Source organism: Ursus arctos, unplaced genomic scaffold, assembly GCF_023065955.2.
Source record: "Ursus arctos isolate Adak ecotype North America unplaced genomic scaffold, UrsArc2.0 scaffold_12, whole genome shotgun sequence".
Taxonomy (NCBI): Eukaryota; Metazoa; Chordata; class Mammalia; order Carnivora; family Ursidae; genus Ursus; species Ursus arctos.
Genome location: NW_026622786.1, coordinates 5,193,280 through 5,319,248, shown reverse-complemented (window position 1 = coordinate 5,319,248; position 125,969 = coordinate 5,193,280). Strand labels below are relative to the sequence as shown.

The window sequence follows — 125,969 nt, the reverse complement described above, 5'->3', positions numbered from 1 at the left end:
CGCATTCAGGCTCCTGAAAGACCCTCACTCTTGGTGGGCGGTAAGTCTGACACAATGTCAGTGCCTCTTCATGAACTGATCCTGAGCTTTCACTCAGGGGTCTGTGTATGCGTGCCAGGCAGTGGTGGTCATCAGACTGTAAACTTGGGAGAGTCAGGGTCACTTCTATGGAAGTCTCCCTTCAGCGGTTTGGCATTACATGCACTTAGTAGTTTCGCGATGACACCACTGCATTCTGGCCACTGCATTTGTTTGGTTTGCTCAGGAGACAGATACAAATGAATGTATTTATTTATTTATTACATGTGCACTTATTGAACACCGTGGTGATACTATTTCGTTTTTACATTAACCCTTAATGGTTACAGAGCACATTCATGATGGGAATCGCACTCAGACTTCCCAAGAATCCTTTGCAATAAAAATATTACCTACTTCATGGTGTTTGTGAGGATTAAATGCAACCGACTGCAAAAAGCACTTAGTACTGGGGGCTGGCACAGAGAAAACATTATTAAATGTTACGATTAGCATCACTACAGACATGATTAAGTATCACTGGCCCATATTACCAATGAGGAACCACAGCTCAGGGAAGCTAAGTCACTTGCTCAGGATAAGTAGGTAGAGTCAAGTGGTCAAATTCAGTTAAAAATCGAAATCTCCACACTCTAAGACCATTTTAGGAAATTATCAGTTGAGATTGCGATCATGGAAGGAAGCAAGCAGAGCCTCAAAGAGCTTACATGACAGGTTTTATGGTTGGTGAGTAGGCAGAAGTGTTTAGGGACAAAACACTGCATAAGGGGGAGGGGGAGGCCCAAGTCACAGACCACAAGCGGCTGTACGATTCATTTTTGCTTCCCCAGATGCTGTGTTCTCTCAGAGCCCTCACATATGCCGTTCTCCTTTCCGCTGTCTTTCCCCTCTTCTCGACCCTTCACCTGAACAATGCTCATGCGTCCATTCTATTGGCCAGTGCAAGTCAACTGCCAAGCCAGATTATCAAAGAGGCAGAAATGTATTTCCCTCCCATAGGCTCCATAGGCAGGGGCAGCAAATATTCTCAACAATTTTATTATTATGTTCCGTTAACCAATGTATGGTACGTCATTACTTTTTGTGTAGTGTTCAATGATTCATTAGTTGCGTACAACACCCAGTGCTCATCACAACACGTGCCCTCCTTAATACCAATCACCCAGTTTATTTTTTTTTAAAGATTTTATTTATTTGACAGAGAGAGAGCAAGAGAGCACAAGTAAGGGGAGCAGCAGAGTTAGAGGGAGAAGCAGGCTCCTTGCTGATCAGGGAGCCTGAAGCGGGGCTCGACCGCAGTATCCTGGGATCGTGACCTGAGCTGAAGGCAGATGCTTAGCTGACTGAGCCACCCAGGCACCCTGGAGAGAAGGTTTAGGAGAAAAGCCCAGTTTTTGTTTTGACCCAATGGACATGAGGTGTCGTTGGAACAACCATGTAGAAATCTATAGCAGACAAATGAATATATGGAAATGGCTCCTGAGAGAGTACTGAGCTACAAAGATCAAAGATTGAGCAGTATATAAGTATTACTAAATAATAGCTATTATGATTATGTTTATTGAGCACTTACTATGTCAGGCACTGTAGAAAGCAATTTACATAAATTTTCTTATTTAATTCTACAGTCCTACGAGCTACTTGGTGTTTTTTATCCTCTTTATGTAGGTAAGGATATTAAACCTAAAGAAGCTTAAAAAAAAACCCCACAAAACTTCACTCAAGTCTCACAGCTAGGAAAAAAGCACCCAGGTGCTTTGTCTTCACAACCAACGTTTCAACCAGTTATACTTAGCTGGAATAATGATGGCAAATGAGAGCATCCAGGCACTATGGAAAGAAAGGGAAGAGAAGGGCAGGGGGTCAAGGGCATGAGAAATATGAATATTTAAGGATCAGAAAGAAGAAGAGCCCTTGAAGAAGGCAGAGAAGGAGCAGGTAGGAGATCAGAAGATTACAAAGCCTCAGAAGCCAAATGTGTAGAGTGACACCAAACAGAGTTTCTAACAGTCAGGGACAGCTGAATACTTGAAGAGCTGGACTGAGAAAGGTCCACTGATGTTGACAGTTAGGCCTAGTCCCTGACAGTACATCTAACCTCATGGAAGTGTCTATTACCAGCTGTATTCCCCACTTGGAATGCCAGGAATGAAAAATGAACCACTGTTGGCTAGTCACAAGCTGACTTTGGAAACACCAACCTGTTGCTGGCTCACTCTTTTTGAACTCTGCTGCCAGAGACTGCCTTGACTTTTTGACCTGTTTGGGTAGTTCTTTGTTTCTGGGTCTCGGTGTCCTGAATTTTACACTCCATACCTGTGTGTACTTGTCTGAGGTTCTGGACTATTCTCTCAGCTTAGAAAACCCAACCTTACAACACATCCCTACTCTTGGTTACTATCTACTCCCATCTTGATGAAGTGGGGTTGAACACTGTCCCTCAATTCATAAGGCTGTGTCTCCTGTTAATTTTCTGTAATTCGGCTTCCAGAGAGGAAATGAGGATTTGTGGTCTCAGACGGTGGCCACTGTATCTGCTCTGCAGATGTGGCAAATTACTGACAATGGGGCTGCTGGTTTTGAGATCAAAGGTTGCTGGTCAGACCTTGCCAAACCTTGCAAACCTATTGTCAGAGCAGACTTATTATTCTTATTTTTTTCTGGTAGGCAGCAAAGCAAAGTTTATTGAGTAATAAGTTCAAAGCTCCTGAAGAGGGAGGGGACCTGACAGGGTTGCCTCCTAGAAGAGACTTTCTGTCTTCAGGTGAGCCTCCAAGTTGTCACACTTTTTAATCCAGCCCCAGCTGTTTATGAAGATATAAGATTTATTTGTGGTCACAAGAGGACACTTATGACATGAGATTTCTCCTTTCTGCTTGGAAAGCAGGATGCTGGACAACTGTCCAACTGTGGCTGTGAGAAAGTCCCAGTGGTGTCCATAGAGTGGCTCTTGCCCTTGATGTCCATGGAGTAAGCCAACTACAACATTTCAGTGGTTAAGTATCCAGACACTTGAACTGAATGAACTGCTCTGAGGTGAGGGCACCAGCTAGCATCTTGCTCTTTGTGGTCAGTTGGAGTTTGTGCATATCCATCACAACCCGCCCCCCCAGCAACGACCTCCTAAAGAAAGAGAAGGAAGTTGGCCTGATGTGCTGAGCTTGGCACTATTTTTTGGACATCCCAAGACTCCCTTCACCTCTGCTCCATTATAGCACCAGCAGGCACTTACTATGTGCCAGATATTTGTCTAAGTACTTTAATTATATTAACAAATTTAATGCTTATAATAACCCTACGAGGCATGTGCTGTTGTTTTTGCTGTTTTAGAGATGAGGAAACTGAGACAGAGGGATAGAGTAATTCCTCTAAGGTCACACAGGTAAAAAAGTGGCTCAGAAGTAGAAGCCGAGATTTGAATGTGGGCAATCCAGATCCAGAGTCTGTCCTCCTAACCCGTGTGGCAACTCTAGCCAGCTAACTCCAGTTCAACCTTACCCTGTTGGGACCAATGCTGCCAACATGATGGAGGGGGCCATCCTGCTGAGGAGGAGCCCTAGCCTGTCCTCTGTTATCCTCATTTGGGAAGGAGAATGGCTTGCTGTTACAACGTCTCCAAGGCCTAGAGGGCCTAAGGCATGATAGTCTGCATAGAACTCAGTCCACAGTATCCTGGAACAGCTAGTAGAAACCTAGAAGCTTAGCTCATGCTATGCAGGGTGGTCTGCCTTATCTTATGAGCCTTGGGTGCTCCATCAAGCAACACATACAGCAACAGAACCACAGAGCAGATGGTCTATGTTGTAAGCCTGGGTATAAGGGAGTAGCAGAGAGACTCAACCTTGGAAGATTCTAGCTTGAGTATTTCAGTCATTCAGTCCAAACTGTCTTTCAGACATCTACATATGGTCCTAATCCACATCTAGGGCCTCTTGGAAGCAACTTATAGAGGTGTAAGATACTAGTAAGGCCTCTATAAGAGTAGGGTGGTGCACATCCCACAGGAAAGCCTGATGCAGCATTAGCTTTGCCACCTACCTGTTATGCTACTAAAACACAACCTGTGGCCCTGTCCGGTGTGTGTTTTGGTACGCTACCATGATGACACCTGGACCTCAAGTGAAGAGAAGCTGCGCTTCCCAAAGAAAGCTGTTATTGTCATTGCTGCAGACTTTGCTTCCAGAATTTATTGTTTCCCTCCTTCCAGGACTGCGTTGCTGTGCAACAATAGTTTTCATCCTTATCATCTTCTTGTGCCCTTTTCCCTCACACTAGAGAGAACCCGGGAAGGGGTGAACCAACTCGAAGGAACCTCAATGAGCATACGAAGTTCTGGCTGACAGAGGACTTCAAGAGAAGGTTTGCCTGTAGGATGCCATCCAGCTTTCCCCTAGCATATTCATCCTATCTACTGAATGTGAAACCTGGAGGACTGCTAATAATAAGAATGCCAGCAACAACAGCTGTCACTTACTGAGCACTTACTCTGGGCCATGCACCGTGCTAAATGCTTTGCATATATTTTCTGACTTAATCCTCACAATAACGCAATAAGGAGGATAATGTTCTACCTCCAATCTACAGCTGAGAAAATTGGCCTTACCAAATGAGTAAGTGGTAGAGCCAAATTTCCAATCTCAGTTAACTGAAAGCCTGGGCATTCAGCCACTCTGCTGTCATTGTCATATGCCAGCATCAGCTGACTTCCCCCATGCCTAGTCTCCCAGCTTCTTCAATTCTTTTCTCTTCTCCTAATTCTCTAGCCACTACCCCAATGACAAGGGAGGATAAACATGAATTGAATTCCCAAGTGGGGGTAGACTCATTATGACACCATGACTGAGGTCACCAACTGACCATGGGAAGAAGTGAGGGCATGAGAAATTGTTTTGATGTGGTCCTTTGAAACAGAGACCCTACCTGAAGTAATAAGGTGTTTGTTGTAACTACTTTCCTGTTTTGTTCACTGTTGGATCCCAAATACCTCGAAACATGCCTAGCTAATAGTAGGTGCCCAACAAGCTTTAGCAAGGGAATCCGGGAAGTTGGGGTTGCCTGATGAAGAACGCAGGAGCATTAGTAAATCTAGGTGGCAGAAAAGTGGCTTTTAGTTGAGCCAGATGACAGGATCTTTGTAACACTGGTGCACCATTTCTGAGCTACTCCTTGCAGGTTTGCTTCCTTCTATCCTATTCCAACTAACAAATTCTGTTTACTATTCATGTATTTTTTCTACTGCATGATTGCTGCTTATTCATAAATTCTGCTTTCTTATCAGACTGTTCTGCCTCCTCATAGATTTGGTTTGTATGACCCTCCATTGCCCTTACTCCATTGTATGACATTCTTTCAACTTCAGAGTCCATGCTAACTGACCTTATTATTTCCATGTTTCCCAATTCAAATCCTAGAAGAAGAGAATCTGATACACCCAATTCATCTTTTCCATTTGAGCTCTGATTTTTGGAGGGCAGCCCTAATGTCAGGGGCCAATCCCTGGTCCACTCAGGAGCCATCCCTTGGTAAAGAACAACCTAGCTCTGCTTCTCAGAGCAGGGGGCTGTGGGTGGGGCAGTTTCATTTGAAGAGGAAGTTGGGTGTGGCAGGCACTTTGTTGACATATCCAGTATAGGAGTACTCCTGGGAGCCCATCTCTCATTTTTGAAAAGTGACTTGGTAAGTTAGGACTTTTCATCAGGCACTCCCAGGAAAGCCCAGCTAAATGCAGCTGGTGACTTGCTGAGTTTGGAGTTCTGGGCCTGCCATCTCCTTGCACTCTTCCTTCTGGAACTACCTTGGTTTGTCAGCTTATTACCTGTTTGGAGTTGGCTTGTTTCTGGACTCTTTCTTCTACTTAGGTGAGTTGGCTTCCAACTAGACTGCTTGACTCTTGGATATGGTGAGTGTTTGGATTCAACTTTGGTTCTGGATCATGCTTTTAGCTTGGATGTAAATTGCCTCACTTCTTGCTCCCTTGCCACTCCCCTCTTCTACCCAAATCCACTGTGCTCAAAGTTGTCATTTACCTGAGGGTGCCTTCCCTTCCCAGCCCACCCACACATTCCTGAGGGAATGACATTAAGGAATAGTTGGTGGCTTCAGTGAGAGCAATTTTAGAGGAATGGTTGGGGCAGAAACCAGACAGAAGCAATTTGAGGAAGTGGAAATAGTGAGTATACGACTATTTTTCTGAGAAGTTTAGATGAAAAGGAGGGGAAGAAAACAGATAGGTGTCAAGAGGGATTTTTTATTATTATTTTAAGAATTTGCTTCTGATTATATAATACATAATTTTGTAAAACATTTTGAAAAATTAAAATCATAAAGACTTAATTTATAATCCCCCATAATTTACCTACATAATTATGATAGTTATTAATTTTTGAGCACCTACTACATAGAGGAATTCTGCTAGTCACTTTATGAATAGTGTTTCTATTTACTATGTAATACAAAGTCCCAGCTGGGCCAGAATTAAGACAAATATGTCTGTGATACAGAGTAAGACAATATCCTTTCCCCTCAAGCAATGACTGGCATCCGTTGATTTACAAGAGGGTTGAGAAGTTTGCTGAGGGGAAAACTCAAAGCCTTGGTAGGGTTTTAGTCATGCATGGACATGTCCAGGGGGAGTTCCAGAGGTAAGCAGATTACTGGCAGGTATAGTGGGCCCCCCAGGGAGAGCACAGCCTGTTGAGTCAGGAGTCTGCAATGGTAAGTCTGGGCTTAGTCCTGGAAGGTCATGGCCAGTCCGGCTGTCATGGGGTAGGGCCTAATTCAGCTTCCCTGTATGTGTCTTCCCAGAAGAAAACAAAGAAGGGCCTCTGTGTAATAGAAAGAGTCATTTAGTGAAGCTCCGTAATGCCCTAGGGCCTATTACCCGGTGGGTAACTGAGTGTAGCATCTCCAGGAAGAGAGATTTTCCTTTTTCACTTGGAAAGAAGATGTTGACAGGCATCACAGGGCTTATCCAGCTCTAAATTTCCCACAAAACTAGCATCACAGGGCCAACCATGGTGGCAGAAAAGTCTTTGTTAGTAAGGTAACAGTACGTGACCTCCGTTAGCTCAGTAACACTTTACCTTGAACGTTAATTAGTCTGACAAAAATGGACTCTCTTACTTCCTGTTTTTCAAAGCATCATTGACTAGAGGAACAATGCAGGCTCGAATGAGGCACTGCTGTGGGCTTCTAGCTCACAGTGGTGCTGCCAGAGCCAGCATCATGGCGTCCGGCTAACTGTGACAATAAATGATTCAAGAACACAGGTAACATCTGTGCATTAATGACTCACTCGATGTCTTTGTACAAACAACACCTTCTCAATGAGACCACTCTGTATAAAACTGAACACCCCCTACTCCCGCTGTCCCACCCCAAGCTTCTCTGCACAGCACTCATCACCATTTCACATACGATAATTTTTCTTATTTCTCCTACTTCTTTTTTTTTTTTTAAAGAGAGAGAGTGAGCAGGGGGGAGGGGCAGAGGGAGAGAAAGAATCTCAAGCAGACTCTGCACTAAGCACAGAACCCTACAACAGCTTCAATCTCAGGACCCTGAAATCATGATCTGAGCTGAAATCAAGAATCGGTGCTTAACCATCTGAGCCACCCAGGTGCCCTTCCCTTTTCTTCTTTTAAAACAAATTGTCACCTTTCTTATCTAGGATATAAACTCCATGAAAGTAGTATCCATGTGTTCATTGCTGTGTCCCCCAGAGCCTAGATCAGTGATTGGCACTGAACATTTAATATCCATTAAGTTGGTCCATTATGTGGGTTTCCTGAAAATATTTGGGGAAGGATGAGAACCATTTTAAGATTTTTTTTAAAGATTTTATTTATTTATTTGACAGAGATAGAGAGAGCCAGCGAGAGAGGGTACACAAGCAGGGGGAGTGGGAGAGGAAGAAGCAGGCTCAAAGCGGAGAAGCCTGATGTGGGGCTCGATCCCATAGATCCCATAATGCCAGGATCACGCCCTGAGCTGAAGGCAGATGCTTAACGACTGCGCCACCCAGGCGCCCCATGATTTTTAATTAACATCTGGATTTACACCCTGAGAGAACTTGGGATATTTGCTTATATTTATAATAACCTTGTAATGCATATACTATAATAAGCCTATTTTACAGATGAAGAACAAATTAGAGCAAAAGGAACTTGCTCAGACCCCATAGATAGCAAGGTCAAGGGCCTTATTATAAACTGGGATAATAAGTAAGAAGACCATATAGGAGGTTCTCCTATACCTTAGTCAAGAGTTAACGAAAGCCTTAATCAATATGGTGAAAAGGGATCATAAAACAAAAGGTTGGAAAGGAAAGAAACTGTACAGATTGATAAGAAGCATGGGAGAGAGTGTTTAATACTGGAAGGAGCCCATAAAAATCAGATGAGGACAGGAAAGTTCTTCTAAGAGGGAATTAACTTCAATTTCCAGAAAGACAAGATTGGCTAGTTGAAAAACAAGAAAGAAACAGACCAGGTTAAGTCAAGTCCTTGCAACTTTGAGCAAATCCATGGCAAAATTATCTTAATGTGGATTTCATATTTGGATTTTAACGGCAAAACAGATGAGAGTAAGATGACTTATGGCAAAAAGAGTCAAAGTTGAGTCATGACATGGAGAAGACTGTGGCAATTGTGTCCAAGGAATGAGTCAGGAAGCAGTGCAAAGCCTTGGGGAGAGGGGATACTCAGTGTTACGACTCAGGGTTGTTAATCAGGAGGTTCCTGGGCAATATAGGAGACCCTTGAAACAGACCTTGGCTTAGGGAGAGGAAGCTGTAGGACAGGGGTAAAGAAGGTCTGGCCACCTCCACCACCCCCCTACCCCTGGCCCATCAGCTGGTGTTGCAGGCTATGCTGTGATCCACCCAGGGATTTTGGAAGGGGAATCAGGGTCAGAGGACTGGATCAGAAGGGCCAGCCAAGACGGTCAGCCATACATGGTGAGAGACAGGTAAGGAAACTGAAGATTAATGAATCCAAGAAGCCTCAGGAGGATAGGTCCATCCCAACTCACTGGATACTGTTTATGGGAGTGGCAGCCTATTTATTCATTCAAGCAGTATTTACTGAGTGTTTTTTATGTCCTGGGCACTGTGCCAGGCATTGGACTAGGTGCTGGGAATTGAGGTATGAATAAACTATTTCCTGATTTCTCCCCTCTCTTTTGGAGCAAGAACTGGAATAACATCTGGCTCTCATTGGCACAAGGATTGGGCAGGGCTGCATCTGCAGGAGGCAAACATCAGCTTGGGCAGAGGGGTCAGGTTGGGGACAGCATGACCTGGCTGATACAATACTTTTATTTGTGTTTATTTTCTATGCTTGCCTTGGCACTATTTACTTATATTTGATAAGCAAATTAACTACTTTATGTTTTCTTATAAATAATTTCTAGATACACAGTTATGGCATTGGTTGGGGGAGAGGGCTTTTGATTTCCAGTCCTAAAAGCAACAGTGTGCCTAAATTGCTGCCTTTGACAATCACCTAAAACAAGGGCATTTCAAATCATCAGTAGAAGCAGCAAAGAGGGGAGAGGGAATGATCCATCTCTCCTATAAGGCCAAACTATGAATCATAGTGGGGAAACCACAGTAGAATGTAAGGATTTTGAATCACTACAAGAGTAGAGGTCAGTGTGCAGCTGTCTGGAGAGATGATCCCACCCATAACCCTTTAAGACACAACACTTGCCCTTAACTCATAAGGGCAAGCTGGCGATAAACTTCCCAAGTTGGGGTGCGTACCCCATTTCACTCAGCCTGCAAGTAGGCTCACCAGATCAGCCCTGTTTTCCCAGGTAAGAGTATTCCTTTCAGTTACTGGAAGGAAACTGATGAAACAGAACTGGTGTCATCAACAATCCTAGGCCCTTTACTTATTTAATAGAATGGAGCTCAATACTCAATTTTTTGCCTTTAGTGGAATGTGTTTTCCCTAGCAACACTGTTGGGCACAATTAGAAGATTTCTGTTAATAGTCTCTCTAACTCTGAATACTGTATATGTGTATAGTTGATTTCTATATAGCACCTCACCCAGCATCTTTACTATAACTGGAACTCAAATTATATTAATCGAAGAAAATGTTACACCATAGAAAAAGGGGACAAGAGTAGAAGACTAAACAAGAGGAGGGGCCCAAATGAAAGTTCACTATTTAACTGGCTTTAATTTTGGCTATATGATTATAGGTACGGGTTCTAGCTGAAAAGATTTCAGTGTCTGCTTTGATGTCAACAATAAGAATTCCAGGAGACAGAAGATTTTAGGAGTCGCTTTTAAAAGTTTCTAGATCTGTGGTCTGTATTATTTCAGTCTCAATCCTATACCCCCTTCAAAATTTAGGCCATTCATTGCTACAAAGAATTTTAAAAGCCTGTGATGCCAGTAACCCCGTGGGCTTTGACTTAGCTAAGCGTGGACTCTGTGTTTAGTTCCTTGGTTTGTTCTTAAGAGAAGAAGCTAACAGCGTGGATTGCGGTCTCAGGATCTCCTCTAAACAAACAAGATGTGTAGTGTAGCAATTCCACCTCTAGGCTCAGCCTCCTGAAATGCTCCTTTCTCCACCCCTCAGGGTGCCCATCCCTGACTGGTCCATCTCTCTGAAGCTGTTATTTAAAACAGGGCTTGTTCTCATTGGCTCATTTACCCCCGAACCCATTAAGAGCATCTAATTTTCATTTGTTGAACTGCATATAAAATATATTTGGGGACATAAGATTAATAGTCTTTAGGAATCAAAAAGTCTTCTGGCTGGGTCACCATGACACAACAGAAAGTTCTCAAATTCATAGCACATTTCGAACCAAAATACACTATCTAAAATTTAAACAGAGTATAATTTATGTCATGAAGAAAGTCGAAATAACATTCTTTAGGAAAATTCCCAATATACAGGCTGAACTTGCTGTCCCTTTCCTTATCTCCAAAGTGAGATGATTACAAGAAAAAATTTTGGTACCTTGCACAAGAAATAATAATGGGAAGAAGAAGTGTTGTCACTGGAGATGAGTTTCTCCTCCCAATCACAGACCCAGAAGCTGAAGAAAAAGAGCATGATAAGCGTTACTGCAATGTTAAGATATCATATATTATTAAATAATCTGAATGCTTTCCCATCCACTTCTTTTTCCCAGTTTTTCCTAAGGGTATCAAGTGTGTAAAAGCTAGTGTTACATTAAACTTGGAAGAAATGAGAGGGAATTATGTACTGATGAGAAAAATGGCAGATGAGAAAAATGAAAGAGGGGCGCCTGCGTGGCTCAGTCGGTTAAGCATCTGCCTGTGGCTCAGGTCATAATTGTGGGATCCTGGGATCAAGCCCCGCATTGGGCTCCCTGCTCAGTGGAGAGCCTGCTTCTCCCTCTCCCTCCACCGCTCCCTCTGCTGCTGCCTCTGCTTGTGCTCTCTTCCTCTTTCTCTCTCTGTCTCCCAGATAAATACATAAAACCTTTTTAAAAAATCTTTTGAAAAAAGGAAGAAAAAGGAAAGATACCTTTTGTCATAGAAGAAGATTTTAGTGCACACAAATAAATTTTATCTTTTCTTCATTGGTGTATAGGTTGCCTTCTCATTACTGGCAACTGATACCTGTTAAGAACAAGGTAGGGCAATGCTGGCCCGGCTTATGTGAGAATGGTCCTCCACCATTTGTCTTCACAGAAGTAACTCTACACTTATTTCATTTCTCAAAAAGTTACTATCCAAACAACCATGTCTTGAGACATCAGCAAGTCACTCTGTGCTTCAATTTCCTCATCTATAAAATGGTGGCTTACTCAAGATCATCTTTCAGTTCTCTTTTGCTCTAATATTCTGTAATGCTATAAGGGGGGTTCCTTTTTTTAAAGTTTGCAGTCAATATTTGGCAATACAAATAACAAATCTGTCTCCAGTTTATAGAGGTGAGTGTCAAGAGCTTAGTGCACCATGAAGCACAAGTTGAACCAAAGGTTATATAAACCACTCTCTGAACAGTGGGCAATGATTCCGGTTGCTGATATCTCATTGAGCCTGACCCAGAGCTCAGTTCCCTTGACTCTCAGACCCACACTGCAGCACCAACACCATGTAGCCTCTCTCCCATTGTTTGTGTGCGTTTGGCACTGGGAAGATAAAAATGAAAGAGACATAATACTTGACATCAAGGAGCTCAAATCCAATAGAAAAAAACATTATATTGCACTCTTTAAATTGTTGGTAGAATGATCTTTCTAAAAATATGAATTGAAACATTTTGTCTGTGCCTGCAGTAGCTCCTCTTTGCCTATATGGAAAATCCTCCTACTTGTTCTCCAACCTCCTGTCTAACTGCATCTATGCTGATGCCCAAGATCACCCATAGAGGACCAATTGCTTTTCCCTAAACAGCACATGCTGTTTTGTCCTGCCAGGTCTTTGCTCATGCTGTCCTCTGCCTGCAAAGCCCTCCTCTCATCATCTTCCAGGAGGGTTGTCTCTTTTATGACGTATTTCCTTACATAACTCTCCTCCAATCTCCAATCTCACAATTAGAATCGGCTATTTCTGCCTTTGTTTATTGTCCACTGTGTGCTGTCTATACTTCTACAGCACCTGTACTATTTGTAACATTGACTTCTTAAAAATCAATAATGTATTTGCTATTTACACTTATGTCTTTCTCTACTAATTGACTCTCTTTGATAGTAGGACCATCTTCTTTGTACCTTTAGAACATAGTCCAGCATCTGGCTATAAAAACTCCTTTGAGGGAACTGCCTATAGAGGGCCTTGCAAAGTACTATGGCTATGTGATGGAAGGTGCAGCAGCCCATGCTTGGAGGAGAGAAAGCATAGGTGCCAAGTCATAGATGAGCAGTACCCCATCAAGGCAGAGGGCAGGGGTTGGTTCATACCTGCTGGCAAGAATAGAATGCACAAAGGCACAGAGGCCTGAGAAATGGTGGAAAAGGTGGCACATTTGATATGTGGTGATTTGTTCATTGTTAAACTAGAAGAGTCTACAAAAGTCAGTCAGGGCCCCTGTGTGAAAGTCCTGGTAATCCATTACAGAAAGAAATTTTTATTGGATTATAAGGAGCTAGAGAAGGAAGAGACATGAAAGTCAATATTCCAGAGTATGAATGACTGGATTTGCCTGTCAAGAGAAAGGGCAATGCAGCAACTGAGTAGAGGTTGCTCTAGAAAGGGTGGGCCTGACATCTCTGAGTCCAGGTATGACATTGTTGATATGGGGGTTTGGAGAACTGAGAATGGTCCTGGTGAGAAGTGAGAGAGCCTGAAACAAGGCAGTGAAGGTGGAGACAAAGAGAATGATTGGGCGAACAAACAGTGTTGAAACAGTGAGTGGTGACTTGTTGAAGATGAGGAATGAGGGAAAGGGGAGAGTCAGGGATGCTTTCAAGCACTTATCTTGAATGTTTAAATGGATGGCAGTGTCCTGATATGGAATGCAGGAAGAAGAGGTTTTTGGAAAATAACATTAAGTTGAGTTCATGACATTTGTGAGATACTTATATGAAGATGTTGAGAAAGCAGTTGGAATTATGAGTCTTATACTCAGGAAGTCATGAGTATATCTAGTTGATAACTGAGTCCACAGGAGAGGATGAGATCATCTGGAGATCATGAGAGTCAGTAAAAGAGGTCTAGGATGAGGCCCTTGGGAAAGGAGGAGAGGGAGAAGGAGATTTTAAGGACTAAACTGGAATAGACCAAGAAGTAGGAACAAATCCAATGTGGAGTCATGGAAGCCATAGGCAAAGAGACATTATTCACAGGGAAGAAAGAATTAATGGTGTCAACCACAGAAAGGATGAGGAGAATGAGGATTGAAAAAGAATCCTGGAAGAGCTGTAATATAAGGCTGTTAAATGTAGTTGGTGGTGGTTGGAGGAAGTCTAGCATAAGCCGCATCAGCATTGGGCCAGTGAATCAGAGACAAAAGTGTCCTTCTATTTCCTTGTCTCATCTAGTTCATAAGCCTGAAGTTGACTTAACACAGGATTTATGCTAAATAGCTCCACCTACTTAGGGCTAATGAAATTGAAGTGGTTGAGCCATCTCCACCAAGAACTTGATAAAGAATTGAAGAGCTTTCACATTTTCTTCTTCATATGTATGAGTTGGGGGTAGATTAAGGAGGTAGCTGATGAAAGAAGTAAAAGGAAAACATGAAAAAGAAGAGGAAATAAGTATGTGCTAAACAGCAGTGGAAGAGCTCTTCATTCACCTACCTCCACATACTCTAGGGTCTATTTCTAGGAAAACTGTAAGCTAGCAAGGCCAATATAGGTTTCAGTGGGCTAGTAAGTAATGCAATCACCATGTAATTTGTTCCAAATTCCTCAAAACTGTTTTACTAAGGGATTTAGTATATGTGGGGACTTGAAGGGTGGTCTGTGGGTAGTGTTGAAATTGAGAGTACAGAAATCGAAAAAGTGCTTAGATGTTTTCAGAAGAAATAAAGAATGCTGTGACATATAAGCACATCATCAGTGGACTCATGTCACCAAGTGGGTATAGAAGAGTTTGGGTGCTGTGAAATTCACACAGGGAGTCATATGGGGTGTGCATGACCTGTGCACTAGTCATGTGCAGGAAGACCAGGTATCAGACCACAATAGTTGGGAAATGTTTAAGAAACAACCCACACATAGTATGAGAAGCACTGCTTTAGATCACAACCTGCTTGTAAGACTTCTTAGCTTGGGACAAGCTAGTTGACAGCCTGAGCACACACCAAAAAATCTAGATATAAAGTCGGGAAATTAGCAGTCATTGTAGAAGATGTGAATTAGTGCTAGAAAACTCTGAAGTTACCTTCTAAAGACCTCCTAGATTGAATGTAGGCTAGTTTATTTTTTAAATTGCTTTGTTCATTATAATATCCTCAAGGTCTGTAATAGGCCCTGGCATTAAATAAATGTCTGTTGAATATCGAATAGTTGTTCTAACTATAACGTACAGAATGGATTAAGGAAGAGAAAGGTTAGCATTAGAAAATGTGGCTAGGAGAACTTAAAGACAGTCTAAATATAGGTTGATGGGGCTAATCAGCTTACTGGACACAGGAATAAAGAAAACATGAATCTAAGAAATATTGAGAGGATCCTCCAGTTTTTCCCATCTCAGTAGGCAGCCCAGCTATCCACTAAGATGCAACTCAAAAATCTAGGTTTATCCTTGACTCTTCCCTTTGTCTTTGTCACCAGTATTCTGTCACTCTCTGAGTCTTAAATATCTCTTTATTCTGACTTCTCCTATTCACACTGCTTTAGTCCAAGTTGGGGCACTTTCCCCAAGATGTTTGCAACAGCTTCCTAAATAGTCACCCTGTCCCAGGCTCTTCCCCATTCACCCTTTCTTCCAAAATTGAAAATCTGATGTTTTTATGTTTTTGTTTAATACACTGGAATGCCTCCTGAGTTATCTTCTAAGCATAAGCAGTACTTCAGCTCCACGGTAAGGTAGCACCTTACAAGGCCCTATATCATCCAGTACTTGCGTCACATTCCAGTCTTTTCTTCTGCTCCTTGAACCTAAGCAACACTAAACTACTTGCAACTCCTGCCCCAAGGGTGTGCCATGATAGTTTGTGCCTCTGTGCCTTTGCTTATGCCATTCCTTTTTTTTGGTATGTATGTATGTATGTATGTATTATTATTATTATTATTATTATTATTATTTTATGTTAGTCACCATACAGTACATCCTTAGTTTTTGATGTGTTCCATGATTCATTGATGCCATTCCTTTTGCCTGAAATGCTCTCCACCCCTGCACCCTGCCTGCTGCTCCATCTGTGGCAGTTTCCTTTTACTGTTGTAACAAATTATCACAAACTTAGTGGCTTAAAAATGACACAATTCTATTATCTTACTCTTTCGGAAATCAGAAGTCTGAAATGAGTCTTATGAGGCTAAAACCAAGGTGTTGGCAGAGCAGTACACCTTCTGGAGGTTCTAGGAAAGAATCTGTTCTTTGCTTTCTCTAGCTTCTTGAGGTTTCTCTTATTTTTAGCTGATGGCCGTGTCACTCCAACCCCTGCTCCTGTTGTCACATCTTCTCTGCCTCAGACACTGTTGTTTCCCTTTTATATAAAGATGCTTATAATTACTTCGAGTTCACCTGGATAATCTGTAATCTTTCCATCTTCCTTGAATTTTTTTTAAGATTGTATTTATTTGAGAGAGAGCATGAAAGAGAGAGTACGAGCGGGGAAGGGGCAGAGGGTGAGGGAGAAGCAAACTCCCCACTGAGCAGGGAGCCCAACACAGGGCTGGATCCAGGGACCCCAGGATCATGTGCTGAGCCAAAGGCAGATGCTTGACTGACTGAGCCACCCAGGTGCCCCTCATCTTCCCTGAATTTAATCACATCTGCAAAGTCCTTATCACTAAGTAAGGTAACATATTAATAGGTTTAGGATGTGGGCATCTTTGGGGGGCCCTTATTCTGCCTCCCAAACCACAAAGCTTTAGTTCATCTCTTAAGATTCAGCTCAGATAACACTTTTTTTTCTGAAGCATCCTCTGTTAATCCTTCCACTCAGAGCCAGTCACTGTTTATTTTGTGTCCTATACATGTTACCATCACTGCATGGATTAGCTTGTATTGCATATATTAATTTTTTGAACACGTCTGTCTCCCTACTATACTTTGAGCTCTTGAAGGAGAAGCTTATTTATCTTTGTATCGTTAGCTCCTAGCACAGTGCATGACATAAAGTAAATACGAGCTATGTTTATTTTTAAAAAGTGAATGTGCTAGGCATTGTGATGACGTGCTCCTACTTCCCTTCAAGTCACATGGACTTCCTAACCCCTCTTGATCATGCCATTCCTTTCCCATCCTCAACCATCTGTAATGCTCTTCTTTAAACTATTCTGTTTTATGAATCCTTATTCATTCTTCAAGGCACAAAGTAAAAAAAAAATCCTCTGTGATGTCTTTTGCGATCTCTTCAAGACAGAATTAATGACCTCCTCAATTGGGTTGCTTAAATATTTTGTAAATATCTCTATTTCATATCTCAAATTGTGTTTCACTTGGTTATATACATGTCTGTTCCTCCACAAGAGTATGCAAGGACCATATCCTGTTTATACCAGTATTAGACACATAACAAGGGCTCAAATGTTTATTAACTTAAATTGAAGCATGGAGGGGATGGGCATAGAAGGCAATAGAAAGGAACCAAAGATAATGGATGCTCTTGAGTAGAGGGAAGGAGGGAGGAGAAGACTGAGAAGACACTGGTAAAGCATGTTCAGAAGACTCAAGGAAGCAGAGTGTGATGAAGACCAGAGTCAGAATGACTGACCTCTAATTAAAGAAGAGAGTGTGAGCAACAGTACCAAATGCCACTGAGATGCTGACCTGGGAAATCAATGAGAAAGGTTATTGGACTTGACCTTTAAGAGATCCTAAGTGCTTTAGGAAGCACAGCTTCGAGAGTGCTTAGTCAGGGCCCTGGATCTGCTCCTGATTTTAGGTCAGGAGGGGAAGGATCTCCAGAAGATAAATGACTTGAGGAAAAGGAAAATCAGACTTATCCGATCACCCTGATGAATGCCTGAGGACATAAACCCCTTAGCACAGTTCCAGGTCAGGTTGAAAGGCTTGGCTCTTTCATCTGATACAGAGGGATCAAAGTACTGGGAGAAGTGGGTGGTTCTCAAGGAAGGCAGGGACCAACTTGACATGTTCCCCTATGATAATCAGAGATTTTCATCAATGGGACACATTCAACTTGGCAGTCTAAGGGCATTTTAGAATTAAAGGCAAATGTCTAGTCTGGCTACAGACCTGAGAGGAACTTCCCTTCCATGGAGCTTTTCTGGATATTGGGATTTCTCTGTATGAGGCATTCTCTGACCCAGTGGACCAATATTCTCCTGCCTCTGCCTGCCTTGAACCATGTTCTCCTGTTTTCCACCAAAACTGCCTTTTCCAACCTATGTCCTATTTGGCTAAACTTTATGGCCTGCTGTCTGTCCTGACCCATGCTAAGCTTAATCTAGACATACTCTTATGTCTGCCATCTTCCTGGATTTTCTTCCCAAATTGATTTCATCTAGCATTTAGTTCTGTGATCTGCTTCTGTTGTGTCCCAAATCAAACTACTCTGGTCTGACAGGTCATGCATTCTCAACAGGAGTAAGAATGGTTCTTAGGGGATGAAAAGCAACTTAATTTTTTAATGTGTAAAGTACAGATATGAACACAGAACATCAACTGATAAAACAATTTGTCTGTGGTATTAAAATGTCATGTGGGAGAGCGATTTAAAAATGTCTGAAAAGACTCTTTAGGAGGGCAATAATGGGAAAAAAGGTTCAGAAACACCATGTTAGGTAATGAAGCTGAAATTCAAGCTACAAGAGGAACATAAGAAGTGTGGATAGTGAGGAAACAGAGACAGTCAACGTTGGTTACTTGACTGAGTAGATCATGGAGAAGATTCCAACCTAGCAAACAAATTTTGAGCATTTAGTATGTGCCCTGAGCTATGTGAAACCCTTTCACATTCGTTAGCAGAAAGACTGATGATGGGTAGTAAGGAGGGCACGTATTGCATGGTGCACTGGGTGTTATACGCAACTAATGAATCATCGAACTTTATATCGGAAACCAGGGATGTACTGTATGGTGACTAACATAATATAATAAAAAAAATAAAAAAAAAGAAAGCTTCTCCTTATTTGAGTCTCAACGTACCTGTTTCCTGCAGGAACAATAGCAATATTTTCCATTGAGACAGTAGCCCACCTACCTCCTCTTTCCTTCAGCACCTTTTATGCTAATCACACACTTGGAGGTAACTCCTCATTCACATTTTGCAGCATAAGAAAATGAAAAACACAGTCCACTTGTGTTTGTAGAAGCTCCTTTCATGGCAGCCTTTCAATGGGTTGGGCAATTTAAAAGATGTAACTGTAATCGTGACTAACTCATTCAGATGCTTGAGGGAAATCTGAACATCCTTAACCTACTTTTGAAAAGAGAGGCAAGGAAAATACAGGATTGGGAAGAATCCGAGGAAAACAACTCCAAGTCTTTGAACAATAGACTCTAAAACCTCCTTAGCTGGGCTTGAGGTAGGCTAGGACACGAAACAAAATGTTGCTCAAAGGAAGCCCAGCAATCATTTGTGTCTACTTGCTCTCCTAGAGCATGACCTTTATTTGGTTGATTGTTTTGAGTTTTAAAATACTCTTCTTTGTTCTCTTATAGCATTCATTAAGAATTTATCACCAAGTCTTTGCATTTTATCTTAGTCAGATTGTCTATGCTATGTATGCATCCCCTGTGCTTGACTCCCTAAGCTCTCCTCTCCTGCTTTCCTTCTCTTGTCATGAGTGCTGAAGCAGAGATGACACTGTTGGGGTGGAAAGCTGACGGGGGAAGATGGATGAGCCAGTGTCCACTTAGAATCTAGCGCCAACTCTTGGCAGCTTATCCGTGGTAAATAGTGTTTTCGGCTTCTTCTTGACTTTATCACCCACTTTGTGTGCTTAGCTCTCTGATGGATGTTATCATCAGCTCTGTTTATTCACAATGCCAAGAGCACCAGTTGAATAGGAAAATATTCAGGAAAACCTACTCTTTAAGTGTCAAGTTGACCAGAAAAAAGAAACATCGTTGTTTTATTGAATTTGGCATTGTTTTATAAATAAACAATCATTTATATGTTGTCAAACTAGTTGTGCCTGTAGTCATGGTCTTATCCCTCCTTTTTGGTCATACTTTGTGCTCCAGAAGGAAAAGAAGAAGGGAAGATTTTTAAAACACTGCTCTGAGTGGGAGTCTGAACCACAGGTAAATGTTACTTTAGGGGATAGGGAAGCAGGTCTCCTTAGGTGCTTGCAACTGAAAGGGACGATTGACTACAAGGAGAATTGAGACAAGGGACACTGGTGGCTAATTAGACAGCTTTTCCAGATCTGGGTCATTTTCACATTATAGCCTCAATGTATTTTTTAAGTTTTGTAAATTCTTGGAACATCAAACATACGCATTTGAACAATTCCTTCAATATAGTAGATATTTGTAGGCTGTCTTGGAAATCAGGACACCCTGAACTTAATTCCTGCTGTGACATTGGCTGACTCTATAACTTATAGCCTTTTCATTTCTCCAAGATGACATAAATAATGGAAAACATAGAGACTTTGGAATTATTACAATATGGATTCATCTACTCCTACCACTTATTCATCCTACCCTTACCGCTTATTAGCTTGTTGACCTTAGATAATTTAACTTCTTTGGGTGGCTTAACTTATTTGCGTGGCTTAAAAGAAAAATTTTTTGAGTGTAGTTGGATACTTGATGTTACATCTTTATTTGTTAAATGGAGATAAAGACATCTACCTTGCAGGAATGTTGTGAGGATCTAATGGGATCATGTGGGCAAAACACCTAGCACATACAAATCACGGAAAAATGGCTACTCTCATAGGGGTATCTGCATCCAGAGATGGGAAAAGGCTAGGTGACAAAAGGCCTGGAGGTTCTGAGCTCATTAGCTGCTAGATGCTTCCTTAACATGATGGTATGAGGGAACGAGGAGAATGCAAGCTGGTCACATAGAAATCCAGGCCTGTTTTATTTCTGGTCACCACAGCAATCAGAATGTACAGGGGCAAAGCAGAAAGACAGGGAGAAAGAGAAAGAGAGAAGAAGGGAGGGAGGGAGAGAGAGAGCAAGAGCGAGAGAAGCATGGAAAGGATCTCTTCTTCCTAAAGGCAGAGAATCTCCAGCATTCCTTTAGCAGTAGGACAGGAATAAAAGGTAAATAGTTGCCTGCTGGTGGTATGCTCACCAAGCCAAGTAACCAAAGTGCTTCCTGCTCAGTCTCCACAGATGTTGATCCTTAGCTCTGGATAAGTCCCTTGGAGAGTATTTTGCCAAAAGCAAGAAAGGCAGCTGCATAACTGCCCAGTCCATGGAACTGACAAACTGGCGTGTCATCAAAGAAAGAGAGAGTCATGCGAAGTAAAAGCCTGTGGTTCAACCTCTCAGTCAGAGAGTCAGGTGGTTGTGAGGTAGCACATTTGACTCTTGCTCATTAACAAAGTGTGTCTTTATGTCCTCTTCCTCTTTGCCTGCCTACCCACTGCTAGGTTCCACTGGGTAGGCAGTGGGTGCCTACCTAAATCACTACTTATTTATTGAGTGTGTCCTATGTACCCAACATTCATTCAACACATCTATATTGAATGTCTTGTATGAAAATAACAAAAATAATAAATAGACTATGCACTCAACAAAGTCCCAATATCACAGTCATATGTTCAACTAATTGTTAAATGGTGTGTATAATACACAGAAACCAATGGTAGAGGGACTCAGGGAAAGGCACAACAAATCTGAAAAAGGCTTCACAGAGGAGATGACATTTGAGCTAGGCCTAGAGCTAGGATTTCACAGATCAAGGGGAGAGTGGGGTGGAGGAAAGAAGGGAGTAAGGGCATGCCCTGCAAAGGAAAGTGCGTATATAGTGCTGAAGAGCACATGAGCCCACAGTGTGTCCGGGGATTGGCCTATAGTCTGACGTTCTTGGAACATAGGCTGTGCAACACTGGGGCAGGGAGAAGAGGTAAATGTGGCCAGAATGCCAGTTTTCTGTGTCAGCCTATGGAGACTGGGTGCCAATTACAGGGAATGGGAGCCACTGGTGGGTTTTAAGTACAGAGTTATAGGATTATACTTATATTTTGGATCGTCCTGTGGGCTGCAGTATAGTGAATGTACAAAGGAAGGTGAGACTGACAGCTGGAAGACCAGTTGAGAAAATTATCAATTGCGTCAAATGCTGAAAATGGTCAAGGAGGATGAGGACTGAGAAGGAGTTCATTGCATTTGACAGTTGAAGGTCTTTGGTGACACCTAAAAGTAATTTCACTAGAATAATTTAAGCAGAAGCCAAGTTGCTAAGCCAGTGGTTCTCAAATTGTTGTCTTCAGACCAAAGGCAACCACATCACTTGGGAACTCGCTAGGAATGCAAACTACCCAGTCTCATCCTATACCTCACCACAAAACTCTGGGAGAGGAGTACCCCCTGGGTGATTCTGATGCATGCCAAAGTTTGAGAACTACTGGCCTGAAGAAGTCTTTCTCCATCTCTTCTCTAAGCAGTCTTATCAGGAACCAGCTCTTCCAAAATTGAGCTGATGCCCTAAATACTCATCAATATCATGGTTTCTCAGCATTGAGTAAGTTATTCTCTCTGTCAATTGTATGCTCTTACATCTTTATCTCTGTATAGATACATGTATAGTCTCTACCTGGAAAATCTGAACTCATTGTTCAAGGCCTAACTCAAATGCCACCTCCCTAGGAAGTCTTTCTAATTTCCTCCAGGCAGGCCTTCTATGGCTCCTTTTGCACATATCCCTATTATGGCATTTATTTTATTGTGTTCTTTGATTTACTGTCTTCCTCACTAGCTAGAAGCTCCTCAGGAGCAGGGACTGCCTTGTTCATCTATTTCCCCATTGTTTTCACATAGTAGATGCTCAATAAATGTAGAAAAAGAAAGCTGTAATGGGTTGAGGAAGTAAGAGCAGCAAGGGAGAAACTACTCTTTTAAGAGGTTTATGAGTGAAAGAAAGAGAAATTTGTTTGAGCCTACAATAGAAAGTAATTGTGTGTGTGCACACATGTGTGCATTAAGGCTGGATGAAAATTGCTGGCTGAGAGGATTAAGCCTATAGAGGGGAAGAAATAAATGACAGTGAGAGTGGGGGCAGATGGATAATGAATGGCAAGATGGCCTTGGAAAGTCAGAAGGGGATGAAATCAATGGCCAATGCAGAAGGATTAGCATTGGAATAAAGGAAAGACTTTTCTCTGAGATATAATAAGGGCAGGAAGGAAAGGTGGGAGCATAGAGCTAAGTTGTGAGGTTAAAGGAGAGAGGTTGGGGAGCTCTTTGTTGGTCTGCCAGTATAGAAACAGGGAGGGCTAGGGACAGTTTTACAGGGGAGGGGATATTTGAGCTAGGAGGTGTATTTATTGAAGTGGGAAGTGAGGCCTTTTGCTGGGGAGGAAACAGGGAACAGATAGAGGGAAAGAGGCCCAAGGAGAGTGGTAAAGGCCTGCACATGCCTTAGAGGTAGGAGGTGGGGTAGTGAGGTTAGAGAGCAGCAGTGTGGGTGGGGGGTATTCTTTGGTGCTGATCCATTATAGGTGCTGCAGGGCCCACCCATTCACTCCACTGTCTTTGGCAAGGGAAGCAGTATGAATGGACTGTCTTCGGGCACTGCCTCTGCAATACAATGGAAGACTGGATACAGATCCCAATACCAACACAGAAAGCATTCTAGTTCTACCTATCATCAATGCTGGAATATAATGCAGACAATAACAATATTACATAGGACAACCATGTAGCAACACAGGAAAAGATTTATGATATATGAATTAGCTGAGAGAGCAGGATACAAACTGTATGTATATCATGATTACGACTCTAAAAGATGCCTATGAAGGAACACCTGAATAAAATATATCAAGATGTTATTAGCAATGGTATTATAGGGGATTTTCCTTTAATTTAAAAAACATATATATTAATAATATATATTTATATTTATATATTATATATATTACATATAATATATAATATATATTATATTTATATTTATATAAAAATATAAATATAAATATATATGTATTTTAAAAATATGGAAATAAATGGAATTGGTTCTTTCCCTACTGCCTTTGTCTTTTATTAGGTATGTTTAGAAGACAGTATTTCAAAATAAAAAGTTGTAGTGTGGAACCAACATATAGAATTGTTTGAGCTTCTCTCATCCGAGTGGTAGAGGCAAAGACCTGAAATCCTTGAGTTGTTCCAGGGCCGGAGGCTGGCAAGCAAGAGATTGGGCATCACGCTGTAGGGGAGCACAAAGGAGGTATGAGATGAAGCCCTTGTTTCAATAAACTTGGGAAACCAGGCTTACAATAAATGATTAGTGGACAACTTATTCCGTGCTCAGGCGAGTAGTCCAAATGATGGATGGGACTGAATCTCTGAGGCAGAGACCTGTGGGCAGGCATACACACTTTGCAGAAGTCACTTGTGTGCCACTGGAGGTGGCCAGATGGACCTGGGCTGTGCCTCTGTTTAGCAGCTGTGTGCTCTTGCGCAACTTCTCAGGCTTCACTTTCTGCCTGTGACGTGGGAATCATCATACCTACTGATAAGCTGGTTGAAGCATTACAAACAATAAAGCAGGTGAAGTGCTTAATACAGTGCCCAACAGACAGCGTTCCATTAATGTTTCCTGCCATTATCATTATTAATGTGATAAATGTTATTATTATCCATAAATATTTATGATAGAGGGAACTGATTTGCACTGGGGCACTTTTAATTCTTTGGAGGGAATTCAGGGAGGTGTCCTCAGTGTGCTTCTCTCTCACCTCTAGAGCAATGCTATGGGTTCACTCCAGGCCTTCAGGAGAAGAGGGAAATATGCAAGGAGGAACTCCATGTTGGTTCTTCTTTTGCTAGTATTTGTGCTACTTCCCCCCTTCTAAACAGGTGCGTATTACTCCAGAGCATGCTTTTCACCTTCCTCTCCCACTCTTCTGTTCTGTTTTTCTTCTTTTCAACTCTTCTTACTTCCCTTTTCCCCTCAAAACCCCAAGTAGTGGATGAGTAAGGAACTACACTACCTTTTGCATGTTCATAGTTTGCTTTTTGAAACTTGAAGGCTGTCTCCTAGTTGCAGCACTTGGAGTTTACATAAGTCAGTCTGTGTTCCCGCTATTCGTTCCTCTCCTTAGAAAGGATCTATGCCCCCAACTGCAGTCTTTAGTAAATACTTTTAAAATGATAGTCATCTGTAGACAGGCAAGTATTCCAGACCATAAAAGTTCAGTTAAGGAAGGCTCTTTTGAGGTAACTATCTCTTGCAAAAGAAACCAACAGAGGTGTGAACTGTCCACAGGGCCCTTTTAGGCAATGAGGTGTATTTTCCTGGACTCAGATGTAGATCTTAATGTGGGAACCATTCTCTGTCTTGCTAGCATCTGTTCTTCTTTTCTTGCTTAGACATTTAATAAGTGGATAAAAGGGAAAAAGTCAAAGTTTTGAAAGAAAAATGCTTAGACCAGTTGTCTAGGCAAGAGAGCAGAGTAGTCATACTACATTCTTCTTAACAAAAATCAGAATGATTAAAAACAAAAACAAGTTAGTATCCAGATCAGGTACAACCACCACTCACCTTCTGAATTCCAATTTTACATTCCTTCCCACATTCATGAGTAATAATGATGTACCTTCAGCTTTGTTGGAAACCCTATTTGTATATTTTACAAGGTCATTACCTTCAGTAACAGATACCTGCTCTGAGCCCAGCAATTACCACCTCTGTCTCTGCACACATTAACACACATACACACCACTGATTTGTACTTTCCTATAAAATTACTCTTTCCCTTTTTAATTAGAATGTTTTCAGAAGCAAACCCTATTGTTAAGGCCATGTACGCTTCTATTATAAATACCTGTTGCCAGCCATTAATTATCTCCTGATGAATTACTTTAGAAGATTTTTTAATGCTTACTTTTAGAAGCGGGATTTCTTTTCCTTACTTGTGATGCCCCCATCTTCACACTTACTTAGCCCACTTCGAATTCCACATAAGAAAATGTTCCCTTTTCTTCTGCTTCAGGGGACTTAGATGTGATCTGTCCTCATTTAGTACGAAGATTTTTCTCATACTTTAAGGTGGAAACTTTCTGTATGCCTGGACCTCACTGTTCAAGAATTTCTTGGCTAATTGTGAGGGAAGAATATAAGAATGTTGGGTAGAAACACCTGAATAGTCTCTGAGAACAAAACACCTTAACATTGCATAAATATCTACAGTTGCATAACCATTTTAGTGACTGAAGTGCTGCGAGTCATCCAATAATATTGTGGTTTAGTAATTACACAGTTGTGGATTTATGCTGCGTTTGAATTGGGGAGATGTCCTGGTTCATACAGGCCAATCCTTTTTTGTGTCATTATATATAAATGTATACATCCACTTAGCAATTGAACTGTAATACCTCCCAGCATAAAATACTTAGAAAATTTTAAGTTAGCTAGTGCTAAAGTGAGTGTTCCTGTACTAGGTTTCCTGCTTATCTCATGGATGGCAGAGAATTTTGGATTCCTAGTTAAGATACCATTCATCATGTAGTACATGCACATGAGGAACAGCTCATTATACAAGGACAATCTCAAATTTTCCTCTTCTTGACATCAATTAAATTGAAATAGTCACATTCCTACAAGGGCAACAATATGTCAAGAAGCCCAAATTATAATTTCTTATATTATTTATACCCTTAATCAGAGCAGAGACAATTAGTTGAAGAGTCTGGCTCCTAATTCTCAGAACTAGTTTGAATCTTAAGATTAGCTCCTGCCTTCTGGAACTTGTCCTCTGTTTGACTGAACCTGGTGGACCTCTCAGAATGTGGGTCTTCATTGTGCACTTACTCCATGCTATGCAAGATAAACAACCAGCTACTGTGGGGTTTACAAACATGAGTGAGAGATGGTTCCTGTGTTCATACTGTTTACAGTCCAGTTTGTATAGGCCACCTCAGTTCATTCCTATCTTGTAGGCTGGGGACAGGACGAAATGAAGTAGCCTTAGAATCAATCACAATGCTCTCTACTTTCCTACAGCCCCATGCTTTATCTCTGTCATAGCTATGTTATTCGTATGTTGGCTTTCCTGAATGCACTGTGATCTCCAGAGAACAAGGGCTGGGTCTGATACATGTCTGTAGGGCCACAGAGTCAAGGATGTGCTTTGCAGAGGGTAGGCTCTCAAAAAAATGTGTTTAAATCAAAGAATGTATTTGCTTGCTTGGCCTTCCTGATTACAGTGAGTCAGCTTGTGTTGTACCAATATGGTGGACTTCACCAATATGGTGAAGCTGGTGGACCTTTGCCCAGAGGTGTCCACACTTAAGATTGTCTTGGATGTTCTTCATTACTGTTGCAGCAAGAGAAAGTAGAATGAGACTAAATAAGAAGTCAGAAACAGCAAGAGTTTTGTCTCAGCTGTCATTAATTACTTACTTGACCTTGGGCAAGGCACTTAAACTCTATCTCAGTTTCTTCATCTGTGAAATGGGGGTTAATAATGACTGGCTTGGCTGTTTCCCATGACTGCTTTGTGAATCAAATGAGATAATATACTTCAAAGTGTTCTGAAAAGCCTAAAGCACTGCACAAGTGCAAGGTATTATTTTGCGAAGAAATCTTCCTTTTAATTCTTGCTTCCACAAACACTTATCACACACCTCCAGGTTCCTGGCTTATGTGGTGAGATGTGTGGAGTAGCTCAACCTAAGCTTGATATGTACACCAGAATCTCTTCTTCAACATCTATAGCATTGAACTGATTCAGCCTAGGATTCTCCAAAAGACCTAGACAATTATGCACATCTCTCCAATTCATATAGATATATATGCCCCTCATTCAGCATTTATTCAAAACATATACCATGAGCACTTACATGTGTTATTGTGTGAGGAACTGGGGCAAAATGGACAACATAGGCTCTCTGTCTTTGAGGGGTTTGGTAGCCTACAGGATCTGAGAGAATAGACTTGAGAACAAATAAGTGCCTAATTCTACATTTGTTTTGGGAGGGAATTTTACCTGAGTTTTAATTAGTAAAGACATCTATGTATATTTTTAGTTTTGACTAAAATGAAAGCTAGTGGTGCCCCTTATTCATGTTTTTCTACTGCTAACGGTCTGTTGATTTTAATGGGGCCACAGAGACTGAGGTTCTTTTGTTTATTTATTCAGATGAAAGTTTGCGGGATCCCATTTTTCTTTGGTTTGGTGAAATTATGAAACTTCAAGAAATAGCAATAGCTAAATAGTTATGGGATCACCTGGATATTTTCCTGCCAATTTTTCCTATAAAGTAGGATTTGATTTGATTAGAGGTACTGTCCTGGGGAAGACCACTCCCAAGTCCAGTTGAGTAATTAAACTGCAGAGTACATTTGGGGCTGACATCTCCAGGCAGATTCTGGCATTTCAAGTCTTTGGCTGCTACTCAAGTTTTGAGACACTACCACATGACCCCCTGGCTCCTGACAGGGATTAGGGAACTAGTCACCTAACTGCACACAGTAGAATTTCGGCTTAGCTTTGGGGAGAGCTGAACAGGAGAAAATATATTTCAGTGCAATTCCATCCTGCTAATCAGTCAGGGTCGTAAAGTAATGAACAGCTGTGGGGCTGCTCTATGCAAACATAACTCTCCCCCTTTCAGCTACATTGATCTCTTGCCAGTTTTATCTACTCTACCAAACCTCCTTTTCCTTCTCTTATATTTTCTGTATCTGAGAATAGCCCATGATGCTCCAAGATACTGAGGTCATTGCTGATTCTTTGACCCATATTTCCTCTCTCATCTAAGCAATTACAAGGCTTAGGAGCCAATGCCCATCTTTTCTGCATCCCCACAGCTCCTGCTGTTCCTATCTTGCCACATTAGGGGGTAGGCTCAAGTCTTTATTGTTTGCCTGTGTCTCTACTTGTTCCCTACGTCTGAAAAAGCCTTAGACCTCTAAACATGAGAAAGCTCTTCTTTACCTGATTAATCTTTTGGTTCTTCAATTCTTAGTCCAGGTGTCGAGGTCTTCTCAGAAGCCTTCCCTGCCCATTCCTAGGCTGGGACAGGACTCATAGTCCATCAACTGTGAACCCACAACATTCTACTTGTCATACCGGGTTTTCATTGCTGGCGACCGGTCTGTCTTTATTCCTCAGCTACTCACACAGGATTTGGCCCATGGTAATATTCACCAAAATGCTATAGGATGGGTCAGACTGACTTGTTCTCCACTCTCAGTGTTTGCCAACTCCAGTTTTTCCCTTGATTTTCAGCTCCCATTTTGTTTTGTTTTGACTACTTTATATCCATAGCTTCCTTCAAGACATGTGTTTTAAAACACCTCTTTGGTCATAAACTTCTCCTACTTTCATTCATAACATCTAATCTTTATTCCTCTTGTTGTTGTGGGAATGTATGCGCTAAGTTTAAAATGATAACAAATCCAACAAAAGTTATATGCGAACATAATAATTGTTTTTCTTAAAACAGTCACCTTGGGAAACTGCACACCTATTTTAATTAGTCATAGCCACAGTCATTTCTGGAGACACTCTTTGGGGATGAGTACCTTCACATTTTTCTGAATATATTTTAATAGTGACAAATCTAGTCTTTGCAGGTGATGTTTAAAATTTGTATAGAGCCAAGTCACCATGAACTATATTTAGTGAGTAAAGAGAATGCTCTAACTGGTAACTCTATGGGTCACAACTAAAAACTAATGTTATTATCTTTCTCTGAACATAATTGCGCAAGGGAAATTCCAAAGCTATTTTGACTAATTATGTTATTTTTGAAGAGTTTCTAGCATCCCAAGGTGACTACTTTCAATAATAGTACTTGCTTATTTATTGTAAAGTGCTTATTCAAATCCAGTTTGGAACTTTTTTTTTTAATTTTATTTATTTATTCGACAGGACAGAGACAGCCAGCGAGAGAGGGAACACAAGCAGGGGGAGTGGGAGAGGAAGAAGCAGGCTCCTAGCAGAGGAGCCCGATGTGGGGCTCGATCCCACAACGCTGGGATCACGCCCTGAGCCGAAGGCAGACGCTTAACCGCTGTGCCACCCAGGCACCCCCAGTTTGGAACTTTATAAGCCTATACTCATACCGACTTGTACTTGTGTAGTGTTGTTTTACATTCTAGTTCAACATCTATTATGTGATAGACACTGGGAATCAAGAAGGCCACGATTTTTGCCCATAAGGACCTCCTAATTAGTTGAGAAGACAGAAATACCAACAGTCCTGTGTAAAAAAGAGATATTTTAATAAGATAAGGAAGCAGTCCAATGGAGAGACTATTTGTGAGAGGGAGGAATTTGTTACAGTGTCAGCAAAACCTTCTCAGGACTGAAGGATTAATGATGATTAGAAATTCACTAAGAGAAGGAGGGAAAGGAAGGAAGGACAAGAGTCCTTCCAAACCGAGGGAACAGAAGGTACAGAGACTGAAACAAGAAGATGTATTTGGGGGAATCTCAAGTTGTTCAATACTGTTATTGTGTAAAGTTCACAATGGGGGCAGAGAGGATGAGATGGGGCCCAATGAAGTAAAGACCTTGTATCTACCGCTTTTAAAAGTTTGGACTTTATCCTGTAAAAGGCAGGGAGATGTTCTGTGGGTAGAATTTTCCTTTCCAGTAGGATTGTAAACTCTCACATCCAATTAGTCACATAGGTTTGCACACCCCCCCAAGATTGTCTCAGATCCCTCTCTTCCTTTCCATTCTGACATTTACGTCATTAGTTCAGGCCTTCATCTCCCCATGCCTGGAGTGTTTCACAAACTCCTGACTGGTCCTTGGGCTCCAGTTCACCTTTTGCTCCTGACAATCAATTTTACACATGATTATCAGAGCAATTTTTGTTTCCATCAAGTCTCACTCCTGTTCAAAAGCCTTCAGTGGTTTTCTATGATCTGAGAGATAACTACTCCTCCCCCTTCTCGGCTTGGCCTTCAAGATCTCACCAATCTGGTGCCAAGCCCCCTTCCCTCCTTGACTCCTGTCACTGCAAATAGTGCCAGAACTCATCTACTTATTCCCTTATCTGTACCTTTGCTTTTATGGTGGCTGGGCCCTGGAATGTTACAACCACACAAAACTTTTTGCTTGTTCTGTTTTCAGCTGTTTTCTTTTACAGATAGTAAGCCCACGTGTACCCATGCTTGATTATATGTCCCATTCTCTTGCCTGGAAGTAACCACTATTCTGGTTATATTCTATTACTATATATTGTATGGTATGCATCCATAAATAATATATAGTATTGTTTTGAAAAAATTTAAACATACATGGATGATACACTTTATATCTCCTTTTGCACTGAGCTTTTCAGTGTCATTTTATTCTTGAGTTATCCCTATTGAATATATGCATGTAGTCTCTTCAATTGCTGTATTTCATTTCATTTTATAAATATACCATACATTATTCATAGGTGGGATTAAGGCTGTTTCCAATTGTTGGCTTTTACAGGGATTCGGGGTGTCATATATGTCCATTGTTGGGTTTTACAAACAATGTTACAATGAATATCTTTAGCAAAACCTTCCTTGAATCCTGCAGGATTCTCCTCAAAAGGGCATCCTGAGTCTTTAGTATCATTCCATTGTGCTGAGCACACTGATACACAAAGTAAGGGAGTTAAAGAAATATTTGCTGAATGAATGAATGAATGAATGAATGAATGAATGGTGTAGCACAACCTAGTTGACAGCCATGTTCCTTTTCAATGGGCTTTGGCGCCTGAGCCCCCATTTCCTTCTTTGACAGCGCTGGACCTTCCCCACCGCATTCCTCCAGCTGGCCCCAGACTGAGTGTAAGTGTGGGTGTGTGGGGGCGATACCTATCTCACTGGAAGAGGTCTGTCTTTCCGGCAAGTTCAGGATCTTGGCAACCCTAGCGTCTGAAGTTCAGGGTCCTATCACCCACCTGCTTCAGCAGAGGCCCGGCCCAGAGGGGCAGTCCAGCCTTGACGGAGTTAAGGCGCGACAAGTACCGACGACGGTTGGAAAAAGCTGGGGGCAGTCGAGGACTCGTAGTAGATCCCTCCGCGCAGCCCCGGCCGGCGCTTCTTCCTGCGGGGAACCCCTGGGTGCTGAAGGCAGCGAGGCCCGGCCGCGGCGACAGGGGCGCGGGGTTTGAGGTGGGAGGAGGCGGCCGAGGCGGGAGGAACACGAGACTGCTTGGCTGCACAGTCGAGAAAGTTTCAGCCGAACTTCGGGCTGCGGCTGAAGCGGCCGCCGAGAAGCGGCAGGCTTGGGGTGCGGGGAGTGGGGGCATTTACTCCTGAGCTTCGGGGCACCGCGCGAGGCCGTGAGCTGCAGAAGCAGAAGGAGGAGAGGAGCGAGTGGGGGACCCTCTGTGGGGACCCCCCCTCATGTGGATCTGCGCAGGCGGCGGCGGAGGCGGCGACCGAGAAGATGCCCGCCCTGCGCCCCGCTGCGCTGTGGGCGCTTCTGGCGCTCTGGCTGTGCCGCGGCCCCCGCGCGTGGTGAGTATCGGGCCGAGGGGTGCTGTCCCCTGCGCCGGGGCCCGCGCACCGCCTCCCTGGCCCGACCGGCCACCTGGGGCGATCAGTGCCCACCCCCCCTTCCGTCCTCCTCTCTGCGAGAAGGCCGGGCTCCGAGCGAGGCCACTCGGTTCCCCAAAGTTTGGACACCGTCAGGGCCTCCTACCCCGCACTCCCCGCCGCCTCCTACGCCCCTCGGCGGGTGGCCCCACACAGGCCTCCTCCGCAGAAGGGGGGGCCGGGCCGCGAGCCTCAGAAACTCGCTTTCCCAGGCACTTAAGTTCGGGGAGTTGGGGTGTTTTGCCCTTTCGTTCTGCGTTTCCTGGGGTCGAGGGAGAGCCGAGTGCCGGCTGTCCGGGACGAACCCTCGCTGGCCGGGGACCGCAGATGGGCTGAGCAAAGGAATGCCAGATTCTGGCGTGGAGGGAGCGGGGGCAGGGCCTCCGAGCAGCTCAACGGCTTATACCTCCACTACCAGACTTAGCTTTACCAAAGGGAGGCACACAGTCCGGGTTGGGTGGGTTTGGTTTGGATGGGGACAGGGTTTCGTGGTGCGCCTGAGTCCTGACACTCCGAATCCCTGATCCCCATGAATCCAGTGTGTTTTGCTCGAGTCTTTGAAAGGTGGAGGCAGGAGCAGTAGGGAAGCTGGTGTGGCTGCAATGCTGAGCTACATGATTTAAAAATCTCAACTGCTGTTATTTTTTCTGAGGCGCTGAGCTCGGGCGCTGTTTCAGAGTCTGTGTCCAGCCCCAGGAATGTGGTGTGAGGATCACCAACTGCTCCAACCTGGCAGCAGCATTTGCTGTGCTTTTGGCATGGTTGGGGGTGGGGCAGGGGCGGGTGAGGAAAAGTGGATACGTCAATTCAAAGTGCTTCCTTGGAAAGCCTCTTTATGGTTGGATATTAGCAACAGTCTTTCTGAACACGGTTGGACCAAGGAAGGGGAAATCGAATCACGTCTTATCCATCCCCCCCCACAGCCTTAGATTCCGAATTTCTTCAGACTGTTTAGTAGAAAGAGCTTGGGTTTTGGAGCCCTCTGTAATCCTGGGTTCAAATCCAGCTCTGCTGTGTGAACTCACCAATCAAATGGCAATGAAATTACCCAGCTAATAGGATTAATTAAGAGGATGTATATTAAACCCATGGCAGTCAAAAGGTATTCAGAAAGTCCTTTCAGGGCAGGGCTGTGTTTTGTTTTTTATGAACTCTGCTTCCAGAGGGTTGGTAGCTTTTGCATGTTTGTTAAACTGATTGGGACTTCTTTTCCTGGTCTAATCCAAGGGAAGATTTTACCTTTACCAAAAAACTAGTACATGAACTATGTCTTTTTGCAAAGAAAAGGTTAAGAAGATGATGAGCTTCAGAAAAATTTGCTCTTTGTTCATTGTTAACAGAGAGTTGGCATGCCAATCACAGATGTTTAAAAGAGAACAAGGTTTTTTGTTGCTGTTGTTTTGTTTTTTTAAATCTTTTTATCACAGTACAGAGTTGTTCAGCACCAACCAGATCCTTCTTGGACAGCTCAAATTCCATGCACCTCTATGTCCCTACGAATTTCAGAAGTGGACCAGGAGGGTGTGTGATGATGAACCAAAAATATTGTTTCAGAAGCATTTAATGAAACAGGATGGCATTTTTTGCCTTTTCTTTTTCTTTTGAGTGAAAGCTTGACTGTAAGTGTAGATTTATGATAAAAAGGACTATAAACAGTGGGCTAGTCTGACAATTACAGTCCTCGGTTTCTACCATTAACTTGCTTTAGTAAATAACTTAATCTTCATGATAGGTACTCTCCCCACCTATGAAAAGAACTAAAGAAATAATCTCCTTTAGAGAGTTGGAGGGAATAATAAATAGGATTGCAAAGTGATTTGCAAAATTAAGTGTTAAATGGTAAGATCAATGTCAGAAATTGGATTACTTTGACACACAGGGCTTCTCTCATTCTAGGACCTCAGTACATAGAATGATAGCCTCTTTCATACTTCTGTACTGATGAGGTATTGCTATTACCAGCTAGCTGTTAGGTGGGCAAGTTGAGTGTTAGTCCATTACTTCAAAGGACTAGATATGGATATTTTTGATTTTTAGACTGGTGTTCTTCAGAGGCTAAACTACTGCAATAAAAGAGATTAAAGAACATGTTTTTTGGTATAAATCTTAAATCTTTTCAGAGCCTAGCAGAGAAGTCTTCTTGAATCTTCTTAATCTGTTACTGTGTTTTTGTCAAGGTACCAATTATAACACACTCTTCCAAATTTTTGAGTGTTCCTGTATTTGGGATTGGGGCCAGTTGTTAATTTAAGTGTCACTGAGTTCCTAAGTCAAGCAGTCAACCCATCTGTCTAATTGTCTAAACAGCTATCCAAGACCACCTCTTGCTCCTTGTTTTCTTTTGCTTTGTAATGGGAAGTGATTCCCTGGTTTTGAAGCCTGCTAGATAATTTCTCAGCTGAATTCTTCTGTTGCTTAAAAAAAAAAAAAAAATCACAAAGAGCATTTTTTTTTTTCTTTTGGACGACAATGAAGTTTATCCTAAAACTATTTTCCTTTTTCTTTCTTCTTGTTCTTTCTATATTATTATTCTTTTGCAGGGGTGGAGGGCGGAGGAAGGAGAGTGATTATCTCTTGTCTCTCTTTTCTTTTTCCTGATGTTTTGATTTTTGAAAATATTTACCCACATCTCCTTGGCATTCCTCTGCGCTATTCCCACCCCACTGTCTATTTCCATAGGCTTCCTGTGGTATAGAGGAATAACTTTTGGTTTACCTGAATTGTATGTGCTGAATTTGTATTTGCTGACTTCAGGACCTTTAGAAAATGTTTAAATTGAGTGGGATATGCTTGGATGCTTCAGAGCAGCCTTACAATACATTTTAAAAATATCACACCCGCAGAAATTCTATTTTGCCCACAAAATTTGCATTGATCTAGTTCCCACTCTGATGCCATTCCTAGTGGTTCTTCTCCTTACCCTGTCTGCTGTGGTAGAACAAATCTCCATGTCCTCGCTGCATCAAAAACAGCTGAGGTGACTTGGACTCAACACCCAGGGATTCTGATACAGTAGGTCCGAGAATCTGTATTTTTCAAGGTTTACAGTAACTTGTTGGAACCCACTGATAGTTCATTATTCTGCCTTGAAGTGTATATAGTGTATGGGGGTCTTTCCTTCTTAATTTTAATAATTTCAAGAATTAATCTAACCTTAGTCAGCTATTCCAGTGTTTAACCCTCTGACTATCAAAGATTTTTAAAATTGCTAACATAAAAGCTGTTGAGTATAATGCCATTTCTTCTTGTTCCCTGGACACAATGGGTCCCCATTGTCTCTTTATAGGGCTTCATATATTTGAATGATACAATATAAATCCTCTCCCTGATCCTTTTCTTCTCTGTTGTCTTTTTTCCCTCAAGCTTCATTCATATATATAGTTTTTGGCTCTCTTTATTTGTCCTTAGTGGTTTTAGAGTAAAAAATCCTAAGCCATTATTTGAATGAAAATATAATAAGAGATTTTACATTATCCTTATATTGTGTTTCCACTCGTTATTTAAGTGCTTTCTTTCTTGACATCTTTATCTGGATTTCACAACTTGAACCTTTCATTTTCCTCCTACTTTTTCCTGATTCTCCTTCTCCTGTCTTCTTCCCCTTCTTTGCAAGTGACTTGAAACTTGAAGGTTTTATTTTCTTCTACTCTGCTCTTTTTATTGGTCTACCATATGTATAATATTTTGGAAAGATCACTGGACTGGGAGCCAGAAGACCAGCATTCTCTTCCAGGCCTGTATTTAATTAGTGTTGTAATCTTGTGGGAGGGATTTTGGTCCTCCATTTGCTCAGGTATGTTGTCCATAGTCACTGAGCCAATTAGAGTCGAGACTAGAATTTCTCTCGTTTGGTCCTCAGTCCAGTGCCTCCTCCATTCTCTACACCACTTCTGTCTTTTGTACAAATGAGCTCATGTACATGAAAACACTTAGAACATTCTCAAGAGCTTATTGTTAATGTGTACTTCTTGAGGAAGAGAATTGTGTTTTTTCATTTATGTGTTTTTTTCTAATACCTTTACCCTGTAGCTGGCACAGTGCCTTAGCATCTAATAGACACTCAATAAATATTTGTTCCATTGAACAATTACTTTTAGTCATTTTCTTATTCTAGACTACTATGGTAATCCAAGACCATTATTATTATTTTTTTGGTAGTATCTGCAAGAGTCATTGCTTACCTTACATTTGGGGAAAAACCAAATGTTTCCCTTCCCCAGATGTTTTATTTAAACTTGCCATTTTGAATTTCAGTGTGTGTGTGTGGTTTCTTCTCTCTTTCTTTTTTTTCTGATCACTTCTGCAAATCATAAAGATCACTGTGACTTTGGAATTTAATCCCAAAGTGCTGGCATCCACCCCCTGCCTCTCACTTGAGCTGTTTCTACTGTTTCCTTTATTACCTAGACCAGCAATTTCTGTTATTTTGTTCAGAGTTGCCACACTTTATTGTAATTTGGTCATCTGGGGAATTATCAGGATGGTATTTTTAAAATTAGAGTTAACTAAGTTTGTGTTTGTTTTGATGGTTTTTTTTGAGATTTTTTTTTCATTATGAGCTGGATATCGCTAACTAGTATTAGACTAAAAAGATATATACATTTAGTAAAGGCTTTTTCCTACCAAGAGAGGTCCCTAAAAACCACTACCACAAACAAAACTCTAAAGATGAGAGGTGATAAATAAAACTCTGGCAGAACCATATAGTGCCTGAGCTATCTCTGCAACAAGATTTGCTCCTTGAGGGTAGGCACTGTGTCACACACGTCCCTTCTCTGGTCCATAAAACTTGTTTGGCATATGCCCAACATGTAGAGTCATCCAAGCAGCAGGTCGGCTTTGTCACAGCACCTGGGACTCCTGCTCTGCCCTCCCCACCTTTGGGACATTCTGGAGGACAGGCTGATGGTGAATCAGGGGTGTGTCTTTATGCTCCTTTCTTCTTTGAAGAGAGAAGATCAGTTGAAAGCTGACCCCACCTACAGACTTTATACTATCTCTTTTTATAAGTTAATGGGTAGCTGAAATTTTCCTCTTTGTTGACTTATGTGTTGGCAGAAACTTTAAACTTCATCTAGTCCTTCTATCCTTTCCATGCTGTATCTGCTCCTCTTACAACATCCTGGTCAAGAGGTAGTCTGCGTTTGTGCTTGAACAACTCTTGTGGTAGCTTCCTGCTTTTGGAAGCAGCTTAGTTCATCTCTGGACAACTCTGATTTTTAGAAAGATTTTCTTATATTCAGTTGTAACCTGTCTCCATATGGCTTGTGCCCCTTGGCATCTTCTCAAGAATTTGCCTTATAGAGTCCTGAGCCGTGCATGAGTAACAAGGATCCAAAGGGGTACTCTTTACTGAAGTGATACCTCTCCCTCCATAAAAGGAGTTAGACCTAGTGAGGGGCGTGAAGATGATTCCATCTGGGTTGTTTTCCTGGAGATTCTGATTCAGTGGGTCTGAAATAGTATCTGGGAATTTGTAGATTTAAGAAATAGCCAGTTAATTTATATATTAGGGAAATTTGGAATCACTGCAGAATGAATCTGGGGAAACCAAGGATTTTTTGGTTTAGTTTTTGTTTGTTTGTTTGTTTGTTTGTTCTTTGATAGTACTAGCGATAGGTTGCTCTGTTTGGGTGTTGTGGTCATTTTTTTATCCTTGAAAGTGCTTGCTTCTTGCTACATGCCTAGCTTGCTGGTGAGGTTGCTCTGGTATCCCTATAAGGCTAGTAAAGTTGTTCGTTTTGTCTTAAAAAAGTAATCTACAAACTATTCAGAATCTTAGGGCTGCTGTGGATGTGTTGTATATGACTTTGGTGGAAGCTTCCTTATCCACTTCATCAGAATGTTAGCAGAGATGCCAGAATACATAGGTGTTCCATGATTTTTTGGTGTCCACTAAGAAATTCTGTCCTAGTCCTTGTGCCGACACTGCCTTTGAGGATGTCTGCTGTGTTCACCCGTGAACACGTATCTGGTGTCAGGAATTTCCCTCAGATGTGTTAGTGCAAAAAGATATAAAGATCACTCATTTCCTGCAGTCTTGCCTTTGGGCTGTCTGGGCTGTTGCAGCAAATGGAATAAGGAAGGGAGAATAAAGAAGGAATCAAGGGTCTCTTGAGTAGAACGGAGCATTCATCAAGAAGGGGCCCGGGAGTGCTCCTCTGACAAAGACACTTAATGTTGCTGTCCTTTACAGGAAGTAGAGAGTGGCTTCAGATATGAAAGGTTAGGCTCATGGCCTCTGGATGGGACAAACTGCAGTGTTCATTTGTAGTGGTAGGTTTGCTGCAGATCCGTGCTTCCTGTCTTCTCCTTTTTGAGGCAAATACCAGTTGTGTGGCAGAAAATACATTGTGACCTTAAAAAGAAGAGTAAAGCCAAGAAGGGGGGGGGCATGATAAAAGCCAGAGCTTGGAGTGAGAAAAGTGAGGTGATTATTGTATTAATTTATTTGTATGTGTAAATATGTAAGCTTCTATATAAAACTCTGGTAGGAGCCCTAGCTGTTCGCTCAGAGATTTATTATCTTCGTAGCTCTGCTGTCCCAGTGGTGTGTTAGGGAGGATTGTGGTGTGTTGTTATCCTTAATTTGTGTGTTTCATCATGTGGTAGGGAGTACAGGGTATTCTGCTTTTGTAGATGTGTGGGAATCATTGACCAAGCCGAAGATAGGGCTCTGCCCCCAGGGAGCTGACATCATCGGGGAGATAAGGCAGATGAGCACACAATTAGGAATATGAAATACAAGTCATTTAAGTCACTTATCTACAGTCTCAGAAAGCAGTTTCCTGCAGTCAGGGTGACTAAGAGCTGTAGGGTCTAGGGGAGTAAGCTGCAGGTCTACTAAGGAATAGTGACTCCCATTGCATTCCAGCTAGGCTTGTCTGCTATTCTCCCCTTTCTCTTTTGTAATTTGGAAGTATCAAAACTTAACTTGGGGAAAAGATAAAGACCCCTTTGTCTGGTGGGGGTCTAAAGGTAAATTTGGCATATGTTGTGGTATCTATTCTATCTATCAGTGGGTTTGTGGCAAGAGAGAGGGCTGTGTTCTTAGTCCTGGATGCCAGGCCTGATGTAGGACAAGTTAAGGTGGAGATATCTTCTTTGGAAGATCTAGTTCTCAGTGGCAGTAGCTGAAGGAACTTCTTGTCATGGCCAGGCAATGACTGAGGTACAGTATGGACACCCCCAGAGCTGCTGCCTCAGGTGGCATTGATTAATCATACTAACATCTCCCTCACCCACTGTGCTTGTCTTGGCAAAACCCTGTTCCACCAGCTCCTCAAAGTTTGTGTTTTACTAGATATGATTGAGCAAGTCTTGGGGGTCATTTTACTGTCCTTTGCCACTCTTGAGCTGTGGGCCAGTTACTTTGGTCCAGCTCTGGTGCCCTTGGACTTTGGCCATTCAGTGAGTGGCCTTGGACTTTCTTCTCATTGGACTGAAGCACCTTCCCCAGAGGCCTGCCTGAGGCAGTTTCTAGTCTTCAAGTCAGTTGCTTTCAGAATGTTGGCACCTGGGCAGTGACTCTGGGTCTTTGAATACATCAGTCAAACATCATGCCAAGATGGACTCATCGCTTCACAAAGACAGGTTGGATCTATGGGTGTTGCAGAACCTGTTTCTGGGTTAAGAGTAGCTCTCCCTCCCTTGTATGTATTTAATCATATGAAGAAAGCATGTGTATATTTTATGAAGTAAGGAAAACATGACGATAATATTTTGATTGGAGTCAGATATCGTCTCCTTAATAATATATTGTCTTTTAACAAATAGCATCACTTTAAAATACAATTTTGCTTGCTGAATAAAGTGTTGTACAAGACGCTGTGGTTACGTTCTAAAGTATACCACCTTGTTCAGAGGCAGGTGCATTTTACAATTGTTGCTGTTTGCTTCTTTTTCGTCTCATTTTACTCTCATCTGTCTTTTTTTAAATGATTTTTATTATCTTATGTTAGTCACCATACAGTACATCCCTGGTTTCCGATATAAAGTTCGATGATTCATTAGTTGCATATAACACCCAGTGCACCATGCAATACGTGCCCTCCTTACTACCCATCACCAGTCTATCCCATTCCCCCACCCCCCTCCCCTCTGAGGCCCTCAGTTTGTTTCTCATAGTCCGTAGTCTCTCATGTTTGATTCCCCCTTCTGATTACCCCCCCTTTCTTTATCCCTTTCTTCCCCTACTGATCATCCTAGTTCATATGTTCCATAGATGAGAGAAATCATATGATATTTGTCTTTCTGTGCTTGACTTATTTCACTTAGCATTATCTCCTCCAGTGCCGTCCATGTTACAGCAAATGTTGAGAATTCGTTCATTCTGATAGCTGAGTAATATTCCCTTGTATATATGGACCACAATTTCTTAATCCAGTCATCTGTTGAAGGGCATCTTGGCTCCTTCCACGATGTAGCTATTGTGGACAATGCCGCTATGAACATTGGGGTGCATATGGCCCTTCTCTTCACTACTGTCTGTATCTTTGGGGTAAACACCCAGTAGTGCAATGGCTGGGTCATAGGGTAGCTCAATTTTTAACTTTTTAAGGGACCTCCACACTGTTTTCCAGAGTGGCAGTACCAACTTGCATTCCCACCAACAATGTAGGAGGGATCCCCTTTCTCCCCATCCTCTCCAACAATTGTTGTTTCTTGCCTTGTCTATTTTTGCCATTCTAACTGGCGTAAGGTGGTATCTTAGTGTGGTTTTGATTTGAATTTCCCTGATGGCTAATGATTTTGAACATTTTTTCATGTGTCTGTTAGCCATTTATATGTCTTCATTGGAAAAGTGTCTGTTTATATCTTTTGCCCATTTTATGATTTGTTTATTTGTTTCTCGTGTATTGAGTTTGAGAAGTTCTTTATAGATCTTGGATACCAGTCTTTTATCTGTAGTGTCATTTGCAAATATATTCTCCCATTCCGTGGGCTGCCTCTTAGTTTTTTTGACTGTTTCCTTGGCTGTGCAGAAGCTTTTTATCTTGATGAAGTCCCATAAGTTTACTCTCATCTGTCTTGTGAGGAGATTCTGGAAAGTTTTTAAGCCTTGAGGGTTAAAGAGTGTATTTTCCCTAGACCCTAAGAGGGGCAGGTTGCTATGCTGGCGTAATTATCCAACATTCAAGTAAGAATAATTGGATAGTGTTTACTCACTAATATCTTCTGTTGAGTTTCTGAATATGAATAGTCAGAAAACTAGACAGTGCTAATGTGTTAACTTCTCTAAATGGTAATTGTAGTAAGCTGCAAAGAAACTGTTGTTTAATTCTCTGCTTTCACATGCTTTTGTCTGTCCAGAAAGTGTTGAGACTCGTTGAAGTTTGAGGATGTGTATATTTTGATTATGATGTTTATTATGTTTTTCTTTGCTGTGAACATGCCTTTATTTATTTGCTAGATCTTCTTTAATTGGAAATGTTGAGGACATTTACTTTATTACAACATTTAAAGCACTTTCTAAGCTTTATGAGGATTAGTAGAGAAAAGCCATATCGTGTGAATCATTCAAGTCCTTGGTCCTGTGTTACTATTTAAAGTAAGTGAGAATATTTCATGACTCCTGTGACATATGCTTCCTAAGAGATTTAAGGAAAATGGTTGTAACTAAAAACAAACATTGTAGTATTTTAAGGTAGGTTTAAGTAGTAATAATTATTCCTCGTGCTTATACATAATTAACTTATACTTTGTTGATTTTCTCTGGCACCTTTACAAGATTATTTTGGAGAGGGAGTTTACTTAAAAAGTAATTACATTTAAAAGTAGTTAAGGACATTGAAAAATCTAAGAAAGTGTGAGAAAAATAGTCACAATCATACCACTCTTAATATTTTCGTGTACATCTTTTGGTCTTTTTTTTTCTACCTTTAGTTTTAAAGTGTTGTTGATTCATAATATATACAAAATTTTCTGTACTGCCTTTCTTTGATGGTTATAAATATTTCTTATATTTTTAAACATTTTTCATAAATTGAATTTTATTGTTTAAATAATATTCTTTTTTTAATATTCTTATTTTCTAAAAGACTTTTGTTAAGATTTATTTTAGAGAGGCATGGAGGGGCAGAGGGAGAGGGAGAGAGAGAGTCTTTTTTTTTTATAATTTTTCTTTTGTTATATTAGTCACCATACAGTACATCCCCAGTTTTTGATGCAATGTTCCATGTTTCATTATTTGCGTGTAACACCCAGTGCACTAAAAAAGACAATTATCATATGGTTTCACTCATTTATGGAATATAAGAAATAGGAAGATCTGGTAGGAGAAGGAAGGGAAGAATGAAGGGGGGGTAAACAGAAGGGGGAATGAACCATGAGAGACTGTGGACCCTGGGAAACAAACTGAGGGCCGGTGATGAGAGAGTCTTAAGCAGACTTTGTGCTGAGTGTGGAGCCTGATGCAGAGCTTGATCACATGACCCTGAGCTGAAACCAAGAGTTGGGTTATTAACCGACTGTGCCACCCAGGTGCCCAATAATATTCTTATTAGTAGGGTTACTATGTTTTGACCATTCTTTGGTTTGATTGCGTATTTAGTTGGTTCCATTTTTTCCCTATATAAATGATACTCATCTTCATAGAGAAAAAAAATTCCTCATTAGGATTTTTCCTCATTAAGCTAGATTTGCAGAAGAAAAATTGCTATGTCAGAGTGATTTTAAAAAATTGGGAAACAGAATTTAAAAACAGGAAAATAAAATTAAAATCTCCAATAATTCCATCACCTCCAACCAAAACCCACTAATATTTTGATACATTGTAGACAGTTTTTTTTCTGTGTCTATTATTGCAGTTGGGATTTTAGCATATGTATAGTTTTATCATCTGCTTCTGCACTACTTAAATACTGTGAATGTTTTCCTATATATATAAGTGTTCTTTAACAATATTAAAGGCTGCATACTGTTCTGTCTTAAGGATCAGTTATATATATAATTTAAACTGAAATCAGTTCTTAGTTTGTAATTTTTCATAATTATAAATAATGCTATAATGAAATTCTTATATATAAATCTTGGTAGGGATATTTATTTTGTTAACACTAAGCTCTCAGAAGTCAAGTTATTGCATCAAAGAGTATGGATCTTTTTGTGACTTTGATACACACTGCCAAATTCCCTTCCATATAGTTTGACCAAGCTATAGTTCCATCAGCAGAATATGAAACTGTCAGTGTTGCCAACTGTGTTCAACACTGGTTTTTGTTTTTAAAACTTAACCAATTCGGTAGGTGGTAAACGCTACCTCACCTTAATTTGCCTCCCTGATTACACAGTGATATTGAATGGTTTCGCATATGGTCAGTGGCCACTTCTGATTTACTTATTTTGGTAAACTGTGTCTTTTACCCCTCATGTATTCATTTTTTGGTTACTGATTTGAAAAAGCTATTTCTATACATTAAGGATATTAGTCCTTTGTCTTGAATGTGTTGCAACATTTCAAATTGCTACCAGTATATGTATTTTTTTCTTCCAAATATTTATTTAAATTCTAGTTAGCATAGAGTGTAATATTGGTTTCAGGAGTAGAATTTAGTGATTCATCGCTTACATATAACACCCAGTGCTCATCTTAACAAGTGCCCTCCTTAATACCCATTGCTACCAATATTGATATCAAAAACGGTTTATTCATAGGTTAATTTTTTAATCCTTTACTTGAAATGAGCTTGTTCAGTTTTCCTTGTATTTGGTAACTGGTATTTTCTTTAGCCAACTTAAAATTCTAATATGTATCATCAAACAACAAGCTGTCAGTTGTATGTGCTCAGGAATTGCACATTTAACATTTTATAAAAAGATCCTGGAGGAAAACAGTATATTCTGGAGCTAAATATGTGGGTTTTTGTGGGTTGAGGGTAATCTGCTTATGTCCTGTCTTCCTCGATAGCCAAGGTTTTTCAAGTATGTAACATCCGTAAAAGGCAGGGCTTGTGCACTGCTAAATCTGACATTTTGACCTAATTGATAATTGTACCGTGGTCTAGCCAGTCAGTTTGGTCAGACAACAGGATGACTAAGATTCCCTCCCCTCTCTCCTCACCAAATGGATTAGTTGTGGGACAGAACTGACTGAATCAACCTGTTGTTTTGGCACCCCATGGACACCACCGGTTTCTTCCATTTCTCCCTCCAGCTTCCCACTGCCTTAGTGCAGTGCTGTGTGTGCAGTGGGTAGGAGATCCATGTTGTTGCTGAAGAATGTTGCAATAAAGAAGAGTAGACTGCTTGTTTTTCAAGCTTGTATGTTCTTAAGGTATCCTGCTGCTTTTGACATTAAGAGCTCCAGCTGAACTGTTGTATGTGGAAGTCCTGCCCGTCTTAAGTGTTAGATTCAGAGTAATTTCAGGCAATATGAATGCTTTCTTAAGTATCATTGGAATTTACTAGGTTGGTTGTTTGCCAGCTTTTGCCATATTTAGCATGAAGAGACCTGGGGAACAAGGACACTTCTGACCAACCAAAGAAGGAAACCTTTCTGAAGAGGATTGTGACTCTTTTTGTTTTGTTTTGTTTTGTTTTGTTTTGTTTCTTAGGTGTGGTTTAGAGAATGCCAGTTAAGAGATTTGGTTTGTGTCCACTGGTCTTTGTTTCTGTGCCCCATCCACAAAATTAATTTATGTGTGGGAAGAGAGATTTGATAGTGAAGCTCTTTCTTACCCTGAAGTCTAATATTATTTCTGGGAGGTAATTAGAGAATTCTTACGCCTAGACTGTGCATTGAGAGGCTTAATCAGCAGGTGAAGCTGTTGATTAAAAACAGGTTGATGGGTGCTTATTCTCATCTTTCTTCTTGAAGGCTTATTCGTTTTCTGCTCTGTCCCGGTCTGAATTTATTTTGGCCCAGTCGTTTTCTCCATCCTTCTTTTGGAATGATCAGCCTTCCCTCTATGGCTTAAAAGTTCTCTGCCTGTTTTTCCATTTTAAAGATGAAGATAGTATTTGGAAGGGCATCAGTCAATATAACTAACATACAACTTATTTTCATAAAGTAAAACAACCCCAGCATTTACATAGCAATGTAGAGTTTACAGAACCCTCTTACATAATTACCTCCTTTATTCTTCACAAAACCTTGGTGGAAACTGAGCCTCAGAGGAGTTACTGGCTTGTGTACCATTGTTTAGCTCTAGATAATAAGTGACAGAGCTGGGACTAAAACTTGTGGTTTGACTTTTTAAACCTCAGCTTTTTTTCTTTTAAACATTTTATTGAATTCTTACTATGTGTCTGTCATTTTGCTGGGGCTTTACATGTATTTCCTCATTTAATTCACATGGCTGTCCTTTGGGGTAGACAGTATATAACTGTTTTACAGATAAGGAATTTGGAACTTGGATTCATAGCTTTGGGTGTGGAGGTGAATAATGTTCTTAATGAAGAATGGAGCCAGGATTCAGACCTCTGGCTCCAGGGCCTCTACAGTCAACCTTGGCGCTTTACGTGCATTCATTAGTTCTACCGCACAACACCTCTACGAGATGGGGAGTAGATTAAGTGGGGAAACTGAGGCTTATAAAATGCCCAGGATAATGCAGTTAAGTGGCAGAGTTGGGATTTAAAGCTATGTCTGTCTGGCTCAGCAGTCCTTACTCATTCCAGTATACTAAAGATGCATGTTTTTGTGATATGAATTAGTTCATTAGACTGGCAGTTCTTTGAATGTAGAGGTCAGCTATTAGTACTCCTTTGTATCTTCTGAATAAAAAAGAAATGGATGCACGTTAGTTGACTGATGGCCCTTGACTTCCTTCAGTTGATTTCTATCACTAGGACAAGCAAATTGAATTTGGGTTGAGAGGAGGGGAGTTCTCATTAAGGATGAGTCTTTAAGCCAAAATGGGCCAGAGCTATGAGATCTTCAGAGGACTGTTCTCAGGAGCCATGGTCTGACTCCTGAGGGTGCTGCCTGGGGACATTCCTGGCTGTGTTTCTGGAGACTTCCTTAAGAGGGAATTGTCACTATGGGGAGAGAAGGTGGGGATATATTTAAGTCTGGCTCTGAACATACTGGCCCCATGTCCTTGGGCAAGTTTCTTAAGCACTCTGTGCCTCAAATTCATTATTAATAAAATGAAGATTGTAGGAGCATGTAATTATTAGGGTTGTTATGAGGGTTAAATAAATTAATAAAAGTGTATAATGTAATAATAATTCATATTACAATGCCTGGCACAGAGTAAGAGTGCAGTAAATAGTAGTTGTTGTTGGTGGTATTATTTTATGTTGCAATATGGACTTTTTGTTGCTTTCACTTTATTCAAAAGTGTTTGGGTGATTTGGACCCTTGGTGAGAAATAGGAGCCTCACCTTTGCAGCATGTAGATTGTTCACTGGTTTTCAGTGACCCTATAAATATTTAGGGGTATCGTATTTGAGTCTGTTCCCTTAATGGTGTGTACTTGCAACTTGGAGAAATTTTGTCTGTTACACAAATTTCACTGATAGGTGTTAATTCATTTCCCCATTATTTACTAATCAGACATTTGTGGTTGGATGTTATGCTTACTACAGAAATGGCGATTTTTCTGAGGTGTATCTTTCAGGATAATATCAGTTGTTCCCCAGTTTCATATGATGTGGCAAACATCATCACATGCCATTCTGTTTCCCCATGTGCAATACTAGTCTAAACCCCAAATATTTAATGTTTTGATTAGCCTTATAGCCCTTAATGGGCTATCTCTGTTAGCTATTTTGAAATAATGAAAATATCCTATAGTCTGTTATTACACCTTTGGGGGCTCCTGGAAATTTGGGGAATCTCAGGGGATTACCCATCTAGTCCATCCTTGTTTTATAGATGTGGAAACCAAAGCCCAAAGAAGTGATTGGCCAAAGGACCCAGAGCTAGGTCAAGGTTGGGGCCTGAATCCAAGCTCTTATTTTCTAGTGATCTTTCCTCTGCATTCATTATTCAAATGGTCTGTCAGTATAGCGACCATCTTTTTTTTTTTACATTTGTTTCCCATGACAGTTTGCTTATTCTCAAGTTTTGGCAGCCTTGACCAAATGGTTGTCAGGTTTTTGTTTTGTTTTGTTTTAAGACAAAACTCCACATTTTATATTGCTGATTTAGTAAACTGTCTTCTACGTACCACTCCCTTCTGCTCCCTCTATAATTATTTCTAAGACTTTGTTTTTCAGTTGTGGGAATACTATGAAAGGTTTTCTTTTATAGTCTGAGATATTTATAATGATGTGTAAGCACACTGTTTACAGAAAATGTAAGTGGTGCATATGGTAACTCAAATACTCTTAAAACACTTAAAATATTTTCCAATAATTTAAATCTTTCCAAAGAAACAGCTGAAAGCACTTATGGTAGAAGAGAGGAGGTGTACACTAAGGATAGCAGCATTTGAACGTAATTAATGTAGATAAAAGTGAATGTCACTTTGGAGGAACGGGGAGTATATGCCTGAAAGTGGACCGAGGCGTGCCTCCTTCTTAATAAAGTGAACAAAACAGACAAAAATCTCTGTCCTTATGGAGCTTATATGCAGTAACAATAGCTTTCCTATACTGAGGATTTATTGTGTGACAGATGCATGACAGTACTTGGTCAAAGTACTTCACCTGTTTCCTTTGGTCCTTATAGTAGGTATTTGATTCCTATTTACTGAGAGGTTAAGGGATGGTCATCTAGGCCACTCAGCTGATCATTGGTATAGGCCAGCAATTGGAACCCCTCTTGTACAACTCCAGAGTTCACACACTTAACCACTATAAATAATGCCATCGTTGGATTTGGTGGAATCCTGTAGTCACAGATAATGTAACTTTGGATGTAATAATATTTTGTGTACCAAACTGCCTTAAGTTGTACCCTTCTTAACATGTTACCGCTGAATGAACATTTGTATTATATAGGAATTATTTAAACTTCAAAATTCCATTTTGAGGATTTGCAGTCCTTTCTACATCTTTTTGAAAGTGGGAAGAATGGCTTTATGTTTGTCATAATCCAAGGAAAGTTGTTTAGCATTTCTTTCCCTTTGATTTCTTGATCCTAAAAGAAATTCTTTAGTAGATTAAGATCAGGAATGAATGGGTAGCTTCTTTTTTTTCCTTAATAAAAAACATTTTGAAAGATTGAAAATGGCCATCCAGAGTCATATTTGTGCCAGCCTTTTTAGTTACGGATAGCTTTTTTTTTTTTTTTCTTCAGATAGCTCTTTCTTGACTGTGCACATGCACGTGTATTCTTATTTAATTTTGAAAGGGATGTAAGAAACCACATAAAACAATTGGAATTCCTCAGCATATGAACAATGGACGTAGCCAATTACTGAAACTACCCAGTACTAACTTATTTTGACCTGGGAAGTGCAGCATTTCTACATATATCATTATAGAAAAAGCACACTCTTTTCTGCGATCTTTTTCCATATTATTATCTCCTTTGTTACTCATAGTCAATAGTCGTCTGTACTAATAGATGAGAGAATGTGTCGGACACCAACAGATAATTCCAGATAATCCTGTCTGTTTTAAAATAGAGCCCTACACATGCATCCTCACACATGTGGGTCCTTTCAAACATACTGGACTCTGCTCAAGGTTTAGTTGTGTTAGCTGCCCTTTGAATGGTGAAGGGGAGAATGCTCAGAGATATTACGGAAATGAAAGAGATAAATGACAGTGTAGGTTGATTGTTTGTTTTTAATTCTCTCTTGGATTGATTTTAGGTACCCTTTCCTACTACTTTTTGATTTTTGCTTTAGCATGGCTGGTGAGTTTGGGAACCACCTAGACGTGGCTCTGATTCTTAGTTAAGAATATTGTGCAAGCCACTTAACTTCTCTAAGTCTCGGTTCCCTTATTTATGTAGCAGGGATAATAGTAATACCTAATTTGCAGGATTATTTGCAGAGATATTAGAAACAACATGTTTAATTGCATGGTTCTAGGCACAAAACAGACACTCAAGTTTAAAACTTCATTAGCCTCGTGGTAATTCCCCTCTTTGGAAGATATGGTCTGGAAGTACTTGTCTCTGACCCTTCTTGTTTCAGTTTCTTCCAAGGATTCCCTTTAGACTCTGCTTCATTGCCAAGACAAAATTATGGATCACCTGAAGAGCAGACTAAAGCTCTATTGTCTAGTAATTTCAAATTTGTAAATTAACTTCATGTGAATTAAAAGCCTTTCTGTTTCTAACATTTTGTCAACTCAAGTTTGCAGCATCTTGCACCTGTCCCTTCAGAAACAGTTGATTCATAGAAAAAATTATTTAGTATTTCAAGTTAAAGCCAGAGAACTTTTTTAATAAGGAAGATCTAGTTGGTTGGCTTTTTTGTTTCCATCTTTCTACTCTGAGTCTTAATGGAAATCAGGTTTGAAATGTTAGAAGCAGTTGGTTTTCAGCATTGGGAAAGCTTATCTAATCAGGCATGTGAAGTGGCCTGTGTTGGATTTCTGTGCCAGAGAAGGCTAGGGGAGGTTGAGGAGATTATCACTCTTGCTTATAATTCCTGAGCATTGTCGAGACACTGGGTGAGCAGTAGGGATATTTAAAAAAAAATGTTGAACTTAGACCAGTCCAACACACATCCCACTCCCATTTGTGCTGGTCTCATAACACAGGTGTAGGTGAGCAAATTTGAATCATGTAAAAGTTTGTCATTTCTGGGCTTGATGGTGAGGATTTCCTGTTTCACAGAATTTCGGATTGGAAGTTTTACATTAAATAGTGCTTTCTGGTGTATAGTCACTTTTGTAAACATGATCCCATTTGAGCCACAAATAAAGTCTTCTAAGGAGGGAGGGCTGGTGACATTACTTTAGTTTTACACGTGAGAATAGTTAAGTCTCAAATAGCTCAAAGGAATTCCTCTAGATCACATGGTGAGTATAGAGCAAAGCTGGGGTTCGAACTCAGGTCCTGATTTCTAGGGCAGTTCTTGCTTCATTATACCACACTGCTTCCTGCATAATGTACCTAAATCTGAATTCTGTGCCCCAAGATAGGAAAGGATTCTCTTCCTTTCTGTTTGATTAGCCGTGGCAGAGCATGACTGCAGTAAAGCAGAAGTTGAGGATTCTTTCCCCAGATGATCGGTTAGCTTTTCCTAAAGCTATTCTGTGTCCCCAGTTGTTACTCTTACCACTGTTACCTGGACAGGATGTTGATCCAAAGTGAAATAGGCAGGAGAGTGTGGCTGACTCAGCTTAGTCCATCACAGCTTTCCATGTGTTCTGCCAGTGGGTCTGTAATGTCATGTTCGTTTACACGCATTTTATGTGCTCTGGGGTCTATTTCTTAGTATTTTTCTCAGCTGTTTTTAATGTCTCAAGCCTTAGTTCTTCCTGAGTGGCCTGAAGTGACTTTCCTGTTCCTTACAGTTTCTCTAAAATCTCTCAAGAGCGTGCAGCATGGGCTTCTCCTCGATGTAATTTTATTTCATAGCCCCTGGCAGTTCTCTGCTTAACTTAAGCAGAATATAAATTGTGAATGCAGATAGGCATGTCAGTATTGCACTGTCACTTATGTAAGTGCACTTTAGCTTTTCTTCTTTCCTTTTAACCAAAATGAGGAAATAGAGAATGTTTTGTTATGGTAGTTTTACACACACACCCGCGAGGAAATGCGGAGTTAGCTTCTGTGGGAAATGTAACTGATACATTTCAGGGAACAAAGTGCCTGGTGGCTAAAATTTTAAGTCTGCCAAATGTTCATAGGGAAGGAAAGAAAAATGATCAAGCTCTCATATTGTACTTCAGTTTAGCTTATTAATTCCAAGGTTAATGATTTATAGGCGTCTCTGCCTTGTTTACACCTGTCAGTATATGAAAGTATGCTTGTCTTTCCACAGAATCCATTTCACAAGTTGTGCTTTTCATTCGAGGGAGCTATCTCAACAAGTGTTCTTTCAAGGGGAACAGCGTAGGAAAGCTTTCCACCCAGTGGCCAACTGGTTGAAGGTTTGATACCTCAATATCAGCAAAATGTCAAGTGGACCATTGTGACCCCTCCAGCAATCCAGCTGGACATTTGGCTGTGCCCTGTGGTCAGCTGATAGCTTCCTTGCTGAAGGCAACTGTCATCCAGCCACACCAGGGCCATGCACCCTTCCTCACTAGGAAGTCTTTGAGACCTGGGATTCCCCAGTCTCTATCACCCTGAGGAGAGCTTTACTAGCACAGGGATAGCAGTGTTGCTCCTGAGGTACATAGCTTATTCAAAATAAATATAATTTGTTCTTAGAAAGTTGGGAATTGATTACAGTTTTTCTTCATGACGGGTTGAAATGAACAGACTTATAACATTCACTCAAGTAAAAGAATATTCATGGTTTTGGTAAAGTGTTAAATTTCGAATTTGATAACTTGGAATTTGAATTAAACAAACGTCCCTAATTTGTGTGTGTGTGTGTGTGTGTGTGTGTGTGTGTGTGTGTGTGTGTCTTTCGGGAGGAGGAATAGACCTTGGAACTGTTAAAAGAATGTTTTTTAGGGGCGCCTGGGTGGCGCAGTCGTTAAGCGTCTGCCTTTGGCTCAGGGCGTGATCCCGACGTTATGGGATCAAGCTCCACATCAGGCTCCTCAGCTATGAGCCTGCTTCTTCCTCTTCCACTCCCCTTGCTTGTGTTCCCTCTCTCGCTGGCTGTCTCTATCTAAAAAAAAAAAAAAAGAATTTTTTTATAATAGTGCCCATTCTCAGTTGGCGGAGAATAGCTATCCAAATGTTGCTCAGGTCTAGCAAAAAGATTTAGGGAAGTTGTAATGAGTTTAATAACCATTGTGGAGTGACATAGATCGACACACCCAATTACACAAGACCTGAGTCTGAGAACTGTTGATGTGCAATCGTCCCATCAGCATCTGCTCATTATTATCAACAATAATAATGGCTCGACTATTTCTTTGGGGCCACATGAAAAGACAGTGTACCCATAGTAAAGGGTAAGTCAGACCTGACAAAAACATAGCTCTCCCTAAGCCTTTGTTCCCAAACTTCTCTTTATACATTTCGTTTTGTTTGGTTTTGAAATATCTCACGTTATTTCTTGCTTGCCATTCATTTTCCTACTTAAATATCATGTCTTTCTAGCTCAAATTTTTGCCAAAACCATGAAGGGCCAATGTGTCTGGGTTATTTTTCTAATCCATTTCTTTGTCATTTGAAAGCCTTCATGTCTCTGGTTTCATGCTGCTTTATGTGTCCAAAGGTATTCAGTATCTTTTCTAGTTTACATTTTTGTTAGAACTGCTGTCAAACCACTTCTGAGCTCTTTCTAATATAAGTCATTTTGGTCACTGTGAGTGGGAGGGGAGGAATCGGTTCACAGGAATAAATTTGCATGTTGAGAAGATAATATGTAATAGTTTTCAAAGCACTTTCAAGTGCACTGTATCTTTTATAAGACTATGTGTTCATTTCTGGAGACTGCAAGAGAGACCCTCTGAGACCTATTCAAAAGTCACGCTGTCAAGTCCCAGGACTGGCTGGAGAATCAAAGCCAGGTCTTTATTCTCTTCCTTGGCGTATAACTGGATCATTATTTTATTGGCAGAAATATGGAATCTTTCAGTTTTTAAAAGGTATTTGCTTGCCTTTTGGAAGGTATGTTAGCAGCCCTTTCCAGAGTGGAGAGAAGATAGTTATATTTTCCAGCCTTTTGATAAAATATCATTGTGTTATCTCCAGATCTTATTATTTCTAACTAGAGTCTGATGGCACTGCACGGCTTCTGACTAAGTTACCTTTTGGAAAATTAAGGTTTTATAGAAATTAATGTGCTTTTCCATGACTTTCTGAAGGAACAGACTCAATCTAGTGATACAAATGTGTTCTTTGATTTCTTAACACATTATAAACTTTAATTTTGGGGTTCTAGTATTTGATTAACTTCTTTCTGAAGCATGTGTTTGTACACAAAATGGATGCTTAACTAGTGCTCATTGATTTCGGCAATTGGCCAAATGCAAGATGAGTATTGGTACAACAGTATCGTACAACTTCAGTGCCAGAGTTGCTGTGTGCAGACTGGCTGTGAGACCTACTTTTACCTTTTGAGAACGAATGTAGATTTTTCAGAAATCACCCCAAGCCTGTGGTCCAGAAGTCTCGGAATGGGGCACAGTAAGCCCAGGGAATGTACTTAGGTAAGAGAACATTTAGGGAGTAGGTTTTGTATTCCTTCTAAGAGTTAGGCCTTGTGCTGAATGTTAAAGTAATCGTTTCAGAGGTTTTCGTTTTGTTTTGTTTTGGTTGTCTAGTTTAGGCTCCTAGTGGTGAGCTGAGGAGAAGCAAAAGAGAAGAAGCCATTCTAGGGGATTTCCTTGGAGATTGTAGCTGGCTCTAAAGAGTCCTGGTTGAACTAGATGAGTAACTAGTTCCTATGACTAATGAACTTTGCAGGAGTCCTTTTGGTTGCACATGTAGCTCTCTGGGATTGCTATAAGGTTCCAAGTCATCACAGTTTGGAGTAATGGTTTTCAAACTTGAGTGGGCATTTGGAAGGTTTATGAGAACACAGATTCCTGGGCCCAGGGCCCACCCCTCGAGTTTCTGATTCTGTAGGCCTTCAGTGGGACCTGATAATTTGCATTTCTGACAAGTTCCCAGATGCTGCTGCTGCTGTTTTGGAAATTATACTTTGAGAACCATTGGCTTAGAGCAACATCAGGTGTTTGAGTTTTGGGGCAAAGAGAGCTATGCAAGCTTGGCTGGGATCTTTTCACAGCTCTTCCAGTGCACAGAGGTGAGCTTCCAGATGTATTAATTAATTCATCCAACAAGTACGTGAGTGTCCGCCATGTGTCAGCCACTGTTATAGTTGTTGGGGGATACTGTGAAGAAAGCACACAAAAATCCCTTTGTTTGTGGAACTTCCATGAGCATAGGTTGGAATTAACTTGATATCAGTCCTGCTGCTCATTGATGCTTGCAGGTGAGCCTGTTCCTTTTCTTAGCTCCCTTCTACTTATTTTACTTTCTTTTGGAATCTTTGAATTTAGTAATAATGACATTGATATTACTAATCATCACCACCACTTTTTATTGAGTGCTTGTTCTGTGTTAGAAACATTGTAGTTATAGGTGGAGCTAGGTCTGTCTAATTGCAAGGCCATACTCTTTACTACCATGCTGTAGTCCAGGGTTTTTAAACTGCAGATTGTGACCGCTAGTGGGTCATGAAACCGATTTGGTGTAGGTCTCAGGCAGCACCGGGGCGGGGGTGGGGGTTGGAACTGAATAGAAAATACCACATAGGTTAAGCATTGCTTTTTGAAATTTTTTCTGAGTATGTATATGTGTGAATATTGAGTTCTGACTTAAAATACATTTCTTACTGTAGATCACAGTAAAAAATGTTTGCAAACTACTGCTGTGGGACCATAGGTCATCATTTAAAAAAAAAGATTAGAAAATTTAAGCCTTAGAAAAATAAGTAATTTTTCAAGGGCACAGAGTAGTCAGTGGCAGTACCAAGACAAGGTATTTGAGTTTTAGCCCCTGATTCACTGCTTCCTTTCTCACATGATGCCGCTTCCTTAAAAGGGCACTATATTGCCTGGGAATTGAGTCTTATCTTTTCACATGATGGAAATATGCCACGGAAACTTTAGAGATGCTGACAAAACTTGAAAAGGGAAGTTGAATGTCCATCTGTTCTGAATAGGTGAAAATTCTGCCATGAAACCCCCAAAGCGTGCAGATGAAGATGTAACATTTCTCCTGTTAGTTGTATACTTGGTAGAATGAGGATGATGATATTAACTAACAGTACCAGGCTCTAAGCGTGTTTCATATGTTAACTCATGTAATTACTAATAATTTTGGCATGGCCGTGGCTGGGACATGAATTCGGCGGTTTGGAGTGAGAGGGGGCGTCCTACCAGCATGAGTTAACACTTCTCTATGCTGTCCCCAGTTCTTCATTTTGTTCTTGTCGAATTCAGGGCTATTTTTCTCATAGCCTGGCTTACCTAGGCATGGTTTCAGCTTCGCTTTGTTTCTTTTCTTTTCTCTTTTCTTTTCTTTTCTTTTCTTTTCTTTTCTTTTCTTTTCTCTCTTCTCTTTCTTTTCTTTTCTTTTCTTTTTTCTTTTCTTTTCTTTTCTTTTCTTTCTTTTTTTTCTAGAATATATACCTTCATTATGTGGCAATTTAGGTACCTAATACTTTAACCCTTTAATCAGTGCATTGCTGGTTTGTATCAGGGGCAGGGCTGTGGATTGTCAGCATGATCAGGTGGTGATATATGTCGGTCGTTCTAGAGAATGCTGCCCCAACACTTTATATCAAGGGGCTTAACGGTCTGTCCAAGAGTAATGGGAGACACTTGGAAATAACTTGAGAATGCTTACAGACCCTTCCAGCAAGTGCCCTTTGTGTATCATAGCAATGGTCCATGGAAGCTGAGGATGTGCAAAGTCAAGGCCTCATCAGGAGGGCGGCAGGGATGGAGATTGGTGGGGAGGAGAGGCTAATACATTCTTCTTAAAAAAAATGACAGGTAGAAGTAGGTAGGGATGAGATGAAAATCTTAACTGTGTATCATAAAATTCAAGAGAGAAGGAGCCTAAAAGGCCTGGAGGAGTGAGGTGCTTGGCCTTCAGTCAGATGGCTAGATGATAGGGAGCGGGCAGGGTTCCTAGGTTATCATTCTGTGGCCCCTTTCATTCTAAGACATGTTCACCAGTGTTGTCTTCCAAAGCACCTGGTCACAGGAAGGAGTGACTGTCACTTACCCTACAGGGAATGAAATAGAGGCACCAGGAACATGTACCAGGTTTATCTTTGCATTTTCTCCAGTTTGTTTGCTTTTTCCCTCAAATGCTGTGTACCCGCAGGGCTATGTGTGTCCTATTTCATGAAATGTAGGGGTAAAGTAAGAACCTCCAAACTTTTAATAAAATGTATGCCCCAAGAGAAAGAGTTTTTTTGAGCATGGACCCCCTCCTCCAACTAGGTAAATAAATATTTTCGAATTATATACATGTACAACTATTAAACCATACATGCGTATGTTAACTCTTAGTAAAGCTTAGTTATGTGTTTTTTAGACTGTAAATATTTAGACAGTCTTAAAGTGCTTCTTGTGCCCCATGGGATCGTCGTGCACCCCTCTACTTCTGGGATATACACATCTCATTTTGCAGACCACTGGTCCAGAATGAAAATTGAAGAGTTTAATGTCAAAGCTGTTGGTACTTTCATTAAATAGATTTTTTACTCTCAATATTTCTAATGTCCCTCTACAAAATAGTTTTTGAATGTAAGTTTTGAATTAAAATGCTATCTTTGGGTGATGGACATTAAGGAGGGCATGTGACGTGATGAGCACTGGGTGTCCTATGCAACTGATAAATTATTGAACACTGCATCTGAAACTAATGATGTATTATAAGTTGGCTAATTGAATTAAAAAAAAAAAAAGGCTTTCTTTCCAGGGTGGATTATGTGAGAATGGAGGATGTACATGAATTAAGTTGAATCCTTGAGAAAGAATGCTGGTTTTGATCTAAGGAAAATGAACAACCCCCCTTTTCTTCCAGTTAAAATTTTTTTGTTTTTGTTTTTTAAAGTAAACTCTTATTCCCAGCGTGGGCCTTGAACTCACGACTTGGAGATGAAGAATCTCATATTCCATGGATGGAGCCAGCTAGGTACCCTACAACTTTCCCTTTCTTGGTCTGTGTTGGTACAAAACCCTTGTTTGATGTCATTAAGACTTCCCTCCCACCATTATACTGATTAACCTCATACTCCGTATTAGGGCTTGGCAAATGTTTGCTGATTTTTAAAAAAATTCCTTCAGTCTTAACTGGAGAGCAAACTAGAAATGACAGCGGTACAATGGACAGTATACCACACTTTGCTGTGGAGCTGCTGGTAAATGTATTGGTAACACACAATGGTTGTTGAATTGTTGTAGGCCTTCTACAGTATCACCCAAAGTTGAGCAGGACTTGTAATCAGAAGTAAAGAAAATAAATTCGTTCATTTCATTTCAGACTTTGGAAGCCCAGGACTGTGGGGATTAGTTAAGACAAAGATATACTGAGTAAATGCACTGAAAGATTATTTTGGTAATTAGAAGAAATTTCATTTTCGTAATGAAGTAAAAAGGAATAACACTGGTCATCATTTGTGGAGAGAGTGCAGAGCAAATTAGAGAGGAATAAAACTCATTTTGGCTACACAGCAGAGCCAGACAAACTCAGGGACATGTATTCTATATATATAGATATTTCCAAATATTTTTTCAGTTGTGAGGATGCAAATCATTAGAATATTAGAGCAGCTTGCTTAGTTACTGTTACTGGAAAAACGAGTTAAACCAAGCACATGTCCTACTGAGGGTGAGTCAACAGTGTCATTTTCACATAAGGAGGGACAGTACATTAAGTGAGTTATTCCAAGTCCTGTGGTTTTCCTCCAGCTGAGCAAAGACAGCTCTTGTTTCATAAATGGGGCTTATGTGCAAAAAAAGAAGTTGCCCATTTCCTTTCTTTCTCAATTATAGCTGGTTTTCTTTTTGCCCGACACTTTTCAAAACTCCATTTTCTCCTTAGATTTATATCATTTGATTTTCTGAATTTTGATGGAATATTTATTTGTGGAAAGTATATTATTTATTATAGACCAATTGTATTTTAAAGTTTTATTTCAAATTAATCTACCAATTCATAGACCAGGGTTCGTATATGGTGTCAGATGTCCTTTAAAAAAATGTTGTGAGAGATACAGAAAAGTAATCTATTTTAACATGTCATTATTTTTCTAAGTTTTTTAGTGGTATGGACATAAAATAGGGTGGTATTTTCTGGAACATTATACCAAACTGTAATGATGAAATTTATCCTTTTGACTTTGGAAGACAAGAGTGTGGTGTTCTGAGACTTGTCGAAAAATAGTGCTGTGAGATGTTTGAGGTTTCCTGAAACGGGATCCAAAATGATTAAGGGTATGTGTCTGGATACTGTATTCCTTGGTTTGGGAAGGTGAGTTTTTGTCTTTTTTTCCGTCTCAGTTGATTTCCTTTAATTAGGAGAGAAGCAGACCAGATGAAGACAATATTCTGTGTCTTATGGCATTCTTGGTTTACCACATTAGTTATTACATGCCTTCTCTGACTAGCAGGCCGCACTTTTTCTGTTTAGAGGTTCAGTTTTCACTAAGTTAACTGCAGATGTGTTCTTTGGAGGAATTTATTTCCGATCAGTTGAATGATGGGTAGCTTGATCAAATTATGATGGGTTGCCTACTTTTAATAGGGTCACTTTCTTAAGAGTAAAATCTTGTCAACATAAGATGTGATCATTCTTATGATCTGATTCGGAATTTCCTTTTGCTTCTTGATGCTACACTGAATTGAGAAGAAATGGTATCTAATTATAATTTTGCAAAGGAAGAACTCTGTACAATTCCACCCATTCTTTTACCTCATAGGGTAGTTTGTTTTTGTGTTTTTCCTGAGAAATAATACATAGCAGTATATTGAATCCTAGAGTTGGCAAGTTTTCAAAAGTGGGGTTCTTTTGTTGTGGAGGTAGGAGTGATACTAATGAATGTCCTTGTTAGGGCATGTGCATGAAGAGTGGTTCTGAAATACAGCGTTGGTGGCCCCTCTTATCCTAGGAACTCTGTCTTGTTTTGGTTTTTGACAAGCATGTGGCCATTAGCTGGTCTTTGGCATAAATGTGTTTTATGTACATAGCTGGTATGTGGGTGCTTATCTGCATGAGAATATTCTGTTAATGAGGTTCGCAGGTTTGGGTGGACATCAGGTTTTTTGACTGCATTTCAACAGATGTAGTGAGTGGAAGGATGCTGGACTGGTAGATAAAAGCTTGTGTTCTGGTACAGGTTTGGCCATCTTGAATGACTTTGGGCAAGTTCCTTATTTCTTTGAGTTGCAGTTTCCTCTTCTGTAAATGGTGCTAATAGCAATTTGCATGCCTTAAAGGGTTGTTGTGGGGATCAAATGAAATCATTTGTATGAAAATGTTTTGTAAACTATGAGGGTATTTTTATTGTAGCATTGCCTTTGGTCAGACTTCTCAGGGGTGAGAAAGCAAGAGTTTTGGGAGCTAAGGTTCTGATTTGTTTGGCCAGTGTTCACATTGGTCTTAGAATACTTGTAGGTTTGGGTGGGGGAACATAGCTGGAAATCAGCTAGAAATCCCTGCCCACTAGATGCTGAGATGTTAATCCTAAGCATGTGTTGCCAAGTCAATACCAACTCCATCTTTAGGTACAGCAGGTGTTTGTTACTCTCATTTTACTGGAAGGACACCGACCAGCCAACTAACCTCGGATGTGACCGGCTACTTTCTGAATCCACATCATTAGAATTACTCCTTAAGGTTAAGGTATTGTATTGTAGGAAGGTTGCTGATTTGGGGGTATTTTCAGTGGAGTTGGAAGAGCACATACAGAAGCCCACTGTGTGCAAATTTATAAACTTGTTCTATTTAACTCAAAAATCCAGATCACATGAGGAGGAGGATACTTGATTCACTTGACATTTTTAATATAAAACTTAAAGTATTTGAGACTTTCCATGGTAACTTCTATTTAGGCTTATAGCCAAAGTGATTACAATGCCTTGGTTTTCGTATTTTCGATGAGGTAATGTGTGCTTTGGTGGGGAAGAGGAGAAATGTTATTTAATCACCAGCACTACGCTAATAACCGCATTAGCTAAATCCTTTGTCCCTTTGCTTGAACTCAGGGTTACTTGCTTTAATACTGGTTTTCCAAAGGACTTAATCCTGTTAATGTGAAGAGGTGATGGTGGGAAGGACATTCGCACTGGGCCTGGAGTGGTGTAACTGGTAAAACTCCCTTTCTAAATCCCTCTTGTTCTATATGAATATCACTCCCATGTCCCTAAAGTGGAATGAATTTTTACTGAGGAGAGTATTTTAAGAGTGATAAACAAAAGAGATGAAAATATCTCCTCTGCCAGGTCTTTGTGACCTTAGAAAGCTAGAGTAAACTATCATTTTGCAGATTTTATTTTTGTCTTCTTTTGTGGGAAATTAGGGACTTGTTTAGGGAGATAGAAAACTGGCCAGATCTTTCAACAGTTTGGCTTTAAAAACATTTTCCAAACATTTACCATATGCCTAGCATTACATAGCTGGGTTGAACTTAGGTAGGACAGACGTGGTTATAGGTATTGCTGAGTCCCAAATCTGTCTTTTGCTGGACCCCCTTGGGCTGCCAGGCAGGAGGAGTGGCAGCAAGGGAGATGAAAGGGGTGGTAGGTTAGGGCATCTGCTTTTTTTCTTTCTTTTTTTTTTAATTCCTCTAGGAATTTATGACTCATTTATGGTAGTTGGGGAAGACCAGGCTCCAGAAAGCCAATACCCCTTATAGGATTTACCCCCCCCCATTTTAATTTAATATATTGAGGTTTAGATTATTTTTGTAGCTCTTTCTGAGAACTCTGGACTGAAGCTGAAACAAGAGAAGTCTCTTGGCCTCTCTAGAATGAAGAAAACTTTCGTTGAAGGCAACATAAATCTTGGGTTTGCCAAATCAGGTGCTGCTGCAAATGGAGAAACGTAGATTTCCTTCCCGTTTTAAAAAACACAAACATGGAATGCTCAAGTTCTGATATGGTCCTGTATTAAAGGAAGCAAAATTTTCTGTCTTTGCTGCCTTTCTTTGCTCATCCAGCAAGAACTGGATGAGCAAGAAAGGCTGTGCCCATTTGCAAATCAGGTTGTGGCTGTCAGTGTGTGGGGCTGTTTTTGTTAAAATGACTGTTACAATTCCATAGAAATCTAGGTAGGCTTAGAGATAAATTCTTACCTACATTCACAGTAAAGAAAGAATATGAGTAGTCGAAAGGTTTGTGAGTCAGGAGAGGAATTTTAAAGAGGCTTGATTAAACATTGAAATTATCAGCTCTTCATCAAATATCTTTAAGTGTATGTTATTACTACCTTTTTCTGTTGACCCTGGGACCCAAGTTCTGTTGGTGTGAATTGGCATTGATGTGTGTTTGAAGAGATAATTGAGAAGAAGGGAGCAATTGAAAACAAAACTAAATAAAAATTAAAGTTTGGAGCTATAGTACGTGTTTTCTTCCCTCAGTAGTTAATAAAAATTTGATATTTTCCTAGTGTTTACCTTCTTCTATTCCAGGGTTGTTGTCCCAGACATGTTCTCTGGAAATGGAAACAATATGCATTTACCATCTCCAGATTGAGACATTTTACTCACAATACTTGTTTCTGTGCTTATCTGGAATATTCTGGGTACGAGCCCAGGGTTTAGGGCCTTTTGAGCGCTTGAGTTGAAACAATTGTCAGTGGAACACAATAAAAACTAAATAAATTAATTAAAAAAAGCCAAACAGTTCTCAGTGATGTGAGTTTTGTATTGAATATTGCCCACAGGTGAATAGGGTTTGGTTTTGGCTGAAGGTGTAGAACCTCTGTCACCCACATAATACAGAAATAACCCAAGTGTTAGGACCTTAGTTTTTGCAAGCCCTGGCTTCAGAACAGTTAGCTAGAATGGAATGGTGCTTTATGCTGGACTCAGATTTTTTGTCATACAATGACACTTTATGGTTTTCTGGTGACCTCATTCTTGGGATTAGCCTTAATTGCTACAATGAAAGTTTTTAAAAAAGGCCGTGGGGAAGGATACTCATGAGGAAATCTGGGGCTGTTCTCTGGATTTTTCCCCATTTGGTTTTGGGAAGTCTCCTTGATTTTATTTTTTTATTTATGATTTTTTTAAAATTTGATTTTATTTAAATTCAAGTAATTAACATATATTGTTAATTTCAGAGGTGGAGTTCAGTGATTCATCAGTTGCGCATAACACCCAGGGCGCATTACATTATGTGCCCTCCTTAATTCCTTGATTTTATATAATGTAACAATCTTAGGTTTTTCCATTTTTATTTTTAACATAATTTTGTCCCTTATTCTTTCTTTTTGGAGTCTACCTCTAGATAAATAATAGAAATTGTCTACTCCATTTTAAAAGTTTCCTGAACAATTTAAGCTAAAAGAACACTTTGTTTATTTTGGGTGGGTAGCAAGAAGATTATATATATTTATAAAATTCTTTTCCAGCAAGGGTACTTAAAAGCATGTATTTAAAATCAAGAGCTTTTAAAAAAAATGAAGCTGTACTTAACAAAATTGTCTTTAAAAAGCTTTAAAAAGGGAGCGTTTACTAAAAGCACAGGAAATTGGGGACAGGCTGAATTTGTTTCTGATAACAGAACAGATAGATCATAGAGGAGATGATAGAAGGTAGAGGACAATAGGATATCACCTCAGATTGGCCTTTTTTGACCACTATATAGAGAGAAATGAACTTCTTCATAGAGAATAATTTAACTTCTAGATTCGGTATAGCTTCTTCCCTTTTCATAGAGGATAATTTAACTTCTAAATCCAATATAGCTTCTTCCGTCTTGGGTTTTATTACACCGAGATCTTGAACCTTTTGGATATAAAAATCCTGTAATTGTTTTGGTCAGTGTCATTTTACAAAGTGTTAGATACTTAATAGAAAAGAAATACATCGGGGCTACTTTGGATCAGATCGGTGCTTAGCTTTCTATGGATGTGTATCAGTGCATCTACTCATGGGGAAAATGGTACTATATAATGAAAACATGATTTTAGCTTACCATTCACTTGAAATTTTTCTTACTGTGTTTTCTGCATTTGCCGTTTAGATGTAAATTATTTTGGTTTCTGTTCATCCCATTTAAATCAATTCTTAACTACAATAGACATGGCTTAAGATTCATGGGGAAGAGTAGGGGAGTATGTATTATCTTTATGCAAATTTTAAGGCAGGAATTTCCAAATATGTTTCAGTTTTATGAAGATTAGAAAAGTATAGTTCCACTTTCTCAACTTCTCATCCTTGTTAAAGGCCAGGAAATTTGCACCATTTTTTCCTTCTTATTTTACTTTTCTCCTGCTTATACAAAATGAAATCAGAATTATTAGACACAGTCACATTTGGGTATCACTATGCTTATTAAAATTGAAGCCTTAGAAAATTCTGAACACATAAAGTGGTTGTTGACTTTGTCAAAAGGTTTTGTGTTAAAGATAGTTCAGTGAATATCTTATGAGTATTGACTATACCTGCTATGGTCCAGGCACTGTGCTAGGTCCTGGGTATACAAAGATGAGCCAATTATGATCACGGTCTTTAGAGAATTTACACAGAGGTAGGGGAGAGAGACAGGTGAGCCAGCACTTTATTAAATCTGCCTAGGAAGTAATGGGAGTACAGAGGAGGAACATCTAAATCAGATTGGAGGGTGTCTGAGGGCTTCTTAAGGAAGGTAATGTTTTTTTCTATGATTTGCAATGTAGGTGGGAGTAAGCGAGATGGATAAGAAAGGGAGGGGAAGTATTTTCCAAATGAAAGAATGTATGTATGTGTAGAGGTGATTATTAACAAATTTACCACATCTGATTTATAAATATGTTTTTATATTTTTCCATTTTATTTAACTCAAATTAAAAATTTTCTGCAGTCTTTAAGAAGACAGAAAAATGAAGGAAATAACACAGTGTATAGTATATGTCAGTAGAGCACAGCAAATATTGATGAATTTTGCTCTTTGCAATAAATAAATCCAGTAGTATAAAATAGGACAAAATCGTAACTTTTTAAATCAAAGATTATTCTAGACTCATCAACTCAGTAGGACAAATATCTTTATAAAACAAAAATTCTAATAATGTCGAAAACACCCTTATGTTATTTATAACTTCAGTTTTTGTTGGTTATATTTTCTTTAGTCAAGATATACCTGTTGTTGAAAAGTAGTAATATTTTGCTATGAACTCTGTAGCCTATGCCTTAATCTCTATGGGTCTGATATCAGCATCTCTTAAGTGGGAAATACATTTTCTATTAGATGATATCTGTAAAGGACAGAGAAATCCTTGTAACACTGTCAGGAAAATAAAATTGGCATCTCCCTTGTTGCATTCATTTGCCTTTTAATCAAGAGGAATTTCAAGGAGGAAGGCAGATGTTTCTCTACTTTGTTTTTATTTAAATATACCACTTGGGATTTGAAGCTTCTGCACTTGTTTATTAGTTTTCATGGCTTGATCCCAAAAAATGGAGTAAAAAAATTAGTGGAAGTTTGTTGTTTGAAATCACAGGGTGCTGTGAGAATTATTGCAAATCCCTGATGTCTTTCTGCCTGCCCTCAATTCTCTTACTTTTGGTAATAATGCAAGCAGTCATTTTAGAAAACCTTGCTTTGTTGTTTTTACTGAGCCCCTTCCAAACACCATGTGCCTGAAGCAACAGCAGCCAGCTGTAGCCAAGGTCCTAGGGCATAAACTCAGATTTCTTCTCTCTCAAATGCTGCTGCTCGAGATTTGCATAAACGTTGAAGAGAAAATTAAAAGGGCCCTGTATGCCCTCTCTTCACATATTTTAGGAACCCAACCCATTTAAGGTATTAAAACGTCTTTTGAGTGAGCAGTGGATATGAACACAGATATCACACTGCAGACTGACAGAGCAGGATATGGAAAAAAAATCATGTGAGATAGACAACAGACAGAGGCTTATTTGAAGAGGCTACAAAGCAACAAGTAATGCCAATTTACACCGATTACATGTTAATGTAACAAGTGAAACACATTGAAGGCTGCTCAGATTACAGCTGGCTGGGGTGCAGACTTAATTACTCATGTTAGAGATTCCTAAAAGAAAGGCAGGCTTTTAAACCAGTGGTATATAGCTGGCATGATACTGAAAAGCCCTAGAAAACCTAGGCAAATGCCTGGATGAAATTTTAAGGATGATTCCAATCTATCAGGATACCTTGGGCCAGTCCCTAAATGGGCTTATTCCTGAGGTGCTAGAACTGGTTAAAATCAATGACAGCTTATTCTGTTGTTTGCAGTATTTATAGACAAATGAGGCCAATAAACTTGAGTAAATACCAGGACCTTGTCTGTACTGAGTTACACAGTGCTAAGCACAAGGGTTTGGGTTGTATTTCTTTTTTCCTTTTTCTTTTTTTTTTTTTTTACAGATTTTATTTATTTATTTGACAGACAGCGCGAGAGGGAACACAAGCAGGGGGCATGGGAGAAGAAAAAGCAGGCTCCCAGCAGAGGAGCCCGATGCGGGGCTCGATCCCAGGACCTTGGGATCACGCCCTGAACCGAAGTCAGACGCTTAACGATTGAGTCACCCAGGCGCCCCTGGGTTGTCTTTCTTAGAGGTTCTTTCTGGGGTGGTCCTGAAATTGACATTTAGAGGGTCTGCTAAAGTTATTTAATAAAAGCAATTTTTATTTTGTTTATATTTATCTTAGAGTCATTTGGGTAAATCATATTCTCTTTGCCCCTGTCCCTAACTTCCCTCCATTATGCTGTATGGACTGTAAGGATAGGAATTGTTTTACTTCTGTTTGATTTCCATTCTATGCCTAGTAGAGGGCCATGCTCACAATAAGTTCTTCAACAAATATAGAACTGTATTAAAATTGAAAGGCATTTTTGCTCATATATAGTGTTTATTTTACCTTTACTGTGTCACTTCTTATTCCTACAGTGCTACACCTTTTTTTTAAAAAGCGGTGACCTCTGATTTTTTTTTTTTTTTTGTAGTTGTAGTAGTTCAGTATTTCTTTCATTAGACTGTTAGTGATGGCAGCTGGGAAGAATTTATTCCACTTATTGATATTACATCTTAAATTGCCTAGGGCTCTTCCATTTTTCCAGATTTCTCAGTTTGTTTAAACTGGGGTGTGATTGATTTAACAAGTTTATCATGCATTCATTTAACAAGTTTATCATGATAGCATTTATCATGCATTCATTCAACTTACCAAGAATTTAAGTACCTACTATGTGAGCTAGGCTTTTTTGAGCTCTTACTGTGTATCAGGCATTCGAGGTTGTTTAAGTGTATTAATTCAGTTAGTTCTTACAGGGCTCTGAGAGATGATTTTACAGGTGAAGAAACTAAAAGAGAAAGAGATACAGATATAGATAGTAAATGGAGGAGCTAGAATCCAAACTCAGATCCTGATTTTAGCATCTGTGCATGAAATTATATTGCCTCAAATATACAGAAAAGAAGAAATGTTTTCTATCCTCTAGGAACTTAAACATGGAAAAATAGAGAAGACAGCATAGAATTAAGTGCTAAACTGTGAGTGAGTTATGAATGTCTTAAGAGTCAGGGGCTCTGAGGGTGAGGCGGGAGGTGGGCTGGGCCTCAGTCGAATGAATAGAGTGTCCATAGTGGAGGGAAAGTGGCAGCCAAGGAAGCTGAGATGTGGGTAGACATGGAGCTAAGTGCAGTGGTGATCCATGCCAGCAAGAGACTGCATTTTATTATGGTGGGAGGATCCCGGGAGTGTAAGGTGGGCTGTAATCTTGAAGGTGAGCCTGAGGGTTTAGACTGGAAAAAGAAATGGCTTGTCCCTGGAAAAAGTGCCGTCTGTGCCATTATGTGAAGGTACTGTATAGACCTCTCAGCTGGTTCTTCTGAAGCCGAGCTGAGAGTAAGTTCTGAGAATTAAGAACTGAAAGCCAATGCAGATTAGAGAGTGCTGTACCAACACTTTGCAAGTGGGGCTTCTGGGAGGTTGGATGAGATTAGAATAAAATCCTTACCACTTTGGGGGAGCTGAGAAAATAGATGTCTTCAACTTAGTTTAAAAAGGGCTGACTTGAATAAGCTTATATAAAAAAGAAAAAAAGCCCCTTTACTCACTGGAACATTTTACAAATGTGACCATTTTCCTTCCTTCCTTCCTTCTTCTTTCTTTCTTTTCTTTTCTTTTCTTTTCTTTTTTCTTTTCTTTTCTTTCTTTTCTTTTCTTTCTTTCCCAAAGATTTATTTATTTCAGTGAGAGAGAGAGAGAGCGAGCACAGTGGGGAGGAGCAGAGGTAGAGGGAGAGAGAATCTCAAGCCGACTGCATGCTGAGTTTGGAGGCTGATGTGGGGCTTGATCCCAAGACCCTGAGATCAGACCTGAGCTGAAACCAAGAGTCAGATGCTGAACTGACTGCACCACCCAGGCGCCCCTACAATTGTGACTGTTTTCAAACACAAATCTGATTGTGTCATTTTCCTTGCTTAAAGCTGAGCAGTACTTACCCTTGCACTTAGACCAGAAGCCGGGGTCCAACCCCTGCCTTCCTCCTATTACTTTCCCTCCTTGCTTAATAGTCTCCAAGCATGTGAACTTGGAATACCAGTCTCATTCCCATCTTAAGGCCTCTGCACTTGCTCTTTCTTCAGTTTGGGATTGCTCTTTCCCGCATCTTCATGATTCTTCTTCATTTAAATCTTAGCTCAAAGGTACCTTCTGAGAGAGGCCTTTCCTACTCATCCTATCTAAAGGAGGTCTCTATATGTCCAGCCGTTGTGATCACTCTGTCTCCCATATCTGGGTTCTGTTTCCAACAGAATCTATCACTTAGCACTGTCTAAAATGACATTATTTATTTATTCATGTATTATCTATCTTTCCCTAATAAAAGGTTCATGGGGACAGGAACTTTATTCTGTTAAGTATGGAATCCCTGACATTAGGGTCTGCACCTCATGGAGTAGATGCTTTGTAAATATGTTCTTTTTTTTTTTTTTAATTATATGTTAGTCACCATACAGTACATCCCTGGTTTTTGATGTAAGGTTCGATGATTCATTAGTTGCGTATAACACCCAGTGCACCATGCAATACGTGCCCTCCTTACTACCCATCACCAGCCTATCCCATTCCCCCACCCCCCTCCCCTCTGAAGCCCTCAGTTTGTTTCTCAGAGTCCATAGTCTCTCATGCTTCATTCCCCCTTCTGTATGTTCTGAATATTAGAAGCCCATTCCCTAAAATGTTGCACAGAAAATGTGTGAAAATTAAAATTGGTCTCTAAATTTTGTGTCACATTGCCAAGTTGATGGAGTGATGAAACTGGAATCTCCTGCTTCTCTTGACTTTTGCCCTTTTTTGGGGGGAGGGAGGCATGCACACGGAGACACACACACACAGTATATGAGATTGATTCCAGTCAACAGTGTTTATTGAGTGATCACTGTGGCTTAAGATGAAAACTCCTTTTGTGAGTGACTCATTTCTCTGAGTCTACTAAAACATCAGTTAAGCATCTGTTCTCTAAATGGGATATGATTGAGCATTTCGTTTTTTACTCTACATATAGAAAGGTGCTTTCAATTTCACTGTTAAATTTAAATGTTTTACATTGGAAAAAGAGCACATTGAATTTTAAAATGAGATCTTTTCTGGTTTCACTGTAATTTTTTGAGTTATCAAAGTTTTAATTTCTCTTTGAATGGCAAAGAATTACAGTATTCCTTTAGAAATACCCCTGAGCAAAGTCACAAGTCTCAAATTTTACTTTATTTTTCTTTTGTCTATTCAGGCAGTATATTGCTGTCTAGATTACACAAGACCTCTAGTGGATTCTGTAGTCCTAGGGGATTCCTTAACATGGGCACTCATGCTTTAGTTGTTCTCAAAGTATGGTTTCTCAGACTTGTAGCATCAGCATCACCTGGGAACATGTTAGGAATGCAAGTGCCCAGGCCCCCTCTAGACCTCCTCAATCAGAAACTCTGGCGGTGGTGTCTGGGAAGCCCTCCAGTTGATTCTGATGCACACTTTGAGCACCATGGCTTAGTAAATGTTAAAGGGTCAAGGTAGCATGATCCTACAGATTAGCCAAATGGCATTAATTATTAGCTCTGTAAGCCCACCTCCTTTTTGGTCACTGAATTTGATTGGTTCACTGAGGCTAGGCTGTAAAGTTATTTGCTTGATGGGTTGCCACATATTGACTTTGGGTTGTTTGTATTTCTCTGAACCTGTCACTGTAATGATTTGCCAGGACACTTAATAGGAACAGACTGTAATTTTTTTGCACCCATGGCTTTCTGAGTCATGGGTGGCTAGGCTCTTCATGTCTTTCTGCGTAGATTTCTCCAGGTACCAGGCATGCCTTTCACATGCTTTTAATGAGGGAGGTGTCACTGTTGGATCATAGGAGACCTTCAAGAGCATTTAGTTCTCCCCAGTTTAGTTTACTGGTAGGGAAATTGAGCCCCCATGAGGTTGTGCTTTACTTACAGTAGTACAGCTAGTTAGTGGTAGAGGTAAGATTTCAGGTTTCTGGACTCCACTGAGCCAGGATTCCTGCAGGGGGAGGACAGAGCTGCAGCTTAACTTGCTCTGTGCCTGCAGGACATTCCTTTCCTACTGACAGGTTTTCTTTTTTATTTAGAGGAAAAGAAAGCAAGTAGAAAAAAGTCAGGAAGTTCTCATTGAAACTAATAAAAGTGTCTAAAGAGAATGAAAAAAGCAGTTTGAGAACTTTGGTATGGAGGAAATAACCTGACATTAACTGTTTTAATTATAGTTGTTGCATTGGCCTTATCATAAGGTGTGGGAAGAGGGAGCATTTGAGCCCTACAGGGAAGTGGGATATGGACAACAAGATGACCCTCTTCCTGAATCTGCCTGTTCGGGCTGCAACTTAGTGACTGTGTGATCCCAGCAGCTGTCAGAGATGGGGCTGGACTCAGCAAGAGACCTGGGTCTCAGGCCTAACGCTGCCACAGCTAGTGGTGTGGTGTTCCATGAGGAGGTCACCTAACCTCCTTGGCCTGCACTTTCTAGTAAATGGGTATAACAATGCCTATCCTGCCCATCTGAGAAGAAAAATGTCAGATGGTGGGAAACAGTGTATCACTGTAGTTAGGAGCACAGACTCTCTTGCAGGTTCCAGACTCCCTAAGGTTCAAATTCTGGCTCTTTAACCCACTGGTGTGGTAGTAGCAGGTCACTTAGCCTTTTTTGTGGAACACAGATAATGAAATTAACTGCTTCACAGCATTGTAGGGAACATTGTATTAGTTAGTCTGTGTAAAATGCATAAAATAGTATCTGGGATTTAGTAAGCGCAATGTGTTAGCTGCAGTGGTTATTACTATTTTAAAAATCTTATTTTAAGAGATGAGATTTCTGTAAACATGTTCTCAAATGATTCCATCGCTTGGTAATGGGTACTGGGCAAATAGCGGGTTCTTATGCAGTACTTTTATTTTTTAAGGAAAGCACTTCATTTTTTTTTAAGATTTTATTTATTTGAGAGAGAGAGAGAGAGAGCATGCACACACACACACACACACACACACACACGCACAAGAGAGACACAAGCAGGGGGAGGAGCAGTAGGAGAGGGAGAAGCAGGCTTTCCACTGAGCAGGGAGCCCGATGCGGGACTCGATCCCAGGACTCTGGGATCATGACCTGAGCCGAAGACAGAGGCTTAACCAACTGAGCCACCCAGGTGCCCATCTTATGCAGTAATTGTTAATGGAGGAATTGTTCTAGCGACCAGCTTGTGCCTGGGCTCCCCTGTGAAGCAGCTGATTTTGATGCCCTAGAATGTCAGGCCTAGAGCCTGTGATATTGAGCAGTTTATTCATAGAATGGTATGGCTAGAGAAAAGTCACAGGTGGAGACTTCTCAATTTTGCTTTCAGGTATTTGTATATAAACCGTCCTAGCAGATGGACATCTTAATAATCTTATAGAAAAAGTTCATTAACTTCATTTTTAGCTTTTGTTGTTTGACTAGGTTTCTTTCTGGCTTGCCTTTCCAGTTGTTGTAAGGATTCTTGGTAAGGATTTTGGTAATGAAAATTCTAATTCTAAAAGCTAAATAATCAAGTTATCCAGCAAGTGAGTGGTAGACTTTAGGAGTCTTTCTCCTCTTGTGGCTGAAATCCATGAAAATTTCTACTATTGCTGTTTATCTCTGAGTAGTCTGTTTTTGGAAGGGATTATGGTGTGAGGTGCCTTTTCACTGCCTTGTAAAAGGACTGGAGTTTCAGAATTTGAGAATTGTTGTTCTATCTGCATATATAAAATTAGCTTTTTAGGGGCGCCTGGGTAGCGCAGTCGTTAAAGCGTCTGCCTTCGGCTCAGGGCGTGATCCCGGCGTACTGGGATCGAGTCCCACATCGGGCTCCTCCGCTGTGAGCCTGCTTCTTCCTCTCCCACTCCCCTGCTGTGTTCCCTCTCTCGCTGGCTGTCTCTGTCAAATAAATAAATAAAATCTTTAAAAAAAAAATTAGCTTTTTATTTTCTTTACTTTCACCCTCCCCCCCTACAATAATCTGTATTCATGGTCTACTCCCCCATCTTTGTGTGAATCCCTGAAGGCTAGAGGTTATGCTGTATTGATTTCTTATGTATTCCATTTCTCCTTTTCCTCCGGATCCTAATATTGTGCCAGGCATATACTAGGCTCTCAATTACAGTTTGTTCAATGAATATCGTTGATGTTTCTGATTAGTTATTAAAGTGGCCTGTTCTGAAACCTCACTTGAAGGCTTAAGTAATTCATTTGTATCATGGTCACCTCGTATTTACCCAGGTCTTCCTAAATATTCACTGAGGAATCCTTATATTATTTATCTGAAGTATTCAAATTTCAAGATGCTTATGGCATGTCATGTTTGTTAAGAGCTTTAGTTTTCTTGTTGCAGCAAATGTTGAGAAATCGTACTTTTTGATGGCTGAGTAATATGCAACATGGACAGGACTGGAGGAGATAATGCTAAGTGAAATAAGTAAAGCAGAGAAAGACAATTATCATATGGTTTCACTCATCTATGGAACATAAGAAGTAGGAAGATCGGTAGGAGAAGAAAGGGAAGAAGAAAGGGGGGGTAGGCAGAAGGGGGAATGAACCATGAGAGACTATGGACTCTGGGAAACAAACTGAGGGCTTCAGGGTGGTGGGGGAATGGGATAGGCTGGTGATGGGTAGTAAGGAGGGCACGTATTGCATGGTGCACTGGGTGTTACACGCAAGTAATGAATCATGGAACTTTACACCAAAAACTATGGATGTACTGTATGGTGACTAACATAATAACAAAATATTATTTTTAAAAAAAGAGCTTTAGTTTTCTTGAGTATCGTTAGAAGATAGGGATGCAATTGCTGGGAAGCTAGAGGCACAGAGAATTAAGAGCATCATTCAAGATTGTAAAGTAGTTATTGAAGGAAGAGACTCCTAGGATGAGCTTCCATGCTTCTATGACCCCAGAAGCCAAAGGACAAATACAAAACAAAACAAACAAACCAAAAAACCTGATGAAAGCTCTAAAGGGAAACCCAGATCAGGTTGGATATGGGAACGGATGTTGACCTGAATTGGGTAACATTTCTTTGCTGTCTGATTAGTGACTTATTTCTAATGTGCATTTGTTTTTATTTTTAGCATTGCAGTGTCGGGATGGCTATGAGCCCTGTGTAAATGAAGGAGTGTGTGTTACCTACCACAATGGCACAGGATTCTGCAAGTAAGCTTTTCTCTGTTTCTTTGTTTTTTTCCTTTTTATACATTTTATTTTTCCTCAGTGGAACCCTGGACAAGATTTGGTTCTACTAATTCTATTTTCAGTACTTCTGTGAAATGTTACTGGATCTTTAACTTTTCTGCTGTAGTCTTTGTGGGGGATAAGGATGGAAGGATGTAGATGTCAGATAAATGGTTAACAAGAACTTCTTATTATCTTATCACTATCTTTTTCATTATGAAAAAGACTTTTCAGTGAGTGGCTAGTTAATGTATATTGAGTACATTCTTAGAATCACCCCTCAACATGTTAGTTACGATCTTGTTTTTAAGTCACACCACAATAGATACTAACTTTAGTTCTGCCTAGCATAAGTGAATATTACAACATGAAACTATGTTTCTAGTTTAAAAAAGTCTAGTTCCTAAAAGAGACCGTGAGAAAGATGCAGATGCACCTGTAGGGATGGGATGGGGAGCAGGCACTGTGGAAAATATCATTATATGGGTTTACAAGACAAAGGGTATGGACAGGATTAGGGAGTATAGGCTGGTTCTTAAGAGCATTTTTTTCTTTTTCTCCAACACCTAGTTTAGCTATACTTTTTGTTTCTTTGAGGAGGCCTGTGAGATTATCTCATAAATAGCTCCTCTTTGTGTCCTGTGGACCACATTTTTTTCCTTCTGGCTCTAGCTCAATGGAAAAAAAATTTTTTTAAAGATTTTATTTATTTGTCAGAGTACACGTGCACAAGCAGAGGGAGAGGCAGGCAGAGGGAGAAGCTCAGAAGGGAGTCCCAAGTGGTAGTCTGTCCCAAGGATGCTAGAAGCATGACCTGAGCCAAAGGCAGACACTTAACTGACAGAGCCACCCAGGTGTCCCTCAATTGAAAATTTTTGACAGAAACGTGTATCCTTTGTACTTATATCATGGAAAATAAGATTGATCATATAACTTTTCTTTAACACTTGCATAGGGTATACTTGTTCTCTGCTTTGGTAGCAGTACTTGCTTAATAAGCATTTTAAATGAGTTTATGCAACATGCTTTTCTTTCTTTTCTGGATATTTAATTGAATAACATAAATATAATAATGATATTGGTTCCAGTCAAGTCCATTCTGACACCAGGATCTAAGTGCTTTTTTTTTTTTTAAAGATTTATTTATTTACTTATCGGAGAGAGAGAGCGTGCAAGCCTGCACGCACAAGGAGGGAGAGCAGCAGGCAGAGGGAGAAGCAAGCTCCCCGCTGAGCAGGACCCTGAAATCATGACCTGAGCTGAAGGCAGACACTTAACCTACTGAGCCACCCTGGCGTCCCAGGATCTAAGTTCTTTAATGTCATAAGTGAGGATTCTTGCAAGTCAGGGAAGATGCTCTTGAGCAAAGTGACAATATTTTAGGCTATGATGACAGTAGAGTTGTTTTTTAGTTAAAGATTTTTATTTATCTGAGAGAGAGAATGAGAGAGAAAGCACAAACTGGGGAAGAGGGGCAGAGGGAAAGGGAGAGGCAGGCTCAGCAGGGAGCCCGAGGTGGGGTCTTGGGGACTCAGGGGATGCAGTGGACCCGGGGGACACAACCTGGGGCTCGATTCCAGGACCCTGGGCTCATGACCTGAGCTGAAAGCAGCCGCTTAACCAGCTGAGCCACCCAGGCGCCCCAGATGACAGTAAAGTTTCACCGTAGGTTGTTTGGATTGGAATAAAGATAATACTGGAAATGAAATGTTTTTTGTGACTGATAATGAGCCGCTCATGTAGTTTTTCTAACTGGAAAATAAAAAACAAAAACATGTGATGTAGTCTTCTCTCCGAATGGTAACACAGCTGGAGATAATAAAGGGGAGGAACTATTGAGTTAGAACTGGCTACCAAAATCTTCAGTCTCTTTTTGGCACCTGCTGTCATAGATCCTTGCTTTATTCTATCATTCAGCTCTCTGTGGTAGTTAACCCATTAAATTATGATCATTTGTGGATGTGTTTGTTTCTCCTACTGGATTTTGAGGTCCTTGTCTTATGTGTTTTTGTATAGTTAGTGCTTAATATAGTGCCTGGTATGTAGCTAGAGCTTAACAATGCGTTTCTTGAACCAAAAGGTGCTCGACAGATTTCCTCATTCACATGTTTTTTTTTAATCTATGTCTTAAATAAGAAGGTACTGTCCTCTCCTCTGAGAATTTTATTTGCTTCACACAGCATCTAGGATGGTAGTACTATACCGAGAAGCACTTTAGTTCTATTTGGACATAATTCAACGTGGTGACTTACGTAGAGGGAATTTCAAGTAGGTTCTAATTGTTGGCCTACATATTTGTGGTCTGCTGTGGGAAGAGAGACTAGTCTCTGAGCACTTCCCAGGAGAGGACACCAAGGGTCACTTTTGGGAGAAAAGGGATTTGTGGGCCGTTAGTCTCAAACTCTCCAACCAAGGTGAGAGAGACAAAGTTGCCCCTGATTTCTAGAAGAAGCACTGCTAGGGAAGAGGGAATTCACTTTGTGGTTAACAAAAACGGAGCTGCCCCAAATCTCTCCATGGATGCTTATTAATTGTTGATGGGATAGGTTGCTTATGGATATAGTTCTGGGCAAGCCCCTCAGATGTCTTCCAACCCTTTGTGAGGGAAACAAGCCCTCTGAGAAAGGAAAGTAAGGAAAAAAGTGGGCAAGACTGTCCTTTTGGGAGACCCATATGAACAACAAAACTTGTAAAAAGAGAGTATTTCTCTGTGTCGGTAAAAGCAATATTAGCATCTTTAGGAGTGGCAGTGTCAACATAAGTGGACACAGGAAAAGCAAGAAAAATATCAGGGAGGCCAACTCAGTCATCCCTACAATGCCACAGGATGTAAAGCAAAATGTTAAGCAAAAATAACACCTACTTAGCAGATCTTTAAGTATATCTTCACGAACTTTGCTTTTTTCCTTGGAGAGAAAAGGTAATTCAGCTTGTTCAGTAAATATTATTTTCCCAAAATGGTAAATGGATATTAGAACACTTAGAAGGTCTATAAAAATTACATCAGACATGCAGGGCATATGATTATCTTTTTGTTCATGAGATTGCTTAGTAGATTAGGAAAAGAAAGTTGAAGCCAAATTCTTTTTACAGGGGGTTGGGGGTGGGTATTAGTGGAAAATGTTTTAAAGTAGAAGGTATCTGACTATCTGCTTAAGGAGCATAATGCTACTGATTCAGCTAAAATATAATGGTTGTTTATAGAAATTATAGAAATCCTTGATAAGATCACATTGACAGATGAGGATAAGTACTTTTAAAGGTTAGTTTTGTACCCAGCTCAACTGTTTTTTTTTTATTTTTAGGAGCCTAAGTATTCTATCAGTCTATGATTAGACTGGGATGCCAGACAAGGAAAACCTGTGTAATCTTGCATAAAACTCAATTATTGTTCCTAAATAGTTGTTGTCAGATCTTAATAAAGCCCTCTCGCTACAGAGAGATAAGACATTTTATTCTCTCCCTTGGGAGAGAGGGAGGTGTAAATATATAATTAAGTTTGGCTGTCATTAATCACTTTCAAGTTGTTTGTCTCAGGCTTTCAAAAATAAAACATTCCAAATCCCAATGGGATTGAAAATCATGGGTAACTCAAGTTCACTAGAATGTTGGGGGAGGGTAAGGTTTTGATTTGTAAAATTCACAAGATGTGCGTTTTTTTAAAAAAAAGATTTTTATTTATTTATTTATTTGACAGAGAGAGAGAGAGAGAGAGCTAGAGAGCGAGAGAGGGAACACAAGCAGGGGCAGTGGGAGAGGGAGAAGAAGGCTTCCTGCTGAGTAAGGAGCCCAATGTGGGCTCGATCCCAGGATCATGACCTGAGCCGAAGGCAGACACTTAATGACTGAGCCACCCAGGCGCCCCAAAGTGTACATTTTTAAGGATATATTTATCGTAGTTATTTAAAGTTCTTATCTGTCAGTTCTTAACATCTGGGCTGTCTTTGGGTATGTCTGTATCAACGGCTCTTTCTGTTGACTCTGGGTACAATTTCCCTTTACTTCTCATTTATGGTAGTTTTGTTATTTGCTGGACATTGTGAGTGATGCATTTTAGTGTTTACCTTCCACTCAAGAATGGTGAGTTTTGTTCTTACAGGCAGTTACATCACTGGAAGATCACCTTGATCCTATGAAGGCTTGGTTTTACGCTTTGCTCTGGCGGGTCTGTTTTGCCTTGAGTCTGACAGTATTGTGTCTTAGTCCTGGGATGTGGTCCTTACTCCCAAGTATGACCCCTCAAGGGGATCAATGGGAAGTGTGAGGTGCTTGTCAAGCCTGGTGTTTCCCAAACCCCTCTAATTTAGTAGGACCCGAATTCAAGCTTCTGACTTCCTAGAACCATGCTCAGCCTTTCAGCCAGCCTTCCAGCTCTTGCTTTCCTTTGGGTTCCTAAATACTTTGTTCATGCACAGCCAGGAATCATTTAAGGATTTGTGTGGAGTCATATACATATTTTAGGGCTACCCGCTCTGTGGTTCTGTCTTTTCCAGGATTTCTCCTCCTCCAGATTCTAGCTGCTTTGACAGTTCCAGATACCTTTGACTCTTCAGCCCAGTAAGACTTCCATTTTCTGCTTGCATTCTGTTCCTCATGTGCTGTATGGACTGAGGAATACCTTCAGGGAAAGAGCTATAGAAATGTAGGTTTCATATAGTTTGGTTTTCTGTTTTTGAGGCTCATATCCCAGTTTCTGCCTGCTTTGGTTACTCTTTGGTACCTTTAATATATTGTCTACAGTGTCTAATTATTGTCAGCAAGAGAGTTGATCTGATATAATTACTCTGCCATTATTTTTAATGATAAAAATTATCATTATAAAGGACTCTTTCAAAAAATTCTACATGCCACTTAGGAGGTAACTATAGCACAGTGTTTATTAAACACTGGAAAGTCACCAGGAGTTACTTAGGTACCTGTGGATGGGTGATTGCATTTGAGAGTCTCTGCTTTTTGCCAAAGTACCTAAGTAGGAACTACATTTTGAAGTAATCATTATCAAAGTAATTTATTTTTACTTTATATTATCAAAGTAAACAAAGTAAACCATTATAAATATAAAATGTTATAAAGTATAACTTTGTTTCACAATTTACCAAAAATTGGTCTACTAACTGTAAGAAACATTAAACATTAACAACCAACAACTTTCCTGGCCAGGATTAGGAGTAATGTTGGTGGTCCAGGCCTCCTAAAGCCGTTCAAGAAAACTGTAGCCATTGCCTTCTTTGTCCTCTTGATATGTTTCTATATAATCGGAAGAGAACAGAGACACCTGGAATCTTCCAGAGCCTGGCTTAGAGTAGAGGATGCACTATCAATATTTGTGTTGTAGTGGTGCTCTCCTAGAAAGGCATTTTTAAAAGTTAAGGCTGACTCAGTGTTTTCCCCTTTCACCTACCTTGTTAGTGCGTTCAGTGCTGTTCAGGGCACTATCAGATCAAAGAGATCCACTGGGAAAAATATCAGCTGTTAAATCACTTTCTCTTTCTTTGCTGAAACTGGCTGTGCCAAGAAGATTCCTTCAAGTAGAGTGTCCTATTTCGCAGAAAGCATCATATATACAGTTCTTCTGGCAGATGCTAGCAGAAGCCTGGCCACTTTTCCGTAGTTCTTTTATCTTTACCGTAAAATGAAGAATATTGTCTTTTGCTCACTAAATACCTTTCACAGAGTAATGTTTCTTTTTTTTTAAATAATGTGGTACTTAAGAAGCTGTTAATTCAGGAATTAACTTATTGTATGCTCTTTATGTATACCACATATAACAGACAACTGAAGTCTGTGGTAGGAGTTGCAAGTAATTGATAGTGTTACCCCATTATTTCACATTCTTTGGGAAGTCATAAAATAATTATCAAATCATTAACCTGGGCTTTTTAAAGAGGTTCACAGTAAGTCTTACTAGACTAATGCAAAGTGAATTGTGAAATGACTGTAATGTCAGTGCAGAAACTGTTAGTGACTGGTAGGGCTGGGACCAGGGTGAGGTGAGTGAAGCTTTCAGCTCAGGTGTAAAATTTTAGAGGGTGTCAGAAAACCCAGTTAGCAAGATAAATAATATTTTAAGAGTCTCATGCTCTGCTGCCTGAGCTAGCCAGGCAGTTATATTTTAATACAGTAGTTCAGAATGTCAGAATTAATGCAAAAAAACTGTGATAAAAATACCCAAATTTTAAATAAAGAGATCAGTATTACTGACTTTTCCTTTTGCCTCAGGCTTTGGTATGGTTCATTGTGGTACTGGTGTGTGAATTAAGGTATCTGAAAGAGCCCTGTCTGGTGACATGGAGAGGGCATAGGTTTTTATGCCAGATAGACTGCAGTTTGAATCCTAATTCTTGTTAGCAATCAGACCTTTGGCAAGTTAAAGAATATTATGCTAGCCAGTGTTTACTGAGCACTTATTATATGCCAGGCTCTGTGCTTAATTAACCTTTTTATGTGTGTCATTGTAGTCCTCATGTAAGTTACATGTCTTAATATCCCTGTTTTACTGATGAGTATATGTGGAAACTCAAGGAAGTTAAATAATTTTCTGAAGATCACATAACTTTTATTTTTTTAATTTTTAAAAGTTTTCTTAAAAGTTGACATATAATGTTATATTAGCTTCGGGTGTACAATATAGCGATTCAACACTTCCATATGTTACCCTGTACTCATCATGACAAGTACACGTCTTAATCCCCATCATCTATTGAACCAATCTCCTCCTCCCCTCTGGTAACCATCAATTTGTTCTCTATAATTAAGAGTCTGTTTCTTTAGGGGGCGCCTGGGTGGCGCAGTCCTTAAGCATCTGCCTTTGGCTCAGGGCGTGATCCCAGTGTTCTGGGATGGAGCCCCACATCAGGCTCCTCCCCTAGGAGCCTGCTTCTTCCTCTCCCACTCCCCCTGCCCGTGTTCCCTCTCTCGCTGGCTGTCTCTGTCAAATAAATAAATAAATAAAATCTTTAAAAAAAAAAAGAGTCTGTTTCTTTTAAAAAAAAGTTTATTTCTTGATTTCTCTCTCTCTCTCTTTTCCTATGCTCATTTGTTGTTCCTTAAATTCCACATATGGGTGAAATCATATGGTATTTGTCTTTCTCTGACTGACTTATTTCACTTAGCATTGTCCTCTCTCTAGCTTCATCCAAGTCATTGCAAGTGGTAAAATTTCCTTCTTTCTGATGACTGAATAATATTCCATTGTATATAATACCCCATCTTCTTTATGCATTTATCAGTTGATGGGACACTTGGGCTGCTTCCATTTCTTGGCTATTGTAATTAATGCTGTTTTAAACATAGAGGTGCATGTATCCCTTTGAATTGGTGTTTTGTATTCGTTGGGTAAATACCCAGGAGTGCGATTGCTGGATCATAAAGTAGTTCTATTTTTAACCTTTTGAGAAATCTTCATATTGTTTTCCATAGTGGCTGCACCAGTTTGCATTCCCACCAGTAGTGCAGGAGGATTCCCTTGTCTCCACATTCTTGCCAACAGTTGTTATTTCTCGTGTTTTTGGTTTTGGTTTTTTTTTTTTAGCCATTCTGACAGGTGTAAGGTGATATTTCCTTGTAGTTTTGATTTGTATTTTCCTGATGGTGAGTGTCGATGAGCATCTTTTCATGTGTCTTTTGGCCATCTGTATGTCTTCTTTGGAGAAATGTCTGTTCATGTCTTCTGCCCATTTTTTAATGGATTATTTGTTTTTTGGGTGTTGAGTTTTGTAAGTTCTTTATGTATTTTGGATATTAAGCCTTTTTGAATATGTCATTTGCAAACATCTCCCATTTGGTAGGTCGCCTTTAGCTTTTTTGATTTTTTCCTTACCTGTGCAGAAGCTTTTTATTTTGATATAGTCCCAATAGTTTATTTTTGCTTTTGTTTGCCTTGTCCCGGGAGACTATCTAGAAAAAAGTTGCATTTGTGTGATGTCCAATGTCAAAGAGTTTACTACCTGTATTCTCTTCTAGGATTTTTATGGTTTCAGGTCTCACATTTAAGTTTTTAGTCCATTTTAAATTTACTTTTGTGTATGGTATAAGAAAGTGGTCCAGTTTCTTTCTTTTGCATGTTGCTGTCCAGTTTTCCCATCACCATTTGTTGAAGAGACTGTCTTTATCCCATTGGGTATTCTTTCCTGCTTTGTCAAAGATTAAATGACCATATAATTATGGGTTCATTTCTGGTCTTTCTGTTCTGTTCCATTGATCTATGTGTCTATTTTTGTGCCAGTACCATACTGTTTTGATTACTACAGCTTTGTAATATAACTTGAAGTCGGAAATTGTGATGCCTCCAGTTTTGCTTTTCGTATTTTATTTTATTTTATTTTATTTTATTTTATTTTATTTTAGAGAGATAGCAAGAGCAGGGGAGGGGCAAAGGGAGAGGGAGAAGCAGACTCCCTGCTGAGCAGGGAACCCAATGTGAGCTGGATCCCAGGACCCTGAGATCATGACCTGAGCCAAACACAGATGCTTAACCCACTGAGCCACCTAGGCACTCCTTTGCTTTTCTTTTTCAAGATTGCTTTGGCTATACAGGGTCTTCTGTCGTTTTATAAAAATTTTAGAATTGTTTGTTCTAGTTCTGTAAAAAACGCTGTTGGTATTTTGATAGGGATCACATTAAATGTATAGCTTGCTTTGGGTAGTATAGACATTTTAACAATATTTGTTTTTCCAATCCATGAGCATGGAATGGCTTTCCATTTCTTTGTGTCGGTCTTCAATTTCTTTCATCAGTGTTTTATAGTTTTTAGAGTATAGATCTTTTAACTCTTTGGTAAGATTTATTCATAAGTATTTTATTATTTTTGGTGCAACTGTAAATGGGATTGTTTTCTTAATTTCTCTTTCTGCTCATTATTGGTGTTTGAAATGCAACAGATGTCTATACATTGATTTAATATCCTGTGACTTTACTGAATTTATCAGTTCTGGCAGTTTTTTGGTGGAGTCTTTTGGGTTTTCTATATATACCCGAAAACTAGTATCATGTCATCTGCAAATAGTGAAAGTTGTACTTCTTCCTTACCGATTTGGATGCCTTTTCTTTCCTTTTGTTTTCTGATTGCTGTGGCTAGGACTTCCAGTACTATGTTGAATAAAAATGGTGAGAGTGGACACCCTTGTCTTGTTCCCGACCTTAAGGGAAAGAAAGTTTCTTAGTTTGTCCCCTTTAAGGATGATGTCAGCTGTGGGTTTTTCATAAATGGCCTTTATTATATTGAGGTATGTTCCCTCTAAACCTACTTTGTTGAGGGTTTTTATCATGAATGGATGTTGTATTTTGTCAAATGCTTTTCCTGCATCTATTGAAGTGATCATATGGTTCTTATCCTTTCTCTTATTGATATGATGCATCACGTTGGTTGATTCGCAGATATCGAACCACCCTTGCAACCCAGCAATAAATCCCAGTTGATTGTGGTGAATGATTTTATTAATGTATTGTTGGATTCTGCTTACTAGTATTTTGTTGAGAATTTTTACATCTGTGTTCATCAGGGATATTGGCCCATATGATCACATACCTTTTGAGTAGCTGACCTGATACATGCTCTTGGAAAATGTGCCGTCACTCTAAGTCTCAGTTTGCCTTCAGTAAAATGGGACAAAATTACTTATTTTATTTTAATTTTTAAAAAATTTTATTTGTTTATTTGTCAGAGAGAGTGAGAGAGTGAATGCAAGGAGGGGGAGTGGAGGCGAGGGAGAAGCAGGCTCCTCATCATGCAAGGAGCCCAATGTGGGACTTGATCCCAGGATCCTGGGATCATGACTTGAGCTGAAGACAGATGCTTAACTGACTGAGCCACCCAGGCATCCCCAAAATTACCTATTTTAAAGTGGGTAGTTCAAACAGGACTTTCTGAAAAGGAAATATGGGACATTGAAAGACTGAAAGTGACTCTTTAGATCAGGAATGTGATTATAACTCTACATAGTTTCTGATTTTAAACAGAGACAGTATCGTTAAGTAGACCTGGGCAGCTGACATATCTGAGTATTGAACCTGCTTGTAGCTCTGTGAGTGGACATGGGCCACGCTGGGCTAATGCTGCATTTCTGAGAAGTGGCCTTTGACTTGAAAGCTCAGTGCAGTTACTGCAGATGAAATATAAGAAGGCAGTGAAGGTGGGGATGGAGACTGCTATCTATTAAAATGCTCTTTGGTCGAGAAAACTAAATTGAAAAACTTGAAACTTCTCTCTTCTTTTTCCTAATGGAAAATGAACAAGTCCAGACAGGTTTTATGCAGCTGTGAAATTGAGACAGGTCAAATTCTACAACTTCTGATAAATTTTGCTGCCAGCCCAAAAGTCACACGTTGTTAAACATAGTGCCTTACATTTGCATAGTGAGTTACAGATGTACAGATGTATGTCCCGTGAGGCTTTCCTTATTTAGGACATGAGATCTGGACACTTCAACAGTACCATTCCTAAGTGATTCTTCTTATTAACACTATGTGTTTGAAAAATACTTTAACAAATATATTAGGTGTCCCTGAGGAATTTTTTATTAAGTAAGTCTTGATTATCAGCTTCTTATAGAACAATGGGATTCCCATACTCTTTTCAACTAATCTTTATTCTTCAGGTTGGAACCTTTATAAACTTCAGTGTTCGGTAAAGAAGTAGGAGAAGGTGATTCTTAAACTCTGCCTGTATCCTTTTTGCCTGTCTTGGGTCATTGCCAATAAGTTAAATCAACTAATTTTGTCCTGCAAACCTGGCATGAATAGATGTGGGTTTAGCTAGGCTTCTTTCAACACAGTCCCCAAGTTAACCGTAATCCTCTATAAAGTTTCTTTCTTATTGTTCCATTGTGGCATGTCAGCACCATCAATTTCACGTAGGAATTCTTTTCTCCCCTTTTTTCTTGTGACTAAGCAGGATGAGAAATATTTTTCTTCCAGGATCTGGAGTAGCTTAATTAAGTACTTCACTCTAAATTTTGGCAGTCTATCTTTCATCAAGGCCAGCAAGATTGAATACAGAGGGGTGGGGATATCAGAATGTGATAAAAATGTAATTATCTAAAAATTTCCGAATACTTTTTTTTTCATTAAGCTACCATAAATATGTGGGCACGAAGGAGGTTTTCTTTAAGTGCTCTTCTAAATGTCCCATAACTAGGAATTTTGTAGCTAGGAATAAAGTTTCGTGTCTCCTCCATCCCTACAGTCTCGTGTGTGTGTGTGTGTGTGTGTGTGTGTGTGTGTGTGTGCGTGTGTGTGTGAGATGTGAGTTTTTTTGTTTTTGTGTTTGTCTTAGTTGTGTTTTACTTTACATTTCGATGTAAGGTAAATTACAATTTCTCTGGGGTTCCCCAAAGTTTTTTATATTCTATTTACCTGTTATCAGTAATTTTTGCTAGCACTTCATACTGTATGTCCAAAAATGTCTTACTGACTTTTATACTGATGCTTTCAGGCTTCCCTTATTAATGCAATTACCTTCTGTTTAAAATGGTCCTCTCCTAAGCAAACTATTACTTCAATCTTTATCAAAAGGCTTTTATGAAAGAAAAGTGAAAGCAAAGACTAATAAAGGCATTATTTCAGTGACGGGTGCTATTACTCAGTGAACCCATCCAACTGGAACATCATATCCAGTTTTTTTCTTCGCGTAAGTATGAGGAGAAGGTAGGTGGTAATGAGAAAATAACCTGATTAGGACTTGTGTAGGATAGTGGCATTTAGGGTACTGAAGCTCTACAGATTCAGGCCACTTTCCTATACTTGCTCTGTCTATAATCCTGTATCCTGAGCACTGAACGTCAGGTGGACTGAAGCACTGAGTGATTCTTCCTCTTGGTCTTAGTCAGCTCAGGCTGCTATAACAAACTACCACAGACTGGGTGGCTTAAACGGGAGACATTTATTTCTCATAGTTCTGGAGGCTGAGAAGTCTAAGATCAAGGTCCTGGCAGATTCAGTTCCCTGTGAGATGGCCACCTTCTCACTGTATATATTTTCACATGGTAGGGAGAGAAAGCTCTAATCCGATCACGAGGACCCTACCCTCATGATTTTATCTACCTAATTACCTCCCAAAGGCCCCACCTCCAGATATCATCATATTGGGGATTAGAATTTCACTGTATGAATTTGGGGGGGATGCAAACCTTCAGTCCATAGCACTCTTCAAACAAAAGTTTAATTTTCATCAAACTAGTATTTATTGAGGTGGCTACACTGACTGAGCACTGTGCTAGGTATTGTGAATAGACATAAAGGACCAAGAGGCCTGTGCTCTCTGACTTACTTATTTATGAGTATAAAATACCTTGGGAGTGTCTGCTAATGAATGTCATGTTTCTCTCACATAAAACACGGTGGCAGTCCTCTGACATCTTGCCATCTTGTTAGGGAGATGAAGCATACATATATGTATAAAATATAGTAGTCTGTAACTACCCGATGTGTCAGCACAGATGATAAGAACTATGGTGATTCAGACAAGGGAACAACTACTGCAGGACAGAAGACTAAAATCAGGATTTTTAGTGGCTCACTTAGATTATAAATCTGAGAATATTGACGGAGATGGGTAGTAGAAGGATGGAAGTAGAGAGACTGAGGGGACCAGAAGGGCTGTTGTTTCCTGGAATAATCATTACCAGTATCTTCATCACTTTGTTTTTAATGACATAGTTTTAAAACTTTTCTACATCTTGGTTGCTCTCGTCTGTCTATAGTTTAATATGTGTGAGGTTTTACTAAACTAGTATGTGGAGTCATCTGGTTTCATGGTGATAGATAACTGATTTTAAAAATATCATTCCTTTAACACATGTTGGCTTGAATGCTTGAAGATAGAATGTCTAGAATGAGGAGTAGAGGGGAAGACTAGGGGACAGGAAAGGAGGGCAGCTGGAAGCAATCACCTCTCCTACTCCTAGAACTTTTTGGTTTTGACTTGATTTTTATGCTGCTTTCAGAAGCAGCCAGGTAAGCTCGTCGACACCATTTACAAGGGAATTCAGAATCCAAGAATCTCTGAGGCAAGGAAAAGAATGGGTTAAGATAGCAGAATGATTGAAAAACAGACACTGAAAATAGGATCAGTTGTCATCTATGGCATAGTTCATTCTCCTTGCTGAGAATTTAGGTATCCCGTCCTCTGACCTCTTCTGTCCAGCATATCATTGGCCTGATCTAGTTTGTTGCAGGGATCCAGAGTAAGCAAGTATCTGTTAGCCAAATCTTTGGTTAGTCCAGATTACCTCATGTCCTTTACTGCTTGTTTCCTTTGATTATATAGTACATATCCAAACCCTCACTTATCCAGAATAAAGCAGGGCTGCCTATTCTGTGTGGAAAACGTTTGGCAATGGTTATGATTCTCTTGGCTAGACCGTGGTAGGGCCTTAGCCATTTAACTGCCTGTCCCTTTAAGATTTTGAAATGCCTGTTCTTGTGTAAGCCAGGCACATCTCCTTGATGAATTATTTTACTGGGCCCCTTCTGAAACTTCAGTCATCCTGAAAAATACCTCAGGAAGCTCTTTGACTTTAATTCTCTGTCTTAGTCCTATTTGTATATAATATTTGTGGTATCTGATTCTCTGCCTCATATCGCTAAAACTCATGGCCTTGCATTTCTGGGTCACTCTTAAAAAAATGGAGGCAACTTGATTACTAATGAAAAGTTGACTCATTTCCTTCCAGGCAAAGGCTGACACTGAGTATCAAGAGTTCATAATTAGTCTCCACAGAAGCAATCTCTTTAATTGTAGGGCATCACTTATTCTTTCTTAAATTTTATAAGAATTAATGAGAGCATCAAGAGTGGAAAAAATGATTAAGATAGGCATTTATGCTGTGTTGAGGGGATATATAAAAATGGTATCTGGAAAAAGGTCCCACATGAATTTAAGTGGTTTATTCCCTGCAAGTTTGAATTTGGAGCAGATCTTCCCAGACCATTGTTTTATACGCGCATCATTTTTAGCCTTGTGAAATTTATCAGCAGGTCAGATTCCATAAAGAGATTTGCGGTGTCTACCACCGTTCTGGTCTGAAGAAAATAGGCTGTCATGGTTTGGCCAGTTTGTTTTGGAGAAGATGGTAAGACCTTTCTTTCCCTTTTAGGTTCAGGATTCTTATTTATTCTCCATATCTTGTTTAAATGTATTGTTCTTTGCCTCTCTGTACTTCCTGTGAGGGGTTAGCTGAAGTGTGAGTTGTGCAGCAGTTCATTTACACCAGTGAGCACCAAACTGTCTGTGCATTTAGAACAGTGATTGGTAGGCAGTGTGGAGGACATAAGAGACACAAGGCACAAATTTTGTGCCAGGAGCCTGTCTCGGAGTGGGTCAATGGTCAAGACACACACACAAGCGCTGACTCCAGGCGTTAACATTAGCAAGTATAGTTATCCTTGGGCAGTATTGCTGAGGGAGTTCAAAGCCAAAATTGTAGAGTTATCATACTTAGGAGGTTAAAAGGGCTTCGACAAGCACTTTGCCTACTCACTTGGTTTATATGTGAGGAGCCCAGGGCTTACTCTGGCCAAGTGACCTCCCCTGGATTACATAACTGATTAGAATGTAGACTGGGACTAAAAATTGTTCCTGAGACCCCTCTAGGCAATCTAAAGATTCAGCACTATTTCCTCGCATTCTTGGTACCAACCCTCAAGGAACTAATGTGGGTGAACACGTATATGTGTATGTGTGTATAGATGCATCCGTATCTCTAAATAGAGCTATGTATGTATCTATCTAACGATATATAAAGAGACAAAAATGGAATAAAAAAAACCTTAGTGCTTTGTGAGGCAATTTTAAAGTCCAAGAATTTGAACTCTAGCTATACATTTTATTTTTTAACATTCCATGAAATGAAACAGTGTGCAAATTCTTTTCGGTGCCTCATAAGGGAGGTCTATCCTATATTAGTATCCCAGGGGCCATGGAACATACAAAATGGAATCATACAATTTTAGCGCTAAAGGGAATATTAGAGTTTTTTGGCCTAGGATGTTTTAATGCATGAGGAGGCTGAAGCTCAGAGAATTAAAGTGGGCTGGTACAAGGTTAATTTCTAGTGGCTATCAAAAAGATCTGGGGACATGCTCAAGTCTTCGGTAAGAGATTTGTAAAACAATATACTAGTTACATTTTCATTCTTATTCAGATAAAAAATAAACTCATGACTTTATATGTATATATGTAATACCTATATTTTAGAAAATATATTTGTTCAAGTATGCCCTAAATACATCTCACCTGCCACTAGGCAAGGGTTTTTTAAGCAGAATGATACAGGAGAATGTAGCCACGTCAGGTATGGCTTTACCTTGACTCAGTTTAGTAGGTAAAGTGCCTCCTCAGAGTTAGTGTGAAAACATGGGTTGGGCCGTGATTTATATTATGGTATCTACCATAGTGCTGTTTTTTATTTAGATTTGGGAGATTTTATTTAGAACTTCAACTTGGTTGCTAAGTACAGGTCCAGCCTGGGCCATTTCAGGGTTCATAGTGTCTGTTTTACTTACTGCTCCATCTTTTTGGGGTAATGCATTTGTCTTCACTTTGAGTAAACTTGAGTGTACACTTTCAGGATGCTTGTTTGAGACCCAGTTTCTCTGGTTTGGAGGGCTATACTCACTGTAATATCTAAGTTTTTTTTTTTTTTTTTTGATCCCTTGAGCCATGGTCCTCTTAAGGTAAGTAGTGGTTTTTGTCATAAGTCACCATATGAGGGTTATACACCATAATTTTTTCCCATGATGTCCATTATTTTTATTATCTTTGGTTCTAATTATGCAGAGATGCGGCCGTTGACAGTGATGATTTTTTGACCATTCGATTGCCTCTCTGAAATTAAACATACTTCATTACAAGTGCTACTAAAGTTGCCTGACTTCTAGTAAACAAAAAGTTACCTAAATTTCAAGCATATGTTTTGAAAGTGCTTTCGCCTACGTATACTTTAATGCTGCCATGGGCTTAGAGCAGGGATCAGTAAACTAGTAAATGTTTTAGGCTTTGCTGGCCAAGAGGCACATTGAGGATATTATACAGGTACTAGTATACCCCTTTAAAATGTAACCATTACAAAAATGTCAAAGCCAGCTCCTGGGGTGGAGATCCAAAAACAACTGGTCTTCACCCAGGGCAATATTTGCGGACCTTTGCCTTAGAGTCTAATAGCCACTGGAAACATCTTTCAAGTGCATATGGTATAAACTGGAAGAACCATTCTTTGTGGTAGGTTTTTGTTTTTGTTTTTGTTTTTAGCATACAAAAGAAGTTCTTGAAGCAGAAGTTGCTGAAGTTAGAACAAAGAATTATGTCTGAGTCCTCCTGTGTTAGTTTTTGGTTGATGCTGCTTTTCTAGTTGAGATGATCTATACTGGAGGTCTACACAAAAGTAAGATTCTGTTAATGAGTGGTATTAATAAAATAAATGAAAACATTACATTTTTTTGACAATAACTTTTCTGTTACTGCCATAAAAGTAATAAATGCTGATGTCATTAACTTTGTGAAAGTTATCCTTTGTGTGGAAAGATTTTGGGTGATTATTGTGATGGTGATGGTTTTAATAAATGTTCTCCAAAGCTTATAATCTAGAAGAAAGCATAAATAAAGCAAATCTAATCCCAGCAGTATAGTTAGTGTAGAGTATGCTTCCAAGGATAGGCACCAGTAGGCTAAGACGCACATGCGCTGCTAGTATCTTCCATATGAGGAGGGTTTTTGGGCTTTGCTGTTGTTTTTGTTGTTACAAGACTGCAAGAATATGTAAAATAATGATAGTGTTGTATTTTTACAAGAAATAATCTGTATGGTATCTAGATGTGTGTCAAGTAAACTTTCTCATTAGACCACTATTTAGTTTTGCAGGATTTTCACTTTGTTCCTGTGGAGGCATAGACTTGGATTTTATACAGCAGATCAGATACAGAGGAAGGAATTTCCAAAGCTGAGGAACACTTTATTTTCAAGACACTTGAATTTGAATATGTAGTTGACCCTTGAACAACACAGGGCTTTGGGGCGGTGACGCCTGCACAGTTGAAAATCCCCATAACTTTTGACTCCCCAACAAACTATGATTGCCTACTATTAACCAGAAGCCTTAGTGATAACGTAAACAGTCAATTAACACATATTTTGTATATGTATTATATGCTGTATTCTTAAAGTAAGTTGGAGAAGAGATTATGTTATTAAGAAAATCATAAGAGAAAATACATTTATGGTACTGTACTGTATCGAAAGAAATCTGCTTGTATGTAAATGGACCTGCCAAGTTCAAACTCCTGTTGTTCAAGGATCAACTGTGTACTAATACAGGCATCATTTGTGGGAAACTTTTCTATTCTGTTAACATTTATGAGCATTGTGAAGTGCCAGATCATAGGCTAAGAATTACTTTATTTGTATATGCTTTCTCAGTGTTTTTCAGTCTTTTTATCATTATCACTTTTGCCCCAAAGAAGTCTTTTAGACGTTTTTCCCTAATTCCCCCATACTCCCAAAGCAGTTTTAATATCACAGATATACCGCACTTTTTTTTAATCTACTCTGGCTCTTTGGAAGGCCATAAACCATGGTAATATCTAAGAATGACCCCCAAGAACCATATTTTTACCCCTTGGGCCATGATCTTATCTTAAGGGAAGTTTTTTTCTTGAAGTAGGGTTAGTCACTGTTAATTTCTTTCCCCGTGATGTCCACTATTTTTTATTATCTGTGGTTCTAATTAAGGAAATTTAAGTTGGGTTTTGTAGTGTTTCAGGGCATTCTGAAATTATATTTAATTTCCAATTATCCATGGGAGAATTTTTGCATACCTGCATGTGTGAGTCTCCCCCTCCCCCCTTTTTTGGGGAGAATGATTTATTTAGAACCTATAAAGGAGTATTTTTTATCCTCCTCAAGTTTAAAGAAATGCAGATTTTTCTCCAGCCTTCTCTTACATTCAGGTTTGGTTTGATAGGATTTGGGTGCAATTATCATCATTTATTTTTTGGGGGGAAGGGGAAAGGAGAGAGAGAATCTCAAGTGGACTTCACGCCCAACGTGGAGCCCAATGCGGGGCCCAAACCGACAACCCTGAGATCATGACCTGAGATGAAATCAAGAGTTGGATGCTCACCCAACTGAGCCACCCTGGTGCCCCTGGGTACAATTATTTTTGAACTAGGAATCTTTTCAGACCAAACCATAAGCTTTTGGAGCTGTTTCACTTTCAGACATTTTTTTGGACTTTAGAACTTTGAAGGCAGTCATCCACTCGTGCTGGGGAACAGAAAGCAGGCACCCATACTCATTTTTCTTCTCTGAAATTTTGTTTAATTTTTACTGTTCAGTCTTTTAAGAATCTAGCAGTTCATGCTACTGAGGCTACTTCGTAGGATGTTCTATTCCTCAGGATTCCAGGCTTCTGGTGGTTCATATAACCAATGTTTTATCAAAGATTAATAAAAGATTAATAGAAGTACAAGAGAAAAAAAGGTGCTGTGTGTGTGTGTGTGTATGTGCTTGCACACACATGCGTGTACACACACATGCATGTTTTAGGTAACTTCATATTTGGGGGGAAAATGTGATTTAAAAAATCTCCATGTGGGGTTGACTAGTCCATTTTGAATGATTTAGGGGTGAGTGAGGGTTAAGAAGTCCTCTCTGTATTAGGAATCTTAATTAGGTTTGATAATTCTTTGGATAAATAGTTCAACCTGATGGTTCCCAAACTTTGAGCCTTTTTAGGATTCCATGGACCCTTGCATTTTCCTTTGTACTTCCATTAAGAATGTGAGCACCGCATAATTGAAAGCTTTCTATGTGCTAATTACTGTGTTCGTGTGGTGATGAACAGTTCTTAGTCTGTTGGGAAGACAAATAATCAAAATAAAGGATAATGAGTGCCAAACACCACTAAAAAAATCAATAGCCACTATATAATACCTTTATATGTTAATAATCCTAATAATATCTGCAGTCCATTTAAATAAGGATACAGAACATTCTTTAGTAGTCTAGAGAATGCTCTGTAAGTGTTTGCAGACTCCTTGCAGTGCTAGTACAGTGAAAAGCTTGGGAAAAACTGGCTTCAGTCTTTCATTTTTGCCTATTATTGTGGAGGGTGCTTTTTGTAAACTCAGATGTTTAGAGTATGTTTGCCATGTTGTAATCAGAAGTAGACATTTTCTCAGGGTCTAGTGCAGTAGAATATGGCAAGGCACTGAATAAGTGCTGGAAGACAGAGGGAAGACCACCTTCTATTATAGCAGCAATGCAAGTCTTTCAGCACTGTTTGTGTGCCCTTGCCCAGTCTTTCAAGTGATGATTGAAGAGCCTGGGTGCTTGGTTCAGCTTTTGAGTTCTGATAAATGAGCCCCGACTGTAAACTGGAAGATAAGGGTGTTTGCAAATTCTTGTGTAAATAAAGCATGGTTTCCCATTGCAGTGGTTACTGATTTCATAGTCTCTGATGAAGATGAATGATGCCCTGAATTAACAGCTTTAAAACTAGTACCACTGCAGCTTCCTTTTTTTTGGTTTGGATTCATTAAAATACATGTCTGTTTATTGCTTTATTTGAATGGAGAAGGGGGTGAAAAACCTGCACACATAGAAACCAAGTGAGGTGGAGTTTCAGAAGATAATTCCCAGCCTCACAATTGCCCGTAAAATTCTTTTCCTGTGGGAAACTTTTAATTTGGAAGCTTTCAGCCTAATGTGGGAACCAAGATTAACATTTTCTGAAATACTTCTACAAGAAAAGCAGAAATGTACTGTTCAGGAAGCTGAATTTACATAGTAGAAAAATGGGCTGTCCTGCAGTATTTGGTAGTCTTTGTTTATTAGTTGTGGTAAAAACTTGTGTGTGCGTGTGAATGAGTGTGTGTGTGTGTGTGTGTAGAGAGAGAGAGAGAGAGAGATTGATTGTATATTTGTCTTTATTTCCTTTACATCAAACCAGCAAAGCCCTAGAAAGTGTGTTTTACCACAAACCAGCCCAGTACTGGGCCCTAACCATACACAAATACTTTTTTTTTTTTTTTTTAGCTCTTTTTGTTTTCTCTTCTTGCTGAGTAAGCTGTAGTATTTCCTTTTCTTTCTTTCTTTCTTTCTTTCTTTCTTTCTTTCTTTCTTTCTTTCTTTCTTTCTTCTTTCTTTCTTTCTTTCTTTCTTTCTTTCTTTCTTTCTTTTTGGGGGAAGGGAGTGATTGTGGGAGTAGGAATGGCAAGAAGTCAACATGACGGAGCTTCTTCCCTTTTCTTCCCCACTTTACCAGGAAGTTAACTAGGAGTCTTCCTGTGTTGTTTTTTAATACCAAGTCAGTAATTAGCATAACCCAGTTAGTTATCTTTACACAGAGTTATAGAATGAAAAAGTTGACAGTCTGATGAGATATCAAACTGGAGGCATGGAGTAGGGGGACAATGAGGTTAGACTAGTGGGATGGTCCTCTTGAATGCCACCCTCGGTGTATGTAGGCTTGATTCCGTAGGCTCTGGGGCATCTAGAAGTATGTAGCTGGAGCCTTGGCAATTAAATGCTATAGAGGAACTTTCACTGGTTACAGTTAGCCTTGGCTGTTAGCAATTATTTTTATCTACTTAACATGGGGAGCAGGGGAGGGGGCAGGAAACTGAACTGGCATTATGGTCACAGGAAAGAACAGACTGATTTGGGGACTTTTCAAACTGCAGACCTTTGTTACTGACCAATGCTTTATTTGGTTTCTGGGTTTTGTTATTTTTTTCCTCCTGCCTTTACCTCATTTACCTTAAGGACAGCTTCCCCCCTCTAGAGCTCAGCTAGGGCAGGCTGCCACTGTGGATTGGGGGGCTGAGAGGTCCAGAGCAAGAAGAAAGTGGGTTGAAAGCAGAGTTCTGTTTAAAGAATTTTCTGCTGGAAACTAGCCCAGAGGGAGTAAAGAGGCGCTTTAATTGTGGGGCCGACGCAACCCACATGACACATTTTTTCCCCCTCCGTTCCACATTCTGTATAGTTTTTTAAAAAATCATGATTTTGAAATAGCTGTTTTGTGAAGCACGCATCTCTTTTTCTTCTTCTTATGTGTGGTGGGGTTTTGCTTTGTTGTTTTATTTTCTTAATGACCAAATCCTCACTAAAAAAAGCTAAAGGCAGAGCTGCAGCAAAGCCCTGGGTGCAATTTGGGCTCACCCTGCTGATACAGAACATTCGGTGGAGAAAACAAGGAGAGAGAACACTGGCTTTTATTTGGAAAAGGGTGCTTATTTCCTGCTCAGGCTTCAGTCATCTTGGAGCTGACACAAGCTGCTACAGTGTTTTAAGCTTTTCTCTAGACGAGTGGCTATTCACTTAGGAAACTCGAAAGAACAACATTTTCTTTCTTTTTTTTTTTTTAAAGATTTTATTTATTTGACAGAGATAGAGACAGCCAGCGAGAGAGGGAACACAGCAGGGGGAGTGGGAGAGGAAGAAGCAGGCTCATAGCAGAGGAGCCTGATGTGGGGCTTGATCCCATAACGCCAGGATCACGCCCTGAGCCGAAGGTAGACGCTTAACTGCTGTGCCACCCAGGGGCCCCAGAACAACATTTTCTGTCCTGTATTACTAGGGAGATTGGTGCTGAGCTGCAGCCATTGTCAGATAGGTTGGAATTGCTATTCAAATCCCAGCTTCCTTGAAATCTGTAAAGTGGCTACATGTAAATGTATCCAGGCTGCTGGTGACATGTGAGAGTTGGGGTCTGTTTCTCATCTGTTTTACTGGGGGGGGGGGGCAGTATGGGCATCCTTCCAGTTGGAATACTTTCTAGTTCCAGGAGGAGGAATCCCTTGTTTTTCTCTTCCTTCCTTCTCTCCCCCCTGCCCCAGTCCCCTTGTGTGTTTGAACAGTAACAATGAAAGAGTGGACTTCTTCATGTCAGAAATGGCAGACTTTTTTAGAAGAAAGGCAAGTATGTATCTGTGTATGGGCCTGCTAAATATTCAGATTAGTTTATGGAATTATTTTACGGGAAAAAGCCCCCCAAAACTTTTCCTGTATTCACAGCCTCCTCTGTTAACTGTATTCTTTCAGAGTTCCAAAACTAGAGAAGGGGGACAGAACAGAAGGAAGTCACTGAGAGAACTACTAAAATAAGTGAAAAATTCCCTTCAGAAGGGAGGCATTCAGACAGTTTTGGGAACAAAAGGCAGCTGTTAGATTTATTTGTTTATTTTTTTTTTTAAGAAATTTTTTAACACATACCTCTAGTTCAAGATACAGGCTATTTTCCAAAAATTATACTTGAGGTAATAACTTACTAGAACTGATTTCTGAGAGAATTTGGATGATTAGCCCATGTTTCCAGCCTCTGACCAAACTCAACTTGAGCCATCTCAAGAAGGGAGCTATGGAAGTTCTTCTTTTCAGGCAGAGAGTCTTAATTTCCACTCAGACTAACATGGTATATGGTATACTTGTATTACATTTGAACAGGGATTTGCAAATTTGAAAGGTCTCCTGCCTTAGGAAATAGGGGTCCTTTATTTCTGTCTCATTTACCCATTTATCCCCTTTCTTCCCATGTCCATAATTCTCCTTAGCCTCCTGGGGCATGAGGATAATCTTATACCTCAGAATGATTCTTCGGGTTGATTTGGCCCATGTTCTACCAGGCAGAGCACAGTGTGGTTTGGTAGGGGATTTGGAAACGTATTTGGATCGAGAGACCGACTTTATCACATGAAATTTAACCTTTTTTGGAACCAGTTGCTTAGGAGCTCATGGTATTCAAGGTACCTGTACCAAGTATCTAAAGACATGCCCTTCTGTACAAGATATGAAATGGGAGCCTGAGAGAAACTCAGGAAAGACATAACGTAACAGTGGCTTAAAGTAGTGCCATACCGGTAGAGAGATGGGTGAGATGGTTTGGAGAGGGCTTAATGGAAGACATAGATTTTGAGCAGTTCTTTGGAGCAAGGATGGAAGAAAGGAGCATAAATTAGAGACATATCAGATGGAAAAGTTTTAGAAGATTTTTATATAGGGAACAGTAGACAAGAGTACGAAAGTAATCTGGAGTGTTTTACTAAGGAGTAAGGGAGTTGATGATAGAAGTGGGGCAGACAAGTAGGCCATAGATTCTAAGAAACTTGGATATGAAGGGCTGGATGCTAATGCTGGTTTCTGAGCAGAGAAGTGACACGATCAAAATTATGCTTGAAAAGGATTTTCTGTAAGTAGTATGCTTAGTTTTAGCAAGGGATTTCCTGGCTATCCTTATGGAGAGATGTGAATAGGATGCTGGTGCAGCCAAGATAGTAGAGCTGACTGAATAGATGCCAGTGTTGGGCAAGACCTAGTTCAGTTAAGTACTGTTTTATGTTTTGATAAAAGATCTAGGTAAAGATAGAGATATAGTTGTAGATGGTGCAAAACTGGGGAAATTGCTAGATTCACAGACAGCAAATTTGGGGCAGGTCACTTAGCTTTGGTGTTCTTATCAGTAAACTAGCGGTTCAGACTAGTTGATTTCTGAGATATGGTGCAGTGCTGAAATTCTGTGATTATAGAAATAAAGAGTAAAAGTTATCTCAGTCAAAGAAACTTGGGGTAAAGATTCAGCATGGTGACAGTTCCAATTATTGCGTTCAAAAACGTGTTGTAGGGGTGCCTGGGTGGCTCAGCCGTTAAGCGTCTGCCTTCAGCTCAGGGCATGATCCCGGCTTTCTGGGATCGAGCCCCGCATCAGGCTCCTCTGCTGGGAGCCTGCTTCTTCCTCTCCCACTACCCCTACTTGTGTTCCCTCTCTTGCTGGCTGTCTCTCTCTCTGTCAAATAAATAAATTAAAAAAAAAAAAGTGTAAAGTATAGGATGCAAGAAATATAGCATGAGTAGTTCGTGTGAAAAAAAAAAGATCTGGCATTTTAACTGTATGTTCAGTAGCTCATAATAGTATTTTGTGGCTTCTAAAAAAGTGAACACAGCTTTATGCTGCAATAGTAAAAATACAGTGTCCAGATAGTCCAAGCTCTGTGCTGTGCTGGTAAGATCATGTGTGTTTTTTTCCCCCTCATTTGTGGCCCTTTGTTTGTTGTTTTGTTTTTTAAGATTTTATTTATTTATGAGAGAGAGAGAGAGAGAGAGCACGAGCCGGGGTTGGGGGGAGAGCAGAGGGAGAGGGAGAAGCAGCCTTCTTGCTGAATAGGGAACCCTGAGATCATGACCTGAGCCGAAGGCAGATGCTTAACGGACTGAGCCACCCAGTGCCCCTGGGGACCTATGTTTTAAAGAGGTTTTTGATGAACTAGAATCATCTCGTAGGAGGAGGCAGGATGGCCCAGTGTTTGGGGTACATGGGCTTTGGAGTCATATGTGGGTTTGAACTCTGCCTCTGCTATCTCTTAGCTGTGAAATCTTAATCCTTCTAAGCTTCAAGGTCCTCATATGCAGAATATGGATCATAATGTACCAATACTGTTATAGGGAATAATAAAAGAGATAATAGCTGTAAAATGCGTGGGAAATACATAATACAGAGTAAGTGCTTTAAAAATGTTGGTCACTATTATTACTATTATTAACTTAAGCATAGAAGAGCCACTAAAATGGTGAGGAGATCTGGAAATAATTTTATACTAAGAAATAGTCCAAAGTACTGAATCCTGTAAAAAAGACCAAAGGGTCAATATAACTATATTTAAGTTCTTAAAGGACTACACGTTAGAGAAGCAGAAGGCTCATTTTTTATTCTAGAGAATGGTGAAAGCCACTAAGTGAAAATTTTAGGGAGGCAAAAAAATTTTTAGATGAGATATAATTCACATAGTATTAGATTTACCCTTTTAAAGTGTGCAGTTCAGTGGTGTTTAGTATATTCCAGATATGTGTAACCATCAGCAGTATCTAGTTTCAAAATATTTTTTATTATCCGCACCCTCAAGAAGCTCTCTGTGGTTTCTGTTGTCCCCTCCTCCCAGCCCCTGGCAACAATAATCTCTTCTAACTCTGTGGATTTGCCTATTCTGGACGTTTCCTAAAAATGAAATCATACACCATGTGGTGTTTTGTGTCCGGCTTCTTTCAGTTAGCATTATGTTTTCAAGGTTCATCCATGTCATAGCATGTATCAGATCACCATTCCTTTTCATGGCCAAATAATATTTTATTGTATGGATATACCACATTTTATGTATCCATTTATCCATTTTATTTATCCATTTTTAAATTGTATTTATCCATTTATCAGCTTAGGGACATTTGGGTTGTTTCTACTTTTTGCTATTATGACTAATACTACTATGAATATTCTTTACAAATTCTTGTGTGGACTTACATTTTTAGCTATCTTGGGTATATACCAAGGAGGAGAGGCAGAATTTAAGACATCAGAAAGTAAAAGCTTTCTTTTTTTCCTTTTTCATTTGTTTATTTTTTTAATTTAAATTCAATTAATTAACATATAGTATTGATTTCAGAGGTAGAGGTCAGTGATTCATCCATCTTATGTAATACCCAGTGCTCATTACATCCCATGCCCTCCCTAATATCCATCACCCAGCTACCCCATCCCCCTAGTTACCCCATCCCCCCAGCTCCCTCCCCTCTAGCAACCCTCAGTTTGTTTCCTATGATTAAGAGTCAAGAAAGAGTTTTCTGATAATGCAGTCCACCCACACTGAAAACTGTTCTGTTGTTGAAGTAGTGAGCCGTTAATTTTATTTTACTTAACAAATGCATGGTGTTTACTATGTGCCAGATACCATTCTAAGCACTTTACAATTATTTAAAAACCGTATAAGGTAAGCACTATTATTAAATCCATTTTACAACAAGGAAGTTTAATAACTTGCTCAGGGTCACACATCAAGTAAATGTGGAGCTGTAATTGAAATCCATGTGCTCTGGTTCTAGAATCTGTACTCTCAATAGCAAGAACAATAATAACTTCAAGCATTTATTCAATTCTTACTACTACTCAGGCACCATGCTTAACTGCTTACATTCAAGTAGAGACTGGCAATCATCTTCTAAGGATATCTTAGAAAGAATTATCTCATTGGGTAGAGATTACCTTAAGGTGTGTTGAGTCCCAAGATTCTGTTATTCCAAGGATAATATCTGGCCTGAGGCTTTTAAGATGATCAGAATTGATATCAAAAAGGAAACTGTAAATAAGAATGGGGAGTGTTGTAGGAATTCACTTAATAAGACTTGTCAGAATATGATAATGTTACATATAACTTAAAAGCAGTAACCAAAAGTGGCTTTTGAGATTGTGAATGGAGACCTTAGAAAAATGGAAGAATTAAAGTTTCATGTGAAAATGATCCTACTTTTCAAATGTTCAGTTTCAAGTACTGCAGAGTATATTAGGGTAGGTAGATGACGTTTAGTAAACGGAACATATGGAGCTGGAGCTGTTCATGTGGGTACATGAACGTAGTTCTTCAAAACCAAATCAACAGCAACAACAGTAAGAAATGCATATGAGAGGAAAGAGCAGTGCATCCCAAACTTAAAGTTTCCCCATAATTGATGGGGAAGAAGGAGAAGAGGAATCAGCAATCTAGACTAAGAATTTACCAAGCTTTGAGATAGAGGGAGTCCTAGAAACCAAATGTAAAAAGATTAAAATGATAGGAGGTGTGGTCAGAGACACCTCCTATAGGACAGAGAATTTCTTTAAATATTTTTAGGTTTGTTCTTAATTAATCAACTTATTTAGAGAAGGGGTGGGGAGGGGTAGAGGCAGAGAGAGACAGAGAGAGAGAGAGAGAGAGAATCTCAAGCAGGCTTCACGCCCAGCTTGGAGGAGCCCAACTCGAGGCTCTCTCTCACAGCCCTGAGATCATGACCTGAGCTGAAATCAAGAGTCGGCTGAGCCACCCAGGTGCTCCAGGAAAGAGAAATTCTTTATGATGAAATTTCAGACTGAACTTGACAAAGGGAGAGTCATTGCTCTGAGAGCATAATTTCTGGGTGATAATTAGAATGAAAGTTTTGTTGCAAAGGGACAAGGAAGAACTAGATGGAAGAGAAAGGGAAACTCTCTGTAAAATTAGGCCACAGTTACAGGAGTTTGGTTGTGATGGAAGAAGAATTTGGAAAGGGAAATAGGGCTTAGCAAAAAATGTTCACTAAAACATTTTAAAAGAGATTTGTTAATTTAAGAGATTTGTTAGGTTAAAAGAGATTTGTACATGTTTTAAGGTAAAGGAATAGGCTGATTGATGTCTAGCCCTCTAGAACATTTTAAATAAGAAACTGAGTATTGTTATATTAACAGTAGGTCTAGTTTCACATAGAAATAAGATCTAGTTCTATTATGGACTTTGGGAGAGTAAGTCAGTTGTACGTTATATTATCTTACCTAGAGTAAAAACCTCAAGCTTTCTTCATGGTGGTCTACAGACTCCTCATGATCTGCCTCACAGTACGGCTCTCATCCATTTATCTGCTACTCTTTTTCTTAATCCTTTTGGGAGAGCCACAGAGGTCTCCTTGCTATTCCTCAAACATGCCAGGACTGTTTCCTATTTTAGGTCCATTGTATTTGCTGTTCCCTCCTCCTTGAACACACTTCCCCTGCATGGCTAGTCTTTCACCTCATTTACGTGTTGACTGAAATGTGCCTTCTCAGTGAGGCCTTCTCTGATTTTCCTATTTAAAATCAAAATATTTCATTTAACTATATCCTACTGTTCCCACTTCCATCCCTTCCCATCACCCGTTTCCTGTTTTATTATTTTTTTTCATAGCACTTAACTCTACCAAACAAATTATGTATTTTACTTACTAATCTTATTTTTTGTCTTTTGTTACTAGAATTTAAACTCCACAAGTTCAAGGACTTTCCTAGCACTAGAACAATATCTGGCACATAATAGGCACTTACTAAATGTTTGTTTCATGAATGAATGAGTGCAATATTCTTTGAAGAAACTGAAATGAGAACATTCTTCTTTGTCATCATTAACATCATTATTAATAAGCATGTTGGATGCTCTATATAGAATTGGGCATCATATATTTTCTTACCGAGGAGTTGGCAAACTTTCTTTTTCTTTTCTTTATTTTCTTTATTTATTTGAGAGAGAGAGAGCGCGAGTGATAGAGCACAAGTGGGGAGAGGGGTAGAGGGAGAGAGAAAAGCAGACTCCCCGCTGAGCAGGGAGCTCAAGGTGGGACTCGATCCCAGGACCTTGGGATTGTGACCTGAGCCAAAGGCAGATGCTTAACCGACTGAGCCACCCAGGCACCCGTCAAACTTTTGTATAAAGCACCATATAGTAAATATTTTTCAGGCTAAATGGTCTCATCACAACTACTTAACTCAGTAATGTGTAGGTAGCCATAGACAATCCATAAATGAATGAGTGTGACTGTGTTCCAGTATGACTATTTATGGACACTGAAATTGAATTTTACATAATTTTCAAATGTCACAGAATATTATCTTTTTTTTTTCTGGCATTTTTCTAACCATTCAAAAATGTAAAAACTACTCTTAGCTCATGGGCCATACAAAAATAGGCAGTGGACCATAGTAGGTCTACAAGCTGTATTTGCCCACCTCTGCTTTTACTGGTTTCTTTTTTTTTTTTTTTAAGATTTTATTTATTTATTTACTTGACAGAGATAGAGACTCCAGCGAGAGAGGGAACACAAGCAGGGGGAGTGGGAGAGGAAGAAGCAGGCTTCCAGAGGAGGAGCCTGGTGTGGGGCTCGATCCCAGAACGCCGAGATCACACCCTGAGCTGAAGGCAGACGCTTAATGACTGAGCCACACAGGTGCCCCTGCTTTTACTGGTTTCTTAAACATACCTTAGTTGAAACGTATTTTCCTGTACTTGGTAGGGAACAACAATGAAGATTAAACCCTAGTGACGCATAATTCAGGAATATTCTTCTTTGGCTCCAGAAAGTTTCATATTGTTTCATTTCTGTTTTCCTGGGAACCTTATGTTTTCTTTACATGTTTATGATACTAACATTTAAATAAATTTGCATTCTCTGAGCAGATGCCATCTGATAGTGTTGGGGAGGTGGTGATGGTGTAATAGTCCAGGAGCAAAGCTGGGAAAAGCCCACCCAGGTTTAAAAGTTTGCCATTATTTATAAGGTGAATAATTTCCATATGGGTGAATCTAGAGTTGTCAGCCAGGCTTAACGCCCATAGGACTGCCACTGTGAGTGAGAATTGTGTTGCAGTTTTTAACATCATCCATAACAGACTTCTTACATAACTTACAAATGCTTTTAATAATATAGCTCCGGGATAATTTTGGCTATGCTACATTGACAGTTTTTGTTCTTCTCCTTTAAAAAAATCAGAAAATAACCTATTATCAAATCAAGCTGTGATTTGAATAAAGCATCATATTTTCCTCAGTAAGTTTAAAGAGAGAAAAAATGTTTTTCATTTGCAAAACTTTTTAACATACGGCTCTTCACATACTTGATTTTGTTCAGTTCTTACAACAATGTAGGTAGCTTTTTTAACTATTTAAAATGTGAGAGAACTAACAGTGAAGTTACGTAACACGTCTAAGGTCACAGCACCAGGACTCACTCCAAACAGACCTTCTGACCGTAGGAGATGCAGACGCCTCACAGAAGCTTCAGCCAGTCTTTGGTTTTAGTGCTGTGCCCCCTCCTTACTGCCTCTCCATTTCTAGCTTCACCTGCTCATGAAGATGCTCAGAACTCGAGCTGCTCCTGGCTCTGCCATGCTTACTGTATTCAGGTCTAGGAAGAGGGGAGGAGTATGTCACCAGTTACATCACTACCACTGGAGCTACCTACCAGCTCTGTTTCCTCCTCCAGCCATGTTAACTACTGCACAATTCTCTGGGCGTGTTCTGTCTTAGTTCCTTAATATCTGGTCCTCCTCCTTTTCTCAATAACTGGGACCTCTGAAGACCTCACCTTGCCAACCAGTGCCTAATGAAACATCTTGGATATGATTCGGCAAAGATAGGAAGGAGGAAAACACAACCCCGGTGCTTTAAGTGTGGGCGATAGGGAGAATCAGGACATAGAATCTGCACATAGGGAGGGGTGATGGGAGCTGGTGTTGAGGGGGGGAGTTTTATTGGTTTAAGTGTGTCATCTTTGAGGTAATGATGGAGCAGCCTTGTAGACCTAGTTTTCTATCCTCCAAAACGTAAAATGGAGAAATAGGTTTAACCAAATATCTGAGGCGACAGCCACGTGGTAAAATTTATAGTTAGAATCAAAGTCTTTGTGTTACGTTTGAATGCTTCTTAGAGGTCTCATTTAAATAACCTCTATATTAGGAAAATGGGACTATCCATGCCTTTTTTTTTTAATGCTGTTTAGAGAATGTAGGATTGTTGTAAATACTACACACAATTTGGGATGGTTGCATATCTTATGAATCAATGGGTGCATATAAAAAGATTCCTCAGCGCGCCACATGGAGAATGTTATAGAATGTTATTCTTGAATTGTTTTCTCTTCTTCACTTTGGCATTTGCATGGTACCTTAGATATTTTTGTGTTATTTTCATTATATTTTGTGCTTTTTTATTTGGTTAAAAAACGCTGCCTGCTCTTTATATCTGAACAGATTTAAGTTTTTAAAAAAGCTCCTTTGAATCCTTCCCCTTTCCTGTACCGCCTTTTTCTTTTTCCATCGTAGAGAAATGTAACCCCTGAACATAACCCAGAAATCTAGATACAGGCCAGTTGATGTCTCAATGGAAACAAGAAAAGGACATACTATTTCTCAGTGCTTAATTGAGAGAAAGCGCATGATATTTTCTAATTCTAAATTGGAGAGGAGAAGTGGGTCAGTCCATGCATTATCATGTGAATGTCTTAATCCTAACAAATGACTTAGTCAAAATGAGAAAGGTAATGAATTTAAACAGACAAGTATCAACAATGCTGCACAAAAAAGTGCTGGTACACCATACCAGCCTATACCTACATGAGAAAAGCTGTGGTTGCATTTTCCCTTGATAAAGATTATGCTGACCGGCCATGGCAGACCATGCTGGGTCACCCACCTGGTATTCTGTCACCTACCAAGACTTGAAAGGACAGGAGAGTGTGTGGTTAAGTTCTCTAAGCACTTCTTTTTTTTTTTTTCTTAAGTTTTTGTTTATTTGAGAGAGAGAGAGTAGGAGCAGGGGGAGGGGCCAAGGGAGAGGGAAAGGGAGAAGCAGACTCCCCGCTGAGCATAGAGCCTGATGCTGGTCTCCTCCCAGGAGAGATCATGACCTGAGCCGAAGTCAGACTCTTAACCAACTGAGCCACCCAGGCACCCCAGCCTTAGTAATTATTTATATATTATATTATATTATATTATATTATATTATATTATATTATATTATATTATACTAGTCACCATACAGCACATACCTGGTTTTTGATGTAAAGTTCGATGATTCATTAGTTGCGTATAACACCCAGTGCACCATGCAATCCGTGCCCTCCTTACTACCCATCACCAGCCTATCCCATTCCCCCACCCCCCTCCCCTCTGAAGCCCTCAGATTGTTTCTTAGAGTCCATAGTCTCTTGTGCTTCTGAACAAAGGCAGTTTTATAGGTTGCACCTTTAAGTCTCTCAGTTCACAGTCTAGTGTTTTCTTGAATGCACTGCATTATCTTTTAATTTTTGGACTTACAAGAAGTCGGGTGTTTTCATGGACTCCTCCTCTCTTTTCCAGATGTCTGGAGGGTTTCTTGGGAGAATATTGTCAACATCGAGACCCCTGTGAGAAGAACCGCTGCCAAAATGGTGGCACGTGTGTGGCCCAGGCCATGTTGGGGAAAGCCACATGCCGATGTGTCCTGGGGTTCACTTGAGATGATTGCCAGTACTCGACAACTCACCCCTGCTTTGTTACTCACCCCTGCCTGAATGGAGGCACCTGCCACGTGCGTAGCTGGGATGACTATGAGTGCACCTGCCAAGTTGGTTTCCCAGGTAACAAATGTGACTCTGGGCTATATTTTCCTATTCTCAGCAGATACCTTTCCTTAGCATCTCTTAGATCTTGACATGTAGTTCTTAAGGATCCTCTAACTCTGGTGTATGTTTAACATTATGATAAGGAACTAGAGTGTTCCAGACAACTATCTTTAACTTCCTTTTGAGATTTCTAAGAGGGAGAAAGAGAAAGGCAGAAATATTTGACTGCCTAAAGTATATATGTCAAGATTGGGGATCAGAACTTTATTTCACCATCCCTAGAAGAAAAGCTGTCTGTGCTATTGATTACTTGCTGCTTGAAATATCTCCCTAGACATTCAGGGCCCTGGTTTTTCTGGTTTTCTGTACTCTGACTATTCCTTTAGCTTCTGCATTGCCTTGTCCTCATCCATGAAATTTTTGTGTTCGTTGGAACTCTGTTTTGAGCCCTCTTTTGAGCCTTATCACAGGTCCCCCAGCTATCTCCAGTGGCTTCAGCTGTCATTATCTTCATCAGTTGCTGGTGACTCTTCTAGTCATCCATTTCACTCCCCCCCTACCCTACATTCAGGCTCATATTTCTAACTATGTGCTGCATATTATCCTTGGAAACTTGACAAGTACCTCACATTCAACATGTTGATATAAATGGGGTGGTAGTGATGTATAGTCCGTGTATTTCAAACTAGATCCCCCTTCTCCCTTACCCCACTTGGAGTCAGGCCCCTAACCTAGCCCCTGAAGCACCTCTCACCTGTTTACTCTTCTCCATTTCCTCTCCTGCTCTGCAGTTGAAGTCTATCCTGTCCATGTTGGTGACAGGTCAGCCCTCACCTGGGCTTCTGCAGTTGTTGCCTAACTGGTTTCCTTACTGTTACTTTCTCCCCATCTTGTTCATCTGTCCCATTGCCACATCTTTGATCGTGGATGCCAGTCATCTCACAAACTCACTTGCTTACAATGTCTAATGACTTTTTATCATCTGTAGAGTCGACTGCAAACCCTTTTACATGGCTTCCATAGCCTGTCATGGTCTCGGCCTTACATCTTTTTATAGCTTTACTTCCCACAAGCATCTAGCTCTAGTCACACCAACATTCTCACCATTTCCTGAAAATGTCATATTTCCTGTTGCCTCCATGCTGTTGCACACCCCTTTGCCTGGAATGCCACCAATTCTTCTACAATTGGTGATTGCCCAATGTTATTTAAAATTCTGTCTTAGTGACTTTTTTGTGTGTGATTCCTTTAAGCAGTCTCTATGTTCTATTATCTTATGTATCACATTTTATTGTAATATTTTTTATATGTCTTTCATCTGACTAGATTGTGAGTTCTTCAAAGGTGGGTCCGAGCTTTATTCAAAATGAGCCATAGATGTTTATTAAGTTAGATGAGGAAAACAGAACCATTCAATATCTTGTTGCCCACTACACTAGCAATTCTGTAAATCTGATGAACAAAAATTAAAAACGTAGTCAGTAAACTAGACTGGATTGGTTAGTTTGGAACACTTGTTTTATTGATTTTTCATTAAAAGATGTTGGTGGTGGTATAGGATAGTTAGAATGGTCCATTATCTTCATCACGACCATGACAGAATTGTGATTCATTGAAGAGATTTGGTGGTTAAAAGAATAATTTTTTCCTGATTGTCAGTTTTGGTTTGTTTTGCTCCACAGGCAAAGGGAAGGCATAGCCATTTAAAACATTTTAATCCTGACTAGTGAAAATGGCAGTAATGTCTTCTTAATTAAGATGTTACTCTGAAATGATCCCCATGTTAAAACTTCTTCCTTTGCCCTTAAAAGGATCTCTTCTTGGTGTTTTGCAGGGCTCTGATTATTTTCACCCATCTGCCACTTTTGTCTGTCTTTAGGAATTACAACAGTTAAGTTTACCCTTTTGGTTTTGTGGTAGCCCTTATACCCCACCTAGTCAGACCTTCTTGGGTTTATCTCCACTCATACTTGAAGAAGCAGAGGTGGGAAGTTAGTGCCTGTACGTAGCACAGGTTCAGGGACCTTTCTGTTTCAGTTGTAGGCAAATACTCTATACACACAGTTGCCAGAGGAACCATTTTTATCTCTTCCCTACTGTAGGTAAGTTCCTCTCAGAGGAATGAAGAAAAAATAGGAAGAAGAATTTTAGTTCCTTCTTTTTCTCTCTGCTTAACATCTTGAGATACATGTGCTGTGCCCAGTTTTGTTTTGTTTTGTTTTTAAGATTTTATTTATTTATTTGAGAGTGGGAGAGCGAGAGCTCGCGTGCACACGCATAGGTGGGGGAAGGGGCAGAGGGAGAAGCAGACTCCCTGCTGACCAGGGAGCTGGACATGGGGCTTGATCCCAGGACCTCAGGATCATGACCTGAGCTGAAAGCAGATGCTTAACTGACTGAGCCACACAGGCGCCCCTGCTGTGCCCAAATTTTTAGTGTACCTTTCCCCTTTGATGTGACATTCCTTGATAGAGAACACTTCTGTGTGCTCATGTGTCACCTCCTTCTTCCTTTTAGAAAAGCTGTCATGGCTTTCATTTGTTTTTCTATGGGGGTCAGATATTTGGATGTTTACCTAGACAACCAATTGGAATACTAACAAGTTCAGGGGTTCTCATAATCTTAGGTAAAAACAAAAAGCTTAAGCTAATGAAAACAAAAATCCATATGAATACCAGATTTACTAATAGCATGGGAATTTTTCTTTTTTCTCTTTCTGCCTCAAAGACGTGCCTTAGGATCCAACACATCAGAGTCTTCTGGCTTCCTCTTATATTTTCCTACTTCAGAGTCCACAAGACGTACCTTTCTAGACCTTTATTCTCATAACAGCTTCTAGTTTTTTTCATAGATAAGTAGCCAGAGATTCTTCATCCTCTTCAAACACATCAAGCAGTATTTATAGCAAGACCACAATTAATAAAATGTTTCCCAGAATACGTGTGTGGGTTGTGTTTAAAGGAAATAAAAGTAGCATTGACTTTTTTCTATCATATAAGAGGTCTGTTAGTAATTGTATATTGTGGAAAAGATCAATGCATTCTTCTATTCACTCAGAAGACATGCTTTGAGAGTCTACTACAGGGATCCAGCCCCTGCCCATGTTATGGGTGATATAAATGGAAACAGCAAATTTGGGCTGTGTATATACATGTGCAGATATGTGTGTGAGAGAGAATGATTTAGGGAGCTGAGAAGGGCAATAAGGTAACTTATGAGTAGAGTTGTCAAGTGGAAGTTCATTAGGTAAACAAAAAGGAAGATGGCATTCCAACGAGAGGCGCAGCTTATGCAAAGACAAGATGTGAGACAGTAGGGAGATCCAGACCCTTCTTTGCCCCTGAAGGGATGGCTGGAATCCTGCAAGGATGGGCTTCATATGACTAGCCTACAGTCCCTGCAATGTGCTCCACTAAGTCTTTGTATTTGCCCGAGGGCGCCAGGGAGTGACTATATCAGGTGATCTTGAGGAGGCTGTGATTTGGGCCTCCTGTGAAGTTCAGTGAGTTTAGGGAGTCTCCACACAGTAGAGCTGTTGGATGGGTGGGAGACGTGGAATGTTGAGGCTGAGGCTGGCTCCCACTTCAGTGGGGAGCACTGAGTTCTGTTCTCCTTCCATAGGTAAGCTGTGCCAGTGGACTGATGCCTGCCTGTCTCATCCCTGTGCAAATGGAAGTACCTATACCACTGTGGCCAACCAGTTCTCCTGCAAATGCCTCACAGGCTTCACAGGACAGAAGTGTGAGACTGATGTCAATGAGTGTGACATTCCAGGACAGTGCCAGCATGGTGGCACCTGCCTCAACCTACCAGGTTCCTATCAGTGCCAGTGCCCCCAAGGCTTCACAGGCCAGCACTGTAACAGCCCCTACTTGCCTGTGCACCCTCCCCCTGTGTCAATGGTGGCACCTGCCGGCAGACTGGTGACTTCACGTTTGAATGCAACTGCCTTCCAGGTAAGGACAGCCCCTAGTGTCTTGGGGTTGGGGGAAAACACCTTCAGTGCAGAAGGAAGGTGGTGGGAGTGGCTCAGTTGCTCCTTTAGGAAATATCCTTCTGAGCAGGAAGAAGGGGAAGTAAGGATTTTGTGTGGGGTGGGTTGCTGGTGAGGGAAGAGTTTTATGAGCTAATAGGGTCCATAAACTGAGTAGGGGGTAATTTAACATGTCAGAGTTTATGATGATGAGTGGCTAGGAAATTGTTTATTGTTCTTTTTGGAAGAACAGCAAGAAATAAGAGAAACAGCTCTGAGAAAGAGACAGATAGGCCTATGGAATGGAAGGGAACACAATGAGAATTAGCCGTTGAAAAATATGTGTGATTAGTAAAGTGCTGTAAACTGAATTGACAATAATAGTAGGTGATCAAATTTCCTATATGCTTTCACCTCTGAAGGTATAATAGATTATTTTCCTACCTACCTAAATGCACCCTCGTACTCTTTTGTAACGTTCCCTGGGCTCCTGGCCCTCTCCATGTGCCCTCTCTGACTTTGAGTAACCTTGCTCTGACATGAAGCTAGAGAATTTTGGAACTGGGGTAATGCTGTGTTACTCAATGGGTACTTCTTGATGCATGCTGATAGATAAGGTATGTCACATCCAGACATAACTACAAGATAGAAGCCAAGAAAAGAACAATTCATGGGAGCTTGGGGCCCAGGATTCTGTAGAGATGGAGAAAGGAACAAGCCCAGCCAATTTTCTAACCCCTTGTAAAAATGACGAGGAGGTTGAAAACCGAGAATTTTGATTGGGAACAGAACACAAGCAGCTGGAGCAGATGAATTACTAAGCCACAAAGATTCCATTTTTTTTTTTAAAGATTTTATTTATTTATTTGACAGAGACAGAGACAGCCAGCGAGAGAGGGAACACAAGCAGGGGGAGTGGGAGAGGAAGAAGCAGGCTCACAGCAGAGGAGCCTGATGTGGGGCTCGATCCCAGCACGCCGGGATCACGCCCTGAGCCGAAGGCAGACGCTCAACCGCTCAACCGCTGTGCCACCCAGGTGCCCCCAAAGATTCCGCTTTTATACAAATATCCTTAGTTCAAAAACAAAAGAAGGAAAACTGTAGGGGGGAATAAAGTGCTAAGTAAGCAGAAGTGCCTCAGAAAGCAGTTGTTCTAGCTGCTCTTTCAGAAAATGAGAATCTTAGATTCTGGTGTCGTGGATGTGTTTCACATATAACGGGACTGCGTGTTTTATCTATGGGGGTTAAAGGTTGTACGTTGGTTCTTGGTATAAAACCCAATGGTAATTAATTCATTTCATTCAGTAAAAATTTATCGACTGCCACTTGTTTTCTGGGCACTGTGCTATGTGCTTGGAAAAGAGTGATACAGGATGCGGCCACATAATAAAAAACTTCATTCCATTTAACTGTAAGCCGCAAGAACAAGCTCTTAATTGTATTGCTTTCGGTTTCTCTTTCAATGAAGACTAGGTAATGCTATCATTGTAGACGCTAAGTAAATTTTATTGACTGAGTATTATTGTCATCCACATTATCTTGTAGAAGAAATAACTAAAAGATATCTTTCTTCACTCCCATATTTGTTGGCCATATGCTAAGAGTTAAAGAAGGAGGCAAATGTAAACAATTTAATTTTACATGTATAATAATGATCTTATTAGTCTAAGTGGCTAATAATTGAGATTAGCATGAATTATTATTGAAAGCTAAATGTGTTTTTTCATTTCAAGAAAATTATTTTTAATAGTTGCCCAGAACAAGAGGTTGATTTGGCAGAGAAATACGGTCGGGAAGTCAGAGAAGTCAATAAAGGAAGTTTTTAGCTAAGAGAGAGTGATTGTTCACTCCCATAGTCTCTGCATTGTTATCCATTAGCCACGATAAGAACCTTAGGGAATTCTGAGAGTGTGTCCAGGAAAGGATCTGTCAAACCAGAATAGTATCTCCTCCTTGAGAGAGGAAATAACCAGGGATTCCACAGCTGAGAGGCTGCCAGGGCTCGTGGGATGAAGTAAGGAGATCTTGGCTGTCTTTTACGCTCTGCTTGTACTTTAAAGCAAGACATTTGTTTACTCACTAATGAAGTGGGCCCGTGTGTGTGTGTGTGTGTGTGTGTGTGTGTGTGTGTGTGTCTGTGTTGGGGTTCGGGATGGGGATGTGGGGCGGGGGAGAAGATTTGGCAAAGAGAAAACTAACACTTATCCAATGCCTTTTATGAGTTAGGCCCTGTGCCAGGTACTTCTGCCTCCATTAGCTCAATTATACAAAAACCTTGGGGAAAGGTATGATTTTTCTAGTTTTCCCAGGTGAAATAGCTCAAGTTTGGAGATGTTAAGTGATTTACCCATAGTTCAAGTTTGGAGATGTTAAGTTTTACCCAAAGTCGCACAGCTAACATGTGGTTAGGCTGAGGCCTGAAAACCAGAGACGTTATTTCTAAAGCCTCTACGTCTTACTGCATCGTACTGCACTGCTTGTCTATCCCTGAAGGTACTTTGAAAATGTGTGACACTTTTTGTTAAATGCTTTGACATGTTTGGATTAAAAAAAAAAAAAGTAGAAGATACTTCTAATTATGATCAAATACTCTTTGTTACCTATCAGCCTATGTATGGCACCATGCAGACATTTAAGATACTTAAGTAGACTAGTTCTTGCCTTTTGGGGTCGCATGATCTAAAACAGATGACATCAGCTTAGACAATGTATACAAAGAAATTTAAAGAGAATTCAAAACAATAGACGATGCAGTATGTATTTACACAATTTGTAAGAGTTTATGCTCATTGTTTTTATGTCCCAGGTGGAGTTTGGAAAGTATTAACTTTATTTCCATATAGGGAAATAGTGCCTGGAGATTATTTTTTCTGAGAAAGTCCTTTTCATAATGCAATACCATTCTCCTTGCCCCTCCTTCCATTGTGCTGCACACTATTCAAGAGACTAAAATGTTACTTAAAATAATAATCACTATCTCCATGTAAATAACACCCTTATTTGAAGAGAATCATAGTTTCAGTTCTAAAAATGGAGAAACCAAGTCAGCAGGAGGGACAAAGGCTTGTTATGGTATTAAGCAACTCCCCTGTGTGCTTCCTGCCACATTTCAAGTCCTTGCACTTTTAATTGAGGCCTACCCTAATCACCCTATTTCAAATAGTAACCATCTCCCTCCCCCCTTAATTATTGGCCCTGGTCTACTTTTTCTTTTTCTGTAACACTTATCATCTGCTTAGTATATAATTTGCACTATATAATTTACTTCATTATGTCTATTGTCTATTGTCTGTCTTTTCCAAATTCTGCCGCCCCTTCCCCTCTTCAGAGTGAAAGCTAGAATCTTTGTTTTTGTTTAGTGACGTATCCCAAGCACCCCAAAACAGTGCCAGGTTCATAAGAGGCACACAAATATTTATCAACCAAGTGAGTTTAGTGTTGAGAATGTAATTTTGTTCTTCTCCTTTTCTTCCTGGTACCATACTTCCTAGACTTAGTGTGGCTTCTCCTTTAGTTCTTGTGTACTCTGGTACTGGATAAGAATTTCAGAGTCCTTTTCAACTCTGAAAGTCAGTGAACCACACATAAGTTAGTGACTATTCAAATGGTCACGTTATACTTCTTTTCCTGCAAAGGACACTATAGTTACTGTGAGTTGATTTTTAAATTTTTATTATTGAAGTATAGTTGACATACAATGTTATATTAGTTTCCGGTGTACAACATAGTGTTTCGACAAGTTTATACATTATGCAGTGCTCACCACAGTAAGTGCAGTCACTGTCTCCATACAACACTATTACGATATTACAGACTATATTCCCTCTGCTGTTCTTTTCACCTCCGTGATGTATTTATTTTATTACTGGAAGTTTGTCCCTCTTTATCCCTTTTACTTCTTTTGCCCATCCTCCCACCCCTACCTCCTTTCTGGCAACTACTGGTTTGTTCTCTATATTTAAGAGTCTGTTTTGTTTTTTAGATTCCACATATAAGTGAAATGATATGGTATTTGTCTTTCTCTGTCTGACTTATTTCTTTTAACGTATAATACCCTCTAGGTCCATCCATGTTTTCACAAATGGCAAGATTTCTTTCCTTTTTATGGTTGAGTAATATGAGTGTAGTATTTGAGTATTAAAACTGCAAAAGTGACTCATCTTGTGTAACAGAGAAAGAAGTGTTTCTCCACTGAGGGAAGAAAAAAGGAATATATTCAAGAGGGAACTAATCTAATCAAACCAAGGAACCGTATTTCATTTTCTCCTTGGATGATCAACTGTTAATAATCCAGATCCTTTGTGGGCTACCATTAAATAAGTCTTTAGCAGAAGCCCTGAAGAGGGACACTCAGCCCGAATAATTTTAATGTAAGAGCAACATAGAAAATAAATTATTGGATCATCGATTCTCAGTATTTTTGGGTTAGGGCCGAATAGTGGGGAGAGAATGAATTAGGCTGTTTTTGTGTTTGTGAATATTTTAAAAAGTAGCACAGATGATCAGAGAACAGTAGATTGTTTGGATCTGTTGGCTGTGCCTTGTGAGTTCACATTTGGGTTGGCCAGTCCTCAATGTACTTTACTTTTCTTTCTCTCCTGTACCTGTCTATTCCTTTATGATTTTTTTAAAAATTTCCTAAGAAGCTGTCTGATCTGTCCTCTCCAAACAATGGAGGCTTATTCTTCGTGAACTACCTCTGTACTTTACAGGCTGATTATACGTGATACCCCCATATCATTAAAATAAAGCTTAAGCCCATTTTGTGGCTTTTGTGTCTGAGCTTAAAAACTGTTAGAAATAATTCCCTTTTGTATTCTCATATGCAGGGGCATGTAACTTTCTCTTGGGTATTATCCTAGTCATACTTCGGCAGATTTCTCTGGAGCTGCTGCAGAAATGATCATACCACTTTCCAGGGTGCATTATTTTAGTGCCAGTTTTAGTTGATGTTCCTGGAAGTCTTTCCAATTCTCCTATGCTCAGTAGTTTGGACCATGCTATCTCCTTAGCTTTCTGTCACCTTCCCCTGCCCACCTTGCCTTTTTATATAGAAATTATTCTTTTGTAAAAAAAGATTTTATTTATTTATTTATTTAGAGAGTGTGAGTGGGGGAGGGGCAAAGGGAGAGAGAGAAAGAGAGAAAATCTCCAGCTGACTCCACCCGGAGCACAGAGCCTGATACGGGGCTCCATGCCACGACCCTGAGATCATGACCTGAGCCAAAATCAACAGTTGGATGCTCACCTGACTGAGCCACCCACGTGCCCCTAGAGCTTATTCTTTATGATGTGTCAAAGGCACCTCTTTCACTGAAATGCCTTCTATGTTCCCAATCCCCATGGGGATTGGAGACTTTCCCCAAGGTCTTTTGGTAACTTGTATACCTCTAGCACAGCACGTATCAAACTGATTGTTTATTTGTTCATCTTTCCCAGTAGACGCTCTCATTTTAACTCTTCCTCCCAGTACCAACTTAGTGTGTGGCACAAAATTTAGACCCAGTGAATATTTGACAAATGAATTGAATGTGATAGAAAAGAGAATTATTGTATTCTGTAATTTAAATATATATATACCAAATTTCTTTCTTTTGATTCACCTTATTTATTTCTTTTACTTTTTCGGTGATGAATTCAGAAGAGTGGAGATCATTAGGGAGATATCAAGAGAGGCATGTAGAGCAGCAGCCTGGGTGGGTGGTAGGGCCCAGGGATACATGGGCCAGTCATGAGGTCAGCAAGCTCATCTGGGCCCATTTGGAGAATGGAAGATGTTGGCCAAGAAAACCAACTGGACAGATATGGGAGCAGTTTGCTTTTGTGACAGATTTCTTCTTGGGGGCTTGGAGGAGAAAGTAGACTTGTAGCTTTTTTTTTGCCTTTGTCCAGTTTCAGACATTCCTGTTGTTTTCCTTCACTCTTTCATCGCTGTGGACTAAAGCTCTTCCGGAGGACTTTTAGCCTGGTTTGAGAGAATCCTAGTGTGTCATCTTATCTTCCTCTGTCTGCTCTCTTCTTTGTGTCTCTCTGTAAGGCTTTCCATCCTCACACATCCCAGTGTATGAAAATGGAAAGATGTGGATGCTTTCTTGAGAGATGCTGTTCTCTGTGTGGAATGACAAGTTCAAAAGATTCTTTTCTGCTCCCCACCCTCACTGTCATCATTTATCAGTTACGTGGGCCATGGTTTTATAACAGCACAGTCTTAAAATGTTCCTTCTAAGTTTAATTTCTCTCCTTTTGGCCTTTTAAGGATGTGAATTGGCTTTAAGCAGTAGACCTTTTAGTATGATCATGTGAGCCTCTTTGTAAGCCTGCTACACCCATCCCACCCACAGGTCTGGAGACTTGTCTGTTTCCCTTTCCCCTAGAACCTTAAAATACATTTTTAAGAAGTGACTGCACTGTAACTTATTCATATAATCCTTACCACCACCTCCTCTCCTTGGGTGGACTTTCTTACAAGAATTTGCTAGCTATTTCCAAAAGGAGGTCTGGATCTCTATTTTTAAAGCATAAATCTTGTCTTAACTCTGGAGGAGAACTGATTTGGCCCGAGTTTTCTCAGACATGGGAGATTTTATCCTTAGGTTAGTTTTGCAGATTTTTGCTAGGGAACTCTGGGGTCCCAGACAGCATAGTGATTAAAACTGGTTCAGTACTGACTCCTACCTACTAGCCATGTAAACTTGATAAGTCAGCCATATGGCCCTCAACTTCTTCATCTTTAACATGAAGGGATTAGAGTAGATAATTTCTAAGGGCTGTTTGGATGCTACTCATATGTAATAGTATTAGCTAATATGTATAGATCACTTATGCATCAGGCATTGTTTTAAGTGTATTCCCCCCTAATGTAATAGGTTTATTGAGATACAATTTGCATACCATATAATTTGCTCTTGGAAGTGTACAATTCAGGGGTTTTCAGTGTATTCACAGATATGTGTAACCATCACCACAATCAATTTTAGAACATTTTTATCACTCCAGAAAAAACCTTGTACCATCAGTAGTCACATTACCTTGGTCCCTAATTCTCCCCCAGCACCAGGGAACTACTCATCTACTTTCTGTCTCTATAGATTTGCCTGTTCTGGACATTTCATATAAATGGAAACATATGTGATCATTTGGAATTGGCTCCTTTCACCTAATGTTTTTCAAAGTTCGTTCATGTTATAGGAGGTATCAGTGCTTCACTCCTTTCATGGCTGAATAATATTCCATTGTAGATTTACCACATTTTCCCCTACTTTCTAAAAATTGAAGTATGATTAACATACAATGTATTATTAGTTTCAGGTGTAAAACATTGGTTCAACAATCCTATGCATTACTCAGTGCTCACCACATTTTTTCTATTTTAATGTTTTTTTCTTATGTTAGTCACCATACAGCACATCCCTGTTTCTGATGTAAAGTTTGATGATTCATTAGTTGCATATAACACCCAGTGCAACATGCAATACGTGCCCTTCTTACTACCCACCACCAGCCTATCCTATTCCCCCACCCCCCTCCCCTCTGAAACCCTCAGTTTGTTTCTCAGAGTCCATAGTCTCTCATGCTTCATTCCCCCTTCTGATTACCCCCCCCCTTTCTTTATCCCTTTCTTCCCCTACCGATCTTCCTAGTTCTTATGTTTCATAGATGAGAGAAATCATATGATAATTGTCTTTCTCTGCTTGATGTATTTCACTTAGCATTATCTCCTCCAGTCCATCCATGTTGCAGCAAATGTTGAGAACTCGTTCTTTCTGATAGCTGAGTAATATTCCATTGTATACCTGGACCAGAACTTCTTAATCCAGTCATCTGTTGAAGGGCATCTCGGTTGCTTCCACGATTTAGCTGTTGTGGACAATGCTGCTATGAACATTGGGGTGCATATGGCCCTTCTCTTCACTACATCTGTATCTTTGGGGTAAATACCCAGTAGTGCAATGGCTGGGTCATAGGGTAGCTCAATTTTTAACTTTTTAAGGGACCTCCTCCACACTGTTTTCCAGAGTGGCTGTACCAACTTGCATTCCCACCAACAATGTAGGAGGGATCCCCTTTCTCCACATCCTCTCCAGCAATTCTTGTTTCTTGCCTTGTCAGTTTTTGCCATTCTCACTGGCGTAAGGTGGTATCTTAGTGTGGTTTTGATTTGAATTTCCCTGATGGCTAATGATTTTGAACATTTTTTCATGTGTCTGTTAGCCATTTGTATGTCATCATTGGAAAAGTGTCTGTTCATAACTTCTGCCCATTTTATGATTTGTTTATTTGTTCCTCACGTATTGAGTTTGAGAAGTTCTTTGTAGATCTTGGATACCAGTCTTTTATTTGTAGCATCATTTGCAAATATATTCTCCCATTCCATGGGCTTCCTCTTAGTTTTTTTTTGACTGTTTCCTTGGCTGTGCAGAAGCTTTTTATCTTGATGAAGTCCCACAAGTTCATTTTATCTTTTCTTTCTCTTGCCTTGGGAGATGTGTCATGAAAAAGGTTGCTTTGGCCGATTTCGTAGAAGTTGCTGCCTATGTTCTCCTCTAGGATTTTGATGGATTCATGTCTCACATCGAGGTCTTTCATCCATTTGGAGTTTATCTTTGTGTATGGTGTGAGAGAGTGGTCAAGTTTCATTCTTTTGCATGTAGCTGTCCAATTTTCCCAGCACCATTTATTGAAGAGACTGTCTTTTTTCCACTGGTTGTTTTTTCCTGCTTTATTAAAGATTAGTTGCCCAGAGAGCTGAGGGTCCATTTCTGGGTTCTCTATTCTGTTCCATTGGTCTCTGTGTCTGTTTTTGTGACACCACCATGCTGTCTTTGTGATCACAGCTTTGTAGTATAGCTCGAAATCCGGCATTGTGATGCCCCCAGCTTTGTTTATCCTTTTCAACAGTTCCTTGGAGATTCTGGGCCTTTTCCGGTTCCACAGAAATTTAAGGACTATTTGTTCCAGTTCCTTGAAAAATGTCATCGGTATTTTGATCGGGATAGCATTGAAAGTGTAGATTGCTCTGGGTAGCATGGACATTTTAACTATGTTAATTCTTCCAATCCATGAGCATGGAATATTTTTCCATCTTTTTGTGTCTTCCTCAATGTCTTTCAAGAGTGATTTGTAGTTTCTAGAATATAGATCCTTTACGTCTCGGTCAAGTTAATTCCAAGGTAACGTATGGTTTTTGGTGCTATTGTAAATGGGATGGATTCCCTAATTTCTCTTTTTTCAGTCTCATTGTCTGTGTATAGAAATGCAACTGATTTCTGAGCATTGATTTTGTATCCCGCCACATTACTGAATTGCTCTATAACTTCTAATAGTTTGGGAGTGTATTCTTTTGGGTTTTCCATATAGAGTATCATGTCATCTGCAAAGAGAGACATTTTGACTTCTTCTCTGCCGATTTGGATACCTTTGATCCCTTTTTGTTGTCTGATTGCTGTTGCAAGGACTTCTAGTACTATGTTGAATAATAGTGGCGAGAGTGGGCATCCTTGTCGTGTTCCTGATCTTAAGGGAAAGGCTTCCAGCTTTTCTCCATTGAGAATGATATTTGCTGTAGGCTTTTCATAGATAGTTTTCATGAGATTGAGGAATGTACCCTCTATCCCTACACTCTGAAGGGTTTTAATCAGAAAAGGATGCTGTATTTTGTCAAATGCTTTTTCTGCATCAATTGAGAGGATCATACGGTTCTTGACTCTTTTCTTGTTGATACGATCTATCACACTGATCGATTTGCGAATGTTGAACCACCCTTGCATCCCAGGGATGATTCCCACTTGTTCATGATGGATAATCCTTTTAATGTACTGTTGGATCCTATTAGCTAGGATCTTGTCGAGAATGTTGGCATCCATATTCGTCAGGGATATCGGTCTATAATTCTCCTTTTTGATGGGGTCTTTGCCTGGTTTGGGGATCAAGATAATACTGGCCTCATAGAATGAGTTTGGTAGTTTTCCTTCTGTTTCTATTTTCAGTGTAATGTTCTGACACATATTGTGTCCGATAAGACAAAGCAATAAGAGAACTGGTCAAAAGATTTGAAGAAGAAATGATTCACCAAAGAAGATACACAAATGGCCAAAAAGCACTTGAAAAGATGCTCCACTTAAACCACTTAAAAGCATAAAGTTGAACAAAAATCAAAATGGCTGCATTAATGTCTCTGCAAGGCTCAATTTTGAACTAGGTAGCCTTTTTCTTCTCTTCTGCAAACCTCTGCTCCTCCTTTCTTAGCCTTTTGTTTCAGGAACCTGGTACCACCCGAAAGACATGATGAAGGAGCTGCCAGCACCCACATAATTTCTGTCAAACTGGCTAGATCCTATATTTCCCTATAACCCCCCCCCCCCGCCTCTTCCTCCAAGGGGACTAGGCTAACAGTTTGTTTTTGTTTTTGTTGTTTTAAATAATGATTTTTTATTATGTTAGTCACCATACAGTATATCCTTAGTTTTTGATGTAGTGTTCCATGAGGCTCCCAGTTTATGAGGGCCTTAGCCTTCTGTAGCCTCCTTTGCCCGGGACAGCAATGAAGCTGTTGTTCCTCATTTTTCCAAACTCTGTCTTCGTCTTATATTTTGGCCGTGTAGCACAGAGGTCAGTTTTGCACAGCACACTCAGTCATCAGGAAGATAAATGAGTAAGACAGTGAGTTACCATTACACATCCATCCCCGTGCCTACAATTACGAAGGCTCTAAACATATGTGGTGCGGATGTAAAGTACCTAGAAGTTTCTTACACTTGTGGGAATGAAAAATGGTCCAGCCACTTAGAAAAGCCGAACCACAGATAGACATTTACCAATCACATGAACAGCCATTCCTCTCCTAAGTATTTACACAATATGTCCACACAACAAATGCACACGAATATTCCTCACAGCTGTACTCACAATGGCTAAACCCTGGAAACGACATAGATGTCCATTAATAGGTGAAGGTACAGACAGAATATATCCATACAGAGGAATACTACTACCAATGAAAATGCCTGAAGTGGTGATGCATGTAGTAATAGGGGTTGATTTTCGAATCCTTAGGCTGCACAAAGGAATGTAGACATGAAAGAGTTCCATTTACATAAAGTTGTTAAAAATGTAAGCCCACCTATGATGCCAGTGGTTGCCTGGGGCTGAGGATGGAAGCAGTGATGGGCTTCAATGGTACCACCCAAGGGAAGTTGTGACCTAGAGGAAATACCCTGTGTCCTGAATGGAGCAGTAGTTTCCATTGTATGTCCCTCTGTGAAAATGTGTTTAACTGTACAGTTAAGTTTTTTTTTTTAATTTTATTTTGTTGTGAAAGCACTCACACTGCATCCTCTTCTTTTTACTCCTCCAAAGGAGGACAAGAAGGAGCATCAGTGGCAATTGGCAGTTGTGGAAACATCTAAAGCTAGCCTCTGGCTCAGGAGAGAACCTTGTGCCTCCTCCTCGTGGTTTCGGGTACTCTACACGTTCAGAGGAACTTCTCTAGTAACAAACTATAGAAATGATCCCTGAAAGTATAGTCTCAATTGTATACTTTCAAGTGATGCAGTCTACTGTACCTAAATTATACCTCAGTAACAGGTAACAGTAACAGGTAATCCGTTTCTCCATACTAGCAGTGGACATTTAGAAAATGAAATTTTAAAAAAAGGAAATGAAATTTGACAAACACAATAGAGATTCATGTCCGCCATCATTAAATGCATGAGAACACATATAACAAAGACCCCTGAAAACTACTGCTGAGATAAATTAATGGAAATCTAAATAAATAGAAAAACATATATCACATTCATAGATTAGAAGACTCAATATTGTTGGAATATCAAATCAGCATTATTCTGCTTCATACTGGACATTCTAAGCTGAACTGCAAACCCAAACTTCCAATGTTTCCCCATAACCTGTCTTAAATACCAGGGATTTTTTTCCTGCTTTGTCAAAGATTAGCTGACCATATAGTTGAGGGTCCATTTCTGGGGTCTCTATTCTGTTCCATTGATCTATGTGTTTGTTTTTGTGCCAGTACCATACCGTCTAGATGACTACAGCTTTGTAATGCAGCTTTAAGTCTGGAATCGTGATGCCTCCAGCCTTGTTGTTCTTTCTCAGGATTGCTTTGGCTGTTCAGGGTCTTTTGTGGTTCCATACAAATTTGAGGAGTGTTTCTTCTAGCTATGTGAGAGATGCTGGTGGTATTTAAATAGGGATTGCATTAAATGTGTAGATTGTTTTGGGTAGTATAGACGTTTTAACAATATTTGGTTTTCCAATCCATGAGCATGGGATGTTTTTCCATTTCTTTGTGTCCTCCTCAGTTTCTTTGCTAAGTGTTCTGTAGTTTTCAGAGATCTTTCTTCTCTTTGGTTAGGTTTATTCCTGGGTATCTTATGGGTTTTGGTGCAATTGTAAATGGGATCGATTCCTTGATTTCTCTTTCTGCTGCTTCATTATTGGTGTATAGAAATGCAACAGACTCCTATATGTTGATTTTGAATCCTGCAACTTACCGAATTGGTGTATCTGTTGTAGCAGTGATGTGGATGGAGCTAGAGTGTATGATGCTAAGAGAAATACGTCAGTCAGAGAAGACAAATACTGTATGATTTCACTTACATATGGAATTTAAGAAACAAAACGGATGAACATAGGAAGGAAGGAAAGAGAGGCAAACCATAAAACGGACTCTGAACTATAGAGAATAAAGTGATGGTGGCTGGAGGGGAGGTGGGCAGGGGGATGGGTGAAATGGGTGATGGGCATTAAGGAGGGCACTTGCTGTGATGAGCACTGGGTGTTTGTCGTATGTAAGTGATGAATCACTAAATTCTACTCCTGAAACTAATATTATACCCTGTGTTAACTAGCTGGAATTTAAGTAAAAACTTGCAATAAAAAAAAAAATAAAGCCTTTGCTGAATCTCACACAGCAGTATCATTATGTTGTATGGTTGGAAACTAGAATGGGGTGGGGAGATGATGAGCTTTCAGAAGTGGTTGATCCAATCCCATGTCGTCTCCCTTGAATGCTCAGTGCCACCTGGCCACACCCATTGCACCTTGATCTCAGCCAAGTCCAGCCACTAAGTTGAAGAGCTTGATGCTGTCAATGTAAAGTAGATGAACCTTTAAGAATTTCTAAAAAACCAAGGAAGAGAGTTCTATTTGAGCCCAAATTAAGACAGGTGCCTGGGATGGGGCGCCTGGGTGGCTCAGTCATTAAGCGTCTGCCTTCGGCTCAGGGCGTGATCCTGGAGTCCTGGGATTGAGCCCCACATCGGGCTCCTCCACTGGGAGCCTGCTTCTTCCTCTCCCACTCCCGCTGCTTGTGTTCCCTCTCTCACTGGCTGTCTCTCTTTGTCAAATAAATAGATAAAATCTTAAAAAAAAAAAAAAAAAAAAGACAGCCGCCTGGGATAGGCAGTCTTCACAAAGAAGGGAGTGTTCTGGCAAAGGAGCATTTGGTGTAGCGTTGTATACATTTTTACATGAAAAGTTACAAACTGTCATACAAAAGACATTGTAGAAAGACACTGCAGTTCCAGATCTTAAGTTTCTAGTATATGAAGGGTGGTATGACTTCAGTCTTATGGGAACCAGGGAAGTGTCTTCCTTTTTCTTATCTTTTCCGGAATGCTCCTTTTGGGTTATTTTCTTTAAGAAAGCAGAGGTACAATGTGTGCTTGGGGCAGAAATAGAGCCCATGCTTCGAGTTTTTGTAGATTCATTTTGACCTTGGTAAATGTGAAAGCATAGCTTCCTTGGGAGCCAGGAGCAGGACCCACAAACAGTAAAAGTTGAAAATTTCCTGTATTAGTGCTACAGTGACCTCCTAAGTCTCTGGCTCATAAGATCTAGGTGGGAACGTGTGCTGAAGAAGTGAGGAGGTGCTTCAGGGCATCCTTTTCTCCTGCCTCCCTGTTTCTCTCTTCTCAACCTCAGCTTCTATGTCACTGAACACCACTGCACACATCCACTGTGGATATCATCCATCACTGACCCATGCCCTGGAACTTCCCATGCGTGGTTAGAGGAATACAACCGCAAGTCAATGATATGAGGTCAACCCAAAGAACTCTATCCAACGCTGTTCCATCTTTTTAAAATTGTTTTTATATTTTTTAAAAATTTAATTTTAGTTAACTTACAATGTGACATGAGGTTCAGGTGTATAATATGGTGATTGAACATTTGTAGACATTGCCCAGTGCTCATGACCACAAGTGCACTTCTTGATCCCCATCACCTTCACCTATCCTCCAGCCCCACTCCCCTCTGGCTGCCACCAGTTTGTTCTCTATAGTCTGTTTCTTGGTTTGTCTCTCTCCCTTTTCTTTTTCCTTTGCTTATAGGTTTTGTTTCTTAAATGCCACATGGGAGTGAAATCATATGGTATTTATCTTTCTCTGACTGACTTATCTCACTTAGCATAATACACTCTGGCTCCATCCGTGTCCTTGCAAATGGCAAGATTTCATTCTTTTTTTTATGGCTGAATGAAATTCCATGGTATATATACACCACATTGTCTTTACGCTCTTTCCATAATTTGGCTATGCTGCTGTACATAGGGGTGCATGTATTCCTGCAAATTAGTGTTTATGTCTTTTTAGGAGTAAATATCCAGGCATTAAATACGAGGGTAAACCAAATAAGCATAGCAAAATGGCAGTAAGGTTACAAATCTTTCCAAAATTGGTGTTCATTACATGTATGATGCATATTACTAAGCATAAATTAACCATTTGACAATTTCAAAAGAAGTCTCGTGAGAGGCAAATGAAATCCATAAGTGACCTGAAATGTGGTGTTTAGTGACATGATAAAAACAACAAAGAAAGCAATTCACACAGAGAGGAGGCGTCTAGGACATAGGGATGTCAAGCATCAGTTTAATGAGAAGGCAAAATGGTGTCCCAGTAAGGCAAAAGAAGTCTCCTAACATAGGAATACAGCCAGAAGAATAGTGAGTCAAGACAAAACATTTTGAAAAATTAATAATGTACTCACTTAGTTTTATACTCTGCCCCTCACCCTATATTTTTGAATGGATAGAGAAAAAAAGTTGAGAAGAACATCATGACAGTCTACGACTCTGTAATTGGGCAGTGTTTGTGAATGTCTGTGAATATATGAATATATATGAATACAAATATGCCATTTCCCAGCTCTGTCCACTACAAAGGCCTAGAAATACCAGTTGCAATGAGAGCCTAAGGATACACGTTATGATCTGGGAGCATGGTTTCCCATGAAATGAACCACAGATTCTTAGAGAAATGGCTGAGGCCAGGCCAGAGGCAGCAAATCTTCAACATGAGACAGAAACACCTCATCATACAGATAGCAGGAAAGGTCTCAAAAGCTATGAGGGTTTTACTGAAAGGCTATGGAAGCCAACCTGAAGTCACTTTCACTGCTGAAAGAGAGGTTAAATGGAGCAATCATAAGACCATAATACGATGGTTTAAAACACTTGGATATGATTGCATCCTTGGTTTCATATTAACACAGAAAAAAAAAATGAAGAGGAAAAGAAACTTATGGGTTACCATTAGAGATGCTAGAGGACCAGCTCCCTTAGCTGCAGTTTTCCCTACAAACTGTACCACCAGGTAAATAGTATTTGGGGAAATTTCTCTTAATACAAGTGTTTATACAAGTCTTCTAGGACCCAAAACATGATGATGGAATATCATCACTGTGCTCCACAGAATCAATTGATGGATAGGCCTTGAACATGAGGGCGGCCAGCATCATTAGAACACCCGGATACGAGGTGCATCCTGATGGAAAGCACACAGCACTTGAGAGGAAGTCTTGCCAATATGTCCAACCTCAGACTGATCAGTTTCTACATCTGCCAGCTCCAACACAGCAGTCAGAAACAAGGGGCTACCGACTATTTGGATGAGGTTAGAAGGACCTCTTTTGTCAGAGCTGCATTTTAATTATATTTCATTTTCAGCTCCCATAAATGTAAACTTAAAAACTGAAGAAATAGTGACTATTTTTCTATTAAACACAACTTTATTACTCTGGGCGAATTCTGTTTCCCTTAATGTGAAGCATTAAGCGGCAAGATGCAAGCTTATTTTTGATTGTTGTGCACTTATACTTTTTACTTTTCACTGTTCCAGCTAGAAAATCTTAAATTCCATGTGAGGCTTGCATTTTCTCTCTAATAGCACTGTTCCATAATCTACCACGAACTGAGAGGACGTATGGTGGATTGTGTTATAGTCTATCTGGCTATAAATGCAGTCTGTGGGAATGCTCCAGAACAAACACCTCAGTATTTCCAAGAATGGGTAACAAAAAAGGAGAGAGCAAGACCTGGAGAGAGAGAGAGAGAGAGAGAGAAGCAGGTTGAGAGCCAGAGGGAGAGAGAGGGAGGGAGGAGGAAGGAAAGGGAGAAACTGAGGAGAAATCTACACATTGCTAGGAGGCTTCAAGACAGGTCCTACTGATCACAGTTTGTGCATTTTGTTTGGATCCTGATCTAGAGAAAACAACTTAAAGACAACAATGGGGAATGTGAACACTGTGTATTTTATGAAAGTACATATTGTAAATTTATTGATGAATACTTCGAAGGTTACAATGATAATCCTTTCAAAAAGTGTTCTCATTTAGGGAACATACAGATAAAACTGCAAATGAAATATGATGTCTGGCTTTTGCTTTAAGTAATATAGGAAAAAGTAAGTGGGTGGGATTGTAGTAAAACAAGTTCAGCCATAAATTGATAATTGTTGAGACTGGCTGATGAGGATGGGGATGTTCTGTTATACAATTCTGTCTACTTGTGTGTACTCCCGACATTCTGCATCTAGAAAAGAGTGATGAAGAGTACAAGTCCACTGAGGATAATGGCAGCAGAACCTCTCACCACATACTTTAAAGGGTTAGGGATTAACCGAGAGAGTCAGTAACACCACTCATAACCCTGCCCCCAAACAGCCAGGGGCCAGCCAATACTGCGGACTCCGGATGGTTAGTATTTAGCCAGGTCTGGGAGCCAGACACAGCAGAGGGATTAGCACAGACCATGCACTTAGAGCAGAAGACTTCAGGGAGGGCAACTCAGCAGGGAACACAGGGGCATTATGGCAGAAAGAGAGTGCGAATGGCTCAGAATATGCCTGAGGCCTGCGGACTACAGCTTCAGCTACTTGGATCTGAAGGAAAGGGGCTGCACGGTGTAGAGGATCAGAGGTGGCAGCTGGGGGAGGCACAGTCGTCGGTGCAAAGGGGCAGACCTGGAAGAAGGTAACGTCCTTTGGAGGCTTGTGGTAAAGAGAAAGAATGAAGCCACTGATAGAAATGAAAGGACCTATTGGAAGAAAACAGGATCCCAGAAGCAGAAGACACACCGCGCCTCTCCCCAGACCTTTACATCTATTAGAATGATTACACCAAAGAGAGGATCCAGACCTCCGAAGTCCACC

At 40.0% G+C, this 125,969-nt stretch overlaps 1 non-coding gene and 1 pseudogene across 1 annotated transcript; one reads left to right on the top strand and one right to left on the bottom strand.

Annotated features, from left to right (window-relative positions):
- The first annotated feature begins 31,582 nt into the window (after positions 1-31,582).
- Positions 31,583-109,383, top strand: LOC125281743 (notch homolog 2 N-terminal-like protein A; annotated as a pseudogene).
- A 10,448-nt stretch (positions 109,384-119,831) lies between these two features.
- Positions 119,832-120,042, bottom strand: LOC125282166 (small nucleolar RNA U3). Its single transcript, XR_003313761.2, has one exon. It is a non-coding gene; the product is annotated as a small nucleolar RNA U3 (small nucleolar RNA).
- Between the last annotated feature and the right edge of the window lie 5,927 nt (positions 120,043-125,969).